This window comes from Plectropomus leopardus, chromosome 9 (assembly GCF_008729295.1).
Source record: "Plectropomus leopardus isolate mb chromosome 9, YSFRI_Pleo_2.0, whole genome shotgun sequence".
NCBI lineage: Eukaryota > Metazoa > Chordata > Actinopteri > Perciformes > Serranidae > Plectropomus > Plectropomus leopardus.
This window is the reverse complement of record NC_056471.1, coordinates 20,592,640-20,736,818: the sequence shown is the minus strand read 5'-3', so window position 1 is coordinate 20,736,818 and position 144,179 is coordinate 20,592,640. Positions and strand designations below refer to the sequence as shown.

General features: G+C 39.2%; 8 protein-coding genes and 1 non-coding gene across 15 annotated transcripts in view; 3 read left to right on the top strand and 6 right to left on the bottom strand.

Annotated features, from left to right (window-relative positions):
* Positions 1-21,485: 21,485 nt before the first annotated feature.
* On the bottom strand, positions 21,486-31,500 carry ubl3b (ubiquitin-like 3b). Its single transcript, XM_042493989.1, has 6 exons — positions 31,344-31,500; positions 30,651-30,761; positions 26,695-26,803; positions 25,618-25,704; positions 25,002-25,079; positions 21,486-23,089 (listed from the first exon to the last, which is right to left on the bottom strand). The coding sequence occupies exons 2-6, from the start codon at positions 30,675-30,677 to the stop codon at positions 23,037-23,039; spliced, it is 354 nt and encodes a 117-aa protein (XP_042349923.1). The 5' UTR covers positions 30,678-30,761; positions 31,344-31,500; the 3' UTR covers positions 21,486-23,036.
* A 6,608-nt stretch (positions 31,501-38,108) lies between these two features.
* Positions 38,109-50,106, top strand: foxo4 (forkhead box O4). The gene is made up of 3 exons (XM_042492879.1): positions 38,109-39,012; positions 41,436-42,978; positions 44,526-50,106. Exons 1-2 carry the CDS (start codon positions 38,572-38,574, stop codon positions 42,948-42,950), a joined length of 1,956 nt encoding a protein of 651 aa, XP_042348813.1. The 5' UTR covers positions 38,109-38,571; the 3' UTR covers positions 42,951-42,978; positions 44,526-50,106.
* A 2,070-nt stretch (positions 50,107-52,176) lies between these two features.
* On the bottom strand, positions 52,177-66,187 carry sesn4 (sestrin 4). 2 transcript variants are annotated; one of them, XM_042493641.1, is made up of 9 exons: positions 65,944-66,187; positions 58,506-58,703; positions 58,157-58,339; positions 56,640-56,885; positions 55,948-56,062; positions 55,612-55,736; positions 54,195-54,361; positions 53,959-54,103; positions 52,177-52,878 (listed from the first exon to the last, which is right to left on the bottom strand). In XM_042493641.1, exons 1-9 carry the CDS (start codon positions 66,007-66,009, stop codon positions 52,789-52,791), a joined length of 1,335 nt encoding a protein of 444 aa, XP_042349575.1. In that variant the 5' UTR covers positions 66,010-66,187; the 3' UTR covers positions 52,177-52,788. The 2 variants fall into 2 exon arrangements, with proteins under 2 accessions (XP_042349575.1, XP_042349576.1); XM_042493642.1 differs by lacking the exon at positions 65,944-66,187 and adding an exon at positions 62,187-62,247.
* A 7,654-nt stretch (positions 66,188-73,841) lies between these two features.
* On the bottom strand, positions 73,842-80,751 carry zgc:92907 (uncharacterized protein LOC436733 homolog). The gene is made up of 4 exons (XM_042493004.1): positions 80,574-80,751; positions 78,786-78,948; positions 75,651-75,789; positions 73,842-75,560 (listed from the first exon to the last, which is right to left on the bottom strand). The coding sequence occupies exons 1-4, from the start codon at positions 80,652-80,654 to the stop codon at positions 75,449-75,451; spliced, it is 495 nt and encodes a 164-aa protein (XP_042348938.1). The 5' UTR covers positions 80,655-80,751; the 3' UTR covers positions 73,842-75,448.
* Positions 80,752-85,734: 4,983 nt separating this feature from the next.
* Positions 85,735-89,091, bottom strand: rap2c (RAP2C, member of RAS oncogene family). The gene is made up of 3 exons (XM_042493003.1): positions 88,163-89,091; positions 86,351-86,637; positions 85,735-85,795 (listed from the first exon to the last, which is right to left on the bottom strand). The coding sequence occupies exons 1-2, from the start codon at positions 88,433-88,435 to the stop codon at positions 86,359-86,361; spliced, it is 552 nt and encodes a 183-aa protein (XP_042348937.1). The 5' UTR covers positions 88,436-89,091; the 3' UTR covers positions 85,735-85,795; positions 86,351-86,358.
* Positions 89,092-89,996: 905 nt separating this feature from the next.
* On the bottom strand, positions 89,997-127,454 carry mbnl3 (muscleblind-like splicing regulator 3). Of its 5 annotated transcripts, XM_042493252.1 has the most exons (9): positions 127,292-127,454; positions 127,082-127,193; positions 118,999-119,938; positions 109,724-109,888; positions 108,151-108,354; positions 107,815-108,054; positions 106,479-106,632; positions 101,181-101,275; positions 89,997-99,462 (listed from the first exon to the last, which is right to left on the bottom strand). In XM_042493252.1, exons 3-9 carry the CDS (start codon positions 119,170-119,172, stop codon positions 99,445-99,447), a joined length of 1,050 nt encoding a protein of 349 aa, XP_042349186.1. In that variant the 5' UTR covers positions 119,173-119,938; positions 127,082-127,193; positions 127,292-127,454; the 3' UTR covers positions 89,997-99,444. The 5 variants fall into 5 exon arrangements, with proteins under 5 accessions (XP_042349186.1, XP_042349185.1, XP_042349189.1 ...); XM_042493251.1 differs by having other exon boundaries at positions 127,082-127,454; XM_042493255.1 differs by having other exon boundaries at positions 89,997-99,465; positions 127,082-127,440.
* A 2,303-nt stretch (positions 127,455-129,757) lies between these two features.
* hs6st2 (heparan sulfate 6-O-sulfotransferase 2) lies at positions 129,758-134,779 on the bottom strand. 2 transcript variants are annotated; one of them, XM_042493818.1, is made up of 2 exons: positions 133,842-134,779; positions 129,758-132,145 (listed from the first exon to the last, which is right to left on the bottom strand). In XM_042493818.1, exons 1-2 carry the CDS (start codon positions 134,417-134,419, stop codon positions 131,320-131,322), a joined length of 1,404 nt encoding a protein of 467 aa, XP_042349752.1. In that variant the 5' UTR covers positions 134,420-134,779; the 3' UTR covers positions 129,758-131,319. The 2 variants fall into 2 exon arrangements, with proteins under 2 accessions (XP_042349752.1, XP_042349751.1); XM_042493817.1 differs by having other exon boundaries at positions 129,758-132,148; positions 133,842-134,778.
* A 193-nt stretch (positions 134,780-134,972) lies between these two features.
* On the top strand, positions 134,973-135,045 carry trnaf-gaa. Its single transcript has one exon. It is a non-coding gene; the product is annotated as a tRNA-Phe (tRNA).
* A 3,611-nt stretch (positions 135,046-138,656) lies between these two features.
* The window catches only part of zgc:153018 (Transmembrane protein 179-like), a 6,569-nt gene continuing 1,046 nt past the window's right edge, over positions 138,657-144,179 (top strand). The window contains exons 1-4 of the mRNA XM_042493247.1: positions 138,657-139,131; positions 140,608-140,745; positions 141,874-141,952; positions 143,368-144,179. The exon at positions 143,368-144,179 is cut by the window's right edge and continues 1,046 nt beyond it. Coding sequence (XP_042349181.1) covers positions 138,809-139,131; positions 140,608-140,745; positions 141,874-141,952; positions 143,368-143,565 — 738 coding nt within the window. The 5' untranslated portion in view covers positions 138,657-138,808 and the 3' untranslated portion in view covers positions 143,566-144,179. The remainder of the gene's footprint in view (positions 139,132-140,607; positions 140,746-141,873; positions 141,953-143,367) is intronic.

Genomic DNA, 144,179 nt, shown 5'->3' with positions numbered 1-144,179 from the left:
TGAGGCTCGACCTTGTGTCACTGACGCACAGCCGCCTCTGTTTAATGGTGTCATTCTTTCCCCACTCCACTGCAGACCACAAGCTCCACGTCACATGTTGTGAACATTTATACGTGGACACCAGGTGGACACATGGACATTTTAATGGTCACCCTTTAGCTATGTAGCACGAGGTCAGTCATTGGCTGTGACCGAGCAGGTCGCCTGGTCAGTGAACAGACCAGATGTAAACATGAGATTATTTGCTCAGGTGATTTATTGAGCACAGAAAATATGTGCTCGTCAAAGACTTTGATTTTACTGCATGAGAACTTCTACTTTTATATATTACTGGGATCGAATGGCCACTACTTTTAAAACTGTGCTTTCCTTGAATGATGTAAGAATGAGTGTTTGCAGTCCAGATGACGGAGTATGTGAGAAACAAAACGACTAATAGACCAATATCTTTGAGCTAAAGGCTAACATCAGCATGCTAATGTTTGCATTATGACAGTGCTAACATGCTTGTGTTCACCATCTTAGTTACGTGTGTTTTCATGCCAACATTTTCTAATTAACACTAAACACAGCTGAGGCTGATGGGAATATAAGTGTAAATGTCAAGGACCAACTGGCCATCCACGGGGCCATGCTGCTAGATAGTGCTGCAGGGATTACTTTTTTCTGTCGGTCAACCCTGAAGTTAGCATCATCCTGGTTTTTTCAATACATTTTTGGGGGATTGTTGCAGAAAAAAAGCTCATAGGCAAACAAAAGTTTATGATACTTACACATTTTGTTCAGCAAGATAAACGTTGTAATCACTTTTGTGATTTTTGAAGTATAAATGCAATCGTCAGAAGAAAAAAGCTAATTTCAGACTATAAACTAACAACACACAAGTCCCATGACTTCAACGTCACCACCATGACGAGGCTGTGAAGCCGATTACGTTCTGTAGTTTAATTTAGCCACTTGTTAGCAACCACCTCTGCCAAAATGTTTAAAGCTCACAAGTGCAGTATTTACTGACGTATTTTATGTCGTACAACAAAATGAAAAAGCATCTTAAGCTTGTGTTAACCACAGATCTTATTTCAGGCTTCTAACCAAAAACCCACTCAAAAAAGACGCTAAAAAAATGCTAACTCATTTGCGGGTTTTAGGACTCATTCTGACAGCACTGGCTACAAAATCAATCTTTTTTCAAATAAGTTCTGTGTTTCCAGTAGTCAGGCTATTAGTTCAGCATTAATATACCACTACATTCAGCCTATAGGCTACAGCAGTGGTTAGCAAGCTGAATGTCCCGACCCTATCTAAATCTGAGAGGCCACAATATAATCATCTCATCACAAGATGAGAAAGAAAAAATGTTACAAATATGTTACAATATGTTGCAAAAAACTATGATTATATGTATTTTACAAACATTTTTCTTTTTCTTGTGAAATACTTGAATCCCAAAACCATTCAGATTAAACAATCTGAAAAAGAAAAATTATATCGTATCCACGCTGATGCCACTCATTGAGATGTCAAGTATTGTAAAAAAGTTGAGAACATCAGGACTAAATCATTTTCTTTTGTCTTATTCTTGAGGCCTGATATAAATTACATAATGTTTTTTTTCCATATTGCCATTGTACTGCTGCACCTTACTACTGTTTCTTGTGGTGATGAAAAAAAAACCTTTCACAACGCAACACTCCACATATTTCTAACAGTGAGGGGTGTAATTTCCTGTCCTTCATGTCTGTCTCTTAAACACTGAGGTCCCGAAGGTCCGTGACCTTCCTCCTCAACCCCCGACCCCCCCAGTCCTCATCACTTTCATTCACTTTCTCTGACCCACAGTCTCACACTTTCCAAGATGATTCATTTAAGAAAACAAAACAATACGCCTCAGAGACCCACTTTTTCTCCCCTCTAGAGAAACGACTGTCATGTTCATTAACATCTGCGCACTTTTCAGGGAAGTGTGTTATTAGTCTGTCACTGAATGTAGGGGGAGAGTGGAAAACAAATGAGGGAAACTGAGAAAGACAGCCACCTGGTTGTCTTTGTCACTTGAGTTTGACTTTCTTTATAAATATTCAGTGTTTGTGCAGGATTCCCTAATATGTGTCATTAGCTGTCGGCGCTGAGCTTGTTCAACCTGGAGGAGAGCGGTGCGGAGGATTCCAGATGAGTGAGTTCACGCTGGGTTTGTGTTAGCAGGCATACCTTAAATTTCCATGGAAATGGTGTAGTTGCACTGAGCACAAGTAAAAGCCTGTAATCGCTCCATGTTGTACCGAGTTCATCCCTTATATACATCAGCCTACAGTATATGTTTCCTCATGTGCAAATTAGATACGTTTGTACATTAAAGGAGCAGTGTGTAAGATTTAGGGGGATTTAATGGTATTAAGGAGGACTGCAGATTGCAACCAGCTGAAACTCTCCCAGTTAGAATTCCTGCAGTGTTCATTGTTCAGAGGGTTTTTACCATGAGACAAATTATCCACAGAGGTCTCTTCTTCTCCAAAACAAACTGACCAGGTGATTTAAACAGGTAAAAACACTGAATAAAGCAGTAAAACATGATAAATCAGTGTTTCTCCAAAGCTGTTGAGTGCATTACAGACGGGCCGCAAGCCTAACCCCTAGGGATGGGGATCATTCATTTTTAAAAATATTGATACCATTATTGAGACTCCGTAATCCGTGATCCTAATCTTCATCGATACTTTTCTATTATTTTGTGGAAAGACGAGGTGATAATACATTTTTAATAGAACTTAACAAGTGACTGTTTCTGAACAGAACAAAACATTCATAGCCTTCGATAAACATGGCTGATATTAAAGGGCCCCTTCATTGCAACAAAAAACTAACAATAGCAAAAATATATCGGCAGCACTAATTGAAAAACACTGTTTTCTATTTCTACTATCCATTTCATATTGCTGGGAAAACGAATTTCTCATTTAAACGACTGTATTATTCAAGTTTCTCATCAAAAACTACATTTTCTTTTTCTTGATGTTACATTTGATTACACCATGATGATGTTTTATTTACCTTGACCTAGTTGTCATTTTAGTGAGCCGACCTTGAACTTATCACAATGAAACCTCATTTATTTAGCTTACTAGCTCTTATCCTGCTGATTTCGACTGGGATTTCAACATCGGATTACTATTTTTAACTGATGGGACTTGCTACAAAGTTTGCTCACCCTTCTTTAAGTTATTTGAATAACATCCAGTCGTTCAGGAGATTTTTACCCAGAGCCACATTATCAGCAGAGGTCTTTTCCCCTCCAACACAAACAAACAGTTTCATGATAAAGATCAGTGTTTTTCCAAAGCTGTTTGGCTCGTCACAGAGCGGCTGCTAATTATGGTGAACGATGCATAAACGAGAAAAGCCTGATCTAGAGCCAATGCTTGCTTTGTCTGTTCTGGGCAATTGTAGAAGTATGGCGGTGCAACATGGCGATCTCCATAGAGGAGGATCTGCTTCCTACATAGATACAAACGTCTCATTCTAGGTCACAAAAACACAACAGTTCTTATTTCCAGATGATGATACACTAAAGAAATCTTATTGTCAATTTCTGCCATACATCCCCCTAACTGTCACACACTGGACCTTTTAAACAAAGATGAAGATCACGGTGGGCGAGGGGGATCAAGACTTGTGTGGACGTTCAGCTGACATGGTGTGAAGGCCCTGCGACAGTTTCTATAAGCAAATAGGGATTTATTGACTGGCTCACAGGGTTTTCTCTTGACTCTTTAAGCTAATAATTGGCTTCAGATTCAAACAAGCCATCCGACCCTTAAAACAGTAGAGCGAGCCTTTTATAACAACCTGCAGCTCTCGACTTGGCCAGACCCTCTCGTCACTTAGAAACCGCAGAAACTGGAGCCAGAGCAGTTCTTTAAAGACCGTGAACACAAAGAATGTCCCCTTTCTCTGGTCCAGCCTTAGTGTTTTATGTCCCCTTTTTTCCATCCGGATATATTTATTGCTTCTTCACCCGGTCCCTTTTCATCAAAGCCCTCCCGTCCCATCTGTCTGTCCTCTATCTCTCCTCATCATCAGGTCAAAACAAAGCGAACATTTTCCACATTTTCAGTCCACGTGTCTTGACAAACAGCTTTATCTGTGCCAGGAATTACCTTTTCAGACGTTATATTTTCCTCTCTGATAAATATCTCATCCTTCTGTTGAGCAGATCCCCCTCCTGCCGTCAGTCCCTGGTTCTCCTGCAGGGCCTTGTGGGTATGTATTCAGCCTGACTTCCCCTCGGCATGATGTCATTTCAGTTTGGCTGCATGAGCTGTAAGAGGAAAAGAGAAAAAAAAGGAAAAACACAGTTAGCAAAAACAGAACTAAGGAATGCAAACTGCGATGAAATCCATCAAGAGAGGCGCAGAGTGCTTCTCCTCATATCTTTAACCAGTCTGGGCAGAGCAAAGCGTGTAGGAGACTCTGCTGCTGAGACTGGAAGTCATCCCAAGAGATATTTAGTCACTGCAACCTCTGGCTTCCCATAACAACATTAAAACATCTCTTTGGCCTAGATGTATGGAAAGGAGAAGGGCATCTGTTGGCGTAATCAAGCAATATAATGATTATAACAGGAATTCAGGTCCCAAAAGGCAAAATAAATCCACTTATCACTATGAAGACATTTTGCAGATTGTTGTCAAATCAATGCCAGTTCTCTGTAGAGGAATGTTGGCTGCAGATATGTTGTATTAATAAGATAACAACTGCATTTGCAAATATTATTTCTCGGTGATACTGAAGAGAAACAGTACAAAAATGGATATAAAAAGGCCTATAATATTGGATTATTTAAACCAAATACAGCTGAGAACCGAACCCTACGATCTTTGACTTTTATTACTAATATTATTCTTGTACTGTTAATCATGACCCTGAACAAACCCTGACTCTGAAAACAATGCTGCCCAATAGGGAAATTAATAAAAGAAAATATTTTTTGCCTCAATTCGTCATGAAAAAATACTTCCCACAAAACCTCCCACTATGATGCGAAGATTGGCGCCAAAATATTTGATAGGAACTCAAGAACGACCCAAGTGTGGGTTGAATATTTGGGTGATTTTAACTCATACCAGAAGGGAGGAATAACTCAGGGAATGGCAGAAATATTGTGAAATATAAACTGGTTGGTGAAAACAGATATAATCCAGAAGTGTCTGACTCTCCGTCTGTGATCAGCACTGATGTCTGGAGTGGAGACGGCCTTACAGCTGTTATACATTGTGGAAAATGCAAACGTGTGAGCCGCGATTAGAACGACAGACCGAGTCAGAGCGTAGCCATCATCACAACAATATGGCTTGAATATTGAGAAATCATCAAACAAGGCTTTGATAGAAACACTGCAAACCACATGAGATGGAACTTCCTGCTGCCGTTTCCATGGAGGAGACGAAGGCAAAGAGCATTCAGGTCATTTGAGCAGAGGAACAAATCTGCTGTAAAGGACTCTGTAAACAGACTCAAATATTTACAGCCTCAAAGCGAACATTCCCGTGGACACTCTTCTGCATGAGTCTGTCCTTCGTGCACAGAGACGGCTGATGAGTTTGTTACTGAAAAGAAACTCTGACTTCCAACCTGCATGTCCCTGTTTGACCCTGAGTATGATCCTCCGCCAGCTTTCAGTCTACCTGCACTGAGATTTTGGTTTGAACTTTTCTCCCACTCAGGAAACTCCAAACATAATTCACCTATTAAAGCTTTGACTATACGTTTCTTTGTAAATGTAGAGTTGTTCATAACAACATAACTTGTCAACTAAGGACAACTGCGATCAATTATACAAGTAGTTCCGACCAAGCAATTTGATTGGCCCACAAGACATTGCGAACGTGCTCAAATTTGCATAAGAGCACACCTTCCTAATCACTAAGAAGATTGCTCCACCATTTCTGATTCACTGCTCTCAGAGAAATCATATGATTATCGTACCAATTCAAGCAGGGGACAGCCGTTAAAAAATACAGAAAATACAGCTAATCAAATGAAAAGTAGCAGCCAACTCACCAATTAACAAATACAAAGATGACATTGACCAGAATAAACCACCATTTTCTGAACAGACACATTATAAACTGACAAAAAGTGACATTTGCGTGTAGGAACTTTTAGTTTCTCAAGAGGCACAGTCCTGTGTTTGTTGGACCTGTCCACTTCCCCTCCTACAAGGCCTTAACTACTTCCACACTCTTTGCATCTGTTCTCTAAATGTCTCATAATGATACAGATGGGTTCACATTGGAGTTGGTTGAGAGCCTGGTGCAGACACTAAAGGGTGCCTCCCCAACTGCCCAAGTATTTTGTCGCCCTGGGAGTGAGACCAGGCTGCCACTAGCTACTCATCAACTGTATATGTCTGCTATTTGAGAGCTTTGTTTTATCCTTTTCTTTGGAGTCATGGTTTACTAATCTGTCTTTGAAAAACAGAACCAGACTGAGTCAGATTGTGAAATAGTCAAGTCTTGGTTGGTAATTAGTGAGTCCCAGCTGAGACCAGAGTCCTTGTATACCAGACAGTTACAGAAGATAGCCAGCTTTATTTCTAATGATGACTCACACCCTTAACATGAGGAATTTCAGCTTCTACCGTCTGGTCAAAGATTTACAGTCCCAAGGTGTACAACAAAACCCTACAGAAATAGTTTTGTTCCAGCCACAATTGCTCATTTGAGCAACTCAGAAACATTTGCAGAAATTTATTCATTTATTTAGTGTCTTATTGTGATTTTTGACCTTATCCCAATATTTTATTGATAGCAAGCATCTGAGCACTTTTTGTTTATTGTTTTGTCTTTCATCAGGGTGTGTTGTGATCTTGAATTTTGTCCGGATGGATGCTTTCCGCTTTTACTGCAAAACAAATCTATGTACTGGTACAAATAGTAACCTGGAATTGAGCCTCTTTTGCTGAATACAGCTGCCTACATTATTCATACAGAGCTTTGGGGCGCTGGAAGCTCACCTGGTGGGGCGTGTGCCCACGTAGGCTAAATCTTTAGCAGTGGTTCAGGTTCTAGTGAGACCCATGGCCCTTTCATGTCCCTTCTCCCCCATTACATATTTATCTGTCTAATCAAATAAAGGCAAAAAAGTGCTTTAGGAACTCTTATAGTCTTTACTCTAATTTGGTAATTCGGTAATGATAACTTTTGACAAACCTGCCTAAATAACAACTTTTTTCACAAATTTCACTTCAAGACGTTTGCATAACTACCTCTCTGACACTCGACATTTTTCTAAAAAATATCCCAGGTAAAAAATGACAGGCTACTCAGATAATCATTTTTAGTATCAAGAGTAAACAGTGCTACAATCCACTAAATCCAGGCTGAGGGGCACCTGAGTCCTGAGTGGAATGTTCTGGAATGTTCCGGAATGTTCTGGAATGTTCCGGAATGTTCTGGAATGTTATCACAGTTCTTTGCTCCAGAGAATTTACTAAGGACCCGCCCACAGGAGCAACCCGGTTGCCAAGTAACGAAGAAGCCTCGATAACAGCCACAGTGTGGTCTGTAAAAACAGGGAGTGGGATCCAGGCAGTGTGCGTGTGTGTGTGTGTGTGTGTGTGTGTGTGTGTCTACACATACACACCAGCTTCTGAACACAACAAGTGGCACCTTTGAGAAATAAAGCCTCTCATGCCTCAGAGCAACAACCAGGCTGGAAAATAGTACTTTCAGATGATCATGAGTTCAGTTTAGGTGTGTTTTTTTTGTCTGTTTCTTATTTTATTCTGTCATTTTATTTCTTCAATTAACCACATAATTTGTGGCACTTGTGGTTTTCATCCTGCATGAAGCAACAAGAGACAATCCAGATGCAGCCCTACAACAAACAGAGCTGTGAGGCCACCAGATCTCTTCGCTCTGCTGTTATCTACAGCTGCTAATCCTTGCACTTACATGCAATAATAATTCAGTGACACCGCTCTCCAACTTCACATAACATTGTTTGTCTGAGAATACAGACAAACAATGCCTTCTTTTTTCCACAGACACACCCTGCCACTGTCTCCAACAAACAATTTAAAGTTCCTAACAAGGGCTTAATTATCAGTGCGTGTGTTGGGCTGTTACTGCATTCTCTCAGTGAATTTAACCACTTGAAACCTGGATCAAGATCACTTCTCTTGTGCTGCATTCAGATGCCTTTGAGTGCGTAAACCTTTGAAGCCTTTGAAGCAAATTGGTTTAATTTCTTTAAAAGACGTGGGGGAAAAAAGCAATGATCAACTTGGTAAGAAATGTCCCTTAAATACAAGAAATTAATAGATTAGAAAATTATTATTATTATTATTGTTTTTATTTTTTGTTTTTTTCCTCTTGGGGAGGGATATAAAGGTAATTTTCTTGTACTTTTAAACAATTTCTTGCTCATTTTTGCATTGCTCAATGCCCTCTTTGCATGCTTTTAAAAGAAATCAAGGCAATTTGCCCAGGTTAAGAGGGTTAAAGCATTTTTCCACTGCTTACCTCCTTCCCCTAGATATCTACTATGGGGCTTTTTATGATTATAACACTGCCAGAGCTGCAAGTGAATGAGGAGCTGGGCAAGCCAAAAGACTGCACGGGGAGGTTTTCATGGTTTATGAGGAAAAAAAATCTAAGAAGGAAGAGAACGTGGCTTCTCTTGCTGCATTCTTTCCTTCATCAGGAATTCACTGAGGTTTGGCCATGCACTTTTTACTGGAGCCTTTTTCCTGTTCGCTTGGGAGTAACAAGGCCGTTCTTTTCTTGTCCCCGTGTACTTTGAACAGAGGAGCAGCAGACTGTGTTTCAGAGCTGTCCAAGTGCTCAGTGCAATTCCACACCCACGATTTAATCCTTTAAAATGCCGCATATCACACAGAAACAAAGCAAGCCCCCGCTCCCAGTGTCCGAAACAGAACCCTGAGAGCCGTGGAGCTCATTTTCCAGAGAATAATGCTCTCTATGCAGATCAGCCACAAGCTCGGGTTCAGGGTTTTGTCCCCCTGACTGGTTCTCTTTTCAGCTGCGGACAGATTGATGAAGCAATGACGCTCATAATTGGATTCCAGCATGGCACATCTCTGCTCTGTGCTCAGCTGGAGCTTATTGTTTTTGACCAGCATTTAATGTGCGGTTGATTGGGGTCCATAAATTTAACAGACAGGAGATGGCAAAGGGATTTACAGCTTCAGGGCTGTGACAAAACATTCCAGCGACAACTGTTTAATTGTAAACTTATCTAAAAGGTTATCCGCAGCCAGATGAACAGAAAGCCCTGAAGGATGTGTGTGCCTGAGATCGGGCATGATCACAAAAGTTTTGCAAACGCATGTCTGTTTATAATAAGCGGCAGAATCCAAAACACCCCATGCAAAGCCAAGGAAAACTTGGAGAAAAACCTCGACTGTGTCTGACATCAGGGATCCTGTTGGAGGAGACTTTGACAGAGACGTCCTGTTCCAGCAAAACCAGTAAAAACAGATCATAAATGTCTCTGTCTACCTGCCACACTTTTCCTCACTCACCAAATATTGAGTAAAAGTATGCTTTCACTCTCCTCTCCTCTATCTCACTCATTCATTTGTTTATGAAAATAATGATTATGTAACACTGGTTAAAAATTACAACCTGTTACAATCCTAAATCTCCTCCTTCTCACACACACACACACTGATCCAATTGCACCAATTGTTCCTGTTTTTCCCAGAAGCATGCGAGGCAGCGTAAACGTCTGGCGGCTCAGTGCAGGCAGCAGGATGAGCGACAACGGCGTGTAATAAGAGAGAGAGAGAGGCGGCTGAGGTGGCCAGAGCCTGATCTCAGTACAGACGAGGCTGGGCTGCAGCTGTGTGTCCTTGCATTCAACTCCCATCTAGATCCACATTAGTAACACCATCACCAGCCAAGGCCTGCTCCCACTTACACTCGGACATGAGTACACTGGGACGTACACTTAGGTCAGCCTCCTTATCTATATTTCCATCTATGAAGGCATCTACAGTATGAATTTATTCACAATTCATCTGTATTCACTGAACTTCTGCCCATTATAGTGACAACTAAATTAACGATTGAAATTATTTCAGTCATATTGTAATTAAAAGTACCTCAATATGTTGTTGTTTTTGTTTATGTTAGATATGTTACGTTCAGTTTGTATTAATCAGATCTACTACTTGGGGTATGGATTTATTTTGTATGTTTTTTAAAAAAAATATTTGTTTTATATTATATTTATTTTACTTTTTTATTTTATTTTTTGTTTGTTTGTTTGTTTCTTGCTTTATTTCTTTTATTTTTAGAATTACTTAAGTATTTTGTGTGTAATTTTTAACTATTATTATTATTATTAGATGTAGTGAGTGATTTATTGTATATATATGTGTGTGTGTGTGTGTGTGTGTGTGTGTGTGTCATGTGATTTGATGACCGTAGGTGACACTGTTTAAGTGAAAAAAAGAGTTAAATAAAATATTAATTAAAAAAAAAAAACATAAAATTTGATCATATAATTGAATGTAACTGTACCCGAAAACTAAAGTAAACAAAGCAGGTTTTAAAAGATTCAAACAAAGGTTTTGCAAATGTTTAAGAAGGAAGGAAACTCATTCAGTTTTTCCATAAGAAACTAAAAACCTACTGAAAATCTTGTCTTTGCTAAACTCAAGTGGTTTAAATTTCCCCCTTGCTGCCAGAGGAAAATGTTGGCATTTGATGTTTCTGCAAACGAGGGATATGTTACATTTGCACATTTCATATGTGTCATATCAATGTTTCTGAGGTGACGTAGTTCTGGTTACATGAGCTGATTTTGTCATCTGAAGGTGGAGGGAATGGTGGATGGTGTGACATCTATCATATGCTCGAGACCAACAAACAGTAAAACCAGTTGTGATTTAGTGGCTTATTGCTGTGTTTCCAGCGGCTTTTAGGCACGGAAAGTGGTTTTGAGGTATTTCAAGCCAAAATATATTCTTTTCCTTCCCATAACCAGGCGGATTTTGTACCTAAACCTAACCACATTAACCACAGTATTGTTGAAACCTTAAGTTTTAACATGTCTGCTATATAACAAATGCAATGTAATGTATCTATGGTTTGCAGAATTGTACAATGCCAACATATTTTTGGTTATTGGGTTGGTAAAACTGCACTCCAGGGTGTGTCTGTCATTACCACAGAAGCAGAATTTTATGTCCATGCTCAGTGCACTTTTACATCGCTGTTGGGTGTGGTTACAGGTGCAACAGACAGAAAACTATACCCTGGGAACCAGAAGAGTCTTTGAAATCATGTTTTATTTACTCTGGCAGATACCAGGATAAGAGAACTTTCCTAGGTACCTTTAATTTAGTCTGAGTATATTTTCTGTATTTATGTTGTCCATCATGTCCAGGAGATTTAAATGTCTCATTTTACGAGCGTCTTTCCTGCGTACGGTATGTGTTGCTGTCACTCTCCCCTCATGCGGGGGTCATGTATGCAGAGGGTGTTCTTGAATTATGAGCCGGTGACTTGGCAGGGTGTTGAATGACTGTCAGCTTCAAAAGCGCCGGTTCACCAGCTTCACTGCACAACCAAAGGAACTCCGCTCAGCCGCCAAGTCCCAGATGCCCTCTAGTCTCCCACAACAAACAACCCGAGGACACACGAAAACTTCAGAGGGTATAACCTGAGCCAAGCTGCTATTAGGACCCCTAATATTTAGACTTTTTTCACTTTGCACAAAAAACATCACTGCATTTTGCACAATAGCACCTCGTAAAAAACTAAAAAAAGTATGTGTGTCCTTTTCCAGCTAAGCGTTTCACAGTGTTCACGGTTGACAGCTGCCTGTAACAGCTCTCAAGTGTAATAATAAGGAGCTTCACTGGGGCATTTTGCAGATTAAGTGCCTTGCCTAAAGTCATTTCAAACCTTCCCAGTCATTGTGAGGATATAAAGCAGCAGCTCTAAAATCATCAATCATTTATGTGTGTATATTGTGTTATATATTCTGGTATAATATGCATTTTCTTGAATACTCATTATTTCTATTTTCTTGTAATTTCAACAACAAATGTAAAGTCTAAAACTGAAATAATATATCTATTACTTGACCGACAGATTACTCTAAAATATTTTGATAATTGATAAACTTTTTAAGCAAATATGCACAAACAATTTTCTGGTTGCAGTTCTTCAGTATGATAATCTGCTTTTTTTCTTTGTTTCATTTTTAAGGTGAATATTTTTGCATTGTTGGTGACTGGAAATTTATAAAATATATATTATATTTTCCCTATTTTCTAATATATTGTCTGTCGTACTTGTGAGCTGCAGTGTCCTCAGATTGCATTAGCACGAGGAACAGAAGTAAAAGTAGTGCAGACTCTTCAGGACTCAGTCTGTGAGCTCTTTCCCACCTAAATAATATCTTTCTCTTCCTGCATATAAAACAAAATTATGGAAACAGTGAGCGAGTTAAAGCACCACAAACAGTGTGAACCTGCTGACCATAAATCAGCCACCTGACAGCTCTATAACAATGGACTCCACCTGACCTTTCCTTGTTGCTGCTCTCAGCACCAGAGCTGCCGGCCCTGTTGCCGCCGTCGGGTCGTGTGAGTCCCCAGCAGGGCTGCAGGAGAGATCACCGCTGTTTCAACACAAAACGAGAGGGAAAACAAATAGCAATCAGTTCTAAGTACGTGTAAGGGGATGGTTTATCACATCTGGCTGTTTTAAGTTGTCATTATCACACAGAGGATCAAAAAGCTTGATGAAAAACATGGAAATAAACAACACAAAAACACATTGGAGGCATGTGAGAGCAGCAGAGGAGGTGGTGTTTGTGTTGGAGTTGATTTCATGTCGTTACTGAGCCCTGTTTCTTTTAAAGAGTCACCCAGACGCCATGTGACACACAGATGGAGTGACTCACAGACACTTGTTTTAGCACTGAAGTGACCAAGCATGAAATACAGACGTAGAGACAAGCTAATGAGACCATCTTCAGACCCTACACCACAGATACTCAACATGCTTTGCTTGGGGGCCATTTTTTGCAAAATGACAGGAGGCCAGTTGCAGCAGCCCCATATATGTTTCTAGGATTTTAGGGCATTTCAGCACTTTTCTATGCTTTTAGGATATTACTATGATTTTAGTATGTTTCTTGGATTTTATCATGTTTCTAGGGGGGTGCAAAGGATCCTCTACTGGCACTTTTTTTTATAAACAAGCTCTATTTTCATGCTGTTTTATGCACTCTGGCACCTCATGTATACTAAAAGTAAAAAAAAAAAAATCACAGTGTGAATCACTTTACTTTTATTATGAATTAGAAAATGGTTGAGGGGCCACCCGGCATCCTATCAGGGGTTAGGGTTGAGCAGTTGAGCATCACTGCCCTAAACTGGCTTATCTGTTAAAACTTGACAAAAAGACTGATTTTTGAAGCCAGTCCCCTCCTTTACAGCTTCTCGTCACAAGGAGACGAGGGAATTATTCCACCCTCATTTCTTTATTCATCCTCCAAAGTTTTTCTCCCAATGGCCTCCTTCTTCTAACTTTGGCTGTAACGCCGGGAAACTCCAAAACATATCCAACAATGTCATTCAAGCGAAGCTGGGTAGAAAGTTAACATTCAGTGTTGTCTCTGCGGCCTGAGCGGCTCCCAGCTCCCCATCATCCGATACTCTCTCGTTGGGTTGCAAACGGTGTCAGATTCAACTAGGTCAAGGCGAGAAGACGCAACTGTGTACAGAGAGGGTGAACGCAAAGACAGATCCCTGACAAAACGGGTGTGAGTGCACATTAATCAACCTCCAAACGCTGGTTTCTTTGTGTATCTAGAGATGTAAAGCTTGCTACAGCAGCATGTGCAACATATTTGCTGCGCCCCACATGGTAAATGGCGCGTGGGAGCAGGGCCAGGTATCTTAATCCCCATCACCCTTGGGATTCCCCACCAAGAGATCCCATTAGTGAGGATAAAAGCTGTAATGTAGTCCGGAGAGGCTCGGTGGACTTGTGGTGCGCTGCAACCCCCACAGGCCAGCACTGACCTCCATCTGATCCCTCACTAACTGGAATTACAGCTCCGGCTCCAGCAGGCAGTGTAAAAGAGCAATGAACTGTAAAGCATTTGGATGTCTTAATGAACAACATACACACAGTCCAATAAAGGGCATCTATAAATTTGAAAGGAGCAGTAGTATTTAAAGATACCATAGAAACCGCTTCAAACATTTGAAGGCTTGCAACATGGGCGAGAGGACGGACTTTAACACTTCAAAAACACTTTGAAAAATAATTATCTGGAACGATGCTGTGTGACGCTATGTTCTCATAAACTGGCAGAAATAGTAGCTTTGTTTGTCCAAATGTGTTTTTCAGAGCAAAAAACTACAAGTTAAAATCCAAGGAATATGAAGTAAGAAAACTACACTCTTCTCAGACACACTACAGTCGTGGATGGATTACTGAACGGGTCTACCGGGCCTCCTTAACTTCACCTGCAAAATATCTCTCAAATTAACACATACCGACCAAAAAGACACTCAAAAATACCACGAAGAGACACAACATGACCACAAAGAGATGCAAAGGCACTACAAAGAGATCCAAATCTTCATCTTCAATCTACAAACGGCATAAAACTACCTAAGAGACACATAGTGATCTTTAAAGAGACACACAAGGGCAACAAAGGCATGCAAAGGAACTACAGAAGGACACAAAATTACATAAAAAAGACACAACCCCAAAGAGACACAAACCGACCTTTAAAGAGACATAAAAAAACAACAGAAATATGCAAAAGAACTACAAAATTACACAGAACGACTACATACAGACACACAAATATACCTAAAAGAGACAAAATTACTTCAAAGAGAGAAACAAAGTGACTACAAAGAGATGCGAATGAACTTCTTCAATGAAGACACAAAACAACTACAAAGAGGCACAAAATTATCAAGAGACACAAATTGACCTTTTAAAGAGACATAAAATAACAACAAAGATATGCAAGGAAACCATAAAGATGCACAAAATTACTACAAAAAGACCAGAAAAGACACAAAATGACCAAAAAGAGAAGCAAAGGAACTATAAGGAGACAAAATAAGATACTTATCTACCTCAAACAGACATTTAAAGAGACACAAAATGACAACAATATGCAAAGAAACAAGAGACACAACATGAAATATACCCTTATGAGACACAGAACAGGCACAAAGGGGCACCGAACAAACACAAAGAAATAAAACAACTATGAAAAACAGAAATATAGCCACAAAGAGATACAAAGAAACTACAGAGACAAACAAACATACCACAAAGAGACACAAAAACACAAAAAGATGCCAACAACTAAAAAGAGACACAAAACAACAATAAAAACAGGCAAATCTATGCAGCACTAAGTCAGTGTGTTTTGTTCCTATATAGGAGAGGTGGTGGGGCCTTTTAAACGTCTGCGCCCTCGAGGCTTGTTGTCTTATAATCCGCCCGTGAGTACAGCACATAGCCCTGGGTCAGCATCTGGTGTCACTGAGCAATAATCACACACAAGGTGAACATGTGAGGTAATTTAACGACTGGACCTGGAGATCAGGAAATTTATTCACTTTAATGATGTCTGGAGAGCGATCAGAGCGGGTGTCGGAGCGTGAAATCGGAACAAATCAGAGACAGCTGAACCTAAATCGCAAATATTTAACAAAAAACGTAAACGTGAATGAAAAGAGAAGGACCAATCACGTGCAGTCAAAGACGAAGCAAGTGGAGTCAGTTAATTGTCAATCTTCACGACTGCCAAAATATAAATGATGGTAGAGTTACATTAATTAACATAAGAGGGGAAACAACCCCAGGCCGAGCAGCAGGGAAACATTGATTACATAAAATATAACAATCGCAGTAATAAGCACAAATCACGTCTCAGATCCAAGTCGTTACATCATCACAGGTACACAAACAAAACAGGCCTGTGATCAGTTGTTTGTAATGAGTGAATCTGACTTCTTCTGGACTGCATTTGTTCAATGCTCTGGCCTCAGTTCTGTGTGTAATTACTTTAGTATGTTTTCCATCATAGTTTATTTTCTTCTTTTCATTTTAAGTGAAACTAGAGGAAGAAGCTTTGGTCAGAGGCCAGTGCCCTCGAGCAAACACTCGCCCCAACCAAAACAATGAGGACACAGTTCTTCTGAGCCAAGAAATCACAGAGAGATGTTGATGTAAAAGAAAAGATATGTGAATGTTTATGCATCATCTGTGGGCTATGTGCATGAACAGAGGACACTGTAATAGCCTAATCGTTTTTTGTTACATATTACATATTGATCTATAGGCCCTTAATGTGCACATCTGTCACCTTTACCCTTTTGGGGTAATATAAAGTTTTGACTTCGTAATCATTTTTATTATCAACTTACTTTAGATTACAGCCTGCACACTTACTGCATTTATATAAAATACTTACTGGAAACCTATATTGGGACAAATGTGTAGTTACAGGGGAAGAAGACAAGAGGTCAGGCAATAAGAACAACTGATTGGCAACTTGTATTACTTAAGAAATTACTTAATTAGTAGTATACTTTACTATAGTGTTACTATCTTGTTAGTATCTTTTTATGTAATTTGCATGTAAAGTGTGGTATAGTATAATATAGTATAGAATATTATAATTTAGTATAGCACAATATAGTACAGTACAGTATTGTATTGTATTTTTGAAATTCTCCAAGTGTCACATACCCTTGTACCTTCTCAAAGACAGCAGTGAAGATGTGTGTGACTATTAAAAGTGTTGCAGTTGTGTTATATTTATTTACTTGACTTATTTATTTTTTAAGAAGGACATAGGCTGGGTTTATATTAGTATTATTACAACAGTTATTATTTATTTATTTACTGTCTTTTCTTTTTAGGTACTGCCCTTGTTCACTTGATTAAATATGATTTGTTGTGTTTTCTTTTTGTGCAAAACCACTATAAAGTGTTCGAATAAAATTCTGTAAACTCTGAAGTGATTGTTTTAAGAATCACAGATTTCATATTATATCATAATAGTTTATTATTTAGGTGAGACAAGAAGGCATACATAAGCTGAGAAAAGGGAGGTTTGTACAGCAGGAAGTACACCTATAATTTTGGTTTACTCTATTTCCTAAAATTGAAGTGCTACAAACATCAGTCACAAATGCTGAGTGTTTTTTGATAGTGATGGTTTTTTGATATCTAATTTTTACAGCGCACAATGGTGCTACTATGACCGAGATAAAGTGATTATAATGCACAATAAAAATAAGCCCGAGTTGTGAATGCAGACACACAAAAAATATGTTTAGTACAGATTAAAAAAAAGAAAAGTAAAATGCACAATTGCAAATATGCAATGTGCAGAGCAGTGCAATGGATTGAAGGAGATAATGTGCTTTTAGTCCTTTGCAATACTCTCATTTTATGTGCAATATTTTTAATTCTGGTATCTAACTTTTCACATCTACGTATGTTTACGTAGGTACTGCATATGTTTGTTTGTTTGAACTGGTGAGTGTGTGTGTGAGAGAGAGAGAGATTTTAATTAAACTGCTTTTTTTCTGTTTAATTTAAGTATTTTATTCTTATTTATTTCAGCTTCACTCGTGAAGTGCAACTGGAATTCGTTTGACCTGCACAATTAAAATGAAGGTATGGTAAAGTAAGGTAAGAACTGCAATCACAGCACGCTCTAGACAGTAATGTACAACCAACCGACATAAAAGAGAGACAAACGAAAAAGTCAACATAGTCAGGGTTAACCCTAGCCTAATGATACTGCACCAGCCCCTGAATACAGATATTGCACTGTATATGTACAGCGCCCACTATGAGGTATGCTGATTCTGATCCTCTAAGAGGCAAGACTGAAGATGTACAGAGGTCAAAGGTCACCACCATAATGACCTGAAAAAAAAGCTTTTCTTGAGTCTCTCCGTGGTGAATGTGGAGAAACAGATATGTTGCTGACAGCTGGAATAGTTGCTGCGGTTTTGAGGTAATACAAATTATTAATTCTTCATGAGCCACAAGGTTTGGTCATTTCTCGTTCACAGACGGCAGAGGAGGACGCTGATAGCAGTAAAATTTGTTGACCTTAAATTTTCAATCCCCTGCTGCACAATAATGCTGAGAAATATTTTTGTACGAGCTCCGGACATTTCTTTCCGTCGCTTGTGAGCCGATATTGTTGTCAAAGCTGCGTCTCTTTACGATGGCACATTACAAGGAACGGAGGGCCCATCAGGAAAAATAAACGATCAAATAAAACGAGGTTAACTGGCCGTGCCTTTAGTCCTTCTGTTACAGCTGGTTATGGAAACACCTCCTCCTCCTCCTGCTCTACACACACCTGGTCAAAAGTCCACATCCTGGTTACGATCCCTTCATCTGGAAACAAAGAGCCACATAAACAAGTGTCGTTTTCCCAATTAGGAGCAGAAAGGAGGCCCTGAGATGAAGAGAGACAGCGGCAGCTTCTGGAGTCAGCATGAAAGCTGCTCATTTGCTAACGGCCTGCTGGGTTAATTCAACCCCTGCATGAGTGTGTATGTTTTCACACTGGCCTACTGAACTCTTTCATTTTGTGCCATCGCAGGACCTCTGCTGTGGATAAACAGACTCAAAGGAATGAACACATGATAATACACATGCAGAGTCATGACCGCACATTCACACTCTATCACAGAGTGAAGACGCTCCTTTTTTAATAACTATTTCTGTTCGTGGTTTGGCTCTACAAAAAATTGCTGTAATTTAAAAATGTCAAGTCAGGAGTCGGTGTTATCAGTAGTCTGTCCTCCGTCTACTGTATGGCTTTGTGTGTGTGTTCACAGCTGGTTTTAATATAGGAGGAACTGGCAGATATGAAAATAGACAGAAGCAGTGAAAGGAAAAACGGGATTTGGAGCTAAAAGCCATAACAGAGAATAACCCATATATCACAACCCCGTCTTAAATCAGGCATTCACTTATTTTCTATAATCAATCTGTTCTTAAGCCTGAAGTTAAACTGAGAGCAGGGGAGCTGTGAATATTTTAAAAGCTCATACCAAGGCTTTGCTCTTTTATGGTTATGTATATGACATTCAGAACATTAATATAACAGCAAACAACGATTTGCTATGTAGAGATTAAGTTATGTAACGGTGTCCTGATCAGAGGATGAAGTCACACTACATCTACAGCCAGAAAAGCTAACAGCTTCTCTTAACATGACGACTGGAAGCAGGGGAAACAACTAGCCTGGGACATGTTTTTTAAAATACAGATTTTTTCACTTTTACTTCAGTAAAAACTTAATAACCCAACTGTGGCCCCTACTCACATCAGTCCTCATAAGAGTACCATACTTGCACCAACACAAGAACTCCTGCTTCGGCACTGTGTAACTAATTTACTTGTACTTCTACTTGAGAGGGATTCTTGCACTCCAAACTGCGGGACGTGTAATGCTGCCAAACTGGGAGTTAAGCCCTCCATATGAGGACTGCAGGGAGGCAGCTGAGTGTGCAGACAGCCCTCAAGGGATAGACAGTGAGTATTGGTTGGACCGCAGCCCATTGCAGCACACCCAAAAAACTGGCTACACGCGTGCTTTGAGTCATGTAGGCCGCAGAAAGCAATTCATCCTGCAGCAGCTCTCAACGTGGTAGACTTAAGTAGCAAAGATTTCGACAGAGTGCCTCCCCGGACTCTCATTTAAACACTGCTGATCACCTCTGTGGTCAGCTGGACGCTCCTGTTTACACTTTCACTAAACCGTGGTGTCAAAAGCTGCTCAGATAGGAGAAAGTGGAAAATGTGAAGAGACGCAGAATGACAAGTCGTTTCAACACAATAGCAGGTTCTTGGGAGTGCACAATGCTGAGAAACATGTGGGTTGACTGCACTTTTCCTAAAGTACACTGCCAGTGTCAACTGGAAACCTGGACGTCTTGCTGCTACACGTCAGGAGCAGATTCCTGAGGCCGACGGGAAGAAAGCTGCTGAAAAATCTGCTCAACAGAAAGTTATGACCCAATTAGAACAACAGAGGTCCTCTGATGTTTCATCGTGTATCAGTAAACTGTCAACAGATAGATTGACTCATTTAAGCTTGTACAGCGTGTTAAGTTGTCTCTGTCAAGTACTTCCTGAATAAAAAGGGGACCATTTTTAAACAGTAGTTAACAAATTATTGCCTTTTTCTGCTATTTTAACTTTTATCAGTGCAGTAGATACAGACAAAATAAAAATGTATATACCTCGATCAATCAGCCCATAATGACCCCCACTCCTAAGGCTTAGAGAGACACCGCCACCTAGAGGTGAATAGGGAAAACTGCATATAGTTTGATCACAGCACAGATACTCAAAAGGCCCCTGAACTTCATCATAGAAGCAAGACACACAGACTTTGTGGTGGTTTTGCCTCTTTTTTTGGTCACTTGTGTTTCTCTGTAGTCGTTTCACATGTTTTAAAGTAGTTTTGTGTCATTTTCAGAGGAGTTTTGAGTAAATTTGTGGTTTTTTTGCCCTTTTTTGCTGTTGTTTTGTGTCTCTTCGCAGTTCCTTTGCAAGTGTTATGGTCATTTTGAGACTCTTCTTGGGTTTCATGTGTTAATTTGAGTCACATTTTGCAGCTGACAGCTAGGTTATCAGTGACCAAAAACAAATCCATAGATCCTTGACAGGTGTTGTGATGCCGCTCCCCAATATATGACTGAAATTTCAATGTCATTCGATTAATTGTAAATATTTGCCGGTCTTCTAAAACTATTATGGCACCACCAAACAATTATTCAGTTTGTCATTCAGGATAATAAACTGAGTAGCTTTGGATTTTTTGACTGACATTTCATTGACAAAGAGAATAATCCATTTCTCGCTTTTAAGGGGAATAAAACCAGAAACTGTTTAGCTTTCTTGCTTAAAACAAAAAGACAAATGATTATTTGATGGACAAAATAGTTGCCAACTAATTTTCTGTAGACGGACTTATCGCTGCAGCTCTTAAATCAAACAAGATATTTGAAGATGTTACATTTGCCTCTATGAATACCGAAAAATGTCTCTCATTTTCCCAGACACTTTACAAGATTAATTTAAAGAAAATAAATTAACATAGGGATGGTATATCAGATTAACACTACACGTTTATCACAGCCAAAAGAATTTATAGAAAACAATAGTACTGCAATATCTACAGAAAAATTTTGGGGAAAAGCCATTAGTCAAATTCATCTTTCACTTGGTTTATTGTGCATGATATCATGATGGTTTTTTTTTAGCACATTAGTAATATTTCATTTTCTAAATATCAGTTAATATCGGTATTTTGCGACACTCCAAACCATCAGATTAAATCGATAATGAAATTATTTTTGGCCAGTTTGTCTTTTAGTTACCATTTGAGAAATATTTTTTTAAAAAATCAAGAGAAGCTGACTTATTTAAAGATTTATTAATTTATAATACAAGCTTTTATGTAGACCACATTGCATTTTTAGTTTTTACATTTATTCATACTGAGCTAAACTTCATAGCAGTGACATTGATTGACAAAAACACAAACCAAAGGACACTCAATGGAAGGAATCAAAAGGTTTCCGACTGTTTCTGAAGAAACCGCAGCCCATCAACACTCCCAGTGCACCACCCTTTTTTTTTAAGACCACATGCCCACACTAGTCCTCATACAGTATGCCACGTGCATCACACACCCTCAGACACACTCATACACAAACTCACCCACACTAAAATTGAACAAATACCTATACACAAGATAAAAATCGATATATTTAAATTTCATTATTAATGATATTACTGAATTCCACGATCAAAGGCAAACAAGAAGTAAAGACAGCATCCAAATGAAAAGGAGGTGAAACACCGCCAAAAATTTTCCTTTTAACATTTCATCTAGGAGATATTCTCCCGTTCCTCGCTCTCAGCGTCCAGTAGAGGGGAGGCTCGCACCAACGACACTTCTCCCTCCCATCTTCAACCGCCTCTTCTGTCTGCGTTTAACTGGCCCGCCGTGTAGGCTCCCGTTGTGAGGGAGCATCGACAGCCTAGTCAATAAAGTCAAAGCCAGAGGTGCAAACTCAACACCTGATGGCACACAAGCAGCCTGCCGAATTCTCTGACTCCATCTTTCACAAGCCTAGAGTCTGTTCCCGTGTCTCAAGAACCTGAACGTCCCCTTACGTGTTCACTCTTCCAAATTATAAGTCTTTTCTTTTCTCCATTGGTCCATTTCGAGGAACAAACAGGTGTAAGGTAATGGCACAGACGCCACTGGTGCTGATACAGACCGACCGGTTCAGTTAGTGAGAAACAGTCTCATGAGGAGGATGGCACATTTTCTACCACGTGGGGAATTAAGGTCTGTTCCTCTGACCAGGGGAAAAAAAAAAAAAAAAGAAGCCATTGAGGGAAAAAAGATGAAACACGATAAACATTTCTGAATTAACGAACTGGTTAAGTGCAATGAGAGGGTTAACACCATTCAGTAAGACCTGGGGAAACATCCATTTGACTAGTAGGGAAGGGTAATAGCCAACACATCCTTTATAGCAACTCAGTGTCCGTGACGAGCGAAGACTCCCCGGGTCTTTTTCCACTATATATGACAGCTCTTAAAAATGCGTCCAGCAGCGAACAGGTCCGCAGCAGAGCGTAGGGTTTCTTATAATGTCTTGATATTCAAATAAAAAGGAATAACAACAGCAAATTCTGCCGACACAGTAAAAGGTTTGGGGGGCAAAAAGTGAATATATTGGCACAAAAAAAAAAAAAGCCTCAGATTGGACAAGCGTTCAACCAAAGCAGGCGACAACCCCAACCAGATTTCCTGTGATTTATTCCAAATCCACAGCTGACAGGATGACAGGCAGGAGAGAACTGGGTGTATGCATGTGTGTAAGTGTGTATCTGTGTGTGTATGTATCTGTGTGTGTGTGTGCGTGTGTGTGTGGGGTCATTTCTGTTGCTTTACAAGAGGAGACAGCAGTTGCTCTCTGTGGTTTTTTCTCTGTTCCTTTGACCTACAAAGAAAAGACAGGACAGCAGAGACAAGAGGTGAGATACAAACAACCAGCTCAACCTGGAGGAAAGCATGTATCACTCTACAGACGTTCTGCGTGGGTTGAGGTTACCAGCAGAAGCAACTTAACGTCCACTGCAAGATGTATGTGAAAGGTCAAAGCGGAGCCTAAAAAAGTATTTGTGATGCAATACATGTATTTTATTAAATACAGTTTCCTTTAACTCTGATAACTCAAACACATTTAAGACCACAATTACACAATTTAGCATGAGTCAGCATAAACATAGCATTATTTAATTAGCTACATAGCAGCAAACTTGTCAAAACTTTGACTAAAAATTATGGCATCGTCATGATTCATGTCTGTGCTCTGCCTGGGCAGACATGGTGCATTAAACGGGGTTACTACACCCTCAAATCCTGCTAGGATCTATAGCCTCACTCCCACTGCACAAAAACCCGCTTATACCCGCTAACATATGGCTTTTTAATGCAATGGGAATGCGCACAATTGGCATTCACACCCAAGTCAAATGACTCAGCAGTAGACACGAGTTTTTATCACCTCTGGCTTCAATCGGCATTGATGGGAACGCAACACCCGGGTGAATGCGGTAATTTAAGCTCTTTAACCGGCGAGATGCAATGACATACTGTCACTAATTACGGTATGTTTCCTCCTAAGCAGTGCTAAAACAGCGATTTAAATGCATCTGCTCTGAGTTTGCAAGAGACACTGAATAAGTAAGAGATATATAACGAGAAGAAACCACTGAAAAGTGAGACCTCTGCTCCTGCTGCTGTCTGCTGTTTACCTGTTCTCCTGTCTGTGAAGTCGTACACACACACACAGCTGACAGATGAAAGGCCGACTCGCTCTCCAGCAGTAATTTCAGTGGCAGTGAGAATACAGCCATTTAGCGCATTTAACCATGTTTAAAAAACCTGCGTGCACCCGCTTATTGCGGTGGGATGGAAGTATTATCTAAACAGTGCAACAGAGGTGTTTAGTATATAGCAATTTTTCTGTCATGGCTGTTAGTCAGTCCTAAATATCTTCGAAAATAAACATCATTTGTAGGCTCGTGTGTTGTTTTAACTAAAATCTTGTTCATCTACAATGTTGATTTTCACCTATGTTTATCAGGCTTGATAATGCTACCACGACTAGCAGCTGGGTGTGAGAGGCACAAAAGCCTCATTTCCACTGCAAGGATTGACTCAACTACACTGACTCCTGGTACCAGGCTCTTTTTTTCTATTTAGTTTTCCACTGCAGCATATATCCAGTCTGCACTTTGCCCATTTTTAGTGGTACCATTTTCAGCGTGCTACCATTCCTTAAAATCAAAACTGAGTGAAATTAAAAAATATTGCAGTCACTATTGACCGGAGCTTAGCTTTTTAAAATGGGCGGGTTTGTGCAGGATGTCCTGTGAAAGTGTCAAATCAGTGGTCTGCAGTGTTTTAAGTCAATCTTTTAGTACTGGCTCAGCTCCCGTGCAACACTGACCGAGATGGGACCAAAAAAAGCACCAGGTAGCATCTGCAAACATTTGCTGACAAAAATGAACGGTTCGAAGCAAGTCGAGTCGAGCTGTGCCGTGCCGTGTAGTGGAAGTGAGGTTAAAGTGGGTCAACAGGCTTGACCTCATGTTTCTAACTACACTGTTTTTGGTTGCTGAAGCTTGAAATGTTGCTGTTTAACTAAACTTAAGTAACATAACCTCGTCCAACGTGAATTAATTTCTTAAAGCGAAACCCTGTTCTCAGAACTGACACCTTTTATATCTCACTGTCGTTAGCTATAAGGGTCCCACATCACCCACTCCTGTATGACGATAACAATATTAAACTAGTAATGCTGCAAAAACTTCTACTGAAAAAGGAATCAAAGAAAAGATCCTCACCATGAGAGTTGGGCTCTGGAAGAGTCTCTCTGGCAACCAAGTGCATGACGGTTGTTCGGCCCGGAGGCAGCTTCAGAGCTTTGAGAAAGCAATAAACCTTGTTATTCAAGCTACATTTTAAACTATAATCCTTCAGTATGCTTACGTTTTCAGACAAACAATCATGGGGTTATTGAAAAGACAATTATCCACCCAATTTTAGACTGACAATCTTGTAAGATGGAGAGGTGAAAGAAAATTACCTTAATTTAGTCACATCCTGCATCTGTGATATTGAATCAGCCGGTAGTACTATGTTTAAAGTTAGTGATCCGGTGCATGTATTCACTAAATGTTAAATTAACTTTGTTTTTTTTCTTGGCTATGTACTGGTTATATTATTTTATAAAATCCTGCTGTTAGGCATGACGGCTCCTCACCTCTATTGCTCGGCATGGATGTAATAAACAGACAATAAACAGAACCAGTTCAACCATTTGCCTCAAGAGATCTTTGTGAAACCTTAGACACAACCTTATGAGCTGTTTTGTTGTCATTTTCCAGGGGTGTTTTTAGTATTATAGATGGATAAAAGGTAGCTTTCATTGAGTTTTCTCAGGCGGTGAGGTGGTCTTACCTCCCAGAGTAACGTTGCCATGAAGGAAGCGCCCCTGGAAGATGAGGCGCAGTATACTGGGGCTGCTCACCCTTTCCTCCTCCCATCCTATCAGAGAGCAGAGAAACAAGTACATCAAATGGCCCAGCAAATACTGATACAGTATACATCACAAAATGATATATGGATGTTTAAAAATATGGTAACAATAAATCAGCCCATAGTATTTTTTTAACTTAAACACATAAATAAATAATAAAAATCTTGATACAATTCACTTAAATTTGATTGTTTTCAAAATATTGACCAAAGTAGATACTGAGCAAATATTTTACAGTAAAACAAATAACTTGTGACTAACGTTTTTAAAATCATCTTAAACACAGTTTGGCATCTCTGTGCTGCAAGTTTCTATTACTAATCAGCCACTAGTACATCCATAACAGTATATCTGTAATAGGGATGATAATGATTATTGCCAATCGATTAATCTGTCATTAAGAATTTAATCGAAATTTTGAAATTCAGAAAAAATGCATTTGGTATTGTTCGACAAAAGCAAGGTTTTTATGTTTTTTGTTATTTTTTTAAATACATTTCATCAATCTGTAATTCTACCAAAAATTGATTAAGGAAAGTGTTTCGAATTTGCCACTTTAAGCTGTAATAAGCTAATATTGGCAGATATATTGGCCACATTTATTAATGGGTCTAGCTTTATTGTTTACTGTCACTATTCTAGACCACAATAATAATTTAAATATTAACAATAACACCATTTATTATCAATCTGGTCCCTTTTTTCTGTTAAAAATTAACCTGTAGTCATTTTGAAAACAAGTTTTTCATTACAGGCATTGGAAACTGTCATAGGAAATGGAATAATTAGTAACAATATTCAGTTAGTTATAATTATCCTCATAAAAGCAAATACATTTTTATTACTTATTCGGAAAAAATGACAATAAATATGAGCCGGCAAAAACTGTGACTGAATCAGAATGACTGCTCAGTGCAGAATAGTAAAATCCGTAAAATATAGAAATTGAAACTTAACACACACAAAAATACTGAAAAACGAATCCTACAAAAACGTACCTGCAGGCCAGTTCTCAAATACATGCTTGGCGATGTCTGTGGCCGAGTCATTTGGGGAGAAAGTAAAGTCTTGCGTTTTCCCACTGACCAGGATAAGGCGGAGGTGCACCTAAAACAAAAAACAAAAACAGCTCAGTCGCAGTCCACAAAAATGTCGTAGCAGACGAGACAAAACCCAAAAACTTCCATTACTGTTCTTGTTAATTAGTTGTGGTGGAATCCCTCCACTTCCTCTAACCTCTGCAGACATGAGGTGACCTCCAGAAGGCTGTGAAGAGATGGGCATTCCAGTCTAATTAGATTTATCCACACCAGATCTCCACCCTTTGACTGGGCGACTTCATTCACTGAGGGCTTACACTGAAGTGAGCCCCTGTTGCCAGAGACGACAACAGATAAGGGTGGGGCTGACGGGGGAACACTGGCCCTTTAGTTCCAGGGTGCTGCGAGCTCCTCTCCGGGCTGTCGGCCTAATGCGATAACCCCAGGTGTCCCAGACAGCTCTGGGCCATGTTATTAAATTTACATGGCCAGTGCGTAGCCCCAAGGGGGACTGTGCATATGTGTGGGAGGGTCTTTAACAGCGGGGCTTCCTCCAAATTTTATCCTCTGGGCAACTACACAAACCAATCTGTTAAATATAAGAAGGAGTTGCCTGTCTAATGTGCCTTGAAGGCCTAAATATTACGCTACCATCGGGATATCCATGTGGGACAGTCCACATTTATTCCACTACAAGACTTAAACATATCGCACTAATTCTCCATGTATGGCACAAACACATTACACACACTATAGTAGAGCTGATACGATAATTGATTAAAACATAAAATGCTACTATTTTGATATTCAACTTATTAATCATTCATTTTTCAAGTTCCAACTTCTTTACTGTGATGATTTTTTACTTTTCTTTGTCTTGTTTTATGTGGACTTTTCTCCACAGAAAAAAAAGGTTATAGAAAAGGTGTCACATTGGCTTCAGGAAATTCTGACGGACATTTTCTGACATTTCATGAACCAAATAATTACGGAATATGATTAGCAAGTTAATCAACCCTTGAGAAAATAACATTAGCTGCAGCCCTTTCTTGAAGCAGGGTTGCTACTAAAGGTTATTTTCAATGTCAGATAATGGTGAAAAATGTCAGTCAGCATTTACCAAAACCCAAAATCAGGTCTTGTTTTGTCCACAACCCAAAGATCTTCAGTTCGCTGTCATAAGGAAGCAAAAACCAGAAGATGTTCACATTAATAAGAAGCTGGAAAAGAAATTTCACTTTTTTGTGTGCTAAAGCAAAAAAAAAAAAGACTATTAAAGGTGGGGGAAGAAAATCGATACTGCATAGTTGCGCAAGATTTCCGTGGAATTATCAATACACAGACGCCAACTAACGATTATTTACTATAGAAGTCATTGCAAACTTTTGGTAACCTGACTAGACTTATAACACCAACTGATTAATCCATCCATTAGAAATATTTTGCTGCAATAAAGATGACTTAAAGAGAAATAAACAGACTAAAATTTCAAAAAACTTCAAATGATGACGAGGTGTTCCTTGGGAGACATAATTTTAAGTTGAAAAATGGAATATATCACATTTTGTTATTATTACAATATTCAAAATGCTGCAAAATATTTTAAATCGCCATAATATTTTATTATGACTAAAGTATTGTGATAATATTGTATCGTAGGGCCTTTTGCTGATTCCCACTCCTACTGACTATCAGGTTGAATGGAGGGCGGTCGCATGTGGGTGAACAGTCGGTGAGATTTTATAAATTGATTTTAGTCACAATTTTAGGGAAATTATCCTAAACAGTAAGAAAACACAGCCAAAGATTTTTATTGGACCAGACAGATGATCACTCTGCCCCGACTCAACCAATCAACTGACCTAAGTCCAACAGAGATTAAGAGTTAGTTTGACTAAATATCTTTCATTGCTTGTAATCATGCACAAGATTTTAATGTTTCCTTTAATGGAACTTTTCATCTACTGCTATATTAATAGATGTTGTCCATTCAAATAAATTGTGGTTTGGAGTCCCTCCAGCTCCTCATTAATTTCAGATGGTCATCAATAGCAAAGGATTTACAATCCTGATTTTTCATTTATATCAGTTTGTACATTGAGTTTATACTGTAAATATAGTCAGCTCAGGGTCAGGACTAAAACATCACTCTGACCTGAATTATTGATCCACTTTGGCCATCAGTCACATAATGTATGCTGCTGCAAGTACTGCTCTTCATTAATCCATTAATCCATCATCTCCAATCAATCATGCCGCTACTCCGAAAAATTACTTTAAAGAATAAATGTATCCCACCAATTGAATCTTTCTATGTAGACGTCTCTACTCAAGAGTGAGAATCGACAAGAGGGGATTAATTTCCCCCGACATTTGCCCTTCTTCAAAAGGTGGGACATGAACTTTCTTTGGGGTTCACACATCACAGAGGCGAGAACAAAGAGACTTAACCACGAGGTATGACGTCCGCGAAGGACAACCCCAATCTCTGATCTGTTTACAAATACAATTCTCCTGCGGTGGTTCTCTGCCCACCCCTCCCCCTCCGAACCGAATAACCTCATTGCGGGGTTACATGCCCATGTCATCATTAACAAGCTTTGTCCTCGTCCCTATCCCTTTCATCCGCGACAAAGTAAAAACAAAGTCAAATCTGCCATGTTACCCATGGCAACATCCCTAATCACAAATGTTCTTTAGGTTGTCCAATCCAAGATAAGATATTAAAACCTTCATACATGGTTATGAATTACTATTTTTAAGTGTTAAAAGACCCAGTAAAGGATTATCCATTTCTAATGTTGGTCAGGTTTCCTAAAATCAAAATCATCTATAGCTCCTACATAAAACATCTGATGTTTTTGTTTAGTTAAGCACCAAGTCAAACTCCTTATAAGAGCAAAACAATAATAAAAACAATAAGGGGCGATGAAGTGTATAGGTCTGGAAAGATTAACATTTCTAAGGGGAAGCGAAAATACTTTTTTCAGCTAAGGGAAGTGTACATAAATAACTTAAACTCTTATCATTATTTTCATAAGCCCAAGGTGACACCTTCAAATGTGTTGTTTTGTGACCAAATCCAAAAACAAATCTTCACATTGGAACGCCAAAACAAGCAATTTCTTTTTTAATAATCATATGAATAATGAATCGACTATCAAAATTGTTACAGATTATTTTTCTGTCACTGGATTAACTGATTAATCAACTAATTGTTCGAGCACCAAATGCTTCCCCAAAACTCACATTCACACTAGAACAACTGATTGTCTAATTGACCAGTGGATCACTATAAAATATTTTCTCATTTCTGATATTGAATTAAATGTGTTTATCATTCATCCAGCGAAGATGCATAAAATTCAGCTGGTTATAGCTTCACAAATTCAAAAACGTACTAGTTTGTCTTAATGAAATATTACTAGAAAGTGGATACATGCAGGTGAGAAAGCCAGGTGTAGTAGTTAACAAAAATATTCCTATTAACTTCCACTACCATTTCTGATCTGTCTCTAAACAAGTGTTGTCCATTCCTACAGTGGGGGGGCCGTAGCCAGGATTTAGTAAGAGGGTAAAATCAATTGGCGTCTAAACCTTGAAAGGAAAGTAGGGCAACGTTTTAACTGAGATTAGACAGATGGTGTTCACAGGAACAGCAGTCACTGTCCCAGCTAAGTGTTTGTGGTCGTTGGCTAATCCATGTCTCCCCCCTCCCTCCTACTCCAACCCCCAAACTCTAAATTAATTTAACAAGGAGAAACGTTAATTTAACGTTAATACACTTGATTTTTATGGTGCTATGTCTGTGTTTTGCAGGTGTGACAAACCACAATGCAGAGAACACAAGTTATCAGCAATCAAAGATTATCACCTGGGCTCTGGAGAAAGGTGTCAGACCCCAAAACACTCACCATATCAAGATCCCTCTGGGTGGTCATGGCTCAGGAAGGAGGAAGGCCGTGGACGTGGATCAGAGAGAACAGGGCTGGTGTGCTTCAGCTGCTGGAGACGGGGCCTGAGCCCTGACACAAACAACACAAACATTATGAAGGTGCTTCCCACAGCCTGGCACCATAACTGTACTGCACATAATCCATTATCCACCGAGCTAACATGTCGCTAACGTCAGTGCTAACATCATAACATTGGCAATCAAACGTCAAACACGCACGATTGATTTAGATACATTAAATAGTACAGGTAGTGTGCAGAAACAGTCTCATGTCACCATATTTTAGCTTATTAAAATAACGAACTTAGCTTGTCAAGCTACGGCAGCGATCTCAGTAGTCTAACAGTTACCATTTAGCTGGTAGAGCTAGCGGGCTAATGTTTCTTATATCAGCTGGATTCAACCATAGTTGCAAATTAGCTGGCTAATGCTAATAAAAAAGCTGATGTCGTTAATCGGCAAGGAAATGTACGTCGTCCGAGGACAGCAACTAGCCCCGAGTTTCTTCCTGACAGATGTCGAAACTGATCGCTGAAAATAGGAAGGCTTCGGCTAACATTAGCTCATGATGCCAATCCTGATATCGCTGGCTAGCTTCGAGCTAACTGCCTAACTAGATGTGCAACGAAAATGTTTGTCCTCTCGGGCTCACCTGCATCTGATGACTTTGATGAAATTTTGCATCCAGTTGAGTTGACGAATCAGCGGGAAGGGCTTTTCATGGGGAAAATATCGAGTGTAGATGGATATCGTTGACTGTGGTATCGGTGGCTAATGGACGGGAAGACGCCGGATGTCAGCTGGTTGTAAACACAGACACTCGCCGCTAACACTTCTGGGAGTTGAAGTCAGGAGCGAGGAAATCCCAACCCTGCAGATAAGAACCCCTTCTGCTGCTTGGTTTAGGCTACTGCATTCAGGGTCCCCATTCAGGGTTGATTTTTTATCACAACATGTATAAAATACAAACAATTAGGCAAACAACAGCACTGCTGGAGATGCTGTGGGCAAGTGGATTTTAATCAGTCCCATATATTTTGGTAGCGCATATAATTACAAACATTTTGGGATGGGTTTATTTTGATATTTGATGGAATTTTAAGTTAGGCGATATGAAGGCACCCATGCATTGTGTATCTGGGACTGATACCAGAGGACATCATTCATAAGGACATCTTTCTGTTCAAAATCCCTACACTGGCATGTAAAAAGGCCAGTACTGAAAGCAGGCTGAAATATGACCCTCCAAGTCCAGGACAGTGGATGGATATTGCAGAGGAACTATACTCTATGTCAAAATTGACCTTTCACCTAAGGACTAAAGTAAGGACACTTGCACAACGCTGGAAGAAATGTACAGACTATAAGAGAAAAGAAGTGTTGCAGTGGTACCCACTTGTTTTCTTTTGTTAACTTTAGGACCCATGTTAAAATGTCAGAGAACGTTCATATTGTATTACACAAACAAAACTGTATAGTATACTTCTACTCCCTAGTATGAATATAAACCAGCAACCTTTTCAAATCTCTAATACCTCTTTAAAACTTACTTAGACACTTAGAATATATCAATCTGGCACTGGCTTTCAAGTATGAGGGAAAACGGGAATAATTATAATATGAGTGTATTCTTAATGTATTTGATTATGAACTTATTTATTGACACATGTCTGAAAAACAATGCTGCAACATAAGAATGTAGGCAAATACTTTTTAAGTCTTGATTGGATGTGGAAGGTTATCTGCAGAAGATCACTGTAACAATTAATTTGATTACAGCAAAATTTCATGACTTTCCAAAACTTTTCATTTTCATAACTTTTCCAGGCCTAGAAAATATGATTGTGAAATTCCATGAACTTTTCAGTTTTTCCATGACTGTGGGAACCCTGCCAGTTAGATAAATTCCTCAGGTATTCAGACAGTTTACACACTTGCGAAGCATTACATAATTCAATGTAACTGCCCACAATACCTGTCTCCCATTGCCTCCCCAAATCTGAACTGCCATATCCTCTAAATTTTGCTGTTGTCTTGTGTTCTTGTATTTGTGTCTGTTCTGTTCATGAAGTGTTTTTTCAGTACTTTGTATTCTCTATTCTCTATTTTGTATTTGTATTTGTATTTCTTTTTGCATTTCATGTAAAGCGTATTTGAGTATCTAGAAAAGTGCTATATAAGTCATATCTATTATTATTATAACTATTATTATTATTAAAATGACGTCATGCTTTGACAAAAAAAGAAAAATAGCATTTCAGAGATGGAGACTCTACATGTAATAAGGCAGAGTTTGAAGTGTAAAACAAACAGATACAAAATTACTACAAAGAGATGCAAAACAGCTGCAAATGGATACAACTTCAAAAACAGACAAAACCACAAAGACACACAAAATATACAAAAAGAGTCGCAAAGCAACTATGAAGAGATTCAAAATGACCGCCAAGAGACACAGCGAGACTGGGACTGCCCCCATTAACTAGTGCCAGTGCTAAGTACGAGTGCTTCAGAAACACCAATTTAAGGTCCACTTATATAAACGAGTGACAGATATATAGTAAATTCTTCTGATAGATTATTCTGAAATGTTCAAAATGTTTGTTTTTATATACTATACATACTGTAAATATGTATGATTTTTTTTGTGTTACATGTAATGCTTTGGCAATACTATTTTTTTGCAATGGTCATACCAATAAAGCAACTATGAATTTAAATTTGAGAGAGAGATTGAGATTTAAGGAGAGAGAGTGAGAATGAGGAAGTCAACGGTAGAACCTTGTGTTTTTACGAATGTTACAATTCAATAACAATAAAATATTTCAATATTTCCAACTTCTGGGGTTTCATCTTTTTCTAGGGCCAGACCTTTTGAGGACTGCAAGACTGAATATTTTCAAGTATTGTGACCTCAATTTTGTACATGTCAAAAAGGGGAAAACCTCTATTCCATCTTCATCAAAGCAGAAAAATATTTTGTTCACAGAATCACTTCAGTGGTATAAACAGAAAAATTGGCATCATGCTAACCAGTTTGCACCAAGTCAAGTAAGGTGAGGTCATTTTCTGAAGTAAGGCGCAGAGAGTTAACACTTAGCATGCTGGTATAACTGTACAGCTCAAGTTAACTGATTACTGAATATCTTTACTTGGTGATGTAGTAAAACAAATCAAGTTAATCAACAGGATGACATGACATTTAGACCACTGATTCTCAAAGAAGGGAGCAGGGAACTCCAGGGAGTCCTTGAATTTTTTTCAGAGTGATTGATATAAATTATATTTTTCATCTTTTGTTATTATACCATATGACATTAATTTACTATAATCAGAATCAGCATTATGTAGTCTATGTATGCACTAACAGCAAAACACGTTCTCTTGAAATGTGTGTATGTTATGAAATGTACTTAAAATGTGCCCTTTTCTCTTGATTTGCACTTTAAAATTTTCTAATATCTTACTAATACATTTCACTTGACTTGTTCTTTTACATAACTATGACAAATAAGTGTAAAAAATAGGCTGTGAAATTATTCCAAGGTACATACCTGAGGGCTCTCCAGTTTATTCTCTGTCCTCTGAGGGTTCCTTAACTGAAAAAGAAATTGAGAACATTTGATTTAGACAACAGATTTACATTCACACTAAAAAAAGAAGCAATGCAAATGTTTTACATAGACGACTGACTGCAAAGCTTTTAGGTATACCACCCCTTTGGATTTAAAGGAGAATTAAGAGTGTGTGAGCACACAAAAATCATTCTCCACAGAGCATCAGGTGGCCTGGTGGTGAAGACACATGCCTGCAGGATCTACAGTTCAGTTAAGGTCAGGGACCTTTGTTGCATGTCACATCCCTCTTCCTCTCACCCTGCATTTCTTATCAGTGTCTCTACAGGCACTATCACAGGGCCATAACCATAGAGTCAACACATGAAGGGACCAAATCTGCCCGGAGGGTTTGAGGTCTTCTCATGTCTAAATAAATTACACATGCAGTGCAATATGAATGATTGACACTTATCTCAGATTTTACGTAAGCTATCTGACGAATATAATGTAATAAAGACATTAACCCTCTGAAACCTGGATCGACATCAGCTGTCTTGTGCTGCCTGCAGACACCTTTCACAAGCATCTGAACCTTTGAAACATGAGTTTTTTGATTACTTTCAAAAAAAAGGAAAAGGTAATCAGACACTTTATATGAATTGTTTCACAAATTGCAAAAAAAACTACATAAACATATATATATAATAAAAGGTCATGGTTTCAAGGGGATTAATGTCTGTGTTACACCACATGGACAAAGCACATGCGTTATACTGGAACTAGCAGCGATAATAATGATAATAATGGTAATTTGTTAAGTTTATTTGTGATTATGATTAAATTTGCTCAGGATTATTTCAGACAGCAATGCATGGTTGACTGTCACAGAAAAGCAGTTTTTTTTTTTAAATGAAAAAACGACAGCTGTGGCCAGAGGCATTATGTTTTCAGGTTGTCTGTCTGACTCATTTTCCTGAACGCAATATCTCGAAGATATCTTTAAGAGATAGATAGAGAGAGAATGTCTTCAAATTTGGCACAAACATCCATTTTGACTCAACAATGAACTGATTAGAATTTAGTGGTTAAAGGTCATTGTCACTCACAAACATGTTTTTGGCCATTACTCAGGAATTCATATGCTAATTATGACAATAATTCACGCAAATGTCTAACAGGATAAAATGATGAAGTGATGACATTTTATGTCCTAAAGGTCAGAGGTCGACTTCACACATCATAATGACCTGTAAAAACACCTTTCTGGCAATTATTAAACCCCATAACTCAGGAACAGAGGGGCGATATTTGGACAGATACTGAATTATTGACACTAATCTTGGTTGTGTGATCTTGAAACTCTGCTCATCTTCTGTGCTGACGGGTTGAAGTTGTGTGTGAAGCATCTTTGTTTTAGGATATGTAGCTTCTTCGCAGCATCATCCATATGTGAAGCATTGTCTACTGTCACAACTGCAAAGACATCTGCACAGACATGGATTTAAACTTTAACTGCAACTTGATTGGTTTGCAGAGGCATACAACTGTGAGCAATGAACTATAGTTTGTTTATATAATTTTGTATTAATATAAGGGGGGGGGGGTCAGCAAATATAAATATAAAGAGGGATGTGCCCTTCCATTTCATATTTACTGCCTTGCACTATCAACTAACAGATAATGCCCAAAAAATAGGCTAGTCTTAAAAAATACATATAGCTGCACATTAATATAATTAACTGCTATTTGTATAGGAAATTGCAACACTAAGGTACATCAGCTGCATTGTTTACCAATCTTGTGTCTCTGGCTTTTAGAGTCTTGTGTCAAAATGTTAAGTAGTTATCTTTAAGTTTATTTACTGCTCACGTATTTATATTTCTTTTTTTAAAATCTTTTTATTTTAGCTTTTTAATTTCTGTTTTATCCATTTTATTTCCTTTTATTTGTGGTTTGATTGCTGTTATTGTTTCTGATGTTGTTTTTGGTCTATTTCTTTGTATTGTTTTATACTGACATTATGTATCCTGCATCTTGTATTATTTGTCCTCTGGTTATCTGCCCTAGTTTATTCTCACTTGTGCTGAATAGGACTGTTTGGCTTTCAGTTGTTTTATCGCCACATATTTCAGCTTTGCTCTGTTTGTCAAAGCACTTTGTAAACCATTTTTAAAGGTGCTATACACATAAAGTTATTATTATCATTATTATTAGTATTATTACATGGTGCCTATTCATAAATAAAGTCATTCTCATGGGTTAATTAAATTAGGCCAAATGAAAACTGGTACATATACAAATGGGAATATGGGGTTGGTTTCTGGGGCTCTGGTCTCTAAACTATTTTGTTGTCTTTAGTGTGCATCGTGTATGATTAAAAAATTGGAGGATAGGGCATTTACACAATGCACAGAGGGCAGTTAACAAGTTGTTTTTCTTTGTTTCTTGGAAGAGGGGGAGGTCTATTAGAGGCCAATGGCTATTGTTGCCAACATATACACCTGAATCTGGCCATGCATTATAATTATTATACATTTCTATTATTGTTAAAATATGTTGCTATGCAGTTTAGGTTGTTGTAGTCTATTTGTAGCATCAGTACTCTCATTATCGGTAATACCTTAACTGCCCTAAGTGTACCCGGGACTTAGCACACTTTCAGAGACTGTTGCATAATGTACCATTACAGGTACATGTTGCCTCCCTCAGCTGCTGTTTACGCCTGTGCTGTCACATGAATGACTCAGTTTCCCAGAATTCCCCTTAGCGCAGGCGCACAACGCGTTGCCTGACAGTGGTAAACAGACGTCAGAAGGGAGTCTTCGCCTCGAGTCAAAACAAAACAAAACAAAACAAGTCAAAAAGATACAGAAGGAGTGAATTTTTGGACAGCCGCTACGACGGAAGTTTTCCAAAACTCACCGCTGATTAAAACCGGCCACTTGGAGGAAGTTATCGGAGGCTTTTCATGGACTTTTTCACGGATTGTAAACTCTAGAGTAGCAGGAGCTTAACCAGCTAACGTTACGGTGGCTATCGTGCTGTTTTCAAAGTGCGGCGAGTGGGAGCCGACAGACCTCCGAGGCGACCCAACTTCACCCCGCAGCCGGGAATTCGCTTCGTAGTTGCTTCACCGAGACGGCGGGGCGAAGATCGGCGCAGCTTCGGGCCTCGGTCGAGAGGGTTTTATAACCGCTTCTTCGAGCATCGTGTGCCGCGGCAGGAGTGTGGAGAAACATGGCAGATGGTGACATGCGCCTGGCCGCAATGTGGCGGATCGTGCAGACCTGAGGGACAGACTTTTCCTACGTACATTTCTCTCATTTTCTCACTTTTATTAACCTAAAAACACTATTGAACCATTATGTAAATCTGTTCCCGTTTTCTTCTTCCTTCGTTTATCTGGTTGTTTTGTTTCAGCGACTTTAACATACAGGCCAGAGAGACGGCAGCCAGTCTCTTTACTGGTTTTTACACTTTTTGGCACTTGGCTAACAAAACACTTAGTTGGATAATCAGCCGGTATATGTGTTTACACTTGACTCTGATTTAACCGGACTGATTCTTGACTTTGTGTGCTTTTTAAAGTTTGTACTGAATTCTTTTTTTTGGCTTGTGGAGAGTCCAGACATCACGTTGTTTACAAGTGGAGGCAGACAGGGGCTCTCCTGAGAAGATCCTTTGTAACAGAAGCCAGCTAATCCCTGTTTGTACTCTTCATAGCTTTACAGTAAAATAACAATCCCAGGTTTTAATAAGAAAAATGTGTATATTTTGACAAATTTGGTACAAACTAATTTTGATTTATTCTTAAAATAGTTTTAAAATTTATACTTTTTACATCTATCCACAGAGAAATATTTAAATTTAATGTTTTGATTAACGGGAATGGCATTATTTTGTGTCCATAGAAGTTTTTGGTTTTCATTTTCAGGTGAGCCAAAACCTCTGTAGATCCAGATGTTTTGGTGCCGCTCTGACACTTTTGTTTTTATTTCATTCAAACAAAGGGACTCTCGTCAAGCCCTTCTTCATTCTATATAAATCGGAAGGTTTATGATAGTTACTATTAAGGAGATTATTTGGGTTCCCTAATCTCCAATCTGAGGATTAACCGAGGCTATTGGTGTGTCCAGATTATTACGTCTCCTCTGCAGGCCCCTATGTTTACACCCCCGCAGTGACTGAAGCATATTGTTTTTGTGTCAGGAATTTTTTTTTTTTGTTTTTTTTAACGCATCATCTACTCGGAGTTTAACTTTTAAAGGTAGATGTTTTAGGTGGTCTTATATTTTTGGTCGAGTGGAAGTTCAGAGGACCGCCATGGAGGAGTCGTCGGTGCCCCCGATTGACCCAGATTTCGAGCCGCAGAGCAGACCCCGCTCATGCACGTGGCCGTTGCCGAGACCCGATATCTCGGCTGTCAAACCGGAGGGGACGGACGGCTCCGAGTCCGCCGCCGGGACCCCGCCCGCCGACGAGGACAAACCCGATCCGCAGCAAATCACGTCCGAGCCGGAGAAGGCGGCGGCGGCGGCCGAGGGAGGGGTCGTGGCCGGCGTGGGCGGAGCCGGTGCGACGCCACGCAAAGGATCATCCCGGCGCAACGCGTGGGGGAACCAGAGCTACGCTGATCTCATTAGCCAGGCCATCGAGAACTCACCTGAGAAGAGGCTGACCCTGGCTCAGATTTACGAGTGGATGGTGAAAACAGTGCCTTACTTCAGAGACAAAGGGGACAGCAACAGCTCAGCCGGCTGGAAGGTGAGTATGCAGGGTTCCTACAGTTTAAGGCAAAATAGATTTAAGATTTTCCAAGACTTTTTAACGACACTTGGAATGAAATTTAAAGTCAGTTTCGCAAAAATCTAAATCGAAGGGAATTATTTTTTGTGACAAATTTTGAAATTAACAAATAATTGTATTGAGGACTTTTTTGGCTAAGATAAAATGTTAGATGATCTACTTAAAATGGGAACAAATGGAAATTAATTAGCATATTTTATCACAACTAACTAATTTTATTTGCTTTGAAAAAAGCTTGTTCACTTGTCATTTGATTAGATGTGGTAAATAAATATGAGTGTTGGTTCCTCTATCCTGACCTGAATAACTTCAATGCAAGAGGCATTTCTTATATTACTTTAATATATATTTATTAATTAATTTGAGATTTTATCGTAAAATGTCAGTAATAAATATTCATAAAATCCTATTTACATTACTGAGCATTTAAGAGTTTTAAAGATTTTTTTCTTCAATTTAACTTATTGAAAAATTGGTCTGAAATGATATTCCAAGTGGCATTTAACCTGTTACAGTTTTTAAGTGTTTTTCATATTTGACTGCATGATGACATGTTGTACATTTATTGCAAATATTTTTTGGGCTGTACCAGTACTTTTTAATATGCCCGCAGCTTTTCTGTCTCCAATTTCCGTACTGCATTTTAAGATTATGTTAGGAATGATAATGATTAATCGATAATCGATTAATCGGTCTTGTTTAATCCCGTGAAATCGTATGTGAAATTGAATCGATCAATCAATAGGATATGCTATGCTGTCAAAGTACATGCAATATGCTGTGAGCTTTGCTTGAGAAAAAAACATTTGGTATTTTTTGGTATAAGCACGTTTTTTAAAAAAATAACGATTAATAAAGTATTAATTTTAGCAACAATTGATCGAGGAAAGTGCTTAGAATTTGGAACCCTAGTTTATGTATTTATGTTATTGTGGAGTCATTTCCTTTTGTGGGACAAAAGAAATCCTAAGTGAACTGCGCTGAGACAACTCTGTAACTTGTACTATTAGTTCAGACCAGCTGTTCCCGACCTTTTTTTGGCTTTTAACTCCCTGAAACAAAGAATAAACTACTTCTAACCAATTATTACAGTTTGCATTCAGCTAATAGTCTTGACCCATTTTTTGAAATAATGAAACAAGGCAAGACAATTAATATAATGCTAGTGCTGTTACTATACTGACATTTCTGATATCAGTGTTTTATGCCACTTTTTGATACAATTTTTTTTTTTTTATAAAAGTAACTGTTCTTTTCTTTATGAGTAGAAGAGGACAGCAGATAACTGTAGTAAAAAATGACAATAAGAGAGAGCAAGAAAGCTCAGCTGGCACCAGTATATACTGCGTAAGATAAGTACTGAAACCAGTGTCTGAAATTAAATTTGTCCACTCACTGGCCAAGGTGGCAGCTAGATGAAAAAATCCACCAGCCAAGCATATTATTTTACTGGACAAATGATAAATTGCCTTTTTTGCTTCACATATAGGCGTACATTTGTTTCAGTACATTTAATTGAGATAATAGTGTACTATTACTGTTAAATTACTGGGACTGTTAAATACAAATTTAAAGAGGAGCCCAGAGCAAAACCTAAAGCAAAATTATATAAAGATATTGTACAAATAATCATCAAAGCCTCAGCATGTTAATAACCCTCTTTTGTTAAGCAGTGATGCAGTGTACATGTCTAGAGCTTTTATTGTGAAAGGTAAGGATGGAAGAAATTGATCTAATGTGCTGCCACTGACACTGTGGGAGGATGAGTTTGCCATCTTGAATCAAACTATGGGGCCTCCGTGTTAATATGTCATAACCATCAGAAGTATGCACACAACCGTAGTTTGCAGCAGACTGGCTGTAAATGATAGTTTAGTGGATAAGCTGATGTCCCTTATGGTAAGCAATCAAAGACCGTCAAGTTTCGCCGCACCAGCACAGGTGCGTGTGTGACACTAACAGCTTAGAAGCAGCAGAGCCATGTGCCCCAAAATCACATCAAAACGCGGCAGATTTTCGCCATAGTCGAATACATGACTATGGAGGTACAAATATTCAGCTGCCAGTGTGGCGGATAGCCCTCAGAGATTTACTCACCAAACGGAAAGTCTACCTGCAACTGGCGGCTCCCTTTGGACCGTGACTGAAACCATTTCAAGTATTTAGAATCAATATGTATCAATATCAATATTTTTGACAACACTAATGTTTACTGAATTTATGAAGATGGCAAGGCAAATTTAATATTAAAGTTAAATAAAATTAATTATAAAGTGTATATATACTCCTGGGAATTAATCTGCAAATGACACAATGCTCAATGAAGGAAGCCCACTCTTATTAATTCTAATTCCCTTTGTTTTCTTTCTCTCCGTTTTCAGAATTCAATCCGCCACAATTTATCACTCCACAACAAGTTCTTGAGGGTACACAATGAATCGACAGGTAAGAGCTCCTGGTGGATGCTCAACCCAGAGGGAGGGAAGACAGGGAAAGCTCCCCGCCGCCGGGCCGCCTCTATGGACAATAGCAGCAAGCTGCTGAAGAGCCGCATGAGGGCCAAGCAGACCAAGAAGGCGGCAGGAGCTGCCGGCCTGGGGGGAGCTGGAGGGGCTCTGCAGGGCGACGGCGCCACAGGTTCAGGGGGTGCAGACAGCCCTAATTCATCGCAGCAGTTTCCCAAATGGGGAGTCAACAGCAGCAGCCCCTCGTCCCGCGGCAGCCTGGATGACACTGACATGTGGAACACCTTCCGCCCACGTACAAGCTCTAACGCCAGCACTCTGAGCGGACGTCTGTCTCCAATCGCTCCTGGACAGGAGGATGATGACAACCTGCCTGAGGACGGACTGCTGGGAAGATACACTGCCAGCAGTTTGACCCCCACCCTCACTGAGACCCTCATGGAGGAGCTGGACCTGATCGACGGCCTCACGCTGATGACTGGGCAGCAGGGAGGGGCCAGTCCCAGTACGGCCCCACCAGCACCTCCCACTCCACTGCCCTCCGCTTCCACCCTGCTGCCTCGTGGCTCCGGCTTCTCCTCCTTCCATCAGCTGAAACCATCCAGCCTCCCACAGGCCCCCACTCACACGGGGACCCAGGCCTCCGTCTCTCAGTGTGGGCCCAGCAGCAAAGAGCCAACAACCTTCAGCAACTCCCTCTTCAACCCCATGCCCAGCTCCGGCTCCCGTGGGGGCGGCCATTACAGCACCCATGTGCCTTCCAGCCTGGAGGCGCTGCTCACCTCCGACTCCCCTCCGCCCAGCGATGTCCTGATGAGCCAGGTGGATCCACTCATGCCCAATCCTGGAGGCCTTATGGGCCTGGGACCACCTGTGGTGAGCGTGAGGTCCAAACCCAACCAGCTGCTGTTGGGTAAAGGGCTGGAGCCGAACACGGTGGCCCCCATGGCGCTGCAGGCTCAGATGCAGCAGCGTCATCTTCACCACCAGCAGCAGCAGCCGCACCAGCAGCAGCAACAACAACCACAACACCAGCATCACTCTCAGATGGGGCTGGGGATGATTATCTCAGGTATGACTCAGGACCCGTCGCAGCTCTCTGCCCTCAAAGCCCAGCACGCCACGGTGCCAGCAGTGGGCTCTCATCACGGGGCGCCCGTCGCCTCAGCCAATCCCGGCATGAGCCTGCAGGGGATGAGTCAGTTTGGAGCGGCGTCCTGCTTCCCGACCGGTCAGGACCGACTGCCCACAGACTTGGACATTGATATGTTCACCGAAAACCTGGATTGTGATGTGGACTACATTATCAACAGTGACCTCATGGACGGAGACGGCCTCGACTTCAACTTCGACCCAATACTGCCTGGAGGCCAAGGCTACGCCGGCCCGGCCACCACACAGGGCTCCGCTCACAGCTGGGTGCCCAGCTAAACCCAACTGACAACACAGAGTTAGCCAGGTACACCGATCACACCTTTTTCAAAACATCAGGGTGCAGCTCACAGTTTCTTTAACTATTTAACTATTTTAAAAATTGTAATTAAACTGTTTAATATTCTGATAAATTGTTTTAGTCTAGTTTTCAAAAGCCCAAATGTTTTAATATATTAAATTTACAGTTAAATAAAACATTCCAAAAAATCATTAAAAAGTTCATTCACAGATTTTTTGGGGGGGCTTTTTGACTTTGTTAGATAGCATGAAAAGCAGCAAAGACCCAAGGCTGGAATCAAACCCACGGCTGCTGAGGCCATGATGTAGCCTCTGTACATGGGGCACCTGCTCTACCAACTGAGTCACTGGCGCCCGAGAAAATGTGTTTTTAAAAATTTTGATAATCAATTTATCATATTATTGCCATTAACAGCTTCTTGCTGTTGTACACTATATTGTCCCAGAAATAACCGATAAATGATTTAGTCATTTTAAAACCATTTCATGCAACTGCCATGATGATATAATGGCATAATAATTCAAGTACACCCTTTCAGAGAGCAGTGAACTTCACATTTGATCAGAAATTACAAAAAACCGTGTCTCAGCATAGATTTTTCTGTTCATTTGGCATGGGTGCTGTGCAATACACGTTTAGGTGCTGCGCCTAGTTCTAGGTCAGAAAAATGTTGCTCTTTATTCTGGCATCATGTTGGCTAAAATGTTCCTAATGTACACAAACACGCACTTAAGCAAAAGGGCAATATCAGACAATCTATGGACATGACCTTGATCATATTTACTGACCTCAATAAGTCAATATCCTAAATATTGTATTGACAGGCATAGATATAGTATATATAGTTATATGACATTTCTAAAACCAAAAAATATATAAATCAATTGAATGATTGATACTGAAAATAATTGTTAGTTGCAGCCTTATAGTACTTATCAAAGTTGTTGCTGATAAGTTTTCTGCTGATCGACTGTTTTAGCAGGGTTCCTACAGCTTTAGACCAGTCAGATTTAAGACATTTTAAGACTTCTTTAATGCCACTTGGTATAAAATTTAAGACCAATTTTACAACAACCAAAATTGACATCAATTGCTAAGGGACAGTTTAGCCCAAATTTTTATTGTAACATAAAACATGACTTTTTTGGTGACATTTCACCAAGAGGATTTTGGCAGATTTCATACATTTAAAATAATAATAATAGTAATAATCATAATAATAATAATAATAATAATAATAATAACAGAATATGATTTTTTTTATAATGCAACATCAGAAAAAAAATAAAATCCCATTTCCCATGTCTATGCATTTTGAAAGATTTATTTAAGACATTTTAATACCAAATAAGGCCTTATTTTTAGATTAATCAATTCAGTGCCTTTTAACACATTTTAAGGATCCACGGGAACCCTGTTTAGTTCAACTAACCACGTACAGCACTACACGTTGATTTGACTAACAGTGAGTCAATAGAGGACTTTATGTACATCACTTCACATAATCTGGATTTATGACAAATGTTTAAATGTTTCATCGTCTTTTCTTGCAGGAACTGATCTCCAATCAAGATAACCTCACAAAACAACAAAACAACCGGTGCATTCCTCCTCCCTGCTGGTTGAAGATACTATTTTCAAACACGATGCTTCTCTCAGAGTTTAAAGACCAGACCTCAGCCATGTCATGTGCCAAGAAGACATGCAGAGGACAGGGAGGAGATCCAGGCTACTATGCACAACATTTCTCCCTTTTTTAAAAAAAACAACAACAAAATAACACTTGGCTGCTAGCCGTTTTTTTTTTTCCTCTAATCTGAACTGATGGTTTTTAAAAGACGTGTGACATGATGTTTTTAGGAGTGAAAAGACAAATCATTAACTCTTCTTTGGCCGGGAGTTTATATTTCAGTTATGTTACACCAGAATAGCTTTAGGGTGGATACGGTACTTGATGGCTTTGGTGTTGAAGATTCAATGGACTGATGGACTGTGCGCTTTTTGGAGAAATGGCCAGTTTTCCATTGGCACTTGCAAGAACTGCCAGACCAAATGCTGTTTGAGGTGCAGTCGCGCTGCTGCACCGTGAAAAGGTTTCATCACGGGAGTCAGATCGTGTTATGAACAGGTGGAAGACAAAAGACTGGACACCTGAAGGTATAAAATGTTTGGCCTAACATCTTGCCCAGCTGTGGACTACGATTACATGTACAATTTAAATTTTTCACTTTAGAGAAAAAAAAGATGCTTTTTTTTCTTCCAATGAAATTTGGTGATTCAACACTTAAGAGGGTCTGTATTTGCAGTTTGGCATTTTTGACTTCAATCCAGTGTGTTATGGTAGATGTCAGTTAGAGGGTGTTTTTTTTAATCCCTGATGTGCAGTTGAACTAACAAAATGAAGAAATGTGACTTGTGAATTTATACAAGGGGCATTCAAGGGTAAATTTATTTGCCAACAAGTGATTGGTTGGCCAAGTATTATATTGTTTTAGAAAGCAGTATGCCTCCACTGTCACATGGTCTACCTGATTATTTCTTCTTCCTCTTTGTCTTCATCGAGCCTGTGCATTTTCAAAGCACTTAGGTTTCCCGCGACACAGGGACCCCAACCTAGGAGAGACAATAGGTTATACCATTTCATTGAAAGAGTTTAAATCTTGTTTTAAAAAAACAACAAAATAACATAAAAAAGTACACGTTGCACATATTCACAATGACACGCTATGCAGATTTATCAGGAGAACTAAATGAAATCTTGAAGGAAATTTGTAAAATCACTTCTTGAAGGGTTTTGTTATTTAACATTTTCCTGATATCTTGTTGAGGGGGGACGTGGGTACTTCATGTCAGAAAATCCTCGCACATTTTAATTCAAGAAATTAATTCTCTGTGTGAGAAGTACAAAAAAGAATATATTTGATTATAGTTTTAATATACAATTTAGATGGAGGTAATAAATGAGATATTAATACATATGAATATATTACTAATGACAAGGTTCTTTTTTACATTGGAGGAAGCATTCTCAGATCATTTTTAACAGTAATTTTCTATACTTTTATTTTTGTAAAGGAAGAGATGCATGTAGATTTTTTTACATAACCAAAGGAACACTAATATTTGCAATTGCATGGCATTTAGGGAGCGCTTGGGCCTGACACAGTATCTCCATGTACATAAGCTTTGCAAAAGACGCCTGTAACAAGAAATCTGAGAGTTGAGTGAGGCAAAGTGCATCAATACTTGACCGTATCAAAAGTCCAGGTTGTAGGATTAAGGGGCATCTTATGGCAGGAAAGGTCTACAATATTCAGAATTATGTTTTTTCATTAGGACCTGTGTCCACATAGTGTTTGTTCTCAGCGCTGGTGTTGTGTCAAAAATTGTTGCCCTGTCCATATGTGTTTCACCCTACCTAAACCTTAACCAAACTAGAACCACCGAGGAGGGTGCAGCACATTAAAGGGATAGTTCATTGTTTTTGAATTGGGGTTGTATGGGGTACTTATCCATCGACAGAGTATTACATACTGTAGATGTGAGTCTGTATGGCCACAGTTTGGAGAATCAGGCAGGAGTCCAACACGGAGGCTAAGCAATGTACTGTTGTGCAAGTTTCACATGAAACAATTAGTTTTAGTTTAAATGTTTGTTATATTAAGAGTATTTTCACTGTTTTGCTTTTCCGTCAGACAGCACGTTACGACAGCTTCAGTTCTACGTCTATGCTCTGATCAAAGCTTCCAGACCACATTGACAAAAAAACTTAATTTTAGCTTGCTGAACACGACGGCCTATCGTAGCTTCAATCATTTTGTTAGTTTGTGTTATTGTGCGACTTTAGTGCATCAAAATGAACCCTTTTAAATACCAAAGTCACACAATGATACACACTAATTGTTCGAGGCAGCAGTAGACCAGCCGCTTCTATGTTCAAAGATGTTAAATCCCTGTTTTTCACAGTGAGGTATCGCTTTGAAAAGTGCAATATAACGGTTTCTTTTTTCAGTTGAAAATCACTGTCTGACAAGTTATAGCAGTGAAAATACTTTACATATAGCGTACATTAAACTGACATTGATTCTTTAAGAGGCTGATCACACTGTGATGCATTGCGCCAGGTGCGACTGCTCCAAAAACGCAGGGCTGCGTGTGCATACCGCATGCGTTGCCAAAAGTGACACTGGTGAGCAGTGCGACTCAATGCCTTGAGCTGAAGAGTTTAAAAATATTTTATCCGTTATGCGCGCCCAAAAAATGTCAGAAAAACACGTTCTGCAGCAACAAGAGGAGAGCGCCCGACAGGCACGCTGTACCATAGGGAAGTAATGGTTTTAATGGCGGCGCTTTTCTTGCACAAGCTTTGGTGTGATTGTCCCCTTAGCTGGGACTTGTTGTTGATGGCTAAAATGTATTTTGTTGCTGACCCCCTCCACGGCAGCTAGATTGCTTTGCTTCTACGTTGGACTCCAATCTGCTTCTCCAAAATGAATGCATGCCTGACATTTACTGTATGTAATGCACTATTTATGGATAAGTACCTCAAACAACCCCACTGTAAAAAAAAATCTTAACTATGCTTTCAACAGCAGAGAAACAGTTTTTGATGGGGAAACACATTTTGACACCGGCATCTTTTTTTAAATTCAGCTTCCAACGCCTTTTTTTTTTTTTTTTTTTGCGAAAAATCTCTGAACTTTTAATAAAGGCGCAGGTGTCATCGCTGCCGCTCCATTAGCTACTGTCTATCCCAGACTGTATGATATGTATGTGAGGAACTACTACATTTGTCTGAGCAGTTAGGCTGGACACCGAATCATGCTCTTTTTTTTTTTTTAAACAAATCTTAATTTAGTAACAAATTCAGGCCATAAGATCAAGTTGATATGTAAACAATACAAAGAGTGTATAACTCTTATGGCAAATAAAATAAAGTAGCTATAAAATAAACAAAAGAAGACCCACTTAAAAAAGTCAGAGGTCTCTTCAAAAAGATAATACATGAATGTTATTGTAAATTTGCAAGGCTTGTTTGGTCTTTATGTTTCATTACTGTCTTGGATTTTAATATCTCATTCATGAAGAAAAATGGTCAGGTATATTTTTTAAAAGCCACCTGTGGATAAATTGTTTAGTCATAATAATCAAACTATAGTACATCATATCCCCCATTTTTATCCACCATCAGAACACCAAATTTAGTATCATTATACTTTAAAGTAGGAGCTTGAGCTTGAGTGGTACCTTTTGTAAGCTGTCACCTGAAGTCAACCTTCTGCTCTTACCTGCTAACGTTAGCAACAGAGCTGTTGGCTACCTAGCTAACGTCAAGATATATTTGTCACAGAAACAAAACCTACCGCTCCCCAGCGCCCTGCCACGACTTCTCTGCCAAAGAAAAGCGCTACGTGGACACAGACCTTAAGTTTAGATCACCTGAAACCAAGAAACGTTGTGTTTTCGTTACCTGAGAGCGAGCCGCTTCCGTATCCGCCATGTTGTTTCTGTAGCCCAGAACCGAAGGAACAGAAATCATCGCGTCAATTCGTTTCTCTTCGCCAACGACACCGCGAGATACCCCTTAAGTCCTACTCACTAGATTTTTTACTATAATTCCTTAGTATTTTCTGCATTAATTGTGAATCCAAGTAAGAAAATCTGCGCTGAAATGTGACACAATGCGAAGAAAAACCTGTAACTCCCGCTTTTCAGCGCGAGGCCGAATTCTCATCTCAGCACGAGACTTTACAACCGTTACGTTACCTCTCGCGGTCGCTCTGACGAAACACAACAGGAAAACTGCACTGACGTCATCAGATCATGTGACAATAGTAAACCAATATTTATTTTACACATTTTCTCTGCTGAAACAGACTGGAAACCAACACGAAATGTCTTTGTTTTGTTTTCCTGGAGGAGTTTCTGTCTTAAAAAGAGCAGACCTAAAATTAGACTTCCCTTTTTTTCTTTTTTTTTTTCCATATAAATGTATTCTAGCTCTCCAGCCATGTATATCTACTAAGCCTGTCCCTTGGGGTTTTTGTATCTTTATTTTTGACTGCCAATATTTAAAACACTATAGCATGACTTCAGTCTGTAGCGCGATGGACTTTATTTCATCATCTTCCCCCTTAAAATTTTTGAGTTTTGTGTTTGTATTTTATTGTTCATAACGTTTTCGTGATCAGAAATCCCTGCAGTTTAAACTCTTAATTATCATCATTTCACTGTAGCTTTGTGAATATGTTAGCATCTGATTTGTATAAAGCACTCTCTTTTTGTTCCACAATTTTTTATTTTATTTTATTTTTTTATTTTTGTTTTTACTTTTTGAATGGTGCTAGATGTAATTTGTGACGTATATTGCAGTACGCCATGATGCAATGGGTGCATATCAGGGCCTTTTGGATTTTCTGTATACAGTAAAAGGATCTTGATTTGGTGTTATAGTAGACTTAAGCACACAATCAGCAGTCCTTCCCCATCTTTGTTTTTATGTTTTATAATATATATATATATATATACCTTATAACCCCCCTAAACTGGTCATTGAATAGCTCCGGAAACAGTAGACCAGCTTCTCCAAAATGCATGATTTTCTTGTTATCTTTAATCATAACGTAATTATTTTTAGAAAGTTGTATATGCAACAACTCCCCCATTTTTCTGAACTAATGTCCGGGTGTTATTAACAGTTGAGAGGACAGACTGCAGCATGTTAAAGGAGCCGTGGTTTCTTTGATGTCTCTAGTTTACTGTTGTCTCCTTTAAAAAAATGGCAGGTGTGGTGTTATAACTTCCCTTGTATCTCCCCCTCTATGTAACAATTATCTTTATATTTTTCTTCAGCGTTCTTTAACTAGCAGCTAGTCCCTTTATGTTTGTTATGACATTTAAAGATCCCCCCATTGATACAGTATTTTAGCATTCGGCAATGGTTATTCTTCTCTAGGGGAAGGAATGATGAGATGTGCATACGCCAATTATGTTAATGATTTTTGATTAATGTTGATAGTTTTTCTCCCCCCCAAAACACCTCAGTCTTTTTCTTTCTTTACACATTGTAAAGTCAGCCAGAGATGACAAACAGTTCTGAACAGCAGAAATAAATTCAATAAACTGTTTAACCCACTTTGTCTGAGTCTTTGGTGTAAAGTTCATGTTTTTTTTTTTTTTAAAGTCAGACTGTGTCCAGTTCTGCCCTCCCACCAAGGGGCGCTGTTGTCCAGTTATACAACTACTGTGTAGTGACAGAAAAATACGTATTGCACAATATTATACTGGTTGCTGGTTGCTGGTTGCCCCCCCCCCCCCACACACACACAGACACACACATAAAAAGAAGAAAGACCGAAATCGAAAAACGGAACTGCACTATTTTGCACTGATTTTGAGAGTTTGGGCTATTTTTCTTCCATAACAGTTTTTTTTAGTGGAAAGAAAACGTGCAAAATACGCATATAAGTGTTGTACCATTAAAGCAAAAACATTTAATACAAAAAAATATGAAAAATACCAACCCTACTTTCACCTGTAATGTCTTACTTTGCTCTAAAAATGTATTCAGTTTTACAGTGCGTGTCTTTCAAGGTCATTTTCTCTTCAGAGCCAAAAATCTCAACTTCAGTATCATTTGCAATTTGTTATTTTGGGCAAAATAATGAAATGGACTGACAACAGTTTAAGTGTTTCACTGTGATGGTTAAGTTATTCAGTCGCATCCATAAGTAGATTTTCATGAAGTCAAATGATTGAAAAGTTTCCTGGAAGGTATGAAGCAGGTGTAACAATAACGACTGAGGTTCTTGTGATTGAGTAAACAGACAAAACATGCAAAAACAGGTATGGATGTTTACAGAAATAAAGTCAAACAGTAAACAGCAATTATTTTCATAGAGCGTCTTTATAGAAAACATTTCTTCACATTTTCAAAAAACTTTTGTTTTTGCTTTTTCACTTGTTCTCTTTTTTCTTTTTTTAATTTTTTTTTAAAGATAATTGTCCTTTTTTTTTTTTTTTTTTGATCTGCTCAAATTGAACATTTTTTAACATCCATCCGTGTCAAAGGCTCTTTGCTGGGGCTTGTAGAAGGTGTCCCATAGAAAACTCGGGCGTTCACAGCCGTAGTATTTATCAGAAACGCTGCTGACCAACACCAAGGAAAAAACTCTTCCCATTCATGCAGGAAAAGCAACAAGTTGTCAGTCGGGGGAGTTTCCCAGCTGCGACCAAAGCCCACATTCAGCCTCCAGTAGTCACATCCCTCCACTTCAGCAGCACTCCAGTTTTACCCTGAAGGCACCTGTGTTAACAGCGCTTTTGCTTTTTATGCTCGATATGCACGTTTCGTTTCTACGTCCTGCAGCTACTAACTCTAAACAGTCTGTCACACTTCTACATCTAACGAGGCTGCAGCAAAACAAGCAGGTCCTACCGTCACACCAGGAAACGAAACAAACAAGTACTCTATAGTTTACAAAAACTATAAAAATTAAAAAAAAAGACAGGAAAAGAAGCTGCAAGTATTTTAACAACTCGTTTGCACATTGTTCTGCTTTGCAAATTTGTACTGTGGATTTCAACTTGATAATCAGCTTTGATACAGCTCACAAAAAAAAAAAGCTTAACAAAAAGCTTTGAGCAAAAATCTGAACTCAACCCGTAACTCATGACCACTGCAGATCTCCTTTTCTCATCTATCGCATTAACCTTTTTATTGTTACTGTTTTTTAACATGACCTTTGGTCTGAATTCAGTTTCTAATTTGATCTCTTGAAGCGCGTCAGTACAAAAAAAAAAAAACATTCAGAGAATGGCTCAGCTTAATCTTCACTGTAAGACACAGCTCACTGACTTCTTAAGTTTAGTTGCAAATTTTCTTCTAAGGTTTAAATGGTTTTCGAAAACATCATTACCTTCTAAATCCTTCTGGACGTAACAAGAGGAGCAATAATTCTCTGAAATGTCTCGGTGAAGTTACTTCACTCGGAAATCAGGGGTTGAGAACAAAAGCGAAGTGAAAGTTTGAGGACAAACAGTCTAAAAATCTTCGTTACACGTCGTAGAAGAAACAACAGAAGAAGAAGAAGAAAGGCGTCAGACCCACACACGGTGCGTCTCCATGTCTACTAATGACCTACCTGGCATTATAAATATATAAAGTTTAAAAAAGTGCTTATTAAAAGAAACTATAGTGATGTGTTAACTTCCAGCAGTGTCACTGTTGTGTTTGTTCTCGACCAGCATTAATACGAAATGTTAGGGAGAGCGAAACTGTCGTCCTTCACGGCCCACTTAATGTCGTCCTCCAACACTGACGAGGATTGTCCAAAAATAATAACAGAAGCCCTGGTCTCCCACTGACATTCATCAGGTACAAAAAGATATTTTTGGGGAAAGCATAGTTAATACAACAGGATCAAACTAAGAAGAGTGTTGGCCTCTGTAACAGACTGCTGCAACCACGCAGTTTCTCTCAGACCGAGCTCGAACACAAAACAACAGGTAAAAATTAAAACAACTCTAGTAATAATTGCACATAACGTTTGAGAGCCGAGATGTCGGACAAAAGGACTTAACAACAGGAGAGTCTGCAGGAGGAGGGGGGCGTGGCACACTATGGTATAAATACATTAAATCTGAGAAAAAGAAAAGCACATTCATGAGGCACAGCTACAAAACGATGGAGCTCTGTGTCCTTAAAAGTGCCGCTCTCGTCCCACTTCACCGTCCGCTGTTGAGATTTCTTCATCCTCGCGTCTCTGGGCCTCTCTGTACCGGCGGAGAGTTTTAGCTTCGTGCCTCTCCGAGCACTTAGGCGATCATGTACTGAGTGATGGCTCTCAGGGCGTATAGCAGCTCGGCCTGCAGCCGGGCCTCCATGATTAGTAAATTAATGTGTATCTGAGGGGAAAGAAAATGAAAAGTGACTCACACAGAGTACCAAAGAAAGCTGACTGTGAGAGAAGTTAGAGCAGAAACTGAAAACTTTTAAATATCTTCCCACTAGCGCTTTCAAGTGGCATTATTGTTGCCACCGCTGTCAACAGGAGCACTTTCTGTTTTTCTCAGAGCCTAGAAACTACCAGCGACTGGTGTTTTTCACAGTTACTTTTGTTGTTCCACCATCCGTTATCTACCCCACTGAGAGAAGTAACTGCAAAGAAATGTCATTAGCCTGTTTCCCTTAAGTTGTCAAGCAAGTTTTAAGTGAACTATTAACGCACACTTTCCGCAGGGCTGTAATTGCCGATAAACAGAGAAGAAAAGGTTGTGAGCTGAACCGAACCCATCTATGATGGAAAAATGGAGAGAGGTCTATGTTTAAAATTCTATTTTATGTCAGCTACCACTGGCCATGTCTCATGCTGGCTGGAGACGAAGACAAATGTATTCAATTATCCGGGAAGACGACGACAGCAGAAACAGCTGATCAGTGAGTTGAATCTTCGTCAACATTTATTTGGCCAAGGCCATGTGGGCAAAGAGCAGAGGAAGGTCGGTCAACACACATCGGCTCCCTTTGCAGCTTTTTATCGAGTTACTCCCAAAAGTGACGTTTCATAGATGTGCGCATTTTTACTTTTTTGCAAAGGCCATGTAGCTCTTTAACTCTTTTTTGACAAAGGCTTTTTTTTTTTTTTTACACAATGTTTCCATACAGCTTTTCTAATGTGATATTTGAAAGTGTGCATTAAGTACAGATATGGAAACGCAGTTTTTGACACTCTGAGGTAACTGGGGATAGCTATTGTGGAAAAACGAAAGCATCATCCTCTCTCTGTTTTGCTTGTGCAATGAGTGATGCACTTTCTTTGTGCAGTGAATCAAGCCTTCATTTTCCCGGGCAAACATACCTGCACGGTGAAAGCGAGCCTCAAAGCAGATGGTGTCATTATTCTTTAACCGTTACATTGTGTAATAAACATTTACTTCATAATAATAACTTGTCTATTTGCACTTTTACAGTGAAGGTCTTCTCACCCGTTCTGAAGTTTTAAGCGGAGCCAAACTCAGCGGACACACTGGAGTTTTGGTGGCATCAGGAAAACAGGCCACAGCCTTGATGTACAGCTTCAGATCCCGCTCCAGCAACTGGTTCACTTCTCCGTAATCATAATCATCATACCTGTAAGCACAATCAATCGTTCATTTATCTACAGAACACAAAGAAAAGTGTTTTTTTGGAGTGAGAAAGGATGTTTCAGTGGCTGTCTCACCGTATTCCTAACACACAGTGGATGTAATTCCAGATCGCCCTCTTCAGGTCGGGGCTGTGCATTGAGGGGAGGGTGGTCACGCTCCTGAATCTGTCGTCCAACAGGTGCCCGATGTCCGAGTACAGCCTGTTGACTAAGGAGAAGCCGTGGTCCTCCCACGAGTAGTCCTGCAGAGCAAACACAACACATCGTCCACGTCAGAAAGGTTCTGATGTCAGTTTGAGTTCATTAAATACTGAAGTACAGCAGTGGTTTCCAGCACTCCACATGAATGTGTTTGGGACCACTTCAAAGATTTTCTTGTCTTTATCTGAATGATTTTTAGAGGTGTGAAGAGATAAAACGTGAAAAAAATTAACACAATTTAGTGTAGCAGAGTGTGAAGTGCTGAACTGTATTACATGACTTTAATGACGTTGTACTACTGAATACTTTTTCATTTTTTAAGAACCATGGCTATAGAATAATGTCACCGTCTGTGTTTAGATGGTTCGCTATAAGCTTTGCTTTCATTATGCAAGTGTGTCTGCCACCTGGTGCGATCTCCCAGAAAAACGAGGGCTCAATTTACGGCACAAAGTAAGTGTGTCGGTCAGAACAGGAAGTGCATCGTGCTTCTGTTTTTCCCAGAAGCTCTAGGTAGCCGTCCTCAAATACAAAAAAGTGTCAGTGTAAGTTCTTTGCGGTTACTGTCCTAAGTAATGGAAATGGCAAATGGTGGAACAACCAAAGTAACAGTGGAAAACAAAATGCAGAGAGTGCTGTGTTGCTGGTAGTTGCTAGGCTCTGGGGAACAGAAAGCGATCCGGTTGTCCTTACAGCAGCAAAGCCAACCATAATACCAGTGCAGTACCAGAGTAAACCTATATGCACACATCTGGCCAAAAGCAAAAAAAAAAAAAAGTGAAGCTTAAAACTCAATGTGTTTACACATCAAACCTAATTTAATTTACCGGCCATATGTACTGTTTTTTAATTTAAAAATTGTTTGACGTCAATACAAGAATCAGCTCTGACCAGTATTTGTAATTTTCTCTTGTGGAACTAATTTAGGTTTATGAGACAAACTTGTGTGTTAGAATGCCAAAACCAGTATTGATTCACCTGCTCTGTCACCAAATTCACAAACCACTTGGGAGTCCACTAAACCTCCTTCTGACAGTCAAACACTGTGAAAATGGGCCATTCAAATACCAAATCTGATACATGTTGGTGTGTTTTTATAGATAAACTGCCACTAAATTGAAAGCATAAAGCGTACTGTATTGTGAAGCATTGGATTGGTTGCAGTTAGCAGACATCAAGATAACTGATTTAAACTGTGCTAAGTCACGCGATGTGTCCTGTTACGCAGTTTTAACAGACCGGCCATGTCATGAAGAGCCATAACACACACAGACAAAGGTACCGTCCTCACCTGAACTCTAAATACTTGGAAGTGGTCTTCCTCCCTACGAGCGAACTCCTGATAGCATAGGTCAGGGTCTGTGATAAAACGTGTCGGGTCTGCGAAGCATATCATCTCCTCTTCTTCTTCCATATCTAAAAAAAAGAGATGATGAAGGAAAAGGAGATGGAGGAGAGGCAGAGAGAGTGCGTCAATAAGCGGCTGATGATAAGTGGCGATTGCTCAAGTTTCACACCATGTGACCTAAAATGTAACGCTCAAGATAACCATCAGAAGTGAGTGGGCACATCTGAGCCGTGTTAGCTTGTTTGTGTGTTTCTGCGTTCATGTGCAGGTGTCGGTTACCTGTTTGCTGGAGTGTTTGTGTCTGCAGCAGACGCTCTTCTCTCTTCTCTCGCTCCTCCTGGGACTTCTGGATCCTCTCCTTCAGATACACCATGTCAGAACTGGAGTCCAGAGACTGTCGACACAAACACCAGAAAAAAAGAACTACTGATGAAGTTTAATTAACCTCTAAGTGTCTGAGAGGGAACAGACACAACACACACAAGGCCACTGTGGGGAGAAATAATCTGATCATACATTTATTATGATAAAATGCATCTCCCGCTTCCATCTCAGATTTATACAAAGAGCTCTTTTAATTCAAAGTGATGCTTTATCCGTGAGAAGTTGATGCTGAGAAACACATGCTTGGACTAACTAAATCATCAATTTCACACAATGAATTATGGTTTATTTTGAGCTCTACTTTATAGCTTTCTGCAAGAGATTGTGTAATCTATAACTACATCAATTCTCAAGCAAAAATGATCCTACATGCTAAAATCCTTCCCACATGTCCCAAAAAATTCTTGTAAAATACTGATTAATTATGCTGAAGCAATTAGTCATTTAACTGATTAGACAATGGACAGGAAATTAGCCGACAACCATTGGTTGCATGCAGGTAAACAGTCTGCATGGTTTCAGACTGTATTTCGCTATACAATTCTCTGTGATCTTTATTTCAAGAAAATAGTAGTCTGGTTTGTTACCCGTCTTCGTGTTATGTGTTCGGAGGGAGTGGCGAGCAACTGAGGCACGTTGGTGTTGCCATTGGCAGCATCAAAGGGGCAGAAGGTTGGCGGGGTACCGTTAGGAGACTTGGAGAGAGGGACAAAGTCTGAGTCTGTGTCGCATCCAAACACAAAGCTGCAGAGGGAGTGGCAGTGGGCCAGGATCACCACGGCCTGCACCAGCTCGGCCAGTGACCAGCACTGCTCGCCTGACTTCAGCAGCGTCTGGAGGGAACAGAGAGAAGAGACATAATTTTAAGACTTTCTTTATACTCATTCAGGTTTTTCCTGCATATTAATTTTTGGGGCAGCTAACGCAATATAATCATTTCACATCAGTTTTGTTTTTTTAAATGCATTGGCTGCAGTTGTCCATGTCCGCATCACAGACTGGAAGCAGAGGAAAAAAATAAACTTCACCACTTCCTACCCTTCATCAAACTTAAATTTTCCCCTGAGAAATTTCCCCCAATTCGAAGAGCATCGGTGTCAGACATTGTCCTGATCGTTTGACCTATTTTGTCCACGGGCAGTCATAATGACGCACAGATTTTGCCGTGGTTAAATTGATACATTTTTGCACGGTGGCAGCTGCATCTTGGTTGCTTGGCAACTATCACGGTCTCTTGTCAAAAGTAAAACTTCGAGAGCGGCTGCAAAAGTTTCATCCTCATCCTTGTTGTAAAGTAATTCTTAGGATATGTCAAGGACGAAGAGAAAGAGCCAACCTTCATCAGAGATGGATCATCCAGATCCGTTCACAGCTGAGCTTATTCTGCTCCGCTGCGCTGCTGTGAGGAACAAACATTAGGGGAGGCTGGGGACAGTTGTAAATCCATCTCTGTCAGTGCCAATAACAAGCTGAATGCGTGTTATAGCTCTCAAATTTGGACACTTAGTTCTCTGACAGGAGCTACAACAAATATTGAACAAATATTTTTTGACCCACAATGGCTGGAAAAGTTCACCTGGTTCAGACACAACGAGGAGGGAATGAAGAGGAGCAGGAGGCTGAAATATTCTACCTCTGAATCTGAACTTTAATGCAACTACCCTGTAATAGGACCACATTTTGGTTTTTATTTTTTATTTTTAAAGGTTTGGGTTCACATTTTTGACACTTTAAGAGTAAATTAGTTTTTTTGTTTTGTTTTGTTATATTTTATTTAAAGAAGAAACACACACGAATAAAATACACTTACTGAAAAGACACATTTTGCAATCTTTCTGAGTTGTTACTTAACTGATTAGCCTAAAATTTCTGAAACTGTGGTTAATTGGCGTGAATTTAAAATGTTATAAAAATGACCTATCAAAAGATTTTCACTGCGGCACCTAACACCACCGCCCCATTTGGTGCCAGGAAAAACCCTGTTCATTCTGCATCCTGATTACTCTGAAGGTAAAAATAATTCTGTATTTCTGTGAGTGATAATCAGTTAACAGTGTCTTGTTACTGTTTCATTTTGTTTTGTCTGTATTTGGCTTTGCTGTACCTGGATGTGTGAGCAGGCGGTGAGCCAGGGTTGGTGGGCCAGCACCTTGTTGATGTGGTCAAGGAGACGAAGGCGAGGGGGCGCTGCCTCCAAACCCTGCAACCACAGAGGGTCCCCGCCGACTCTCAGAAACTGGGCTGAGTGCAGGTACACCAAGTAGTTGCAGTGATGTCGTGCCGCGGCCTGAAAGTCATGCAAACAATGCACCTTGTTATTCTTTAATTTTGAATAATACGAGCATAATCCCTGGTAAAGAGCAGCTTCCCTGACTGCGATGTTGTTCAGCTACATGCATAGTAAGATGGTGAGATCTTGGGTATGTATAAACGAGAACAGCATGGTCACTGACCATGATGGCGATGTAATGGCGGTACGGCAGCGGCAAGGGGCCGTCCATGTGCAGGATGTAGTGCTGTGTGCGCAGGAAGCTCTCCAAGTACTGAGGGTGAGAGGCCATCTGCTGGGACACAGCGTCCACGCTCCCCCTGCTGACCAGAGCCTTCATGAACAGCAGTGACACCCGCTCCTTCTCACCGTTAACCATTACCTACAGAAAACAGGACACAGAAAGAGGAGAGGGTTGGTTTGTGTTTCATCATTGTGTATGATGTGCGGGAAGCCACTGGAGCTGAAGAGTCAATTCATCGATTTTTCGACCAACAGAACATAAACGGGCATAACTTTTAATTATCCATTGATTATTTGAGTCATTTTTCAAGCAACAATCCCCAAAATATGAAGGTTCCAGCTGCTCAGATATGAGGATTTCTGCTTTTCTCTGTTTAATATCACTGTAGGTTGAATATCTTTGGGTTTTCGACAAAACAAGGAAGTTGTGTGGGCTGTGACATTTTGTAGACAAATATTGTTATCATTGAATCAAGAAAATATTGAAAAAAAAAAGGTTAGTAGCAGCCCTAGCAGCCATCAAATTTGACAAAGTTCCCACAGTGGCAGTTAAAAATGTCTTCAATCATTTTGTAGTTCTTGTTCAAGGGCTAAAAACATGCTCTCTGTTGTGAAAAGTGTCCCTAAACTACTATGTATATATATTTTATATATACATATATCTGAAATAAGATGACATAAAAACCCATAACACAGGGCTGACTGTCCTCTGAGTTATTAGAACTTGTCTGGTAGCCAGAGCAGGTTGGCTCAGGATAAGGTTGGACTTCAGCGTCCTCACCAAGTGATGACGGACTTGGACCGTGATTTGGATCAGAGTCATGTTCCACACCTTAAATCATCTGGAGAGAGGCAGTCTTGGAAGAACAGCAGCCGTGATGCTGTGATACCGGCGCCACTGGCAAGTGAGTGCATTCCTTACATTATTCTTTCTGCAAATAAAACAAGCAAACAACAGCGGCGCACAGCTGGGAGCTCAACAGGCACAAAGACGTCAGCTTGTGTTGGCTGCAGCAGGGTCTGATGTCCTACCACGACATTATTAAATGTAGATGAGGCACAGTGAATTTGGAGTGAACAAACAAACTGACTCATTCAATGTTGAAACTAGAAAAAAAAACACCCAAAGCTATCCTCTGAAAGGGGGATTTACATGCTAGGAGGAACCACAGATGAAGAAACTAATGTGAAAGTTGGGCTTAGGAGGCCTTGAGGAGGGAAGCTCTGCAGCAGCAGCAAAGAGGTGGATGAGACCAAACACACAAACATCGATGCGACGGGACTGAGGAGCCTGAAAAACTGGAGCCAAGAGAAACAGACCCATGCAGAGAGGGAAGCTGGCCTGCCCTCACAGGCACAGCCATTTATTACCTCTCTCTCCATCATACAATGGCCTCTAGGAAAAGGTGTTTGGGAGCTCAGCCTCGGGCGACAACTCAGTTCCCCTGCATGTGAAAGCTGAGCGTGCAGCGCTGATCAAAGCCAAATGCTTCATTGCGGTTTGAACTGTACAAATGTTGGCAAAGACTTCTCCTTTAAACAGCACAAACTGCTCTCTAGGATTATTTTGATCACGGACACCTTAACTTCTGTCACAGATAGTCGGGCCAAATGGCAACCAGCGAGCCTTGTTACATAACCTTAGCCCCATACGGCTCTTTGGCATTTATCACTCTGTTTATCTGGCTGGTAGCCCCATGTGGTATTTCACTTCTCCCTGTAGTGGACGAGGGTTTCCTTATGATCCCGGAAGAGGCTCCACCTCTTGACCTACATGCGCTCAGACCTTGAAAGACACCATACATACTGTTAACATAACTCATATTAACCTTTAAAACCTGAGCAAATTGCTTGATTTTTTTTTTTTCAAAAAAATGGAAAGAAGGCAATGAGGAACTTCAGAAGAAATGACCCAAATGTGATCAAGACATTAGAAAAAAACCCGGAAGAGGCTCCACCTCTTGACCTAAAAATAAATAAATAAAATAAAACCCATTTGCTCACGTTTCAAAGGTTTGAATACTTCTGAGAGGCGTTTGAACATAGCACTGATGACCAAAACTGATCTTGATCCAGGTTATAAAGGGTTAAACAAATCAAACTCAGAATGACGTGTATAGTTCCTTAATCTCATAGTTTATACAGGAGAGAGGAAAGAGCTCTATCAGGAACAGGAGAAAAGAAAAACAGTGGGTGAAAAAGGAGAACTGGCACTGAATGAAACAAGCTCAGACACAGACCCTGACCCACTCCTGTCTGTCAGCGGACATGGGAAATAGGCCGAAGGGTCCGTAGAGCACACAGGTGCCTGTCAATCAAAGACCTCTCGACATTCACAAAAGTATCTCTCTGCAAACACAAGAGCTACTGTTTAGTGTGCTGAACTTCAGAATCTACATTACTGCTCCATCAGGCACGCGCTGGTTTGGTTATTGAAGGGAAAAGGTATTTCAGAGGTTTACACTGTGCAGAAAACATGCCTTCAGTCTGACTTGTCAGGGACTTACACATAAAGACCACTTAGCTTATTCTTGCCAGTCAGCCACTATAGAAGTAGTAACAATTGCAACATTAACTTGCAACTTTCTTGGAATAAGATATTTAAGAAATTATGGTCACTGTAGCATATAAACTACAGCCTGGCTGATATTATGTTTTTGAAACAGGTGTCAGTGTTTTAGAGTTTAAAGAGACACTGTTTAAATTTAAATATAACAGTTATTCATATTTAGTTATTGAAGAATGGCAACCAAGATGTATAAAATACACATCAGGGCCGGGCAATATAGAAAAAATCAAGTATCACAATATTTTTTATACATCTATGCTGTGACAATATTGTAGGGTTGAATATTGATGCTCTCAGAAAATATTCACACAATGAGTTTTTTTAATAAATAATCGTCAAAAATGTGAATATCATGACATAGTGGCCCATAATAGAACAGCTAGAACAACCAACAATATCAGCCTGCTGATGTATGGATCCAGTTTTAACGTGTTTATTTGGGCTTTAAAGTATCGAAGTCTAACTGCACAGAAACCATTTTAAAAAAAAATCACATAAAAAAATTCAGATCTGTATCAGACTTTTCAAATACAAACACTGCATGGAAACATTTCAGATTGGAAACTCTGCTGTTGTTTACGAAATAACACACTGCTAAGATCCCAGAGAAGATATGATAAAAGTGGGCCATCATGAGCAACCAGGTGATGCAATGTATCTGGGCACAACAAAGGCTTTACACTTCTACTCGCTCAAATAGAGATTGTGCTGCAGCTCCTTGTTAAGAGGTTTGAGGAAAAACTAAATTTCTATATTAAAATGAATTCAGCAAACAGATGTTATTAGAACAGTTTCAGCTGAAATGACAGAGTTTTGTATCATACAGGGAACCCTGCGTCTGCACAGGACACATATTCCACATTGGGCTTTGATGGGCTTCACAGCTAAGTATTAAAACCACCGTGTTCTCACCAAAATATAACCAGTACAAACAGTAAAAATGACAACATAGGAAGAGGAACACAAGACAATGCCTATTTAACTGACTGGTTCTTTCAAACGTTCAGTCTTCAGCCACTGCCAAATCTACAGTAAATAAATGACAACACTTACGCTTGTAAAGCCGAGAAGACGGGATCTGTCATTACTGGCATCACGCAATCAAAGAGGAAATTGCCGTTTTGTGTGATTTGATAAACATGTCTGGACAAATCGACAGGAACAGTCAAATTGAAACAGGAACTACTGTTGATGTGCGCCGTCACACAGCAGGAAATAACACATACTGACACACTGACGTGAAAGCAAAATTAAAACCCAGCTAAATCTGCAGTTCAAGACAATGTGCAGTAAATTAATGGCAATTAATTAATTCATGCTTAGAGAAAACTAAAAAAAATCCTCAATTTTGAAACAAAAAAAACAAAAGGTAAAGTCCATCTGAGATGATCTTTTTACTGCCAGTCCGAACAAGTAAAGAAATTACTATTTCAGCATTTCCCCACAGATGTGATCCATTCCCATTTGTGAAAAAAAACACTATCTAATCTATACTTGTGTGATTAATATACACTAGGGGAAGATAGTTTAGACAGACTTCTTTGTCAATGCCATGTCCAGACACCCATCCACACTGCCTCATCTTTATTGTCTGAAAACAAGCCACAAATGCTGCACACAGCAGTACTTTTGATAAGGCGATACGCTCCTTATTGTCCACCCACATGTAAAAAAACAACCCGCACGAAAAGAGGAAAAAAAGCTGCTAACAAGCATGTGTGGGTGGATATATAAAGCAAAGAGACGCACATCATCATTGGGGCGACTGTGTATGGTATTACAAAGCATATTTTGGTTTCACATAGATGCAAACAGTCTAATAGAGAAGCACATTGGGGCTTTGTGCAAACAGACCTATTAATTCTGCTTACAGTACGCCCAGCAGCTACTGATTTTGAAACAAAGCCATTTTTTCCTAGCTTGGGGTGTGACAAAACCAAGATGTTCATATTAGTGCGCTGCTGTATTCAAATCACAAGATGAATTCAAACTCGTGGCCTGGCTGCGAGGGACAGAACTCATATAACAAGTCACAGAGGGCCTGTTGTGAGCAAAAATTCACAGGTGCAGATCATTTGATATTCAAAAAAAAAAAAATAGAAACTCCCCTTCTCGACACAGGAGAGGTCATTTGTTTATTGATCAGAGCGGAGCAAGAGGCAAGGATGAAATGAAAAACAGGGGTGACGTCACTGAGGGGAGGAAAGGTAAATGGAGACAAAGACAGGCTTTGATAGCAGGCTGAAAAACAAAACGGCAGCACTGTACGTGCAGGCATATGAAGGACTAAAATGACACACAAAGAAGTGAGAAAAATGATGCCAGCAGTCTTCCAAGGGTAAATGTGTCAGCCTGAGACGTGCATGTGTGCATGTGTGTGTGGTGTTGGTGGGCTGCAGGAGGGGGGCTGCTGCAGATACAGGAGAAGGACATTCAATCTGCATTCCAATTGAGCCTGGAGGGGGTCCATCCTTACCATGCGCCGGCATCCCGATGGCATTAACCCTGCCCTCCAAAAAAAAAAAAAGAAAAAAAGAAAAGAAAAATCACCGGAAACACAAGCTGCCGGGGCCGATTTTGGCTCTGCAACCTGAACTCAGAGAGTAGCGCAAAACAAACCAGCTGCAGCCCAAAGATGTTTGGAGAGGGGAGGAGAAGAGGGGAGGTAGAGGAGCTGCTGGGTAGGACAGCACATACAACACAGCCAAGACAAACAAAACACTATGCTGCAGGATGAAAAAAATAAAGAAAGCCGAGCCCACATACAGCAAATGAGTGATTGGACCTGTCAGAAAACATGGCAAGCAGGTAGAGCAAGGGGGAGACGCAGATACAAAAGACTCTCACTGATAACAAGAAAATTCATCACTAGTCTCATTCACAAACAAGCCAGGGGAGTGTAGGTTATCATATCGAAGGAAGGTGCTCAAATGTGCTTAAATGCCTGCAAAATGCTTGTTTATTTTGACTGCGAGTGAGATGCAAGTACGTTTAAACTCAAAGCACAGGGGGCTCTTACATTGGTTGCTTTTTGTATATAAATCTGCTTGGACTGATTCCTTCTTATTTAAGTACGTACGTGTGTAAAAACCAAAATGGCCTGAGCTCGCACAATATTCTACAAATGTGATCCCCAGGGTTTGAACACAACTTGGCAAAAAGATTTGAAATATGCTACCACTTCCTCTTGGGATAACTTAAAGAATGACCTGAAACTGTCTGAGCCGATAACTATCAGGGAAATTAAATCAATTTTAGAGGTCTAAGGAAAAAAATCACTCTTGGTCAATGTGATTGATATTTAGATACTTACTGAAATCGTTTTAGACAGCTGCATATGTTTATGCATTCAATTGTGTAAATCTTGACTGGATTTTATGCTTGCTTATTTGTAATGTGTGACAGTTGTATTTATCTGCTTGTATTAATTGTTGTAACAATGTGCTATCCTTCCCTCGCTCTTGGAAAGGAGAGACTTGTATATGCGCAAATACTGATTGTTTGTTCCTAATTATGTAGTCAAAAAGCATGTGCAGAAAAATGCCATATGAATGATAATGAATGTAAACTGCAAATCAGTGAGAGGGGTCATGAAAAGTAACCCAATTTTGGACTTGAAACCAGAGTAGAGGGCTTTGAATCCCTTGCTGCTCGCATTCCTCCCTGTTTTGCTCCATTTCTGGACTCTAATCTGCAGCAAACATGTCTTTTTGGACTGCACTTGAGACAGCGCCCCCCTTCTGTTGTAAAACGGAAAAACAGCGACAGAGGAGAAAAACAACTTTGATTGGCAGTCCAGTTCAGCCAGCAGCAAAAAAACAGCACAATAAAAGTCGTCAACATTTAGACATTTAAAGGCACTGCGAGCTGCAAACATTGGACAATCCCCATCTGTCCTCATGCATTAAAGGCGTTTACACTCGTGTGTCCTTTCGAGCTGTGCTTATATATAATATATGGTGAATAAATGGCACTGCATTACTTCACAGCCACCTAACTGACAGACACTTTTCTCCCAAATCCTCAGATGATGTCATCGTCACCTACAGATTTCTCCTCATACTGCAACGCTCCCAACCATTACTGCATTTTAACGTTTGGATAAAACCGGCGTGAAAGTTAAATATAATCACATTTAAGATAAAATACTTAAACAATCACTGGTGAACCAACAAAGGAAGAGTCTTCGTTAAATGGTTTGTGAAGCTTTTAACGCCACAGCGACTCCATCAACACACAGAAAACGGTTATTTTTGTTCCGATAAAACGTACATTTAACGTTACTAACGTTAGCTTTGTAACCGTTGGCGAATGTTTAAACGAGCTTAACGTTTTAACGGCTGTTCAATGAAAACTACAAAATGTTTCTCGGTGGAGATTAAACATGGCAGTGGGCTTCATAACCTTGAACTAAAACACGAAAACTTATTTTATTTAATTTTTTAAAAATTACTTGTGATTTAACTCTTGCTCGATAAACCGTTAGCTGCTAGCTAGAAGTTTGCTATTTTTGCTCGCTAGCTAACTTACAGCCGTTGTAACATTAACTGCTCGGCACTAAGTTAAAAAGTTTACGTATTTAATAAAGTGTAAGCGTTCATATTTATTTTATCGACTGTTATATGTCGACACATGTCGTTTGGAGCTTAAAAAGACAGCCATGTAAGAGGCAGTTACGATATATTTCTTTCTTTGATACAAAATAATCCCTTCAGCAAATGAATGAACGTTACTCAGGCTACCAGTTAGCCGTTAGCTTTAATCGTGTTAAAACTAACTTAACTTTGTTCAACAGTCAGCTTTAACTCACCTGTTTGTGGACTCGCTGACACTGGGTTCTTAGGGGGTACTCCATTTTATTCGTACAGATGATCATTTTCCAAAAAAAAAAGTCTACTACTGCATGGATGCGGCTGTCTTTTTCTTGGTGCTAGCTAACAAAAGGCAAGACGAGCCTGCCCCGCTAGCAGCAGTCAGTCGGTCGGTCTATAGCTGAAGACTGGACGGGGAGAGCGGAGGAAACCTTCCCGCAGCCGAGCTGACAGCTCCGGTAACAGTGTGCCCAATCAAAGCGCAGGAGGCGGGGCTGCCGGCTCACTGAGGATAATATCTAAATGCTAATGAACATCTGCAAACAGCAGAGAGGCAGAAACACACACTGGGTCGGACCGACGACTTCTTACCAATTCATGGGGCATTTGTTAGGAGGCAGCATTTTGTTTTCGTGTACGCCCTGTTTTACCATAGCTGAGCTGTTTTAGCTACAACACAATGTACAATTGAATTAGGGACTATTTATTTATCAGAAAGGGGGGTGGCTTGGCTGTGACACACACACACACACACACACACATATATATAATTTGATATAATAAATAAATCAGAATCAGAATCAGAAAAAGATTTATTGCCAGGTATAGTTAACACAATAGGAGGAATTTGTTCTGGTGGGTTGGTGCAACATAAATATAGAAAGAAAAAAAAAACATAAAATAGAAGATACAAATATAAAATATAAAAAGTACGAGTCTAGCAGTGCAAAAACAAAACAAGTAACACAAGTAACAGTGTAACAGTGCAAGAAACAGAACCATGGAATTAAAGTGTTATATACAAGAATGGTTGGAGTGCAAGATATATATTGATATTTACATTGAAATTCACATTTATATAGGTTTGAGTGCATAATAAATAGATAAAAATAAATGCATTTATATATATACATATGTGTACATTGTATATGTTTATGTATTCCCACTGCACAAAAAATCACCGCTTTATCAAGTCTCTACAAAAATATCAGTTTTGCATCAAGGGGAGTGCAGAATCCAGTTTTGTTTTGTTTTTATTTTTGCTGTGCATCCTCTGCTGTATCAGTTTTGCAGTGAAGTATCCCATGCCTTCAAAACCCATGCATGTTTTCTTTCTTTCTTTTTTTAAATCACAGCCAGACATTTAAAAAAACATTAATATTGTTGCATTTTCAAATTTCGAATGCTCCACATCTTGTGCAACTAAGGCTTCCAAAAGAGAGACTTAAAATACATAAATAAATCAACCAATTAAAATACTGATATTTGTTATGATGGTTATGTCTTTTTCATATTTATTTCTTATTCAGCCTCTCTTTCAAACTCAGAGAAATTTGGAATGATGTTTGAGCACAGAGACGGTCAGGATTTAGTGTCAGTGCCTCATTGCATCTCACCAATAAAAGGGCTAAAATTATGCCTCATTCCCAGACATGGAATTTAGTGATTTTGATTAAATATCACTGTCTTAAGCTCAGATCTGGTTATTTTTATTTTTCTCTCCAAAGCTTTTGTTACACATAATGTGGACCATTGGAAATTTGAAAATGCAACAATACTTTTGTTTTTACAGTTTCTGGCTATGATAAAAAAGAAAGAAAGAAAACACACGGGCTGGATGGCATGTAAAATTGATACAGCAGAAGATGCAGAGCAAAAAAAAAAAAACCCAACTGGACACTACATTCCCCCCTGATGCAAAGCTGAGAGTGTTTTAGAGATTTGATGAAGCTCCTTCAGTGAAACATTTCCCTCTCACGGGCTGAGTAGTAAAGTGAGAAGTAAACTGACCTTCAGGTGAGTTCTCATTTAATGCTGCAGCACACAATGATATCTCTGTCAACAATTTGGGGAAGGCCCTTTCCTGTTTCAACATGACAATGCTTCTCTGTACACAAAGCCATGAAGAAATCCCAGTGTGGTTTGCACAGAAGCTTTCACCCAAACCCCATGCAGCACCTTTGGGCAGAATAAAACCTAATTAAAATTCTTCATACAAAAAAAAATACCGTGGAAAACCTTGAAAGAGGAGCAGAGGTTGTTAGAGGAGCATATAAATACACGCGCTTTTGGAATGATATGTCCAGCTAGGGGTGAAATAATTTTGGATTGGTTAAATGATTGGTATTATTTTGGACATGTAACACAAACAAACAAACAAAAAGATAAAAATAAAACAAAATGACAATAATTGAAATTGCCAAGTATCTATACACAACTCACTGTACAGAATCTAATAACATAAAAATGACATCTTACATGTTTGAAAAGGAATAGGAGGAAGTATTAACTACTTGCCTACATACTTTTGCCTGTATATTATAACAATAACCCTTTAACACCTGGATCGCCATCAGTTTTCTTGTGCTTCATTCAGACACCTTTTGCAATCATGTTAACCTCTTAAACCTGGGAAGATTGGTTTGATTTCTTTCAAAAACACAAAAAAACATAATGAGCAACATAGAAAAAAAAGTCAAGAGAAAAAATGTCCAGAAAACCATATTTATAACTCTTATGATTATATATTTAAATAATGATACAATTTTTTTGTTAATTAGGGGGGCTTTTTTACAGTATTTTTTTTTGTTGTTGGAAATTTTCACACATTTCTTGCTTATATTTGGGCCATTTATGTTTTGAAATAAATCAAGCAAACTTGCTGAGGTTTTAAAGGGTTAAAAACCCAGTAAGGCACCAATATTGAATCAGATCATACTATTGAAGCTATATCAGTGCCCAACATTGATATCTGACTTTTATAAGTCCCATGAGGTGCTTAACTGGAATAAAACCATGGCTACATCTCTTAGATAACTTTCATCAAATGTGTCTCACATCTTCTGAAATATATGCATCCAAATCCTGTAAGACCTGACAGGAGACACAGTCAAATCTTAATCACTCGCCGTTAACTTTAAACGCCCCGAAGGCAAAAACAACATGTATCACTCATGCTTGTGTCTTGGTGTAAACTTAACATTAAACAAGCACTGATCACATTAGACATCCACAACTGACCGCTGCGTTCAGGCTCATTTGATTGACCCTCTGTCTTGTATGGACTTATTCAGTCCTGTTTTGTCTTAATGAATGGGACGTTTGTTCTTTATCAGACATCTTGAAGTTGATTCAAATCAGGTTGTTTTTCTATCTCAGAATCACGACTTTCACATTTTCTGTTTTTTGTCTCCAACAACCAACTCTTTGCTTAAGTTAATCAGATCACATGGTAAGTGTGACATACAGCATTTCTGCTAAATCACCATATAAATGCTACTTCTAATGTAAAGAGTTCCCCAAACCTTTAAGAAATTAACATTACTTGGTGGGACATTTTTCCCTTTTGAGGTTTTGCTTTGTTCTATGGAAACTTCAGTTTTGTGAAAGTGGAAATGAAAACAAATCTAGTCACAATTTACTGTAGATCAGTCTGGCACAGATGAACGTGTCTGTAAATGATGTTTGTTAGATAGTCACCTATAAAGGAGACAAATTTGATATCAAACAAGACCTAACGTCTAAATTGAGCCATGTGATATGAGGAAATAAAATGATTTAAAGGATGAGGCCATGTATTCAGTTTCATTTTATTTATACAAATATTTGATTAAACGGTTAATTGATGTGGTTCGTGATTATGAATCTTCAACTTATTTAGCAATTATTGCAAATATTATTTAAAGAGAGTATAAATATCACATTAAACTAAGCATAAATATTAAAAAATTGCAATAAATATGTTTAATAAATATGTGGCAGAGCATGATACTGATAAATTAAACAGGGTATTCAACACAATAAAACAATGTTCCTATTAAACTATTGGATTGAAATCAAGTGATTTTGTTTGAGACATGGTTAACGCATCTTATTTATTTCAATAAATGACTTAATCACTGAAATGACTAACATGATTTGTTTTTCTTTCAGGTTTTCAACCTAACACTCACATTTCAAAAGTCATCACTTCAATAAATTGAGTTGATATGAGTGGTACGCATATATAGTGTAAGACCTAAGCTATATTAAGAAAAGGCCGTCTTGGTTTTGATGCATTGAGCTTTATTGCAAAAACCTTAAAATGGTACAAACAGTACAAGTCTGAAAGTGGAAAACAAGTGACACTAGACCAGCCGGTCCATCTCTATTAGATTAAGATGCCGTTTGCACAAACATCATGTGAATCAAAGAGAAGTGGCAGGCAGAACCAGCCCAAACCAGTTAGCTTCAGTTTTAATGGATTCAGGGTAAAACACCAAAAGGTTGTGACTTCTCCTCAAATATCTGCAATCAGGGTGTGTCTCAGTCAAAGATTAACCTCCCCAAATGACCATTTGTTTATCAGTTAGTCACCCCGCGTTACGGTGAATTTGTGAAGAAAACTATTGTCTTTTTTGCATGCTTTCACGGTGAATAGCAAATCCAAAAATGGAGAAAACTCTTGATGAATTGAGGTTAAAAGGGGTCTGCATATAACACCAGTAAAACTATATCAAAACATCAGTTTACAAACAGACTCAGTACTACCCAAACCGAACTGACACAGAAGTGAAATGTATCTCTAGTCTTTTTAAAGCCCGACCCCACTGACAAAAACAGTGATGTTACCTCACTGAAAACAGGAGCTGCTGTTCCACCACTGCTTTGATCAGTCAGGTAGTTTGTGTTATTGTGTAATTTTGGTGAACGAAACTGATCAAGGCAGAAGTAAACCGGCAGCTCCTGTGTTCAGGCGATGTAAAATTACCGTTTTTGCCGATGGAGTCCGGTTATAAGGAGAGCAGAAATAAGACTCACTTTCTGTTCAGTTCTCCGTCACAGAGGGCTTTCTGTTTGGGAAAGTACTGAGCATAAAACTGAATAAATGAAAGTTGGATTATACTGCAAAAGTGGTGTGAGTTTGTAAACACAGACCCCAATGTCAATTCATGAAGACATGTCTCCATTTTTGAATTCCTCGTTCACCAGTTGCATGTGAGAAAAACATATTCTTCATAAATTCAGCGTAACACAGGGTGAGTTATTCATACATAGATGGTCATTTGGAAGACTTACGTTTTCCTTTAAGATTAGTCATATATTTAAAACAATATATTCGTGCTGCAATTAATGGCAATGTTTAACTAAACTATCCTAAAAGCTAATGAGACATCTTCACATTGCGTCTTTTGGCAAACCCACAAAAGTTATTCATGTTACTATCACACGAGGCAAAAACAAAGAGGAAATCTTTACATCTGAGAAGCTGGTAGAAGTGTGTTTGCCATTTTAGGAATTAAATGATGAACTGATCATCAAAATAGTTGCAGATCTACAATATTCAACAGAGATATTCACAGAAGCATTTCTATGTTGCTGATTCATGGATATTTTGTGCTAAAATGCTACATGTTGTTTTGCACTGTTGCTCTGCTGTTTCTTGTTTCTTTGCACAGCTTGTGTTCTGTCTTGGGAGTTCCTGTTTGTTTTAGCTGTTGCTGTCTTTATGGCATCCTGCCGCTATATGTATGTGAATTTGATCATTTTACAGGTTTTAAAACATCTTGCCAAAGGACTACAGTTGAAAATTAGCCTGGTGGCTAACACTGGCACATTTACAGAAATGTTAATTAATGTGTGTTGTCCTTATAAATAAAATCAATGAAATAAGATGAAATTCTAAGACAAGGTTTAATAGTTGTCTTGGAAACTGGCTGTAAACATCAGAAACTGTCAAAGATTTAACCCACTGTATATGGGAATCCCTGCTTTACTGTAACAAAGCAGGGATTGTAGCACCATGACATTTCACAGGGGGGGTTTTGAGTGCCTTGCATCTTAAACAAATCAACATGTGCAATGTGATTTGACCCCTTACTCTTTTATTTTCTGTTTGTTTAAAGTTATCATTTCCTTTATCAGGTGATGTGGTGGAGCAGCTGTTTGGTGTAACAGAATCAGAAAGCTGTCATGCCTCATTTACTGCACAGTTTCCACAGAAATCCTCCAACAGGGGGGACTTTCCAGAAAAGGAAGTGTGCTACTGTCTTGGTGTATTCCTGCTGATTTACAGTAAGATAATATTTTCTTTTGAGCTGTCTGTCATGCCAGCTTCACCGCAGGGAATTTGGGAAATTAACACCTATATTGTCTTAACTAAATGCTGGTAAAAGCAGGCTGTTAACTTGTTCAACAGGTTTTTAAGGATAAACACAACTGATTGGTGAATTAATGAATGCTGCTGCAGAAACCTTCTGCCTCTGTAGCAGAAAAGTGGACAAAATGTTTCGTGCTTTAACTGCAAACAAGCTGTTCAGAGGTAGAACAGCCAAACTACGTGCTGCCTCTCACCCATCGTTTCCTGTTTGACAAAGCCTGTCCTGGTGAAGAAACTGTCCCTCAGTGGGTCAACACTGATGAATCAGCAGTGTTGACCCACATCAGCACATTTCCTGGAATTGTACAGTAAGTCTTTTAATTGCACAAAAGTGGTGACTCCAGACCAGCTGTACAAGACTAAAAGATGTCTCTTTGGGACACCCAGTAGTACAGAGTCTGTGTCCACGCTGCAGCGGTCGCGGGTTTGACTCCAACCCTTTGCTGCATGTCGTCCCCTGTCTCTCCCCCTTTCACACTAACTCTATTCTATCCATTAAAGGCCAAAAAGCAAAAAAAAATCTTGAAAAAAAAAATGTCTCTTCAAAATAAAAGCAAAAACTCCCTGACAAGAGATCAATTTAACCCTTTGAAACCTGTGCAAACTGGCTTGATATCTAAAATTTGTATATTAGTTATATTTTAAAAAGAATAAAAGAACAAGAAAATCCCATAATAATATAATAATAGAACAAATAATTAACAAAATAAACAATAACAAAAAAAAAAAAAACAAGGCAAGCAAGACTTGGAAAAATGCTTTAAAAAACTTCTTTTTCTCTCGAGACATTTTCCCTAGTTTTTTATAGCTAATTTTCTAAATGTACTAATTTGTGGAGCCTTTTTTTCATATTTTTGATACAAATGCAAGCAAATGTTTTAATTGCCTGTAAAAGGTGTCTGAAAACAGCACAAGAAAGTTCTTACGGTCCCAGGTTTCAAAGGGTTAAAATGTACTTTCCCAAGCTGTTCATGTACATACAGCATGTAAGGTAGGGGATTTATAAGGGGCTCTGTAACACTGATCACTGCTGCAGATGGTCCTCCTCTCTTTCCGCTTCTTCACATAAAAAAAGGGATTCTGCATCAACAACATGACCTGGTGCCACATAATGTTTCCCTTAAAACTGATTTGAAACCCACAAAATGTCTGCATCTGCTCCTGCTAGTCTGGGCCGGGAAAAGTTGGAGCGTACGTGCTCGGAGGACAAATGATAATCAACCCGCAAGGTCACAGTTTTAAACATCATCTCACCCTTGTGGCAAGAATTGGTACAACTTGCTTTTCTGTGATGCAGCAAATGTATTTAGTGTCTCTGAAAGCAGAAAACTGGCATTTTACCTGCATTTAAAACCAGTGGACATTAGAAGAGAGTGACATCAACTAATATTTATTTCATAATATAAACACAGAGCCCCAAATCTAAATATATAGGCTACATTTTTTTCTAAAAATAAGAATAGGCCTGATTATTTAAAAAAAAGCCAGAGATCTAATAATCTGTCACATCCTTCCTACTTAAATCCCACCACTGTTAAAATAAATACATACATTTAACTTGCAATATTAATAATATGTAGTATTAATTGAAGTAGTCTGTACTCAATGCTAATTACAAACAACCACTAATATTTTTCTCATCTCAATTCCGAATGAATCTGGAAAGAAACAGTTTTTAAGGATAAATAAGGTGCCAGAGATGATCAAAAATAACCAAAATAGAGCTTGTTTATTTAAAAATTTCCTAATGAGGTCCAAGCTGAGCCCATAATGTCCTCAAATCCTAAAAAAAGCCCCAGTTTGTATGTTTACACTGACAAAAAAGCAAACAAAAGAGTCAGAGCGACGCAGGATCACAAACAGACTAACGGTTTGGTCTACGTCAAAATGTCTGTCCTCTTGGGAAGAGCTGAGTCTTCTCAAGACACACAAATACACAGCAGACAGTAAATAAATAAATAAATAAATAAACGTGCCACTTACAAACCAAGGAAACTAAAAAGATATATATAAGATAATCTGGTGAAGGGATTTTTTCAATTTAAGTTGAAACAACAAAGATATGATGGATTAATAGGCTTATTGTGATTTGTGATATTGGAGTTTATAGGTCAAATTAAAATTGAAATTAAACTGAAAATACTATCTGTTCAGACCTTTGGGCATGTTTTGTGATTAGGCTACAATGAACTTTGACTTGACTATGACAATTTTGCTCTAAAAAAACGTTCCTTGCCTTTGCCTTTGGTGTGATTTGCTGTGTCCGCCCCAATAACCTCAACAGAACTGGCACACTGTCACCGACGTCATGAGCTTTCCTTCTTTTTAGTTTTCTTGATACAAATCAAGAAGAACCGTCGACTGTCGACTTAGAGAGTGATCAGAAATAATTCCTGATGAAAACTCTTATTAAAGGCTATTCTTAGTAATAGCTGCCACTTTAACTTAATGCCAAAAATGGGATCTGTGGTGCATCTTCATGAAATTAATGTTATACATTGTTTTGTCTAAAGTAGGCATCTTGCATTAAGCATCATTTTTTCATACTGTGTTGCCAGATTTACGAATCGGCAAAATGTATTGACTTGTCTGTCAGGGGGAAGCAGCATTTTGTTTTTATGCCCCACATATCTGCAGCAGCCCCGCTGCAACTCTACGTTCTTTTAAAACCAAGGCTTAAGACTTTTCTCTTTTCCACTGCCTTTTAAGTCAAATATTTATTCATTTCTTGCACTGTACTCTAATTTTAATTTTTTTTTAGCATTTTTTAAATTTTCTATTCTCTAGCTCTTTAATTTCGTTTTAAATGCATTTAAATGTCCCTTTATAATGTGTTTCTCTTGCACTTCATCTTGATGCTTTTGATAATTTATGTAGAGCACTTTGAATTGCCTTGTTGCTGAATTGTGTTATATAACTAAACTTGCCTTGCTGGGGTTGTCACTTCAACTTGATTATATGAAAAATTAATTATAAAATGTATCAACAGCACAGTCACTTACTTACTTCCACACTCTGATCAGGATGAACACTGAACCATTTGTTTCTCAAAGTGCCGCCGTGACTTCGACTCTCTGCCCTGCTGTCTGTCATTGGACTAAAACATCTGGTGACATTTTTGTTTTTCTTTCACCTTCGTAAAACTTTTTTTTTTTTTTTTTTTAAATGAATAAACACAAATAATTCACAGCACACATTAGGATCTGTAATTAGTCATATATTATTAATATTATTGCATACAAAAAAATTGAACACTCAAACTGTTGTGTGCAGTATAATAATTAATGTCACCAAGTATGATAATATTACATTATATTCTTAAAATCATCAACTTGTAACAGAAATCAGGCAGTGAAAGGAAAGTTTCACTGAATGCCGAGAGCTTTGTCTAAAAAGTTTGCAAAAATCTTTGGCTGTCCGGGTAAGAACGGCCGAAGAACAGAGAGATCCATCGTCCTCAGTGTTTCTGTCAGGGTGCTGAAAGATTTATGTAAAAAGCTTGTTCATTACTTTGTTTTGCTAACAAAATACTCACGTGCATAAACTGTGTATGTGAGAAACTCATACCTGCATGTGCAGTACAACAAGTGGGAGTCCTTGTGCAGCTGCTGGGCCATCTCCAGCTGGTGGTTGTTCATCAACTTGTCATTGACGACGACCAGCAGAGGCTTCCCTGCACCGAGCGCCTCCAAACAACTTCCTGCGCCTGAGGAGAAACACAAGATCGAGCTCATTATTCATGACAAAGTTCAGCCTGTGTTTGTGCAACTACTGATTCCTATTAATTTTACTATAAGTTTAGTTTCTGTGGCAAAAAAATAATAGAATCTGTCCTTCCTTTATTTGTCTTAAACATGCAGTAGTTCAATTTAAAACTGCACATCGTCTGCACTGGACTCAAGCAAGACTGTGCAAGATTAAGGTAGATCTTGACGCCACATGTGATTGATGTTGGCGAGAAACTGCCACCCTTACACACGTGTTTCGGACCTGTCCAAAAGTGAGAAGTTTTTGGGAATCTATCTTTAATATCCCACCATTACTCTTCTTCTCCTCAGGTAAAATTTTGCCTCATTAACAAACAAATATGGTTGTTTGGCATTGAGAAAAAAAAAAGCAAAAACACCTAAAAGTAAAAAATGTAAATGTCAAATGTAAACAGAATCCCATATTCATATATGCATAGTATCTTCCTGTTTCGAGTAGTTTGCTCAACGCCCTCATGCTGTCAGCTGCTGACACTCTGCTGTATCAACCACCAGTTTTCTATTTAATGTTTGCACACTGATGACATGCTTGTGTTTGTTTTTGAATCCCACAGAGCCATTCATGTCTTCAAAGCAGGAAATGAATACGGAAACTACCTGTAGTGGCTGCTCCTTCTAATAACGGTTAATTTGTGCAAAAACAGACAGTAATTTGGCTGATGGGGCAGAATCGGTTGACTGTTTGATTAAAATGTGACCATGAACTGGACTAAACTGAGCTTATCATTGATAGCAGTTCCACAAAACAATTACGTTACATATCTCACCTTTAGGTTTCCCTCCTCCAATGCTAACAAGGTTTAATGAGGCTGTAAAGTCTTTTCTGTGGGCAGCAAAAAACCTCTTCTAGCAGAACAAAATGATGTGCTGCTGATGAGGATGGGGGTCTCGATCGAGCCCCTGAATGGGTCTCAACTGAGAAAGCTGCAGAATCTTTCCTCATCCAGGCTTTTAGATCTCAAACAGGAGGAGAAACTCCATTTCAGACTCCACTGTCGGCATGTGCGAAGGAAACTTGGAGGGTATCACACCAGATCACAGGATCAAAGCCGTCATTCACAAAAAATCCTCACTGCTGCATAACAAGCTGTTGAAGGTGGGCTAAAAAAACTCTTTTTTGGAAGACGTGGGTGAAAGAGGGAATTATCTTTATTGCAGACGTGTTTGAGGATGATCATTTAACGTCATTTGAACAGCTGATTGCTAAATATAAAATTCTTAGATAAGATTTTTGGAAATATCTTGGAAAAATCTTCCTAATGCCTCAAACTGTGATGCAGGAAATATTTCAGGGCAAACTGCAGACTAAGGGCGGAGCGGTGTCACCCACCAAAGCTCGGTGGTCTTTAGAGAGTCTGGGAGGAGGATTTAGAAGAGGAGATAGACAGCATTCATTGAAGTCTAACATGAAAAACATCTGTGCTGTTGTTAATGTATTAGCTGTACTGATGTGTAATGTGAAGCTTCTGCTTCATTTTTGTTGACTGTAATTTCTTGTTTGACATATTATCATAGTAAGGTGAGAATTACCGTCAGTATTTGAATAGACTGTAAACTCTACAGGGGAGGAGCCCCTTTGGGTTTTTTAACCTCTCCTGCACAGTTATTATCATGCTTATTATTATCTACTTGCTTTTATTCAATTTTGTGTGCCAATAAATAATAAATAAAGAAATAAAAAACAGTGAGAGGTGGAAGGAAATGACTTGGTCTGGGTGTAGGACATTAAGGGAAGTACAGACGTTGTTAATTCCTCATTCATAGGGCTTGTTGGACACCCTGTAAGATGGTGAAACGAAAACTTCGGGACAAATGCTGGAGATGTGAAACCAACAGAGGTGCACGTATACAAATGCTTTATAAATGCCAAATGACAGGAATTTAGGAAAAGTATAAATAATATTATAATAATAATATATAATTATATAATACTATTCCTCAACAAAATGCTACTTATTTTGCTACTTAAAATTGTTTAGTGCCTTTACACTTGTGTTATTTGTTCTATTGTAAATTTCTAAATTTCTATTTCATATTTCTTTTATATTTGACTACACGTTAGGCATTCTGTGGACAGCAAAGTAAGAATTTCATTGTACAGGGAAACATGTTTCCATACTGTGCATATGACAATAAACACTTTGAATCTTGAATCTTGAATCTTGAATGCTGACCGGGTTGATACAGAACCCTTTGCACTTTGTATTTGAGGTATATAACGCCAGAAGGGATTGATTTGTCTGCACGGGAGACTCAGTGGTGCAGGTTGGAAAACAAAAACAGTCCCTTTTGACGAGTGGTGTGGGGAAGTGACCAAAATAGCCAACTAGGAGCATTTAATTGTCAAATTAAACAAGCAGGGACTATTTTGGAAAATATGGAGCCCCTACATGAATATTATATTGAATAATTAGGGGGGATTGTACAGAGGAGTGTTTTAAAGAAATGTAAAGGATAGTTTATACTGTGTGTCAAACTGGATGATGCAGCAAGGTGTCATTAGCACATGGGAGAGGTATTACTTATTGAGATGGGACTGACAACAAATTAATGTGATGGTTGACCTTTTATGTCATTAAGTTTGGATACTTGACTAACAAATATGTGCTTAAATACACTGGCCCTGTTTGTCACTTTAATATAATGTAGGAGGGATGATTATATTTTTCCATTCATCATATTGTGTGAGTGTCAACATAGTGTTTGTTGAAAACACTTCTCACATGTGTCTTGTTATGTTCTTTTGTTAAGTTTTGTGCCTTGTATTTGTTTTTCTCTTCTACTTTTTTTTTGTTGTCCTGTTACTGTTCCTGTTTATGTTTATATTTGTTGAAAAGGAACAAAAAGGAAATTACAAAAAAAATAAATATATAAATAAATAGTGTGACCACGATTAAGTGTCCAGCTGGCAGGAGGTTTTTGATATTTTACTCACCTGCGTGGCTGACGACGAGGTCGGCCTGCTTCATGTCTTCTGCGATAGAGTCTTTGAATCGATAAGCCTCCAGCTGCACAGGTGGACAGCTGTCAGCAGCCGGAAGAAGAGATCCTTTTCCAACCTGAAGAACAAAACGCTCATATCCACAAGCCTTTAAAGCCTGATGGGAGAAAAAAAAAAGTTCACAAATCACACTTTGAAATTTCTGCCATTTTCAAAGTCCTGGAACAAGAGTTTTACATTTTACGCCCACTGTGAAATCTTGAACAGGTGATGTTTTTGCTGAAGTTTCCCCACTAATTATGAGAAAGCGCAGGTCTGAATCAAATCGAGAACTGCAGAACAACTGCAAAACCTAAAACCAGATAGCATCACAATTTTGGTTTCATGTTTCTTATTTTGTGGCTGTTAATATTATTAATAAGAGTATAAGTACGCACGCTACATCAAAGTGTTGCAGTTTCAGGACAGAGTCAAACAGCATTCGTGTAGGGTGTTTTGAGCATCAAACACTTCATTTCCTGCATTCTGGTGAACTTTTATGCACCAATTTGTGCCTTTTCTGCATTAATTTATATTGTAAATGTCTTAAATTTTTTCAAAATAAAAGTCATCGGCTAATTTCAAATTGTCCTTTTGTGTGTGTGTGTGTGTGTGTGAATGTTTGGACTTGTTCACTGCACCCCCCCTGAAATCTACACCTATGATGTTTTAAGTGCTATTACAAAAAATCTGAAAAAGGTATTTCTAATTTGATAGTTGTTTAAAAATATAATGAATGACCAACATACTGTACTCAAAAAAATCCAGTAAGTAATGTATACAGTTACACATTTTATATATTGTGTATATTCTTACTGTGATTCTTGCTTATCCACATCATACAACATATATAGTGGACTGAAAAAGAAACCCAGTTGATTGTATTATTTTAGTAGGGTACCAAAAGTTGAATTTGTATTTGCAATATTAATAATCTAAGTAATAAAAAAATCTATACTTGTCCTCCATGTATCAATACAATGTAGCCATGCAAAAATATTGAGATGCTATGCTGTATTGATATTTTGTTCATCCCTAATATTTACCCGAGTACTTGAGTACAAATTTCAGATTTTTGTTTAATTACGTATAGAATTTTTGTGCTACTCTATACCTCTACTCCACTTCATTTAAAATAACCACTATACTTGTTACTCCACTTACTTTTCAGATTAAGATTTCACATAAAAATTAAAGATCAGTTTATAAGATAGGCATTATTCAAACTTAAAACATCCAACAGTATATGAAATAACTGAAATTAGCTCCATGTCGACCAACAAAGTTACAACAAGTACTACTTATACATTCATTCTTTAATAATGGACCAATAACATAACACTGATAGGGGACAGTGAGAATGTGTATATTAATACTTTAAGAACATTTAGTCTGTAACAGTTCCATACTATTACTTTTTCTAGTTGTTTATTTATACTACATTTATTACTTTTTATTAGTCCTGTTTCTATCAGTATGTATTTGGGGTTTTTTATCTCTCTTTTCTCAACCTAAGACAGAGGCTATTTGGTTAATAAGACAAAAAATGTGTGTTGTTGGTTTGTATTTGTAAAAATCTCAAAGTTGAGTAAAATAATGAATTCTGGTCTGTTACTTGTAAATAACTATTTTGTGGAATTACTGATTTTACTTAAATAAACACCACTGCCACTGAGTATTTATAATATATTGCAGCAGTAGTTGGTGCCCCTTTTTAACTCAATAATAACCAACTGTGCTCACCTGCACGGCCTCTGGGCGCGTGATGCTGTCAATGAGCTCATCGAAGCTCGTGGTGCCGACGGTTACAAACACCGTCTTCATTTCCGCTCAAGCAAAACTGTCAGTTTTCAGGTTTGTTTGTATTTTTAAACACTTCGCAGCCTGCTCTCACAGCTCATCTTCATCCTGCAGCCACACAGCTGACAGCTACTTCCGCTTCAGACAGGTGACGTCATCGCCCTATACCCACGTGATGCTGCCACCTGGAGGCCTGGAGCTGTGACCACAGACAGGCTGCTGCAGAGTGGAAAAATACCAGTTTAAAGCTCAGATTCAACGCTGCTCAGCTGGTTTTCTGCACAGTAATGCATTCAGTATAACAGTGGAGTGATATGACTTCTTTAGAACAATAAATAAATAAATAAATAAATAATTATATCCCACTTTTGTCTCAAGAGATGTGATTTCCACATTGGTTTTCGTTAGAGAGAATTAGAAATAACCCGATGAGGTTAAGCAATTTAAGGACAAAAATGCAAAAAAAAAAATCCTACAAATTAAGAGTCTGATTTACTTCAGTTTCAATGCATTCTCTGCCATTGTCTTGTGGCCGGATAATCAGATTTTTTATTTTCATGATCAAAAACATAACAGAACTGAGCTCATTCTGTAAAATGTCAAATTTTCAATGAACACGGATTATAGGAACAGTTGTCCACACATTTCCACAGAGATCCTCTTGTAGTTTTGTCCCCAATTTAAACCAGAGTTGTATAAAGAGTACAGAATTTATGCAGCATTACAATGACAGTGTGACCTATATTTAAGACATAAGGCTGAGGGTAAAGGGCAGGGATTGGTATACTGTCTCACTAGTTTGCATAATCATAGGTACATCAAGAAATAACCTCACTTGGTTTAAAAAATTATGGATCAAAATGAGTTAATTACAAATAAAAATCCAACAGTATAAGTAGCTGAATAACACTGACAGCAGCCTTTCTGCTGATTTTACTCCAAATGTAAATAATTATCTCACTGTAATGGAAACGTATTTCTTTAACATTGAATTCAAAATGTTTGTTTGTAACTGAGAATTTGTTGTATTGCTATTTTTACTGAAGTACAAAATTGGAATACTTCTTGCACCACTGGATGCTTTAACCTATGTGTCACTCACACACACTTTGACTTGTCAGCCAAATTTAGCCATTTTAACTTCTTTTAACTTGAAAATCACCAAAATCCTGCTCATTTATGGAGGGTCAAAAGTGTCACAGAAAATGCTGTGAAGACAATAACAGGAATTAAAAATGAAGACAAAAGATTTCACATCTGAATTGACATGTAAATAAGTGTAGAAAATCACTTTGTCATATAGAATATAGCCGCGTTATTGTAGATGTAAATAAATGACGATACACTTAACTGTGAAATATCAGTCCTCACTTTATTAAAACTTGTCCATTTCTTTCAAAAAGTCTGACATGAAAAATTTGGTATAGCTGTGTGGATGTGTTATGTGTATGCGTCTGCTCCAATACTTGTTTGTTATGTTGTCATGTTAAGAAGAAAATTAGTCTTAGAATTTAAATAGATTGTAAATAGACTGTAAATTCTCAGGGAAATCTACCTGCACAATTCTAATGTTATCATCTACTTATTTTCATCAAATCCTGTGCGCTAACAAATATAAATGAAATGAAATTATTACCTTGGCACATGTGGCCCCCCACAGTTACTGGGAAGCTAAACATGGTCAGTGTAAAGACACAAACTGGAGCTACTCTCTTCAGGGCTCCATTGTCCTGAGCCACAACATAAAGAAATGACCCACTTTCTCAGTGATCATCATGTTTTTGTTGAAGGTGAGTTTGTTTTGTTGCAGCTGACAGCCCAGTGGCACTGTGGTGTTTTTGTGTGTAAAGATGTCTCTGCTTAAAGCTGCCTTGTGGAGTGGACAGAGATAAACCCAGCAGGAACCAGGACAAGACACTCAAAATGAGTTTTTTTTTCCCTTAAGGAGCTTGGAGGAGCTGTGGTGACCCTGCTGCTTCAGAGACGTCACGCAGCAGCCGCTGCCAGCTCGGTGAAGGATGCACAGACTCAGCGAGCACCCAGCAGCTCCACCTGACAACCGCAGAGCGAGAGGAAGAAGAACCAGCTTTGTGCTCCGTGGGACGTGGAAACTACAGCAGCACTATGTGTGACAAATGCAAAAAGAAAAAAACTTGCAAAGCACACACCAGCACCATCGCACGCTGCCAGTCTGGGGCCTGAAAACACACACTGCAATGAGGAAGTGGAAAGTGTTGCCTGTTTCTGAGAATCTGTATTTTTAGATGATGTAGCTTCAAAGTTTAACTCCTTGTTTTTTCTTCTGTCCCTCGTCACCTGTCATTAGAGTGGGATCTCTCTGTGGCCAGTATGAACAGGAGGAACAAATACAGCCATAAAAAACTGTTGTAATACATATTTCCTCATGTGACTTTTGAGTTAAAATGAGGAACCAGGTGCACTTCTCCTGCATTTAACTTCAGATGGATGCTCTCTCCTACAAGGGCCGCTGGTTTTAATCGACTACTGTGTTTAAAAAATGACTAAATAAATCTACCTTCTACTTTCTTTGACCCTATGAAACATGAATTGACATCACTTTCCTTGTGCTGCGTTCAGACGCTTTCACATGCATTTAAACCTTCGAAACATGAGCTATTTGGTTTCCTTTCTTTTGAAAACACCGGGAAAAACGAGATGGGCAACTTAAGTGCTCCACAAATTGCAAGAATTTGGTAGATTTAAAAAAAAAACACCTTTTTGGACATTTTTTACTAATTTTTAGGTCCTTTTTTTCTGAAGTTGCTTTTTGCCTTTTACCTGTGTTTTTTGAAAGACATCAAACCAATTAGCTCAGGTCTCAGATGATTAAAGTGCAACTGGTTCCCTTTAAACTGCGATTGTAACAGTCCACTTCTGGTACAGCTGGTCTTCACACCTGATGCAGACTGTGCCCAAGTACACATAAACCGTACTTCAAACCGCAAGTGGACCTGCACACGGTCCACTCATCTGTGCCTGGGAATGGTAACAGTATTCACAATAATTAAACGAATTTGACTCTTAGGTCTCGTGTACGTTGACCAGGTCCCTGATGTTAATGATGCGTTCCAACCACAAAATCTAATATGGCTGCTGCGTGCAGACAGTAGTGAAAGCTGCAGCCATGAACTTTTTATTAGCAGTTCTGTCTTATTTGTGTCTCATTAAAAAAGGTTGTACATAAAGTCCTTTCTAACTTCTGTCTGTGGAAATATTGCTGCAGTGAAAATACAGCGTAATGTGTTATTAACTGCTTTCGCCAACAATGGTTAACCTGTCTTGAACTAGGGCTGGGCGATATTTTTAGGCTGTATCTCGATATCTTTAATTAATTAATGCTCTAACTGGGAGACAGAAGCAAATTTTTTTTCTTCAAATTGCCTTATATATGTGACAATGTTGTAGGAATGAATATATGTACTTTGAAAAAATATTGACACAATTCCACTTTTGATCAATAATCATTAGTAGATGTAGATATAATGACAAAGTTGGTAAAAGCAAGTATTAAAACAAGCATAACTGTCTGATAAGTTGAGAAAAGTGCATCACTTTACTGTAATGCAACCTTTAAAATCAGGGAAAAAAAACAATTTATTCCACCTTGTGATATAACAACATCCAATACGATACAAGACGATATATAGTCTCATATCTCAATACGATACTATACTATCTTTATATTGCCCAGCCCTTAAACTGGCATTGTTAACAACATCTTGGTTTTCTGACTTGTTGAACTGGAACGCGATCAACTCTGAATGAAGCATAAATAAACATTATTCTAATATTGTGTACAGATATATCGTTGTGTATCAAAGATAAAACTGTAACTGAGCCCAATGACAAAAAGCAGAAAGGCCAGCATGTTTACTACCAAATGACGACAGCTTTTTCATAACTTTGAGAAGAAAATAAAAAGAAACATGAGACCAGGGTGCAACAGAAATTATTTAAGGCTCTGTTAAATCCTCAGCTCCAGAAACAAAACAATGTACCATGTATCCTGAAATGTCACAAAAAGCCATATAAACTAGTATAAAATTAAAGTTTTAAAACTGGCTACCCAATGTCGTTAGTCTTTAATAAATAGGTTACTATAAGAAAAAGAAAAAATACAAAGTTAAATCTGATTAACTGTGCCAGAACTTTTATCAAACCACATTGCAGCGGGAGTTATTCGGTGACAAGAATTCAGCGTCTCCTGAATTTTTAAAGCAACACACGTCATGTAGTCATACACAAATATGCAACTGTGAGCTTCCTTTGGTCGTTCCAAAATCATTCCCCCACAGAGACTCCACGAGAAAACTGAAAATGGAAGACCTGCGTCCACGCGGTTCATGTCTTGTAGAGACTTTGACAGAATTCAGGCTAAAAACAGTAAAATGGCTCTTCCTTATCACTCCAAGTTGATTTAGTCGAACATTTTCAATTTTGAGCATGCATGTTTTCAGATGAGTTTAGCTGCTTCAGGCTACTGCGATCATAAAAAGGTAAATTCTTGATGTTACAGGTTTAATCCACAAAATCGGACATCATGTCTAAGTTTCCCGAAGCTAAAAAACTCGCTGCTGCAGTTTCTGTCAGTTAGAACTATTTTAACGCGATTTTCAAAATAAAGCGAGCAGCATACCTGGGCAGCAAACTGGTCGAAGTCTGCATGCTTAAAAGTCAAAATGCTTCAATATTAAGAAATACTTTGTCAAATTCCAAACTTGAGACATAATACAAGTAATAATAAAGTATATAATAGTGATTAAAGCAGCTTTAAAAAGAAGCTGCAACCTCACAAACACTCCTGCTTATTATTTCAGGGATACTTCCGACTAAAAGGAGAGAGAGAGAGAGAGAGAAAAAAAAAAAAGAAATTCACAGATGGCCGTTCTCGCTCATTACAAGTCCGTCTGTCTGACTCCGTCCTGGGCCATCATCGCAAAGGCCGTTAAGGTTGCAGCAGAAACGTCTTCTAACAGTTATGATATCAAAAATAGGACCGACATCTTTCCTGTCAGATGCTCTGTGAGACAGTCAGAAACCACATTGAACAGAAACTTTACCAGCTGCGGTAAGTTTTTGTCAGCTTGTCCCGGGGTCATGGTTCATCAAAAATCCTTGTGGTGATCCACACAAATGATGCATATCTAAAAAGAAAAGAGAGAAAACAGCTTAAGTGTAAGGATTTCAAAGGCTAAAAACTGGTGTTGTTATTGTGCATCTGTGTGGTTAAAACAGGCAACATCTGTGACAGAATCTAAAGCGAACTTCCTGTTTTGGAACATAATTTCTTTTTCAGGATGTCACATTTTCCTCTTTCTGCGGCTCGGCTCACAGCGCTGTCTGCTTCATTATGGCGCTAAGCTGCTCATACAGTTGTGTTCTTCATGCCGCATACTTTCTGCAATCTTATGATAACAAGCTAAACCAACGGTTTGCACGCAGCAGCACCACCCACTCGTCTTTCTCACTTCCAGCCGAACCTCTCCTCTCCCTCGCACTGCACTGAAACGCCACACAGTCATCCATTTGCCACATTTCTACACAGCTTGTGAACCATTTTACACCAGCACTACAGGGACATTTTATCACATTTTGTAAAATTAGTGAGCGGCCAACTGTGCTGTGTTCGTGAGCTCTTTGGGGCAGCCCGAATACAAATGCAACAATGCCTAAGAGGATAAGAACAACGGTGCTTGTACCTCTTTCCTCACTGTACCACACAGGCTGTGCAGCACTGTTCCTGCTTCTCCGGCAGCGTGGAATAATTCATCTGTCGGACGATCTCTGCGAACAGCTCGTCCACCATGGTCTTGCTCTTGGCAGAAGTTTCGATAAAAGGACAGCCCCACTCTTGAGCCAGAGCTCTCCCGTCTGAGCCGGCCACCTCGCGCTCCGATTCCAGGTCCACTTTGTTACCGACCAGGATCAACGGCACCTTCTCGAAGCGCTTCACTCGCACTATTTGGTCTCGCATTGGTCTGATATCCTGAAAGATCAACGGGGGAGAGGATAGGAGCGTGTGGTTTCTCAGGAAAACTGTAGGCAGTTTGTAGCACTGAAACAAATAATCAGTTTACCCATATAGGCCAAGGTGTTTTCTATTACAACATTTTCTTAACAGATTTTCTAAAATAGTTTATATATATATATATATATATACATATACACACAACTCCCAATAATTGAATATGATGGTGAAACAGCTACAGGAATACTTTAGTCAATACATAAAGAACAATAAACATCTTTCTTTCTCTTTGTGGAGGTGGCACAGCAGTTTCAGTTTGATTTTTGGTATTGCATCATTTCCTGTTAGTAGAAAAGACTTCGGTGAGCTATTTCTTTGTACACCAACTGCAAACAAGTACACAGTGACAACAACAACATGTTAGTATTGCCACTCGGCACAAGACTTAGGTGGTATTGCTGTATATACGGCATATAAGGGTATTTATAAATCCCAAAGGTATGTTTTTCAATACTGTCATAAATACAGGCGCTCCTCTTTCTCATAAACTTATTGTATGTAGTGCACAACACGCACTACTAGAGCTCAGTCTTCACTCTGTACTGGTGTAACAGAGAGCTGAGCTGAAAGACACAACAACACCTAGTGGTGGAGGGAAAAGTTATAGGACTGTAAACAGCTGGCGGCCAGCAAAGGCAGAGACTGTGGGGAGTAACGGCATGTTTTTTTATGTCTAACTTGGTGATTTAAGGATTTATTTCAACCAAACCAGCACCCCACACTTATACCATCACATTTGGTATACACTGGTGAAATTTTAAGAAGGTAAGAAGGTATGAAACATTAGATAGCGCCCAAACCTACTCTGCACCCTTATGCAGGCCAGATTGGGCCCAAAAAACACGAACTGAGTAGGGATCCAAAATTATCAGCCTGGCCGAGTATTGGGGCCAATATTTGGCATTTTGCTGACTATCTGTGGAAGCATTTTATTTTAATAATTGCCGATAATAATTAATTAATTAAAAAGCTCAACTTTTACTGTGTAAAATCTCAGGGAGCTAGTTTTACTTTTATCTAAATTTTCACTTGACTTTATAAAACCAAACAAAAAAAGTTGCTGGGAACTTCATGATGTATATGACGCTGAACATTGCGGTTTTGATTAAACATTTGCTAAAGGCATGTAAAAAAAAAAAGTTTTTGTTTAAGTTTGTTATCTTCCAAATTCCAATTGACAGATTCTCATTTTTATTGTAAATGCACATCAGTTTAAAATCTCAGTTATCAGTCTCATCAACTACTAAAAATCTGTATCGACACTGAAAAACCAATATCGGTCGACCCCTAAAGATGAGTACCATTATTAAACACGGTCCCTATTTTAAATAAACCGATAAATGAAAATTTGGATGGTGCAGAGCTCTGCAAAAAGGCAGTGTGAATCACACCCACATATTGAATGTAAATGCAGTGATTAAATACCTTGCTATGAGCAGTTTAAGGGGTGTGTGTGTGTGTGTGTTGAGGTGACACCAGATACCTGGAATGACTGCTGGTTGACCAGGCTGTAGACCAGTATGAACCCCTGCCCGTTCTTGATGTACAGGTCTCTCATGGAGGCGAACTGCTCCGTCCCCGCCGTGTCCAGGATCTCCAGCACGGAGGGAGACGAGTCCACCTCGATCTCCTTTCGGTAAAAGTCCTCGATGGTCGGGTCGTATTTCTCGATGAAGGTTCCGGTGACAAACTGGACGGTGAGCGCGGACTTGCCGACGCCGCCGCTGCCCAGCACGACCACTTTGTACTCTTTCATCGGGGCGGCAGGCTAACTTAGCAGCTAACGACTGAGCTACACCGCTATACTCGCTCCAGAAACATTTATCAGGCCTACAAAATAGCTAACGAGCGAACTGACATATGTTAGGCGATATCAAATAACCCCTATTCATTCACATAAACCAAAGTGAGGCGCTCATACTCGTTGTTTTTCTCTCGCTGCCTCGCTAATTAACAAGCAAAAGTTGACGTCCGTTAACTCCGGTGTTAGCTAGCGTTAGCTCGCTTCTGGCTAAATTCACGCTGGTCCATGCTCCAGCCTCGAGCCTCTACATCCGATCTGATAAACCTCAAGTACCGGAGAACTTGCCGTCCAGCTACTGACAGCAAGTCACGGTAAAACTCACTGCACTTCCCCTACAGAGAGCATGCCAGTTCCTGCACACTCTCGCAGCTGCCCGCCGGTGTCGCAGCGCTGGATGTGTCCGTCCGTCCGGGCCTGGTTCTGGTTCCGGCCCGGCCCGGTGCCTCGACACCCGGCCGTGCTATCGACGGACAGACCGCAGATTCAGTATCAAAGTCCAGGAGTCCATTTGCTACAGTTTGATGTCGCTTCAGTGTGTGTTTGACTCTGTGCTGGGGCGGTTTGATTACAGAAAGGAAAGCTTTTTCCACCAAGTGATTTCCTGAAGCTAACAGTCTGGTTTCCGGTAACGACAACAAAGCTTCCGGCGTGACTGTTTTCAGAATAAAAGCCTCTTCTCAAATTTGAATTTAAACTCATCTCTTTAAAAAATACATTGTTTATAGGCTGGTTATGGACAATCCCAAAATATGACTTTCTCGTTAACAATATCCTCATTCTTAGAAAATTTTATATTCAAATGTATGAAAGTGAAGCCATGCTTTAATATATTTCACATGGATGCACCTTTTAAATTTTTTTTAAAGCCATAATGTTTGTAAATGGACTGTTATTTTTTTAAAAGGTAAAAGGTAAAGCTAATAATAATAATAATAATAATAATAATAATAATAATAATAATAATAATAATAATAATAATAGTCTCTGCTCTACCCTCCCTAGACACGTAGAAAAATGTTGTGATTACATGATTTTTTTTACATCATTTAAATAATTGGGGTGTAAGAAACAAATCACAGAGTTTTTTTTAATGTTATTTATTAATATTTTATGTCCCTTGTAGTGGACATAAGGTCAATCTTTGCTAAAAAAAAAAAAAATAAATGTACATTTATTAACAGTAACCTACAGCATATTCACATCATAAAATAAAATTCACTTTAAAGAAATGTAACATTGAAGGTATTGTGCATAGGCATAGGTATTGGCCTACATCTTTTCTTTCAAGTATTGATCAAATTGCTTTCTCTAACTAAGTGGAACTGCAGTTTCAATATCTTAAGACACTGTAAATCTATGTTTATGTCCATGTCTTCATCTGAAAATTTAACCTTGATTCGTTTAAATGTCATCATGTCATACACAGGTAAAAATCTCACAATCCAGGAAATCAACAGTCTCTTTAAAGGTGACACAAAAAAGATAATAAACCACAAAATAAACCACAAGAAGATCACAATAATGTGTTTTATTAAAGGTCAAACAGAAATCGCAGAACTCATCATAGGCACAGTAACTTACTCTTAATAGCTATACACTGCAAAATAAATTGGCATGTAGCACAGCAGCACATACAAGCACCACAAGCAGAAAACAGAGTGAAACGATATATGACGAAGAAACAGCAGTCACTTTCAAGTCTGTCCTAGAGTGTCAGAGAGAGTTTTTCATATGGCTTAGTCCTGAACAGTCTTTGGCCCTCATCATCTTCCACGGGTTGCCATTCAGTCTGCGATTGTACCCACCAACAAAGTCAAGTTTGTCACCGACAAAGGATTTTAAATAAAAGGATCCGTTTTACACTCGATACATGTGCTGTTTTAAGTCAATTTAGATGAAGAACGTAAAAAGGAAAACTACATCTTGCATGATAAAGGCACAATTACAACTGAATTATCTTAAAATGACAACAATCAATCAATTTCAAAACAAAATCACAATCTTATTCACTTGTTGGTGTCTGGAAACCCACAGTATATTAAGTTCACTCCACATGTGGAGTCAGAGGGCTGTGAACTGATTCACCAGGATGACTCAGTCAATCCACCGCTAGGACAAGTGCCATGGCAACAAAATCGTTGGCTTTAATAGCAATTGAAGAGCATCACATGTCCAAATCTGCAGGAACAGAGTTGTGTAAGGATGTTGCTGCTGCTGCAAGAGTAACATCGGAAAACCAGTTTGTTTGCAATTTGGACTAAAATCCTGAGGAGAATTCAGATTTATTGTTGTTTTGGATAATGACAACAAGGGAGCAAAGAATAACCCACTGCACAAAATGACAAAAGTAAAGTGAGTTTAAAACCCTGTGAACACATCTCACATCCATGTCCCTCCATTATATGGTTTTAATATCTGCTCCTCTTTTCTTCCTGACTGCTTTTCAGCCTGCAGGTGGAGCTAATCTGTGCTTTATTTTGGTGCATTCCTGGAAAGAGGAATGCACCTACATCCATGTACTCGTGTGGAGAAATTAAAGGGGAACACCACCTACATTAAGAATTCCAATACATTATTTCCTCGGTCTAGGAAAGTTCAGTTAGTATTTATGAACAAGAGCTACTCTTTCTCAAAGCCGGAAAACAAAGAAGTCTCAAATATGATATCATCAAGTATGAAGTCTGGAGCTGCTTGTTTAACAATGAATGACAGCCCGATTTTGTGGATCCACACAATGTTTGTTTTCTAAAACGAGCTTTATTCTATTGTAATGTTGTCAGTTCTGAAACCGAAAATGTGCCCATAAACTCAGAACATTCCCCTCTCTCCCCATTCCCATCTAGAACATCTTTCCAATTTCATTGTCTGTGGAGCAGCTCCAGAATATATACCCCATAACATCACAGATTTGAGTTTGTGCACTCTATTTTTTAGTTAGTAGAGAGTTGTTTGTGTTTACTAATACCTTTTGACTGTCTTATAGTCCCTCCAGGATTTTACAAGCTGTTTTTGGCATTGTTGAAGGCTGAAATACCTGATTTCATGGCAGGTTTTCTAAAAAAAAAAGTTGTGATGCAAGTTACAATGTTAATAGGCCTTTTTTTGTAATGAAATTGTGGGGGCAAGCGAAAACTGCATGAATTGTTCTGATGCTGTCACACAGTCAGTGTTTTGAGATTAGAATATATTTGTAATTTGTGATGGCTGGGGGTGGGGATTGCAGCAACAGCTCATTAACACCAATTAGCTGTTGCTGCAGTCCTACATGGTGCGGAGGGACCATCTCTGCAAGCCGTTAATCTCGCACTGACACTAAAATGACTCCACTCTGTCTTTAAACCTGTTAATGATAAACATTGGGTAACATTAGCCGTGTGATGTTAATAGTTAGCCCTGTCAATGTGAGTGTGTGACTCTGTCCCAGACACAAAGCTCGGGTCGTGCAGCAGTAGTCTCAGAGAGAGAGAGGCATTGAGTTCGACGATGAAATAAGATTAGGCGTCTTAGATTGTTTAAAAAAAAATGCAAGGTTGCAAATGATTCAAAGGGATTGGCTGATTTTGTGTTAATTGTTGTGACTGTAATGTGAAATCCTGGGGCGACTGGTCTTCGACCAATGAAATAACATGTATGAATGTTAAAAATAGGTGAAGTTCCCCCTTAAACTTAAAAGGATGAGGTCAGTACTGGTTTATTATATATTCCAGACTGGCTATTTCTTCTAATCTACCTCTTCTGTTTTATGTTAGGGTCAGATATGATAGAAACAAAAATATCCTGTTAAATGAAAAAAAAAAAAGCTATTTCAAAGCAAACCACTCCTGGTTTACAGCTAGGCAATGTCATGCTTGGCAAAGAACAGGGCTCTAGCAAACAAACAAACAAAAGGACAGATCCCTCAGAGCAATCTTTTTATACTGTAATAAAATGATAGACATACTCATATCATTAACAATACATTGATTTGATTTTTAATCAACTCTTTTATCTATATTTATTCAAAATAAATTTTGAGTATTTTGACATAGTTATGTACATAAGTGCAAACAAGGTGAACATCACACATTCGTATACACCTCAGCAAGGATCGACATCACCCAGCACAGCTGGGCAGAAAGAGACTTCTGGACCACCATCTTGGCCAAAACTGAAACAGAACCCACTAATGAAGCTCTGTACCGGAAACTGAGCGTCTGCAGGAGGTTTGATTTCACAGAAAAAGATGAAGATCTTTCAATTAGTCCAAAAGCCTCTTTAACCTTCCTGACAGATAGGTGTTTGCTTTAAAAGCCAAAGTCCATTCTTATTTCTCAGAAAGACCATGTACAAGAACAAAAAACAATAAAGGTCAAATAAACAAAACAAAATAAACACCTGATCTCCCCTAAGGACCTTTGGATATTACAAGGATTTAAGTTTTCCATACAAAATATTGAATCACGTCGCAATAACAAGACAAACTAATTAGACATTCCCTTTTTGAATAAGTTAGTGATGTATGTAATTTCAATTAATGTGAAAAAAATCACAATTACGGTAATAGAAAGGTAGCCATGTTGTCGTTTTGTTGCCACAGCAACAGCAACTATTACCATTAACAATGACTCCATCATTGTATACAAATGATTTTCATATTACATCTTTTGTCTTGGTCTACACAAACTATTAACTATGTATAAATGAGTTCTTTATTTCCATGCTGTGTTTTTTATGTCAGTTAAAAAAAAAGAAGCTTAACTTACGATTAATACATGTCACTTTCATACACACCTATCACATCTTTATACAGTGATCAAGAAATAAGGCCCTTTGTTTGTGCCCTGGGCAACAGAAATATGCTCAGGATCGAATTAACTGTCCGCATGCTAAAGGATCTGGTCACTGGACACAATGATCAGAGCTTTTTGCATATTCCAGAGAAATGATTCATGTCTGTATGGGAAAAAATACAGTGAGGCCTAAAGGAAATCAAGTACAAGAGAATGAGAAAGGGAAAGAGGTAAAAACTAATTTTTCTCGTGCCACTCCGCAGTTCCCGAAAACGAACATGCTCTTGTGCATCAATACATACATCTTCTTCAAAATTCAAATGCCCTCAAGAGGCACAATTTATTAATCAAGTATTGTTTTGTTTTGTCAGCTGGACAGCAGATAGTGAAGGCATAATGAAGTGAAGGGGTGAGAAGACGAAGGCTAGTGGGCGGGGTTTTCTTGGCTGGACAAAGCTAGTCTTTAAAAGCTGTAAGATTAAGACAAACTTAATTGTCTGGACATTCGAATCATCAGTTTCATCAAATTTCTGCTCAAAAACTTGAGAAAACGTAGCTGCTCAACACACTAAAAAGCAGGGGTAAATGAGAAGCACATTTCTGTTGGCTGCCAAGTTTCTTTACAGATGTACGATAACCAGCATATAACGGGGCTACGTGATGTTTGATCCACCATGTAGATAAAAATTTAATGATAGTTTTAATAGATACTTCGGAATTTTGGAAATGCGCTTGGTTTTTGTTAGAAAGGCTTGATGAAAAGATTGACATCAATCTCACGTCTAAGCGATAAATATGAAGCTTGAACAAGGAGACATTTAGCTTAGCTCTTCTTAGCATGAAGACCTGAAATGGGGAAAAAGTTAGCCTAGTTCTATCCAAAGTATTGCGAGACCAACAATTCAGCTAATAGCAGCTTATTGTAGATAACATAGTGTACATGTTTGTCTAATTGGTAACAAAATATTTTCCTCCAATTACAATTGAGCAAGCTTGGTACCCAAAATAACCCTGGTCAACTTCCCCCTTTTCTGTTAGCTTAGCTATGCTATTTTTAGAAACGGAGAAACAGAGAAATATTCCTGCGTTTGCACCCTTCGTTTACACGCAAACGGAGAATTCGCCTCTGAAAACGATGCTTTTTAAAAACTCCGGCCAGGGTGGAGATCTTGGAAAACGCCGGTTGCCCATTTGCGTGTAAACGGAGCATGTTTTTCTGTAAACAAGAAAGAGGAAGTGACTCGTTGCTGTTGTTGCTATTTTCGGGATTCTGATTGGCTAACGTGAGCTTCAGCTTCTCGTTACACTGCCACCTACAGTTTTGGAATGTCCTGGCAGCAGACATACGCGCGTTCGTGTAAACGCAAAGTTTTCTGAAAACGGATATGTGTGCACAGAATTATTTTTGAAAACGGAGAGGGTGAAATGTCCGTTTCTAAAACTAACCGTGTACGTGTAAACGGGGCACTAGATATAATAAGTGTTAGGATTATTCAAAATAGAGAAAAAAATGAAGATGGTTAAAGGATGTGACTTGGGATTGTCACAATCTTCATGGACACGCTACATTTTATATAGAAACTTCTTACGTTAGCTAATGTAGGCAAAACGCTAGCTAACTACCTAGCTAACGTATTGCTACAAGAGGAGTTAGCATAATGTAGGCTTAGTCACCAACATCAGCTAGATTTGTCTCCCTCTTATTTAGATTTGTAAAAGGACAGATAGGTTGGTTGCTGACATATTTTTAAGATGACATGAATTAGCCAAATAAGATAAAGGCTAACAGTCATTTAGTTATGTTATCTCTGTAGAGCTATATGCCACCTGAATTAACTTTTGGTGTTATTTATTTAACCCTTATAATGAAAACATTGTTTCTTTGCAGCTTCTGGGAGCTATCGATCTGTTGTAAAGTCTGTCTGACCTAATAAACAAAACATTTTGTTTATGTAATGTTTTATGTTGAAAAACGAAAAACTATCTGCTGAATCGTTCTGAGTTTTTTTTAAAAGCTAAAAACTAATGTATCAGGTATCAGACTCAAAAGTATTGGTTGAGCTGTAGTTCAAAACTTGAAACATATGCCTAATAACACTTCTAAAGTTTACTAATTAACATATTTTATTTTCAATTTGTAAAAATGTCAAATATAGACACGACAATTTGTGTTTTTAGAGGGAGTTACACCGTGTCATTCACTTGGTGCTTCTCTTTGGAATGTATATCTCTATAGTGCTGGTTGCCTGGCAACCTTACCGTGAAGATTTAAGACTGTCACACATTCTCTGAATCACTCCGGATTTACTGTTTAAGTGTAAATGTATCCCCTATAGTACCCTCAAAAATATAAACAAAAATGTCTCCATGGTTTGTTCAGCACTTTCCCCGTTTTCAGTCTTTATGCTAGGCTAGGTGGCTGCAGGTTCTAGCTTCATATTAACACACAAACATGAGAGCAGTATAGATCTTCTCATCCAACTTGAAAAGAAAGCAAATAAGTGTACTGTTCCTTTGAGGGACATATTTTTACCAATTCAACATGAACACACACTTATTGGGGCGCCAAGGTGGTAAAACCAGGGTCAATCCCAGAGAGCGGCGCTTCCAAGTTGCCCCCAGTGAACACAGGTGGCAGTGTTAATGGGTGGGAAGCTGGTGGGGGATTTCATCCTTGTCGCTGCACAAGCAACTTCTACCGGATGGTCTGTCTAGACAGTTACTTATGTATACAGCCTTCCCAGCGGGGGTTAACAGAAACAAAGACGACAGTACAATGAGTACTGACCAGTCCGAATAATGTGAGAAAAAAAAAATCATGCTAAAAAAAGGAGTCGAGTGCTAATTTTCTTTTTTTTTTCCAGTGATTATACCATTTTTCATAGGCTCATTTTGGGCACTTTTGAATGGAGGGTTACAACAACTGACTGGCAAGAAATGGTACTTTAATGTACCTGTACGATGTACATTTGTACTTCAAAAAGTACAATTCTGCTCTACCTTTTCTGAGAGTGAAAGATATTTCTAAAAGTAGTCACACCATCCATTGACATTAAATATAAATCTATATAACAATACACATACTTTAATATGTCTTAACACAGTATCAGCATGGTACTTATGTGACCTCAGAAATAGTCTATATATAGTGAATTATTACATTTCAACATGCCGCTCTTTTAGAAGGGCATGTGTAGAGTTTTTGCATTAGATACATTCACGACACAATAACATTATTTAAAATGAATAATGTTCAGTGGGAAATGCCGTAATATCTGCAGCATTTACAACTAACCAAATATGTGATTCATTGTCTTTTTCAACACACTTATGTATGCACACAACTCACTAATTTATTTCTTTACATAAATGATAAGACAGCACAGCTGTCTCAGAGAAGAAACTAACAGATGTGATTGACTGTTATAGTAACGTACCAAATAACACATCTATCTTTGAGCACTGGTCTGTTCCTACAGTGTATTGACAGTGGTGGTTTGAGGAGACTTGAAAGAGGCACATTTGAATTTGGATAAAAGTGGTTTCAGCCTGGTTTCCAAAGCCGTTACGTTCAATTTTTCGCGCCTACAAAGCAATTCCTTACAGACTTTTTTAAAACCAAAAAAACCCCAACTAGTTTACCTTTTTTTTTTAACCATCATACATCAAACACATAGTTTATTCCTTCACCTTCTGACTGTACCATAACTCAATTCTGGCTATAACAGCTGTGGCTGCAATATTCAGAGTCTGACTACTTTTGACAAAAAGGACACATCAGTAGAAAAGACGACACATTATAAAGTCAGACAGGACATTTTCAAGTTCTAAGCTTTCTCCCTGAAGAGCCATAAAACATAAAAATCTTGTGCCACGTATTCAATCCAAAGCCGCATTAAAGGAGACAATTACACAAACAAACTGCTTTTTTAAATCAAATCTCTTTGAGAGGAGTCACTCTGGTATTGCATTTAACGGGGGCAGCTCCTTGCATATACTGACCACCACTTGGCACACATAGACTTTAGGCACAACATCAGGAAACAAATCCAGCTCCCATCTTGTGCAATAACTCTGACATCAGGTGTGAAAGTTTAAGAAAAGCCAATTATAAAAGTTTGTAATCTTAGATCTGACTCAGAATCTAGAGCTGTAATCCACCAAAGAAAATCTACCTCTACCTGTTAGCGCTGTGTGTCCACCAAAGTGTTTTTTATTTCCTGTCACAGAGCTCTACAGTAAATTAAATTACCTGTTTGTAGTTTGAGTGAAAAATTAATGTGATCTCCAATGTAACATCAACCAAAAATAAACTGTGACGCTTTTCTGCTGCATGCACGAGCCCATCTCACCACTAGGTGTTGAACAGGACTGATGAGAAAAAACCCGACATGCTGGAGACTACAGAAGTTAACTCTGGGGTTTATGATCTCATATACGATAAAATACTAACGTTTAAAACATCTGTAACGCTGCATGTGAGAGAGACTTGATGAATCCCACACAGAATGTCTTTTGTGATTATTTATCAGTTTTTGAATTAAAAAAAAGAAAAAAAAAAAGCCATCCAATCAAAGTGGAGAAGGGGCGGGACAAACACTACAAAGACCAACTGTCACAGAGGACAAATTCAAGCGCTGAACGACAACAATTGCTGTTTTTCAGCTGGGAAAAGAAACACTTTGGCGGACACACATCCTTATTAGAGTAACGCCAGCGATTGTCCGACCAATGAGAACTGGGTCGAACAAGACCATATTGACCAAACCATCGACCATTCAACCAGAAGTTTACAGCCCTATCAGAACGTCATTTTGTCTTTACTTTGATTTCAGGTGAGTTTAACACAAGAAATCTGAGGTTGTAGCCGAGGCTACAGGACCCATCGCCTGTAGATTGTCATTCTTTTACACAATATTTGGATATCAAATCATGGAGGAAACGGGACAAACAAACCTTCCTTTTCAATCGTTAAACAATTACCCATCACATCCAAGAAACAACCACGGATAAAGATACTGCATCACTCAAAGTCAACATCTGCTTTAAGGCAGTTTGTTTCTTACATCAACAAATTAAGAGCCACATTCTTTAAAACCTCTCAACTCAGCCTCTTTAGTATAGAAGGGATTGTATCCTAATTTTATGTCACTTTGTCAATTTGAGGTTGTTGTTTTTGAAAAGTAAAGTCTCTTTGCTGCTATTAAATCCAGTAAATACCAGACAAGACTGTGAAGCCGGGGGACGAAAACTGATTCAAATCAAACTAAACATTCCTGAAACAATGTTAATTTAAAATGGCGATCACTGTAATTCCTTGATTTTCTTCAACAGGTTGATACACAGTATTTATGTAACAACAGGTATTGCCTCCAACATCTCTCAGTGTTTGCTTTCAAGTGTTTTGACTTATTTCGGGAAACAAAGTCTCCTCTGCAGCTGAGCAGATAAATCAAAGGCACAAACAAATTAACAAACAACTCGTTGGCATTTCATCAGGCGAGATGAGACCATGAGAACAAACTGAATGGTACAACACAAATGTTACATTTGTAGCCATCTTGAAACGTAAACATGACATGATATGAAACACTCTTTCATTTTTGACAACGCGTACTGGTTGTAGACCGGCGGCAGGTCCGTTTGCCACTCAAACGGTCTCAATTTCCAGCTTTTCAGAGTTTCTGACTTTGGAACAGTCAAAAGTGTTGGGTCGCCTCATGTGATGGCTCCAACCCATAAAGGGCATGTAGTCTTAAATTATGTGTGTGTGTGTGTGTGTGTGTGTGTGTTTGTCTGTGTGTCTGCAACACTTTTAAGGTGTGGGCATGTATGGCTGTAAGAACGAGGGAGCTCTATTGCTCAGCCTGATCGAGTCAGTATGCATCAGGATGGCTGCTTTAAAGCAACAGTAATACGTCCAGGCTTGTATTGCGTCATCGCAGCTTTGTTACGTTCGTAATATCTCACAAGAGCTTTCACACTCAGTCAGTGTGCACTGTAGGCGAGGCACATGTTTGCTGCATTCAGAAAAGATGACCGCCCTGTAAGTGCGCAGATTTCAGGGACTTTAACTGGGGTTTCGGGAAAGGCTTACTGAGTTTAGCGCCACCGGAGCCGCCACCAGCAGTTTGGGGACGGGGCAGTAATGGGTTTCCATGGGAACGCACTGGAGCTCCACTGGATCAGGGGTCAGGAGCTCGGAGGGGTCTACTGGAAGAGAGACAGGGAGGGGTGAGAGAAGGAGCGGTGAAATTACACTTCAAAAACTTACGGTGATTCAGTCAGTTTTTATTTATAATAAAGAGCCAGTATTTTAGCCCAAAGATGACTATTTGGTTTTCAACAGCAAGTGGTCAAGATTCAATAATAAAAATGTATTTTTTGAATAACTGTTACTATAATTGTAGAAATTAACCTGCCAAACAGGTGTAGTATTAGAGTTAGATAATCTGCCAAATTGTGTGCGTATTTTTCCTTCTACATTTTGTTCTTTATTCCAGGTACAGAAAAACATACAGGCCATAAAGCGAGAGTAAAACATTAAAGAAATACTTCACCCACAAAACAATCATCGTATATAGAGCTGCAGCCATATACTGGTTTTAAGTTATATCGTGATATGACAATTGACGGCCATAAAGCATGTGAATTTGCTTATTTACTGTATTGAAAATAAACGCAACTGGATGAATCTCACCTATATTTGTTTTATTTTCAAAAGGGAGACTTTCTATACATACTTCAATGACAAAAAAAGTTTCAATTATAACACTTGTTCAGCCCCCCAAAATAAATCCTTTGTTATTCCTTTAAAGGTCAATGTAACTGACGATAATAAAAACTGTGTAATACCGTAAACCGTGATATTTTCGTGATATAAGATGTAACTGATCCGTGAAAATTTCATGTTGTTGCAATTTGCATATCAATCACTCACCCTGTTCAGTTTTTCCTGCATGCCTCAACAATGAACAAAGAACCCAAAAAACAGGGAAAATTCTCGATGAATTTTAGTTAAAAACTATATCAAAAAAGCCGTTTGCATATTCAACCACAACTCGTGCATTGTGATCCGCGTCTCATTTATACATTCAGCATTTTTATTACAACTTCACCATTTAAAGCTCTTCTGCATATGAGTGTGTCTGAACTCTGCTGGTGCATTCCAGTTTAAAAACACTTTCCCAGGTTAGCTCCTTGACTGTGCCTTAGCCTGTATATATGTAGGTGTTTTATAAAATGTAAGGTTTTGGCAAAAATGCATTGTTGGTAAGTATTGATATGACTGGATAAAGGAGACTTAGATTATATTGCACAAGTTATGTGAGAGTTTGTAACTTAGCCCCCTTTACTTCAGTTCATCAAGAACCTTCTGTGTGAGAAAAACAAAGTTTTCATTTTCATTATCGTTCTGTGGGTCAAGTATTCCTTTAAATAGTTGCTCTAAAATCAGATTGGTGGTTTACAACTGTTTAAAGTAAATACACATAATTTAATCACAGTGTATATTGGAAAAGTGTATATTTTATTCACGGACAACTGCTAAACCCTCCTTGCTGTTTGGACAATTTTTGTCATGAAATGTGTCCCAATCTGTGTGACAGAAGGCAACTTAAAGGAAAAAAGAAAAGCAGAAGCGTTTAAATTATAGCTGAGTTGCTACTGATGCCAGACCACAAATACTGCAAGTCCAAAGTTTACATAAAAGACTGAGACAAGACAGTGAGGCAAGAAAAGTACGACATTTAGATGAAAACAGTTACTTATTTAAACTGTTTTCATTTGCTCACACCACAACAGACTGGAAAGTGAAGACAGATGAAATGTGAACAAAACACGTGACACTACGGATGACAGAAGACTACGAACAGGACTCAGGACCTACTGAGCTAAAAATAAAAGAGAACTGAAACGAAAGAGCAAACCTGATTCGAGGCGGCAGATTCAGCGTAAGGAACATTGGTGACTGGGGTCGAAGCCGACGAAACAGTGGAGGTGGTGGCACCGTGCATCATGGGAACTTTTATTCAGGCGAGTCAGACGAAACACAGAGGACGAGGATGTGGGCGGGGGGGAGGAGGTGGTTTTTGTTGTGGGGGGGGGGGAGGGGGACAGGAATGATATGGTTACCATGGCAAAATGTGTCGGATCAAAAATCATGGCACAAGTCAAGTGATATTGCCAGGATGAACAAACATCAAGACACATGCAAACGGAATAAGAGATAAAGAAAATCACAAATTCAATTAGCCAACCAGTTACAAAAGAAAAGAAAATGCACTGTTTCACCAACAAATGATCCTTAAACAAACGAGGCAATACACAGTCATACAATCTAATCAGACTGGAGTATCTGATATATTGTATTCAAATGGACGGGGCATGTGCATGGAGCAAGCAAATGATCCATAAGAGACAAAAAGCCTTTTCAGTAATGTCACAGATTTCGATCATCTCTTCTTTAGTCCTGTCAGTTGATAAATATATAGATTTTTTTTTGTTTGTGATCAGATTTAGCGACTGACTTTGCAAAGGTAAAGTTCAACATCTCACTCACACCTTTTATTCAGCTCATGCATGTCTTTGATAAAGGTGCTTTGCACAAAGACACATTTACATTAATTTCAAAATAAGATATTTGTATAATGTGAGACTCATTTGTTCTGCTTTCAAAAGGGATAACCCAATCAAATTTTGGGATGAATTAAAGGAAAACTCGACCAAGCAGCAACCCCTGAGGCTGAAAAATGAAGCCAAAAACTGTAATTCATCGAATGTCCACATGAGGCTGGCTCCGGAAACGAGTCAATCCCCACAGACCCCCAAAATATGATACCCAAAGTTTACGGCTAAAAATGAACGTTTACCGCCTGGTGCAAATAATGGTTTCAGTAGCTATCGGTAATTTCAACATTCATGACAACTGTAATGGGGTGAATTTTTATAACTCACCTGTTTGTATTTCATTAAGACTTAAAGTTATAAATATTTGAGGGCGGGGCCACATTGAGTGACATGCTGTCTGCGAGGCGCCACCACTGTGTGCGAGTCAGATCCACCCCTCGCTCCTCCACAGCTCCAACCTGGTCACTTCTGGCTCCAAAAAAAACAACAAAAAACAAGACGGCGGCGGCCGAAATGCTGAAGTCAAGGCTTCAGAACAGGAGTTCACAGATCCAGTGGGTGACTTCACAATAGCTACGTCCACTATTTTTTACAGTCTGTGGTTAATCGATTCGAGTAATACAATAAGCCTGAAATCAGGAGCTGTTTTGTCAAGTCTGAGAAAAATACAATATTATCTCCAGTTAGAGACCACAGATATGTTTGTAAACTCAGTATGTCATTTTACACTAAATTAAGAGCACTGTTGTCCAAAGACACAAACCATTAAGTTAATCAGTCATTCATTCCACTTGACCCTCTGCTACGGTGCATCCAACAGGGCTCCGAATCTACGATCAGACCAGGTTTAGCCAGTCTGGCTCTCGAGGTGACTTCTTTCCACCTTACAGCCAAAATCACTATTTTCCACTTTATAGTGAGTTTGGCATTTTGTAGAGCTGTGCAAATTTATGGTGACTATTACTGTATCTTTTATAGTTGACTCAAAATGACACACCATGTTTGGTGAATCTTGTCAACTTATAGTCACTAATCACTAAATCCCATCATGCATTGCAGAGAAGGAACAAAAGGAAGAGACGCACAGACTGGCAGGAGGAGAAAGAGCAGGGCGATTACAAGACTGCAACCTGTCGTACAAATGACTGATAATGTGGGCGTTTCCACGTAGCTCTGAAAGATGTTTTAAAAAGAGTATTATTGGGATACATTTATGATGGGAGTGCAGTTTGTTTTGTCCTTATGATGAGTTGTGTCTAATAAGAGCAGAGCAGGGAATCACAACACAAACAGCCGCAAAGTACTTTCCATTTCTCAGCTTGGGAAAATACATGCAGCACAATATCATTTACTTGTCACAAAAATGCATGTCGGTATTTATCATGGATGAACCAGTCAGTGTTCATCTGGCTCATTTGAACAGTGTGACAGTGTGATATCTGTGCAGAGAAAGCAACATTAGTGTCTGTCGAAATGTTTTCTTTCATTTTGATTATAAGCTCACTTTAGTCCTCCACATATACTTACTCAGATAGCGAGTAGAGAGAAGTGAGTGACTGCTTTCATACGCCGCCTATATCATTTTTAAAGCCCCTCTACACCCACACAGGTGTTTTCACTTATGTTGCCTGATTAGAGGTCTTTCGCAGGACTGTGTGGGCGAATACCACCGTGTTTGATGGAAATCCCACTCACACTTCTGCTGGTTTTGCTGCAGTTGTTGGGTGAATCAACATACTGTTAATCATTTAAGTTCTGTTACTTTCACCTGCAGAGATTTAATCAGTCAGGCTGATTGAAAACACAAGCGTGGGTCTGCAGAGCCTTTAAAAGGGAGCTTGTGACATAAAGCTTGCAAGATGTGTGCATTTACCAGGTAGGGAGGATTAAATGAAATGATGCTTTTTGGCTGCATTGTGGGAAATGTAGGATCTAGTGTTTTTGTAGCTAGAGCCCATATAATGCGCTCAGAGTCAGGATATCTTGATCTCTGCTCCTTCATTTTTTTTTATTATCTTAATTGATCCCCTTGCGAGTTCTCCAACATACGGAAGTAAAACGCTAAATCACCCAAAACTTCTGTAGCGTTCCCAACTGGAAACAAAAATGAGAGAGCTGCAAAAGTGCAGAAGTTGCTTTTTGCATCAGCAGCAGAGCACATCCTGGAGAATTAATTTCACTGTGACTGGAAAACTGTTTTTCTGCCTCCAGAGTTTCTATTTTTACTGGTGGTGAAATCATTTTTTCAAATGTGGCATATCATAATATCAGCACACAGTAATGATGGCAATAGTGGTAGTAGTAGTGAATAGGATATGGACGGGGAACACACACACACACACACACGCACACACACACACACACACAGTAAACCTTTTATGATTGGATCTACAAGATTCATGACTGCGATTAACATCAGCATCTGTGTGTGTGTCCTGGTTCTAGGATTTTCAAATATTTCAGTAGTATGTTGTGTATTTACTTATCATTGTGAACACCTCAGCACTGAGTTATCGCAGGTGAGACACCTGGTTCACCTGGTTTAGCTTCACACACACTGTATGAAATGTACTGAACAGATTTCAATAAACATGTAAAATTACAAAATTGTTCATAAAGTAGTCGCAGTGGTTATTTTCAGTGTCAGTTTAGTGAATATTTTCATCACACAGTCACAATAAACACAGGGAGCCACGGCTCTAAACCTGGCTCAGTTAAGACCTGTTTAGCTTTGTTTGTGGGAGGTTTAAGGTGGCTGTTGGTTTGGGCAGGGAAGCACATGTACACACACTAAGCCTGCTCGTACAGAGAAATGAATGAATGACTTGATAGACCAAAGAGGACATGAATATGACTGCAGAGGGGAAGACATGGTGACACAATGACACGACGCTGTGACACAGATGATGGGCGGAAAGCTATCGCGAGGTCGTCATTAGCTGACACAGTAATGTGGGGTACGCTCCTCTGTTATGACAACCTTAAAGGATCATCACAGCTCATTAACTGCAATTATAAGTTACTGAACATTACTGTTCAGTACCACCGCTTACATTTCAGCCCAGGATGGTGTCAAAATCTCCTAACAGACACTCAGAGCTCGTTACAGAGTAGTTCTCAATATTATTATCATATAATACTGTCGTTAGCTGCTTTTAAAGCTCCTTATTGCAAGTTTGTTCAAAACCACTTTTGACATAATAATGAATGATATAAGTACAAAATTCAAATATATTTATAACATTCATTTTTAGACGTTTGAATGTGGAGAAGTTACATATTTAATTAGCTGAAAACATGCCAGCAGTACAGTCATCCTGCTATTTATGCATCGATCATTAAATCAGGACTCTTGTCCACCACACACAGTGACGTTACTGATCTCCAGCTATGATCCGGCTGACCTGCCAATGTCTCCTGAGGGCAGTAACATGCACGCGACAGAGCCTGTCACATGATGTGAGGACACGATCAGCAGATCAGAGGGACAGTGGCAAGAGAACAACAAAAATTAGGACGACGAGTTGTCGTAAAGTAAAGAAAAAAGGTGTAATCGTCAACAGCAGCTCGAGAGGAGTGAACAGCTTCAGGTTAGTGTCGGCAACACGAGGCTGTGACAGCGAATGCACACGTGTGCCGACACGAAAAAAAAAACACATCAGTGAAAAGCAAACTGCTTTCAGTGGACGAGCAGACGTTGAAGCTTTGATCAGTATTTTTACGTTGTAGAGGAGATATAATCAAGCAGCAAGAAAGGAAGATAAAAGCTGTATATAATACACGAGTGCAGCAGTCGTCAGTATCTTCAGGTACAGTCAGTCAGTATGTGGGTGTTTTGGCCTCCATGTTGTATAATTAAGGCATGTGGTGTATCAATAATTCATGTCTGACAGCCTTCGGATATTTCACTACCCACTGTTTCTTTACAGCTAAACATGACATGAAAAATGTCTCCTCTGTGTTGATACCTGCTAACGTCGCCGGTATCATGATTTGCCAAATATGTGTCAACATTTTTATGTCCCTCTCAGGTTTCTCTTTTAGTGGCACATCTTCAGTTTCATCTGGTGCTGCAGCCTAATGATTTGTTTTTTTCCATCTATTGATTAGTTGTTTGAGCTCTACTTCTACCAAAGTCAAGGCTTAAATCTAAAGGTGACCGTGTCTTTGCCATCAGGGCCCCTCGGTTTTGGAACGAGCTGCCTGGAGAGATAAGGCTGGAAGAATCAGTGACCTCTTTTAAATCACTTCTTATAATCCATTTTTATAGACTTGTCAATGTGAAATCATCTATTCTTAATTTGTCTTTTAATTTTACCTTTTCAATTTTTTTATTCTGTCTTGATCTTTCCTCTTCTTCTTATTATTATTAAAAATATTTTCTGTTTATTGCGCTATTGTTTCTGCCTCTAATCTCTTGTTTAATTCTACCTTAATTCTTGTCTGGCCTTTGTTGAACATTTTTGTTTGGCTTTTATTGTTATCGTCTCTGGGATTTCTTGCCTCAGCTGCTTTGCAAACACTGGTTTTAAAGGTGCTATATAAATAAAGTTATTATCACTGGAAGTGTGTGGTATTCAGTGTGTGCAGAGACTCACCAGTGGGGATGAAGGCTGGCTGCTGGAGCTGCATGTTAGCCAGGGCTTGATGGTAGTGGAACATGCTGGGGTTGAAGACGGCGGCAGCAGCTCCGTTGCTCTTCTCTAAGATCGGCCTCTTTGGTAGCGGCTGCATGGCACCTGGAGGCAGAGCCTGGGCAGGACGGGAGAAGTTGTATCTATTATTTGGTGTTATATAAGAGTGAACAAACGGTCAGCTCTTGAGCATCCAGTCGGCATGTTTCTGTTTACCGCCACAAGGGGACACTGCGGTATCTCAGATTAGCTAAAGTGATATAGGATGGCTCAGAGGTCAGGCCAAGAGCAAAGCGGGATTGCTACGATTTCATTCACTAATGGGGTCGGTGCTGAAACATCAAACTGCAGCAGAGGACAACCAGGAGAACTTTTTACTCATAAACTCAGGGAAATGCAATTATAACATGAAAACGCACATATAAATATCACGTTATAGTATGTGACGCAGACCTGTCGTTTTAAAGCTCAGTCTGTCTTTAATTACTCTAATTTATTTACGTTTCAATGAATACTGACAGCAACAAAAATGAAAGAATGACAGTAAGTATGAAACCTTGGATACACTGTGTTTCTAATTTTTTGTACTAATTTTTCCGATACTGTTTTCCTTGTTTTTCTGCATCGGCACTGCAGATTGACCTGATTATGTTACAGCTGCTCTCAGTGCTAACTTTAGCTCCTGTAGCTGAGAGTACTCAGACACATGCACAGCAGCAGATATTCATGAAAAAACATAATCCCCAGAATACATTAACAAATTTCAAGCTGGCAGACATCCAGTGACGTCATGAGTGAAGTACCTTTATTTTCTTGCTTTTGGAGAGCCCCTCCAAAAACCAGCCAAAGTGATATTTAACCTGTAATAAACTAAACAAACTGCTGAAAACAAGAAAACGCAATGTCCGCGCTGAAGAAAGATGCAGAAATAAAGGCAAGGCGAACAAAGAAGACGAGAAACGAGGCCAAGTGGACCCCTCGCTACATATGGGTGACACTCTGCGGAAGAAAACATGGCGACAGTATACTGACACAGACATTAAAGCTACTCTATCTAAAGTCAAAGTTTCCCTCGCTGATGTGCTGAAACGCACGACTGCACTGAACCAGTTTAAAATGAAAATAAAAATAAAAAATTCAAACTGGCTGAGGGATACTGTGATCCCCTGATCCTTTGTTGCGTCCGTAAACAATATCCAAGTAGAGAGTTAAGAGGCTGAGTGTTGGCTTGCACCTGTGTGTGAAAATCTGTGTTTATTTTTGGTATAAAGAACAAAGCGTTCTCAGTGTTTGGACTCACCAGGCCTGCGGACGCTGTGTTGTGACTGGCTTGGTGCTGTGCAGCCTTGATCCTGGCCTGCAGGTGAGCTGGGGGATGGAAGTACTTGCACTTGTCTCGGCTGCAGCGGCCTTTAATGTAGTCCATGCACACGATGACAGAGTTCTCGCTGCAGTCCACCATGCCTGCCTCCAGAGGGTGAGCGTAGCGGCAGTCACTCTCACCCCGCGTGCAGTTACCACGCTGGAATTCTCGACAGACCTGGGAGGGCAGACGGGAGCAATGGTCAACATTTACCTTTCGACAGACTTTGGATAAACATAGAAACACAACAACTGCGCTGTGCAGGCCGCATACTTCCAGCTTGTCTGTGCGCACATGTTTTTGTGCGGAGGTGCCGTTGCCCATGGCTGCCAGGCCGGTGGGACTCCCAGGGACCAGCAGGGGTGTACTGGGCAGCAGCTCAGGCATCAAGCCCATGCCTGGGCCCATGTGGCTCAGATATGGACTGAACGCCATACTGGGACTCGTTGCCAGGGAGGGCGTCACTGGGAATGTTGTCTGAGGGAAGGAGAGAAGGGCAGAGACCAGAGAGACAAAACAAGTTACGGCAGAGCGTTCTCTGGAAATAGGAGAGGGATTTGGTGGTGACATAACCGGCACTGTGGGTTTTATTGCCATGCTACTTTAAACACTAACAAAACCTGTGCATGAATATTGTTAACCAACTTGCGTGTCACTTTTGACTCACCAAATTTGACATTACCATGTAAAAAGATGAAGCAGGGTGAGGATTTCTGGCACAACTTCTCCTACTTCCAAGGAGCATGGAGAAAGCCAAAAGCCCGAAATGCATATTTCATATTCATATTAAAAAAATATTAAATGAGCAAAATTCTCAGGCCTTGCCCCCTTAACCAGCACTAAGCACTGAGGGTTCCCACACATTTTCATGTCCTTTCACGGACCCATAATCTTTTTCTTCATTTAAAAAAAATAACACATTCAACACACATTCTACTTAAACCAAATTTCATCTGAATTACATGAAGGAAGAGATGGAGCACAGGGAGGAAATGAAGAAACATACGGGATTTTAAACAACACGTTGTCCCACATTGATGCATTACGTCGACAGCTACAGATAATTTTTTTCCCGTTATCTTACATTACAGGGAAGGTCATCCACAGAAGATTACTGTTACGATTCCAATGAAATGTCAAGACTTTTCCAAAACTTGCAATTATTTTTACTAATTCCACGACTTTTCCAGACCTGGAAAATATGGCTGGATGATTTTACCAGGTTTTACATTAGCGTGGGAATCCTACCTATTTTATTTTTATCAGTTGCAGGGCTGGTCAAGATATTGATATCGTGATATGAGACTAAATATTGCCTTAGATTTTGGATGTCATAATATCGCAAGTGTTGTCTTTTCCTGATTTTAAAGGCTGCATCGAAGTAAAATTATGAGAATTTCTAAACTTACCAGACTGTTCTATTTTTTGCCATTACCCACTTAAACATTATATAAAAATTACTGGTGATTATTTATCAAAAATCGAATTGTAATACATATAGTTTTCCAGATATTTGTAAAAAAGCGCCAATAGTCAGTCCTACAATGTCCCTGTAATATCGATATCGAGGTATTTGGTAAAAAATATCGTGATATTTGATTTTCTCCATATCTCGCAGCCCAAATTAGAGGACAGAAGTCAGAGGAAATCTGACTGTGGACAGAACTTGATGCAAGCACCAACAGAGAGTCCAATATTATTCCTTATAAAACAAAATAAATGCCACCCTGTTGCAGGCTAAAACACCTCACAGTGCACAGAGCGCAGTCAGTATTTTGATAAATAAATTACATTTTCAACACATCACAATGATTTAAAAGCTGTAGCTTTAGTGCGGGCTGCTCACTATGGGCTGCAACTGTGCTCCAGGAAGCATGAACTGCATCTGTTGAGCCAACATGGCCGCTGCAGCCTTCTGCTGGATCAGGTTGTTCCTCCCGTTAATCTCCAGCTGGGTTTTCAGGTGCGGCGGTGGGTGCAGGTATTTACAGTTCTCACGGGTGCAGCGCCCCTGAGGAGGAGAGGAGGGAGGGAAGATCAGTGTGAGAGCCGACAGACACGGTGACTCTGAGAACAATGTGACAATAAATCAACCCGGGGTGTGTCTTGACATGGAGAGCTCATGTTATTGCAGCAACCAAGCTAAGTTTAGCACTCATCCACTAAATCAAGTACAATTTGTTGAACTAAACATCAAGAATCAGGCGTGTTTACAGAGCAGAACTACGTACAGTAAATTCTGGTGAACTAAAGCACTAATGAAGTCCCTGAAGGCTGCATATGGATAATTCATGAGAGATGTGAAACCACTTTCTAAAAATGTTCATCATTAAAAGAGTGCTACGCTGGAATCTACGAGCAAAACAGAAATGTAGAAATTTAACTGGCTGTCATTGAAAGGTGTTTCTCGTCTCTGCAAACAAATTACTTTGAGTTTCTGAGCTGTAATCAAACTTTCATTTTCATACTGTTAACGCGCCCTTCATTTGAAGCAATGTGAAATGACAGGTGGAGTGTTTGAGCCAGCTTTGGATTTTTCCACAGAGGCACGGCAGATGTCAGATAAACCTCGCTGACATTACAGGAGATAAAGCTGCAGAGTGAAAACACATGCTCGACTCTCACCGTCCTGTACCAATCCCTCTGTGTCTCCACCTGGTATTTATCAGTCAATACATAAGATACTTAACAGGAAGAGAAAAACATTAATATAGTAAGTAATAAAACAAGTATATGTAAAGTGCCTAATATGGGAGTGAATGAGGAATAGACCCTAAGCTTATTTTCTTTTTAATTGTAATATTTTTTCCTTGCATTTGTAGTAAACTTGCATAATATTGTCAGCGGTGGTAGCAGTATTCACATCCTTTACTTACGTAAAAGTAGCAACTTCACAATGTAGGGATACAAGTCCTGCATTGAAAATGTTACTAAATCAGAATCAGAATCAGAAATACTTTATTGAGCAAGTATTACCAGCAAAATGTACTCAAAGGGACCCCAAACGTCTTTTTACAATGTAGATTTTTTTTTGCAGATTTCAGAGAGGTGATAGTTCATTATTTCACAGAGGAATTGTGGATTCAAAACTTCTGGATGAATCCGAGTTATGCAATACAGTAACACCTTTTGTAGTGCGTGCTGCATCATGCCCGAGGGAGCCAGTTCCTACTTACAAGCACACAGCCATAGCATCATGTGACCTATAAAAGCCAAAAAAAAAAAGTTTTTTCATTGCAGTTTTGCGAAATATGTCTTTTTCAAATAACCTGAAATACCACCTCAAGCGAGCATAAAAACTTGTCTGCGGTAAATTAGTTTTTTTTTTAACTGATGTGTTTTCATTAGCCGTATTTCATATTAGCAATGTCAATTTGTGCAATTTAAGGGTTAATGGAGACCCGCCTTGTGTCGTCATTTCCAAATGTCTCTGTTTTTGCCTGTCAAAACAAACTTACTTTTCCTGTTTAACTTTTCAAACTTAAACAGGGTCAGCAGCCTTTTCAAAAGTCTCTGTTTCAGTTGTAGTGCAACTAGTTTGGATGCTCGGCGTAATCGTAAGAACAGTTACAATTGGTGGTTATAATTCAGCAGATAGAAAATAGTTCCTACATGAAACTGCTTACAAAAAGGTCTGTGGATTATTTTGAGTAACCGGGTCATGATTTCTTTAAAGAGATGTTGCTGTTGAGTTTTTCAAATGCATTTTTTGATGTTTTGAGCACCACAAGCCGAGTGCCATCTTGTTCCATTATATTAGAGAGAAGGCAGACATCTCTACAGCCGATATCTCTGACACTCGGCAATTTGCACCAAAACAATCTACACTGATAAATAGCACTACAAAGTAAGAGGAAAATGTGTATTATTTATTTTGGGATAAACTGTCCCTTTAAACGTATTAAAAGTACATTTACTGATACAGAGAAAATTGGTGATTTTTTTTCTTTTCACCTTCAGAAGGTCAGAATACGGTTGGTTTAAAAACAAGGTTTAAATCAAAGGGAAGGACAGTTTTTATTAAGTGTTGCACTTTTCTATCAGAACAGAGTGTCCCAATAAAAACAATTCATAATTTAAAAAAACAAAATATGCTGATCTGATGAACACAGAGACCTCTTCATGACTATTCATTAACAAATGCAGCAAGTTGGCTGAGCAGCAATCGTCTGCTGTCAGGCTTTATGTGCAAACTCAAAGCATTTCTATTTGTCTTGCATGCAAAGCTTCATTCATCACATGCAGGCTTAAACAACGACGGCAGACAGTTTGTGAGACTGTAACCACATGCAAAGTAGATTAACTTTATAATAAATTTGACAGAAATAGCGTGAAATTGTGCTCAAAATATATTCTCAGAGGTCACATTGCTCAGCAAGATTTTGGGTTATAAATTAAACTGAATATTGGATAAAAGTTGAGCTGCAGTTTCTTTGACGAGCCTAACACTCTGACTTTCCCCTAAAAATGTCAGTGCCAGTAATTAATCTTGTGATCAATGGATTGTTTTGTAAAACTGTGGATAAAAAAACCCAAGTTAACTAATGAACTTAGATGGCTATAATTCTGTATTTTAGTCAGGGGAGACTCATCAAGATTCACCATTTTTGATCAAAAGTCATTCTTTATGCTCATTTTTCTTCTTGTCATATTTGGCTTCTTGTCAAACCGTAAATCAGATTTTGAGCCACTTATCTAAAAGCAATTCATTTTGCCCCAGAATGTCGTTAAAGCTGTGTCCTTCCTCGCTACCGGAGTCAGTGGGGAAGGTGAAGATGGTGCTGCAGGAACACTGCAGGTCAACACACACACTCAGAGGAAAAAACTGCAGTCTCCATTAAACCCCTGGGCCGACAGCAGCTGTCTGGCCCTGCAGATGAGCTGTTAACCCGCTAAACTACCTCCACTGAGCGTGCTCTGTCGTCAGACCACACCCACACAAAACCAGCTCTCATTAGGTGATTGTACCACACGGCCGGCAACGGGGGATAAAAAACTGAAGACAAACTGACGTCATGGTGCAGAGACTCTGACTGTGATGAATGATGTCGCGCTGAGATGAGGACACAAAAAAGCAGCAGGAGAGCTATATAGGACAAACCGCAGTGTCTCCTACACCAGCATCCAGAAGGGATTCACGCGACCTCACGCAAAAAGCACACAACCAAAACATGCAGCAGCCTGAAAAACGGTCAGGTCGGTACACAAGGCTTACACAAACACTCTCGCCTACACTGGAGAGGCGAGCAAGCTTTGCGTCAGCGAGCTGTGTGTTTAGGGATGAGTCTGTGATGAGATGCGAGTCCCATGAGCCCAGCAGGCTCAAACTCACAGGGAATGTAAAGTATCTATTTATGAGCCTAATGATGCACTTTATGCTCCAAAAACATAGATTCAGATGCAAAGCCTTCACAAAAGCTATGAAATCTGAAGTGGAGAGGGAGGCCGATAAAACGTGGCGTTGAGGAGGTCAGGAATCTCCCTCTGGTTGCCATAGCAACACACTACGCAACACAGAGAAAGTCCCTGTTAGTACTGTAGTGTGCTGTTGATGCATTCAGAGAGAAAAGAGGTATGAGGCATCGATTAATCAAATAATAAACAAACATCTACAGGCTACAACTTAGAGTGGAAATAGAGTATTTTTGCTTTGACTTATTATGAAGTAAATATTGATTGCACAATGTCGTGGGTTTAGATGGGTTTCCTGTAATACCTCTTCTAACATAGGCCTATACTGAGCGAGCAAACTGGCAGATGGAGCGCCACTGTTAGTTTAAGCAGAGCGCCGATTGTTCGACGAAGTGAGCTAAGGGAGGGCGAGGGTTAGCGATAGGTCTGTTGTTTGTGTTATTGTTTTCTAGCACACGGTATATGTTTGTTTTCCCAGCATTAGGTTATGTTTTTCATGTCCCAACTGGAGTTATTTCCTACCATGCAGGTGCATCTGCTCGTTGGTCGATCACTTCGGTTTTTACGGTGTGTTTAGGTGCACCTTTCTGGCCAAGACACAGGCAACAAAACAATCTGCTTTTGTCGATACTAGTTGTTTGATGTCAGTTTGGTGTGTCTGGACCATTGACTGTATATAAAGACAAGATCGCCCCCTGGTGTCTGTCTGCAGTATAGGTCACAGAGCCTGCCCCTCCGTGGTAGTGAATGGTCATAGGCCAAACTAAAAACTCAAAGTACACATCAAATACATTTTTCCCAAAGATGGTTTCTGTCACTGAAGGTAGTTCTCATTACCCTAATGTTTGTTTTTGTTTTCCTGATAAGTTCAGTTTTAATAAGATATTAAATAATCCAAAAAGGGGATTTTCTCCGCCATGACTGACAGCTGTGACAGCCAATCTGTGCGATCGCATTCAATGGAGCTGCTCGAGATTGTTCAGACAGATGATGTGGCGGGAATTCCCAAATCGCGGATATCGCTACTGCGCAGACTTTGGCTCTCAATGACATCAACATCGCAATGCCCGTACCTCGGATATTTTAGACTCACTTGAGCATAGCGGGGGTAAGCGGGGGTGTGTCGTCCATCTTTATATACAGTCTATGTTCTGGACCTTAATATGACAGACTCTGAGAACTTGTGTTGGGCATTTTGATCTATTTTCTTTCATGTTATAGACCCAAAAAATGAATCGACAGTGTTCTGTGGACTAGTCGATAATGAAAACTACTGTTACTTGCGGTCCTACCATGATGTCATCCATACAGCTGTTTAATCTGCTGTACGTTGGGCAGATGTGATGTCCACACTAATCATTTGAGATGACAGCAGCACTTCAGTTAACAAGGTAAAAAGATCTAGGCGGTGAGCTCCCCCCCTCCCTCCCCTCTCTCCCCTGCAGCAGGTTCAAGCAAAGCTAATGGAGGAGCAACAGGGAACGGCAGCTCGGACCGAGCCGGAGATGCCAGATATGGGAAGGACAGTGAGGAGGGAGGCCATTAGCAGATAAATCCATAAAATTAACAAAGATGGGAGGGGTGGGCGGAGAGCGGGAGGAAGGAGTGATGCTGTAAAGCGGCTCGAGTGTGGTGCTTCTTTGTTTTTTCCAGTCAGTCGACCAAAAACAACGGCTGTCAGCTGAGAATAATCCTGAACAATTTGGACAGAAACGCTGCTGTAAAGAGGTGGTTGTTGACACACGGTGTTGGCACTAAAGCCCCGCTGCAGCTCTTGATAAAGAAAGCCGCTTTGACCTTCAACTGTCACCAACTTCAGTGCTTTCTCCGACAACGTGACCCCGGGGCTTCAAACAACCGAACATGGCCTTTAATATTCGTTCACTGCCTTTGGTACAAAGCAGTTCGCCTCTTTCTGCCATCAATGCAACCAGTACAGAGCCAGACTGTTGCTCTGTGCTAAAAACAGCCGTGCCACTCAGGAAGATCAAACTATCCAATGGGTACGCACTCCTGTGCTGTTGCTAGGCCCCCCTCTCTGTTTCTCTCCCTCTCTCTCCCTCGCCATCTCCCTCCTGCTCTGGAGGACATAACACAGAAAAATGGCTGAATAATAAATTCTAACTCAATAAACGAGGAGACAGCAGCTGCACTCAGACAGAAAGCCCCTTGTCTGGGTCTCACTTTTTCTCCGCATGAAAGCTGGTCGAGCAAAACACACACTCGACGTCAACAACAGCAGCAGCGTTTTCTCGATTTTAGCGCAATCGGCCATCGATAGTCGGAGCTCTTTCAAAATAAAGTGAAGCATCATCACCTCTCAGACTGTTTTTTCGCTGTGTATGAGTGGAGCTAGTGTTGTGGTTCTGCGGTGGAGACGAGAGTCAGGAGAGCAGCTGATGTGATGCTGAAGCATCGACGAGCCCTCATCACTGATGGACGGACAGACTGTTGGCAAAGTGGCTTTACGGGAAATTTCCATCACGCACCGGCTAAATGGGAACAATAAATATCATAATAACCCGAAGACAGACTCTGACAGTGTTATATGTATGTATGTGTGTTCATTTTACGAGAATCATATGTCTTTTTGCCTGGTTTAACCCTTTGAAACCCGGATGATATCGGTTTTCTTGTGTCTTTCACAAGCCTTTAAACCTAAGCAAATCGGTCTGGTTTCTTTTCAAAACATGAAAAAGACAATGAGCAATAAAATGGGAAAGAAAAAGAGAGAGAAAATTAGAAAATAGGGAAAATGTCCAGAAAAGTACATATATACATATATATTTTTTTTTTTTAATTTTCCATCACTTTATGAAGGTCATTTCCTTGTTTATCATTGTTTTTACTGCTTTTTTCCCCATGTGATTTTATCGTAACTTCTTTTCAGGTTACTTCCTATTAATTTGTTTTTACTTCTCTTTTCTTCTTTCTAATTTTCAGATAGTTTTCTTGATCATTTTTTTGCAAATTTTTGGGTCATTTCTCGATAAGTTGCTCTTTGCCTTCTGCCCTTGTTTTTGAAAGAAATCAAGCTAATTTGCTCAGGTTTCTTTTATTAACCATACATGATAACCAGACACCTGCGATGCAGGTGTTTAACTAGAAACAACAAAAAGACCACAGAGCTTGGAAGAAGGGTTATTTGTGTAACCAATATGGAAACAGCTAAATCGAGTTAGAACCATGTAAATTTTTGATATTTTTGAGTCTGGACGTCCAAATAGACCAACATTGGGAAGAGCGGGGACGTCTGGGATGACGTCAGCTATTCAACAAAGGCAATTACATCCATTACAAGCATGCAACATATAACTTGTCAGGTGTTATCCCTTAAAAATACCATGTGACACCATCAGAGACATTGCGACATCATTTATACTGTGGTAACTATTCCTGTAATATATCTGGTTGTATTACATCATTGCAGGCAATAGTGAGAATAAGTGAGACTGCTTAAAGGCCGTCATCCCCCGCTCCTCTCTCTCCCTTTTCTGTTTGTCTCTCGGCAATATGCCGTCTACTAAAGGCAAAAATAACCTTTATAAGTGGAGTCAGCAATTCTGGAGAAAGACTGTTGATATTTGAAATAAAACAGATATATCTCTCAAGTAATACACCATCCCTCTCGGTACCACTCCCTTTCTCTTCATACAGCCATGGCCTTTCCTCTGTCCTGTGCACAAATGACCCCCGATGATGAAATAGTGTAATAAAATAGTGTTGAGTAGCTCGTGCCAAATGTCTGTGATTGTTTCCCATTTCTAATCTTACTCCACCCAAATTAGCTTGTGTATGTGGGTTTTTAAATGAGGAAAACCCATAAAAAATAGACTGCTTTCCCATTGCCAGACCATAGACAAGTATGCCTTTGTGTTTTTTCCTTCCTGGGTGTGCTACATTACAGACGCGCCAGAATAGTATAGCAGTATGGAGGCCAGTGAAAATGTTACGATGGCTTAGGAGGAAGAGCGGTTCGATCCCTCCAGTCTGAAGTGTCCTTGGGCAAAATACTGAACCCAACATTGCTCATGATGGCTGTGCCATCTGTGTGTAAATGTTTAAAAAGCTGAGTAGCAGGTGGCACCTATACGTTTGCCTCGGCGACCAGTGGGTGAATGTGACTCTTAGTATAAAAGCACCTTGAGTAGCTGGAAGACTAGAAAGGCGCTAATTACTAATACAGGTCCATTTACCATTCTCTTTTATATCTCTTACTTAAGTCTCTCTCTTAAACTCAGTGCTGATAAAATTTTGAATGATGACTGAGTGCTGCTTGGATGGGAGTGGACGTTGTTCTGTGGCAGCCCGTCATTGCATTGCGCTAGCAAAGGGGATAAAATTAGCGCATCCACCTGGGTGTCTTATTTCCATCACTGCAAATCAAAACCAACTGTAACTGTAGCTGATAAATACTTCTGACCACTGCAGTCATTTGTCCCAGGACTGAATGCTGATTGTAACCTTTCCCTTTAAATACAAACGCCAGATGTTAGTGGGCGTTATAGAGATTTTTGTCCAGTGGGATATAAGCTTTACGGAGTCAGGTTTGTGTATGAGCACCAAATTTTGGTTTCAGAGCACATGCAAAACAGACTGCTAACAGACTGTGAGGAAATATTCCCTGAAATTTACAAAAACCTTACATATTTAACCCTTTGAAACCTGAGCAAATTGGCTTGATTTCTGTCAAAAACATAGAAAGAAGGCAATGAGCCTTTTTTGGTCAAAAGTATCAAGAAAATTACCCACAAAAAAAAAAAAAAAAAAAACGGAAAACAACAAAAAAAGGGTTAAAATAAAACAAAAATAAAAAATTAAAATAGATATAATGAACATACACATTTCTATAAGCAAATTTCAAATGTATAATAATAATAATAATAATCTTAAAAATCATTTCTCATTAATTAAATGGCAATTCTCTTGTAATTCTGTCTTTTTTAAACATAATTTTTCAGGACATTTTCTTGTCACCTTTAACTATTTTTTCACAATATGCTGGACATTTCGTGATTACCTTTTTCCTTATCTTTTTGAAAGAAATTAAACCAATTTGCTCGCATTTAAAAGGTGTCTGAATACAGCAAGGGAAAACTCATGTCATTCCAAGTTTCAAAGGGTTAAAGAAAAAATAAGTAACGTAATTAGTCAGGAGTTGCTGTATGAGCCAAAACTAGCTGCATGTCGACATTTTATCATAAGTTTTAAATGATAAAATATCACAAGTAATATATCTATATTGTCACAAAAGATTTTCAGCTGGCGTTCTCAAGTTTTTAAAAGATAATTCTGCAAAATTGTTAATGTAATCAACAACCTTGTTCACCATGTTTAAAGATATTAAAAACCACACATCATGAGGATATATGGTTGAAATAAGATATATTCTGACAAAATACTCAATCAACTGACCAACTGACATAGTTTGCAATGTTTCCAGGAAATCGTTTAGCTGAAGTGGTGAGCCACCCGCATCCTGACGCATCTCCTCTCTCGTACAACTGAGTCAGTAAATGACACTCTCAACGACAGTCACACTCATTTAATATATTTATAGAGAAGGTGGGCCACCTCTGCTCTAAACACAGCAGGAAACCCTGGTCTGTGTGTATCTGTGTGTGTTGTGTGTCAACAAGGGCAAACCAACTTGACACAGATCACAATGCGCGTGTCTAAACAAATGAGATGCGTAATGTCTGATGTTACCTTGAGTGAGTCAAAGCAGGCAATGACTCGGCCGTTCTCCACATGGCAGCTCCGGGAGGGGTGAGCGAACTTGCACTCGGCATCAGACCGCGAGCAGGTGCCTCTCTGAAACTCACGACACACTTCCAGGGTCAGCCATTTGGTGTCCCGTCCCATGGTCATGCTGACAGCCATCAGAGTTGCTCGCAGACACTGAGCGGCGGTGGCGAGGGCAGATGGATGGAAAAACTGTCCGGTGAGAGCAAGGGTGACTAATAGTGAAAAAAAAAAAACCCCCAGCAAAACAGAAATATGTTCAGTTTTTCCTAACAGGCAGCGGGTCGTTTTGGTTGGTGTATTTTCGGGGATGTTTGTTAGCTCTTCCTGGGAAAAGTGGCAGCTGAAGTTTGAGATAGAGGGGGTGGACTGCGAGCAGAGGCCAGCTCTGTCTCGAGTAAAAAAAAAGGAAAAACAGAAGCTACTCTGAGGACATCACTATGGCATGTGTCACCATGCGTCTGTGCCTTCACCTGAACTGACTGACGCCAAGCGTAAGTCACCGTTACATTCACGTCAACATGGCCGAAGATGGGGAAGTCACCGTGGTTGAATGGCCTGAGAAAGAAAAACCTTAAAGCGATGGCGTCCTTGCAGCGATGAGACGAGGTTGCGGCTCAGCTCAGAGTATGTGAAGACTGCAGCTCAGCAACGTGGGATGGATGACTCTGTGGCTGTCAGAATAAAATATAGCCTCCATTCAAGGCCAAACACACACTGAGCCCCGTCCCGCTCTCATCCAGCGGCCACACAGCGGCAGACGACCTCTCACAGTAGGCACTTTGGAGTTCCACTTCCTCCTCTTATTTCAGTCTCTTTCTCATCCCTCCTTTGCCGCCGTCTATTCTTCTGTTGTCATCCTCCTCACTGACCTCTCTTCCACATGTCCTTGCTTGTTGTCTCGCTGTAGACGGTAGAAACAGAGCGTTAATTCAAGGCAAAAAATACAGCAGGCTGTTGAAGGAGAAAAAGGCGTCAATGTGAAGCTACAACCTCGTGCAGAGCTTGGCGATGTGGACCACGAGGCAGGAGGGTGGACGGGAGAGAGCCAAAGAGAATAAAGCGAGGACAAACAAATAGGGGAGCAGATCAGGGAGGGAGGGAAGCAGCAACGAGCAGGAAAGGGCAAGCTATGTCTTGATTAAGTGATACAAGAGAGAGAGAGAGAGAGAGGGAGAGGATGGAGGGAGATTGCAGGCAGGACAGAGACGTCACTTCAACTCCCCTGAGCTGCAAGTAATTGACCAACTTGACATGAATCGTGCTGCAATACACTGCGAGAAGCTGTGTCCTTGAAGTCGCACCGTGCCGCCACGTGTGTGGTCGACACTGATGATTCCCAGACAGTTATTAATGTGAAGGGAAGAAGTAGGAAAAAGCAGAGACAGAGCAAAAAGAGAGAGAGAGTGTGAGAGAGAGGGAGGGTAGTTCTTCACAACTGCAGCTGCTGTGCTCAATGCAAGGCCCCAGCCAATCACACACACTTTTGCAGGCACGCAGAGCACACCAGCGACCAATGACGGAGCAGTTTCCACAGCAGCTCCTCCCCACACAGAGCCCGTCCTTGTTCCTCCCAGGATTTTTTCACAGTCATGGCTGAGCCACATGCTAATATTCAAACTGTACAACAACTCTGACTCCACAGAGCGTCTCAGTAAGTCATGTCTTATTCGCACAGCGGACTACGCTGCAGTGTGATGCGTGGAGGGAGGACGCATGCTGTGCAGGGAGCTGAGAGACGTGTCCGCACGCTAACTGAATACAGATAACAATCAGTGAATAATGACACACTCAGAGGAGACACAATAGCTTCACAGGAAAAGTCCAAACTGCATTTTGGAGTAAATTGAAGAGAAAGAAAGGCAGTTCTGTGTGAGACATTAATGCACAAAGTGAATAAACAATAGGCGAGATGCAGGAGAGGAGGAGGACAAAAAATAGGAGAAGGAGGAGAGGGGGGGGGCAGATATTATCAGTCCCTGCGTCTGATGGTGGCAGACACAGACGGAGGAACCGACAGGGGGGGGGGTGTGTGTGTGTGTGTGTGCATGCAGATAGACAGCCAAGAAGGAGAACACCGCAGTGGAGAGGGAGAAGGAGGGATATAAGGGGGAGGTGGGAGCTGAATTGATACACCCACCTTCAAACACAAGAACAAAGACACATCCCAGCCCAAAAAAAAAAGAGGCAGGAATGAGAGACAAGCAGGTACAGCAACTGCTTTGCTTGCTTAACCATTATGCTTGTCTGTGCCTCCTCCTCTTCCCAGCCTACCTACAGATCGATAGAAACTTTTCTCAGGGGGACAAAACAAGCACTCCTCCTGCAGCTTTGCCTGTCCTGCATTCAGGTCCACATCAGTGTCAAGTAAGCGCCCCTTGCTTACGCACACCCTGACGATGCAGCTCAGCAATATGCAACCCGCATCGTCAAAATGCTCCTCAGCAACACCCCTCGACTCGCTCTCTCGCCACACCAGACACCAAATGGCGCACAGTTGCCATTATGGCCATTCTTGGAAAGCTACGTAGCAACACTGGCTCTCCTCCAGTGTCAGATGAGTGTATACGCCACCCTGTACCTTTGAATATACACATTAACAACCTTTTACTTGCTGATATACACTGCTTTTGGCTTTCCAGACAGAAAATTTCACCAACTGTTTAGTCAAGCCTTTCCTTGTTAGCGTTGCCTTTAGGCCTCCAACAGGGCCTTTATGGGAGTTGGATGACACCAGAGGCAGATAGAAATAGAAAAATCATGCCGTGGCATAATGTGTGCATCGGTAAAATGTGACGTGAGCACCTGGGGGTTGTGTTTGTTACAACATGTGAAGAGACCCGTGAGAGCTGTAAGAAAGATAATAGATCTGACATTCAAACAAAACAGTTAGTGTGTTTAATTAGTTTGCCATAAGTGAGTATACTCGACTATCACATAAACAAAAGTAACAGTCTGCACACATGCTGGCAGCTCTGTGACGCTGTACTTATGCAGCTTTAGAGCTTTAGGGTAAATTAATGTCAGTATGCTGATGATTGTAATGTTTACAGTGTTTAGCATCGTAATTTAGACTGTAGGCATACAAACATTGGATTATCAGTACTAAACACTAGGGATGGGCATGAGTGCTCGAGTACTTGAGAACTCGATTTGGACGCCAGAATTGATTCAATGCAGTCTGGACAAAAGTGGACCGACAGATCAACTGTTCATTAGGCCACACCACTAACATGGGTAAAAAGCACTCACCTCACCAACAGTTTTGATTGACTCCACTGTGGAAGTACGCCATGGGACTAATCTGAACATCAGCCAATGAATAATTTAACGATAACAGCAGACTGGTACGACAACCAGATTAAATCCAACTTAACGCCATCTCAACCCAATCGCCAGAATAATTGTTGCAATTGTATGTTTCTGCAAACCAGTGATATATTTGTATGTTTGATATGTTAAACTTTAACCATAGATACATTTTAAGTTGTGACAACATTCTGGTTAATGTGTGGTTAGGTTTAGGCACAAAACCGCCCAACATGCCATTAAAAATACCTGCTTTGTTGCCACAAACACGGCTGAAAATGTCCTAATGTGTAGTTAAAAAATACCCACTTTTGTCTCCACAAGCATGGCTGGAAACTTCAGATAGTGTCGTGCTAAAATAACCTGTTTTGTCGCCACAAATCTGGCTGGAAATGTCCCCGCAACTCATCCAAAAATACCCACTTCTGTTGTTTGTAGTCTTGATTAGTGGTCAACTGCTTCGCAGCTATCTCCTGTCCTTAAAAAAACTTGCTTTTGTCACTGCAAAGATGGCTAAAAACAGTCCTGGACTGGCTGGTCCAGAGGGAAATTGCCAGGGCTGATTTTGTTCAAACACGCCTGGAAAAGTCCCAACGTCTCATTAAAAAATACTGTTGTTGTTTGTTGGTCTGAGATAGTGGTCTACTTCCTGGCAGCCGTCTTGCTGAGGTTTCACACCATCTGCCCCTGACGAGTAACGTCATCTAATCTGAACTACTCACTTTAGAAATATTGATATGACACGTATGAAACGTACAAATGTATCATATCCATGACTTGCAGAAACAAACTATGCCAACATTTATTCTGGTGACTGGGCTGGCCATCAATATGAAAATGAGTGTTCAAAAGCCACACTCACATTATTTGTTAATAAAATGCTTTTATTTGACATTTTACATCCTCATCAGCAGTCTTTTTAAGAGATAGCAATCTTTATAAATACAGATCCAACAGTTTGGAAAGAAACATACTGACTGCCAAGCTGCAATATTGCACAACACAGTACTGTACCTACCACGGCAGAGATAACACATGAGGAGGCCAAAAGCTACACAGGCCAAAACACAACACACAACCAAGAAGCAAATAATTAAGAGGCAGATGAAGCTTAAGGATACAGATGAGAAGTAATCTTAAAGCTAAAAATTGATTAAGAGCTTGATGCTACGTGCTGGAAGCAGCATTATTGTGCAGTTTCATCCCACGCACCACAACTATTTCAGTGTTGTCCCTACAACACTGATGAATGGGTTAAAGCTCAAAAATAAAAACAAAACGTGTAAGAATTTATGAAAACAGGGTTAAGTATATATAAATCAACAATAAATAAATGTATCTTTTAATCGTGTAATATAAACAATATGGGTGCAACTAATTATTATTTTATTATCCACTAACTAATCTGCCGTTTATATTCTTGATTAAGCAAGTCGAGAAATACTGAAAAAACGGGTTTTTTTCAGAGCAAATGATGAAATCTTCAGATATAGTTAATATTATATATGAGAAAGAAACGCAACAAAAATAACATTTGAAAAACTAAAAAAATGTCCCATCTATGAACTTTAGTATCGGTTCTAATAAGCAGATAAAAATTTTAAACCTAATTAAATTAAAACTATCCACTTTCTTCCCACATAGTTTCAAGAAAAGAGTGTACATTTTGTACAGACAAAATCCTGGCCTACTGAACTTGTCCGACCTTTACAATGCAGCATAAACAGTCGTTTGCAGGGATGCGGCACGGTGAATAAATATAGAGCGCCCCAGTTACAACAGTCATTATGCTGCTGCCGGTCCTCCAGGTGTCTGCAGCGAGCAGAGGGGCTCCGGCAGTCAGTAGGTGGGGGTCAGCATATAGGTGGAACCGGATGGGGAGGGGGGAGTATAAGGAGGACAGATGGGGGAGGCTGCTGTTGACTCCGGTGCACTGCGTCCATCATCAAACACAGTGCACCAAAGGGCCTCCGGCAGCGTAACCTTCACCGGAGCCCTGACGTCTGCATTATGACCGGTGTGTAGGCTGCGTGCCACAGCAGACAGACAGCCCTGCACCCCATCTGCTCACGCTCATAGATAGCCTTATATCGATAACACTGTAAAGTTTCGGGCATGCATTCAGAGAAAGGTAAGGTGGCACATTAACACTAACCAAATGCCTTTTGCGTCTCTTTTTTCCTTTGCTCTTTTGCACAGTCATGACACAGACAGGAGGATATTTTCAGTGTCTTGTCACTTTCATTTTTCGCCAATGTTCGACAGCAATAATGGTGCTTTAGAAATCTCAAAATTGCTCTGTTTTTCAAAAGATTATAAAACTTAAGACTGGAGAATCAATGTAAGTGATTTTAGCATTTATATGTTGGGGAAAAACATTTTTGGCCCACATGTGTGTGTCTGTTTAGTTTCACATGAGAATCTGTAAATTTCCTGTGGGATTTTTATTTTTATTTTTTTTAATTGGGAGTTTCCCATTCCCAAAAGCTTGGTGAATTGTTTTTTAGACTCATAGGTAGTTGCGTAATGAAAAACAAAACCCTGATCTCCAACTATGATCTGTACAGTTCACCTAACAATCAAGTGTTTTGAGAGAAACGACAAGGATGAGTGCAAAACAGGATCATGTCAATGACAAGGTGATTGATTAAAAAGCAGGTGGAAGAACCATAAATCACAATGAGAGTGAGAGCTGGCAGCCTGGAGGGAGGGAGCAAAGTAATTAGGTTAAGTATCAGTAATCCTTTCAGCTCATTAAAGCACCACAGTTCCCATTCAAGTAAACACACGGCAGGCCTTACCCATCAAACAGGACAACACGACCTTAACCCAACTTGCCTGTTGCACTTTTAAAAAAGTTTTACTCAGAAAAGAGAATATAGTGTGAGCCCCGAGGCTTTCATGTTTGTCTACTGGTTTTGAGCCGGGAGTTTCACATCCCTGCAGTCAGATCATGAAAGTTAACTGCGTGGAAAAACTGTAATAGCTGAACCAAAATCGTCAGCAGAACATCTTTGATTTGTTATTGGTTGCTGAATGATTTTATTTGCACCATAAAAGAAGGCGCTTCCCAGGCAGTTAATGAGTCTGTGAGAGAAGGGGAAATGAAAATAGGCTATGTGGGAAATGTGGCTGCTTGCCCGCGTGTGTGTCTGTCAGTTTATCAGTGTTTATATTAAGTAAAGAAAAACTAGCTGGACTGGTGCAGAGTCCACAGCCTGAAGGGAGCGTGAACTTGTCTTAACTGGAAGTACTGTATAATGAGCCAAGGTGATGGCAATACTGATGGATGATACTTAACACTCAACTTAAAGCAAACAAGCTTAATCTGCCCCCCCCCCCCAACTATTTTTAAATTAACAAAAAAAAAAGTGATTCACAATGGGAATTGTTTTCGTGCTTTTAGTATGCATAAGGTGCCAGAGTGCATAAAACAGCATCAAAATAGAGCTTGTTTATCAAAAACTAAAAGTGCAAGTGTAGGATCGGCCACAACCCCCGACAAAGGTCCTCGCTAAGCCCCTGATGTCCTAAAATCCTAGGAAAGTCATAAAAATCAGACATGTACTGAAATTTGAAACATCTTAAAATCCTAGAAATGTCCTAAAGTCTCAGAAATATCCTAAATGTCCTTAAATCTTAGCAATGTCCTAGAATCCTAGAAAGTCCTCAAATCCTAGAGACATCCTAAAATCCTAAAAATGTCCTTCAAATCCTAGAAATAGCCCAAAATCCCAAAAATGTCCTAAAAGCCGAGAAACATCCTAAAATCCTAGAAATGTCCTTCATATTCTAGAAACGTCTGAAAATCCCCTAAATGTCCTAAATGCCTAGAAATTCCCCAAAATCTTAGAAATGTCCTAAAATCCCAGAAATATCCTGAAATCCCCAAAAAAGTCCTGATATCCTACAAATGTCCTAAAATTCTTGAAACGCCCTATAATCTTAGAAATGTCCTATAACCCTGGAAAGGCACTAAAATCTTAGACATGTCCTAAAGCCCTAGAAATGTCCTAAAACTCCATGAACACCATAAAATCCCTGAAAATTCCTAGAAATGGTTTAAAATCCTACACAGGGCTACAGTGACTGGCCCCTGGCCTACTGTCATTTTGCAAAAGTGGCCCCCCCAAGAAAAGCAGGTTGAGTATCCTTGGCGTACAGTATTGTACATACTGAAGGCAAGTAGTGATAACACAGTGCTATGGCGGCTTGAGTGTTTGAACCCGAAGTTTAAACTAGGACAAAGTCAAGCTCCCTGCATCACATGCATGCAAGGAGGCTGCAAAATCCTGCAGACATACAGCTAGACAGATAACTGCAGGTGCTCTTCACTTCAGCCAGCTGTAATGGATTTAATACAATAATACAGTGACTCAGAAAGTAATTTCACATTGATTTTTTTGCCCTTCACTCTGGCATGACTTGCACTCGAAACACTGCTACTGTAAATACACCCATTGAAATCCCTGCATGCTGCATTCAGCCAAACCCTTGTGTGCAGATCTCAAATTTGACAGGCGTTATTTGCATCCAGCTCTCAGCAGACCTGCCTAAAGCATATCAAATGTTAATGTTATTACTGCTGTGCCTGTGTGTAACACCGCCTGTAATTAACATTAACAAAGACAGCTTTGAGCTTCCACGCAACAGGCATTTTAAATGACTGCAGCATGGATTAAATATAAAACCAGGTGGCATTATATTACTGCTGCGCCAGACGTGCTCAGCCTCTTACCTGTTTGTAGTCCAGTCGCTCTCAGACGTCTTCTCCTACATTAACGTCGGTTAAATGTTAATTTTGATGGTTATTTTCCACAGAGGCGCGTCCTCGGTGTGATATATATAATCTAAAAGTGAAAGCAGAAGCAGAAATGAAAGCGCGTTATCGCTAGCGAGGGATAATAAAACCGAGGCAAGTAAAAAAAAATAAAATAAAACGTGTTACCGCTGCGGAGTGAGAGAAAGAAAGAAGCTGGCAGCTGAAATGTTTGCAGCAACTAAATTTGCTCGGCTGCAACACTGAGCAGAATAACAGATTTGGAAAAAAAAATCAGAGGGAGGGCAGAAATGGCGAGGGAGGAGTTGGGAGGGAGAGTGTTTGCTTTCATTTATTAGATCACGTAATTAGCATTAAGGGGGGAAATCAAAGTCACGACAAAAACACGGCAGGTTACTGAGGCAGGCTGCCATAACACGGCGCAGGTGGGACTGGCCATTAAGACAGGTATGTGTGGTTAAGATTACGCTCGTGAAAGGCGGTTAAAAGACTTCCCTGGCAACGCATGACTCATTATTACTGACAGTTAGAAAGGTATTTCACACTGTCAACCGGGCCACGTGAACCTTAGCCAAAAAAAAAAAAAAACACCCACAGCTCCACAGCGTTTTAGTTTAGGGCTATAATTTAACCCTTTGAAACCTGAGCAAATGGGGTTGATTTATTTCTAAAACATTGGGGGGAAGCAACGAGCAACTCAGCAGGACATGGCCCAAAAGTGAGAAAAAAAAAAAAAAAAAAAAAGTACCAAAAAAAGGAAGAAAAACACAATAATGTCTGGAAATAAAAAGAATTATTTTCCTGTAAAATAATTTTAAATATAAAATTATTAGCTATAAAGATTTTAAGAAATGCTTCCCTATTTTTCGCGATTATTTTCTAACAACCCTTTCCTCTTTTTAAAAAATAAAACGAAGCCTTTTTTTAAGGTTGTTTCTTGCCAAGAAAAAAGTTATAAACAAACCAACAAAAAATAGAAAAACCAAAATTAACATTTTGTTTTTTTGTTTTTTTTCTGTAACATAATTTCAAATATAAAATTTTATTATTATTATCATTATTTTATTATTTTTCCTTATTTATTGTGATGATTGTCTAATAATCCTCCCTGTATTTTTAGGTTATTTCTTGCCAAGTTGGTCATTGCCTTCCCCCTCATGTTTTCAAAAGAAATCAAACCACTTTGCTGAGGTTTCAAAGGCTCAAATAGCTTGTGAAAGGCATCTAAACACAGTAAAAGAAAACTAATGTCAATCCAGGTTTCAAAAGGTTAAAGGCTAACTGTTTAACTCTGTGGCAAACTAAAGTTTATGATACTCACACAATTTGATCAGCAAGATAATATTCACAAATGAAAACCACTTTTAGGATATTTGAGGCCTAAATGCAATAATTTGAAGTAAAAAGCTAATGTTAGGCTATAAACAAACTTCACTATGGTCGAATGATTTAGCATTGTCACCACAACAAGGCTATAAAGACATGTTTGGAGTGATGACATTATGAAAGTTAGTCTTATTTAGCCTCTTGTTAGCAACTGCCTTTTTTAATACACATGACAGCTCCAAAATTTATGAGTGGGGTATCTGCTGATGTGTTTTATGTCGTAGAACAAAGTGTTAAAGTTGAGTTAACATCCAAAAATAATAATAATAATTTACGCTGATATAAGGGGAGTGCTGAAACTCATTTCCACGTTTTAGACTTATTCCTGAGGTACTCTGTGTATACATCTACTGTATGTTTAAGTAACTTTAACTTTAAAAAGGACCAGAATAACTATTTGAGTGTAATAATAATATTATACTGCACTTTGGGCTTTCAGATTTTTGGCATTAGCTATTAAATATGACTGAAGCAAAAACTGAAGGCAGGATCCAGATTGTTCATTGTCTAATCCAAATTTAAATACACACTGTATGAGAAAACTACAGTAAAATTTATAGTGACCAAACTACTAGCTACTTCACAATGAAAAGTACTTCAGACTGCTGATCATTTTTTAGCATGTCAAATTCTAGTTTAACTGTATGGTGAAAACATCATGAGAATACTATAAACATGTAGTCTGTAATTAAATACATACACAACATGACCCAGTGTTAATTTAAGTGTTAATTCATGCCACCCAATTACTGCAAATTATTGTTTAACTGGTCATTTAACTACATGTAGTTAATTACTCCCTAACACTGGGTTTTTACAGGTATTATTATGGCTAATTAATCTACACTGCTCTCGTCCCTCGGCCATCTCTACCAACATAACTGAACTAACAAAAAAACCACATCCCTTCTTTTAACAATCCCTTAACCTCCATAAAGTCTTCTTCATACTGCTGAATAATTCTTAAAAATTTAGGAACAGCTGTCACAGCTGATCCCTTTATTAAATCTCTGTGAGGATCATACTGGAAAAAATAGTTTAAATCCCACCCTACCAAATTTAAGAATAAGCTGTGATGACAACTATGACCTCAGTGTCTCCACCCAGGAAGTTTTGATTTGATAACTCGTGTTTCAGCGCCTCCTGCTGGTGTGCCGGAGGTTTGCAAGTGCAACACAAAAGCCTGCAGTCTCTTATGCACACGATCGGACAAAGAAAAACATAATGAAGTGAGCGAAGTCAACAAAGTGAATGTAAAATCCTTTTTATATAAAAAAAAATGAGACTTGGGACACATTCAGTAATTTTACAACATTAGCAGTTAATGCTACACAATGAGGTATCTATGAAAATTCTCCTTTTCTATTTCTTAAAAGACACTTAAAAACAGGTGCATTTTAAAATGAGACAACATTTTGGCAAACATACAGATTGTAAATCACAAATGGTAGCATATTATATATAGAAACAAAGTATTACATTGTTTTTTTTTAAACAAAGACAAAATAGACAAAATAAACACTCCCTCATTCAAAGCTACTTCACAACAGTTCAGATGTGTTTAAACGCCAGGAGATCAATGAAAGGTAAAGGATTGTAGGTACCTAGACCGCCTTTCTTTGTATCATGAAATCTATCTATTATTAATGTCAGTTGTGGCAAATAATTACAGTCAGTATCCATAAATAAATAGTGTCAGTTGTCCATGGTGAGAGAAAAAGACATTTTAGTGGAAGGCATATCCTAAAAAATACCTTTGATTAACAACAGACAAGGCAGAACTTGGCACACTTAAAAGCTGCTGAACCAACAAGGATTAACTTTTAAACCTGATTAAATCATGGTTTAAGTTTAAATTATGTTGCACCAAACTTTAGAAGTATATTAAAATAAAGACAGATTAAATTTGAACCTCTCTTTTAAATCTGTTCAATTTTCACTCTGAACCTGGATTAAATTTAATTCTGTGGCACCAAAACTTTAAACTGTGATCCAGGGTTAACTTTCAACCTAAAGTTGAGGAGGTTAAACTTTTACAACGGCTCTCTTTTTGAGATGGATTGAGCAAAATAATCAACTTCCTTGAAGAAAGTTGAGACGTACTCAACCTACCTGACTTTCATAATGTTGATCAATTTTTGTCAAGATACCGGTTTCGGAGCTTAACAGGAAGATTGGGCCAACTGTCATCGTGAGTACTGTTAAGATTGAAACTTTTTAGCTACCTAGCAAAAGTGTAACGTTTATTGTTACATTGCATAGCATTAGCTTTTTACTTCTGGTAATTACATTTAGGCTTCAAAAATCCTGAAAGTGGTGTTCATATGTGGAGATTATCTTGCTGAAGAAAACGTGTAAGTATCACAAAAGTTTGTTAACCAAAGTGCTTATTTTCTGCAATAATCCAAAATCCAATGGAAAAATCCCATCGGCTTTTTAAACGAGGGAACCAGGGTGACTTTAGCTTCCAGGTTGGCGGACAGAAAAACGTCATCCCTCGGGCACTTTATAGACTCTACTAACAGCATGCTAATTATGTCTGTATTTATGTATTATTTTAATTTTGATATGATGCTTGACCCTATTCATTAAACTCAGTTTCAATTCGGTTTAAATAAATACACTCGGCTTTACTAAACTGAGATTAATTTTTAATGGTGCAACAGAGCTCTACTTAACTTTAAATCTGGATTTACTCATTTCAAACCTTGTTTTACTAAACTCTGATGAGTGCTAATCTTAGATTAAATTGATCCTTGTTGGTGCAGCCCAGCTTTAGTATTAAGACACCCTACTGCTTGTTCCTGTCACTACCACTGCTCCACATTGTCCGTGTAATCCTCGATGGTGCCGTTCTCATCCAGATCCCACCAGTCTGGGAGCAGCACTTCTGACTCCACGCTGTCTCCTCCAGCTTTAACCTTCAGCTGCTCCTCAGTCACTACGGGTTGGCTCACAGGCTGACGGGGTGTTTCTGTGGGCTTCAGCTGCCTCCCTTGCTTTGTTGTGAGCCTTCCACGGAGCCGCCTCCTCTCCTGCTGCCGCCTTGCCCTGGCCTGCCTGCGCTCCTGCTGCCTCGCCACCTGGAAACGCTGCAAGAAAAGGTCACGGGCGTACTCATACAGCTCTACGTCCCATCGGTTCAGCTGCAGGATTCTGTATTGTGTCTCTGGAGGGACCTCGACGCTGGAGGCGCGTGTGCCATTGAGCTGTGTGAAGGGCGCGATGAACTCCAGGTTGAAGGTGCGCTCAAACAGATACTGGGTCTTCCGCTGGTACTCAGTCAGCCCAAAGAAGGCCATGCCGCGCAGGTTACGCTTGGCGCTCTCCAGCAGCACTGCCCAGCGCTCCTCCTCGCTCATGGTGGAGACGTTGTAGCAACCCACCAGGCTGAGATCGGCCAGCATGCGGGTCTGCCGGTTGTTGGCCAGATTGTAGGGGCAGTCCATGAACTCCTGCAGGGAGCAGCCTGACCAGTCGTCCCCTGAGTAACAGCTCGGCAGCTCAGACAGCGTTGGTGAACGTCCATCGCACACGTGTAAGGAGGCCCTCCATGTAGCACCGCGCTGCACGTGACGCCACTCGCTCAGGTAGCGTGATACTGGGTCTCTTAAGATGGTTATATAATAATAGTTCCTGCTGGAGAGAAAAGAAGACATTAGGTTGGAAATAAGCCAACAAACGACAAAAATAGCCTCAAAAGTCACTGAAATTAATTTGTGTATTTGCACTGGTGCTGAAAACAGAAGTGTAGCATCAAATTCTGGGCCTTCAACATAAACGGTCTCTGTGGGCCCTCTACCTTTTCTCTACTTGATCCAGGACTCTATCATACACCTTTTGATTATTTTTTTTGACATGGTCAGTTTGTTTTCTGTCCATTTCCTTCAATCTTTCTTTTCTTTTTTTGGAACCCCAATTTCCTTTTCTTGGGGAAATACATGACAGAGTTCATCATAATTCACTCAGTTCTACCTGCATTTAAGGTAGAATCCTATTGCACGGGCAGATTAAACCATTTTGCACCTACAGAGGGTGAGAGCGGCCTCAGAGAGCTTCCAGAATTTAAGTCCTTCAACTGATTTATTCAGCAAATTTTAACTTACTGATGGCACAAATTACTTAGAAATAAAAAAAAAACTGCAAACAAAACCAAGTTTAATTGCAATCACACCTGGCTGCAACTATTTTTTTTTCAAATTTATATATTTTTTTAACTATTAAAGTAAGCATTTAATGTACTCATAGAAATGCTTTGGACGCCTTTGGCAGAAGTTCCTGCAATTATTTAGTTTGCGTGTATGAGAAATAATTGTGCATTAGGTTTCAGTAAAGTTTAGCCACTAAATATATTTTAATTAACATTTTTCCAAAGTGCATACTTGGTTAAAAAGCAAATATTATCTTATAACCACATTTTGACAATGTGCTTGCAGTGTTAAAACTTCCTCCAAGGGTCACATTAACACTCAATATAACAGAATAGCTATGTTTATTCAACAAATAAACAGCTGTAACAGAGGTCATATTATCACAATTCCTAAATCATTATACAATATTATTGCATTTTTTTGTTTTGATAATATACTGAGCATTGCAAAAACATGCATTGTATGCAATATATTGTGATTTATTACATTTTTTTTAAACTGTAAATTCTGTCCCCAACAAAAAAAAAAATAGCAGCAAGATGAACTTTTAAAAGGTAAAGTTTTTCACTTCACTTCATTTCATATAAAAAAAATCTCATAAAATATCAATACAATATTGCCACATAAAATATAACAATACTATGCTGAATGGATTTTTCCCCCAGCCCTAACATACAGTAAATGTAACATTTTATTACACTTTGATATACGCAGTAACATCCTGATTCCTCTCTCAAGCATCGTCCTGCACCAGGGACATTCAACTTGCTTTGCATGGGGGCCACATTTGCAAAATGACAAAAGGCCAGGGGCCAGTAGCAGCAGCTCTACACGTTTCTAGGACGTTTCCTAGTCTTTAGGATATTTCTAGGACTTTGGGAGGTTAACTACAAGCTAAACAAGTTTCACTAGGTCATTCTGAAAGGTACAAATACCTACAAGAGTGTATTTATTCCTATGTAAATGTAGTTAAATGTGGCGCAAGTCATTCTGTAAGGTAAACAAGCTTTGGTTTGATGTTCTTGTATACACTTTGTCACCTTGTGTACACTTAAAGTACAAAAACAATTCCCAGTGAGAACCACTTTATTTTTATTGTGAATTAGAAAATAGTTGGGGGCCACTCGGTACTCTATCAGGGGTCAAATTTGGTAAATTGAGTACCTTTGTCCTCTACCTACCTGGGCAGGTTCTCCGGAGCCTCTCGTGAGTCCATGCGTGTCGGGACGCAGCTGGTCAGCTCAGTCCAGTCCGCATGAAGCCCGCAGCTCCAGCCGGTGGAGAACCGGGAGAACAGCCAGGTTTCCTTTTTACCTGGCCGGTAACAGGTGCATTTCTTCTGACCTGCGTGACACTCGCAGGGCCTCTCCAGCTGAATGTTTCTCACCAGGTGTCGCCCAAACGTCGTGCCGCCGGTTTTCTGAATGTGCAGAAAAACTATCACATCATCTCCTTTGATGTTGAAGTCCACCACACGGTTTAAATCTGCTCTGGTGAAATTGAAACGGGGGACAAAGCGGACCAGAGCGCCGTCCTCTGCGATGTACGGATCTTTCTGCAGGCCGTCCTGGCTGTCACTGCCACCGCTCCGGGAACCAGTTGCACCGCCGTCCTTAAACCAGGACCCCAGCTGGTGGAGCATCTGGCACTCAGATCTGCTGGGACACACATACTGGACCATAATGACGCCAAAGAGCAACACCATGAGCAGGACGATCAGGAGCCGGTGGTGGCTGCTGTTACTGGACTTCTCATCCATCTTCCCGGGACGGACAGAAAAACATCACTCAGGCAGTCCGGACCCCTGCCTCGGCTGGGGAACCTCGGGAACAGTGTTTTTATAGCCGCTAATGAAGCGAAAACAATAACAATGCGGCTGCTAGCATGCTAACGGCAGCTAGCCCGAATGAACCACAAAAAACGGACGATAGTTTATAACAATATGTATTATACTGTTAGCAGCAAAGCGCACACGTCTCATTTCAAACAGTAAAGCAGTTTTTCCAGTACCATTGGTTAGTTTTACAGAGCGATGATCTTTGTTGCTGCAGTAAATCAGTGTCGTCCATAGCCGTCGATTCTTGACCTTTCTTCCCAGCAGCCTCTGCGCCCAATGTGGGCGTCCAAATTACGTCACGATGTGGAACGTTCTACGAATCCAGAGCCATGGAAACACAAAGTTACCTTAGCAACCGTTCTAGAGTTTTCACAGTTTTGCCTTCTGTGTATTTAGTAATTATAATTATAAAAGATACAGTATCAGTACTTTTATCTGCGTGTAAATTCGTCATGTATGACCATAACTCTTCATCGCCGAAATAGCTCAGTTGGGAGAGCGTTAGACTGAAGATCTAAAGGTCCCTGGTTCGATCCCGGGTTTCGGCATTTTGGAAAACAATCGATATTTTACTTTGAAGGCAAATATTCCGTCAACTAACCCTTTCAAACATGGTGCGACTTCACTTAACGTGTGCTGCTTTCAAGTGACTGACTCAAGTATGTAAATCTTTGGACCCTGAGCAACTTGGTGTGATTTATTAAAAAAACATGGGAAAAAAGGCAGTATAAAAAGTTGGTAAGAAATGGTCCACAAATTACAAGAAAAATGTAGATTGAGAAAATTATATATATAAAAAAACGCTAGGGAAAATGTCTAGGAAAAAAAAGCTAAAGAAAAACTATAATTAGCACAATATAGCACTCATAATTTTTAAGCAGAGTATTTTGGCAGTTAAATTATTGCACCGTGATAGTTTTAGAAACAATTATTGTTCTTTATGTCACTGTTGCTCAGTTTAAATACAGTAAATACAATGTATTAGTAACCTGACACCAGGTAAAGTAATCAATTAGAAATTCAATGAATTTTCTACCAATTTGGTCATTCTCAACTGTTTTTGATAAAACTTAGCTGTGTGTGTATCACCCTTGTTTCTTGAATGGCAGCCTGACCTATATAAGCAACCTGATGTGACTCATAATGGTCCACTTTTGTTACAGACATCATGTTGATTCAGTTCTGTGGTAATTCAATCTGGAGAATTTGGCTTTCGGCAAGTATTTAATTAAATCAACCTGCAGCTGACCTCTGACTTGTTGCTTCACTAATTTGTTCTTTTTTTTTTTGCACATTTCATGATTGATATTGTCATGATTTCAACAACATTTCCACTAAATGTGATTTAAGTAAACATGGCGCAAATAACAGGCCTTGGCCTCTGTTTATCGTTACTCATAAATAAGAGCTTAAATCTTTCAGTAATTGGAATAATCGCTGTATAAAACTTCAGTTAAAAGCCCGGGCCATCATTTGCTTAAATGACTGAATTGAACAGGCTTAAATTTGGTACAAGTGTCTGTATGCTCTGCAAAGATGGGAAATACAATCAAATTATTTATTTAACCCTTTGAAAGCTGGGGAAATTATTTTATTTTATTTTTTCAAAAACATGGAAAAAAGTTTACAAGCAAAAAACGGACAAATGGCCGGAAATACAAGACAATAACGGACAATTTGCAAAAAAACCCCCAAACAAACAAAGTAACTAACTGCCTAAAAACAGAAAGTGAAAAAAACGAACAAAAGAGTGACAAACAAAAGAGTGGGGGGAAAAAAAACTTAAAAATTGCAATAATTATGTAAAATATTTTGAAAACATATAGTTATGATAATCATGAATGTAGCACACTGAAATTTTTTCCTTCTACATCTCCTAATCTCTTGTTTGTGTCTTTCTTGTTTACCAAACTGATAATACCATCTTCTTTGGTGCTCATGGTTTCATTATGTGTATATTATCATGTCCATATTGACAAAAGTTTAAACATGATCTAAGCAGCTAACTAATGTTAACTCGTGTGGGTGGTCAACAACCTGGTTTTATACATCCAAAGAACTTCTATAAAAATGTACTGCATGGCAACCTGTCCAGGCCTCTTATTGAGACAGGCCTTTATTTGTCAAAATGTGTCTCCACTTCCATCTTAATTGGATCTAGGCTTTAATTTAAAGTTTTTTGGTATATGCAAACCAATATGTCATATTCCATTTAATTCACCCCCTGTATTGTGCACATGTGTTGTGGTGCACTATTACTCTGCTCTATCAAAAAATAATAATAATTAAACCTAAATCAAGTAAAATAGGCCTACGTATGTGTCACAGCTTCACTGGTGGACTTCAGTTTATCACCAGGGTGGGGGCTGGATGCCATTCTCTGACCCACAGAAGAATTTCACTCCACCCACATTCCTCTCAACCAAACTGTGCCGTCCAGATCGACCCCTCTGGGCTCAGTTAAAAAGACAAACCGAAACTGCAGTGTGGGCCCAATCTCTCTCTGGTGCCAAAGTTATCAGTCTTAGTCATCTAAACCTGCTTTTCTATAACAGTTTTTTTAACTGCAGGAAAGTGGACTGGTATGACCCCAGTGGTCAGTGAAACCAGCATGACTCTCTGGGAAACACTAACAGCTGATTATGTAGCTATGTAATCAGGATTATTAACCCTTTGAAACCTAAGTAGAGTAACCTGATTTGTTTTGTGTATAAGAGTGCATAAGAAGGTAATTAGCAACTTTACAAGGAATGGCGCCTTAAAAATAACAAGCAATTTGTAAAAGTTACAAAAACAAATCCCTGAAAAAAAACGAGCTAGAGAGGAAAAAAACTGAAAAAAAAGTGCTTAAAACATGACACAACATTATTTTAGATATACAATTCTAATAATCATGGATGTAGTTTTCTGCACTTTTTCCCTATTTAAAATTTTAATGTAATATTATTTGATTTTAATTTTTGGTCACCTTTTTCTAATTTCTTGCAATTTGCAGGACATGTCTTTCAAAAATACTGGTTTTCTTTTCTTCCTTTTTTTTAACATTTATGTTTTAAATGTCTGTTGCAGGCGTCTGAACACTGCACACAAACACTGATGTGAGTCTAGATTACAAAGGATTAAAATAGAAAAAAAATAACAACAAAATTCAGGTTGCAGCGCTGAGATGTCAGCTGATTAACGTCAATGATTCATCGATCATCGGGCCTTTCATGAGATCATTCACATGATCAATCAGTCTGTCTACATGGTGATTAAATCCTTTTTTGCACGAGATAGTGAAACGAGGCCAGTTGGTCAAAACGTACGTCAGATCGTCGCGGATACGTCACTGCTGGAGGAATTTCTAGCATCAAAGATCGTCTGTGAGAAAGATGTATCACTCTGATCGATAATTAGGCAATATCAGTCCACAAAAAAGGGAGTTTTCCTCTCGAAAATACTTGAACCTAAAAAGCCCGCTTAGCTGTACCTTTGGCCAATAATTGGAAGCCATTAGCCTTCATAAGTGGCTTATTAGATAAGATATAACGTCAGATATTTACGCCAAGGGACATTGCTGTGCAGCGTTTGCAATGCAACATTAGAGGGGTACAGATACAACGTATGGACCAATGACTAACATAAAGTAGAAAAGCAATGTATTGCAAAAATATAAAAAGCAATATATAGCAAATTTAAGGTACAAATATGCCTCACAGTGAGGTTAAAATACTGCCTAGTTTTTATTATGACAATAATAATGGTAATAATAATGCATGCACTAAACTACATATTAAAAAGCAGCTTCTTTGTTGAACTTACATCTAGGAATAGTCTATATGCCACTTACTGCTAAAAGTAAATTTTGAAATGTTAGAGAGTATTTCTCAGATTCTAGGTGTGCATTTTAATTAAATTTGGTTGCATTTACACAATGTACAGATACATGAGACATTGTGTACATTGGTTGTGTCTATTCGTACCTAACTGCTGTTAGCTTTTTTTTGCACCTTATTGTTAGCTTGTTTTATATTTCTACAGACTGGTGGCTAGTTTTTAAGATTATGAGTATTATTATTTCACGATGTTTTTTTTTTTTCTGGACCTTGGTGCGGAGTGAGACCTCTGTGTCTCCTCCTCCTCTCTGAGAGAGGCGTTGTGTAACGGCTCGAGCAGCGGGGTGAGTCGGTCCCCGCCCTATTTTCTTTAAATACCCACCACCACGGCGCACCGTTACACGGGACATAAACAGTGATGTGCTGATATTAATCGACATAAATTATTCTTTAACAACGTGAGTACTTGAACAGCTTAATTTATATTTATATCATGGAGCTGGACCGGCGGCTGCTGCTGGCTCACTGCGCGGCTCACGCCCTGTCGGTGGTGGCGGGCTTGTTGGTAGTCGTCCCCCTGGCTCTCAACGGCTCCGCGTTCAAAGGCCGCTGCGCTCTCTTCTCCTCCGGCTACTGGAGGACAGAGGACCGGGAGGAATTGACGGGGCAGCCGGGAGACGTCTCTCACTTGGTGGTGCAGCAGTGGGGCCCCCCGGCTGCCTGCCAGTGCGCCACATTTGTGGGTATTTTCACGGTGCTGTACGGAGCAGCGCAGGGCTGGAGGTGTCTCTTCTATCTGCACGGAAGACACGATGAGTGAGTGAGACAGATAACTGCACGACCGACCCGGTTACAGCTGCTACACTTACTGCTGCTGCTGCAGTGAGAGTAGTACTAATACACAGCGGTTTGATTTAACTAAGTACATTTACTCTCCTCGGCTGCTGTACCCAAGTGCAGTTCAGGGGTACATTATATTTCTACTCTACCATATTTTTGAAGAAAATATTTTACTTGTTTCTGTATTTATATTTATTTTAAAGCTTCATTTACAACTGACTTTGCACATTACAATTATTAATGAATAATATAAATCGATTAATACATGCAGTATATACAGTCATTAGGATTAGCACCATATTTACTAGCTGCACAATTACAGGGTTTTTAAGGTGCAATAGTTGTATCACTGTCTTAACTGCAATATTTGGGGCAATATTTCAACCACGGCAATCCTCTGTGCAGTTATTCAAATGTGCATATTCTTCCAACTCTTAAATGTAGACTATATTTAGCATGTTACACATTGCATATATAATATATATATATTCTTATTTTTAAACTTGCTTATGTGCATCTCTATTGTTGAATGTTGTAGCTTTGTATGCATATTTATATTTTTTTTAACGTAAATACTAGTTTTATAAATTGCATTGTAGCATAAGTTGCAGTATATATATACACATATATATACATACAATTAGTATTATTTTTTATGTTTAGAGATATGTCCAAAGTAGTTGAAAACAACAGGCAGACATACAAACAAAGAAGCTCAAAATTTCAATTATAGCCATTTCTTCATTACAACTGTAATGGCTATTAGAGCTCCAATGATTAGTTGTTGTTACTGTGAATTTGAAATTAATCACGACAGAGTGCACGTCAGTATTTCTCAGAGCCGACTGTCTTCAGATGCTTTGTCCAAAACCGACAACTTAACTATCAGATATTTCAAAGAAAAACAGCAAATCATCACATTCGAGAAGGCAAACACAGAATTTAGCATTTTTGCTGGAAAATTGCATTAATGATTATTCAAGTCAGTTAATTTTATGGTGAGCTATTAATTGTAAATACAGAGTGTCTGCAGGTCCTTAAAATGTCATAAAGTCAGTTTTATAAGTATAAAGCCTGTAAAATCCTTAGATAGTCTAAAATTTGTCTGAGGTTTTAACTGCCACAGACATTACTTTATACTTGTACTAGCCTGTAAGCAAAATGTAGATTAACATAACTCACTCTAATAATTATATTCCAACATGAAACCTGCACAGCACCACACACATACTACTTACTTTTATACCTACCTCTAATGCGTGTAATGATATGTCTTAAATTTGGTTAAATCTTAAAAAGTTCTTAAAAAGCATTAAATTTAAGTGTCTGATCGTAACTGACGTGTGTCTACCCACATGCCAACATATAGCCTTTATCTGTATCAGGAGGAGTACCACATGTCTGATGACTGTCTGCGTGTGTGTGTGTGTGTGTGTGTGTTTTTCTGCTCAGCACCCTGTTCTCGTCCTTCCTGACGGTGCTGCTGAGTGTGTGTGTGCTCTTCCTGTCCGGAGGGGCCAGTGTTATCTTGTCTCTGGGATTCGCCTCCTGGTGTGACACCGTGACTGATCACAACAAACGGCCGTACAGGTACGTACGCTTTCTGATGGTGAAACATCCTGTGTGTTGATGTTTGGTTTAGGAGTTGCATGTTGATCTGCTGCTCAAAAGTTCTCCTGAAACTGAACCTGTAGAGCAAGAAAGAGTGCAAACAGGATTTTCAAATATAACTGACATTTGTGACGGTTATTTCAGCTGTTTCGGATTCTTTGTTTAACAGGATGATTAACAAACTGCCAACTATAACTAATAAAAAATCATCCTCGAATGAGATTAGTGAGATAAAACCTGCAAAATTCTGATATGGTTCCCAATACTAACAATAAATATTTAAGTAATTATTGTCTCATACCAGTAAACTAGCCAATATATAATCAACCCTTTGAAACCTCAGCAAATTGGCTTTATTTCCTTCACAAACAAGGGAAGAGGAGCAATGAGCAATTTAAAAAATGGCCCCAAAAATTTGAAAAATTACCTGAAAATAAGCACAAACAAGGATATCTATATATGTATATATATATATATATATATATATATATATATTTTCCCTGTAACATAATTCTTTGATTTTTTTAAATAATTAACTTTTTTTTAAAGCCAAATTTCTGGTAATTTTCTTGTCACCTTTTATTTATTTATTACAATTTGTGTGATATTTTTTGCCAACTTGCTCACTGACTTTTTCCCTGTGTTTTCTGAAGAAATCAAACCAATCTGTTCTGGTTTCAAAGGTTTAAATGCTTGTGAAAGGCGTCTGAATGCAGCTCAAGAAACGTGACGTTGCTCCAGGTTTCAGGGGGTTAAAGTGTGCGACACTAATGGTAGCCTATATGTAATTTTCACTCTGCAAAGTGTTGATATTTATGGATTTCCATATTTGTCTGATATTTTAGTTCTTTTCTAAAAATCTGTTAAGAAACAATTTACAGATAAAAATAAATGAAAATCTGTCTAGCGGTAAATTAAATGTGTGACATATCTTCGTTTACATCTCCTTACATCTTCACAAATTTTGATCCAGTGTTGATGTTGTACTGATAAAATATCTCAGCGGACGGGTGGGAAAGCGTCTGTTTTTGGGCGGATATTTGTGAACCAGTCTGTGAGAGTCGTGTGGATCGTTTCTCACCCCGACGTGTTTGTGTTTGTGTTCAGCTGTGCAGAGTCCCAGTCGGTTCCTCTTTACCTGGATGTGAACACTTCCTCTTTCTACACAGAGCTCAGTCTGGCACAGGTAGGAGCGCTCACAAGTGCACACAAATAAACACAAACATTGTGTACAATAGATAGTAGCTATAGTCAAACCTAATGTTAATCATAGTTTCTATGTATTTCCCCACAGAACTTTTCTTTTACATTTATCTCTAAAACGCTGGGACATGATATTGGGATATTATGTGCTCCACAGGTATCTGCTGCTGCTATTAATGCTAAATGTAAAACTTATTTGCCTCCCGAAGTCATTTTCAGTCGATTTTGGAAGCCGTTGTAGTGATTGCAATCATGGCAATTAAAGAAATATTCCAAAATAAAAAGTCATTAACACTGTTACTGATGTGTCGATGTCATCGCTGTTTGAAAGAAAGATAATGTCCCTATTTTAAATCCAGGGTTCCCACGGTCGTGGAAAACCACAAAAAAAGTCATGAAATGTTACAAACACATTTTCCAGGCCTGGAAAAGTTGTGGAATCAGTAAAAGTTTTGGGAAAGTCATGGAATTTGGTTGTGTGTCATGAAATTGTTGCAGTATTTTTCCAAAATATTCCAGCAGCTTTCTAAATTTTCCTGCAAGTTTATTATCTGTGACTGTCAACATGACGCTGTGTGTGTGACGTTATGTTTAACCATCGCATACATTTCTTTATTTTCTCCCTGCAGCCTTCATGTATGCCAGCGAGCTGAAATAATGTTTAAAACAGAGTTCTAATCTGATATGTTTGAAAAATGCTGCGCAAGAGGGGCATTTATTTATTTATTTATTTTTCTGTAACATAATTTTAAATATAAAAATCTTCATTATTTTAATTGATTTTAAAGTCAAATTTCTTATAATTTTCTTGTCACCTTAGCACGAAAGTAGTAAAAATTTATAAGAAAATTATCTAAAAAAAAAAAGAAAGACAAAAAATAGAAAGAAAGAAAAACAAACAAGAAATGTATACATATATGTATGTATAAACATATAATGTAACTTAATTTCAAATATAGAAATCTTCATTATTCTAATTTATTTTTAAGCCAATTTTCTGGTAATTTTCTTGTCACTTTAGCAAGAAAGTAATAAGAATTTAAAAGAAAATTATTAGAATTATTATTATTATTACTAATATATATATATATAATGTAACATCATTCCAGATATAAATATTTTCCTTTTCTCTTTTTAATTTCTGACCCTATACAATAAAATATTTAACTTTGGGTCCCTGAAAAGTCATGTAAAAATTTTGCAATTTTGTCCATTAAAATGTGTGGGAACCATATAAATCATTTTTACAAAATCTTTATTAATTCCTTAGCCTTTCCAAACCAGGGAAAAACACACTCACACACACACACACACACACACACCATCATTCATATCCTCGATGCTTCCGTTACATAAGTGCGACTGTGAGTCTTTGTTAATAGCACCATGTGTCCTCAGGTGTCTCTGTGGGGTGTGACGGCTCTGTGGCTGGCTCAGTCCATCCTGGCTTTCCTGCGTCTCTACCACTCTCACAGCCAGCACATCAGCGGGCCGTGTCGTCCCCGAGAGAAGGAGCTGCTGCTGGGACACAGTCCGTCCGAAAGCTGCTCCCCGACACCTCCACATCCCCCGGCAACACCCACCATCTTTGTCTAACTGAGAGTGTGTGAGGTATTAACGTCAACTCCATTTACACTTTATTTTAAACCTCTTTTTGCCCCTCATCATTATTGATCATGTGCATGTATAATATGGGCATGAACGTTTGTATTGTGATATAATTCATCATGTATAATAGAGACTGACTGATGATTCATATGGGCGTGTATGTCAGCTGATAAGTAACAAGACATTTCAGCGTTTCAGAAATGACAGATTTGTTTCAGCTCGTTTAGAAATAGCGTATCCATGGTAATATCAGTCAGGGTGTATTACATAAACACATGATGTTTGAGCAGGGACATTTACATTACAGGACACTGTCAGCCCTGACACCACAGCGTACATCCAGTTTCTGCGTCATATGTATTGATTCATTTGAGTCACAGAACTAAGCATCTGATTTTCTGAATGATAAATACCAGTTGATTAAAAAAAAATCCCAAAGACTCTCCTAACCATTTGGATGAAAAAATATTCAATCTACTGCACGCCAAAAAAGATCAGCCTAAATTTTCAATGACAATATCTCCCTTTGGCTAACTCTCTTTTTTTAATAAGGAAAAAGAGTTTTCATCTAAATATTTGAATTCTTAAAAATGCCCTCCAAA

Coding starts and splice junctions, on each gene's coding strand:
- foxo4 (XM_042492879.1), top strand. CDS start 38,572: ATGGAGGAGTCGTCGGTGCCCCCGATTGACCCAGATTTCGAGCCGCAG. Junction 39,013..41,435: donor ACAGCTCAGCCGGCTGGAAG/GTGAGTATGCAG, acceptor CTCCGTTTTCAG/AATTCAATCCGCCACAATTT.
- sesn4 (XM_042493641.1), bottom strand. CDS start 66,009: ATGATCATCTGTACGAATAAAATGGAGTACCCCCTAAGAACCCAGTGT. Junction 58,704..65,943: donor GTCAGCGAGTCCACAAACAG/GTGAGTTAAAGC, acceptor TGTTTTCTGTAG/GTAATGGTTAACGGTGAGAA. Junction 56,886..58,156: donor CCGCCTGCTCACACATCCAG/GTACAGCAAAGC, acceptor TGTTCCCTCCAG/ACGCTGCTGAAGTCAGGCGA.
- rap2c (XM_042493003.1), bottom strand. CDS start 88,435: ATGAAAGAGTACAAAGTGGTCGTGCTGGGCAGCGGCGGCGTCGGCAAG. Junction 86,638..88,162: donor TCAACCAGCAGTCATTCCAG/GTATCTGGTGTC, acceptor TTGATCTTTCAG/GATATCAGACCAATGCGAGA.
- mbnl3 (XM_042493251.1), bottom strand. CDS start 119,172: ATGGCTGTCAGCATGACCATGGGACGGGACACCAAATGGCTGACCCTG. Junction 109,889..118,998: donor CCTGCTTTGACTCACTCAAG/GTAACATCAGAC, acceptor TCTCCTCCTCAG/GGGCGCTGCACCCGTGAGAA. Junction 101,276..106,478: donor GCCAGCCTTCATCCCCACTG/GTGAGTCTCTGC, acceptor CCTGAATAAAAG/TTCCCATGATGCACGGTGCC.
- zgc:92907 (XM_042493004.1), bottom strand. CDS start 80,654: ATGAAGACGGTGTTTGTAACCGTCGGCACCACGAGCTTCGATGAGCTC. Junction 78,949..80,573: donor CGCGCCCAGAGGCCGTGCAG/GTGAGCACAGTT, acceptor TTCTCCCATCAG/GCTTTAAAGGCTTGTGGATA. Junction 75,790..78,785: donor CCTCGTCGTCAGCCACGCAG/GTGAGTAAAATA, acceptor GTTTCTCCTCAG/GCGCAGGAAGTTGTTTGGAG.
- ubl3b (XM_042493989.1), bottom strand. CDS start 30,677: ATGACCACCCAGAGGGATCTTGATATG. Junction 26,804..30,650: donor CCCAGAGGGATCTTGATATG/GTGAGTGTTTTG, acceptor TTTTTGTTTTAG/GTGCACCTCCGCCTTATCCT. Junction 23,090..25,001: donor TCCAGAGCCCAACTCTCATG/GTGAGGATCTTT, acceptor TTTTCTTTGTAG/GTCAAAGGAACAGAGAAAAA.
- hs6st2 (XM_042493817.1), bottom strand. CDS start 134,419: ATGGATGAGAAGTCCAGTAACAGCAGCCACCACCGGCTCCTGATCGTC. Junction 132,149..133,841: donor GCTCCGGAGAACCTGCCCAG/GTAGGTAGAGGA, acceptor TTTTCTCTCCAG/CAGGAACTATTATTATATAA.